At 37.3% G+C, this 144179-nt stretch overlaps 1 protein-coding gene across 11 annotated transcripts; it reads right to left on the bottom strand.

The window, feature by feature from the left end:
- Positions 1-40078: 40078 nt before the first annotated feature.
- On the bottom strand, positions 40079-129449 carry TRAF3 (TNF receptor associated factor 3). Of its 11 annotated transcripts, none has more exons than XM_058162763.1 (14): positions 129414-129449; positions 127685-127739; positions 126099-126275; positions 87619-87725; positions 74605-74857; positions 72187-72238; positions 70049-70153; positions 66602-66769; positions 62861-62941; positions 57527-57601; positions 54695-54787; positions 51346-51486; positions 47509-47683; positions 40079-45316 (listed from the first exon to the last, which is right to left on the bottom strand). In XM_058162763.1, exons 5-14 carry the CDS (start codon positions 74838-74840, stop codon positions 44745-44747), a joined length of 1698 nt encoding a protein of 565 aa, XP_058018746.1. In that variant the 5' UTR covers positions 74841-74857; positions 87619-87725; positions 126099-126275; positions 127685-127739; positions 129414-129449; the 3' UTR covers positions 40079-44744. The 11 variants fall into 11 exon arrangements, with proteins under 11 accessions (XP_058018746.1, XP_058018740.1, XP_058018744.1 ...); XM_058162757.1 differs by lacking the exon at positions 129414-129449 and adding an exon at positions 129132-129346; XM_058162761.1 differs by lacking the exon at positions 129414-129449 and adding an exon at positions 129195-129346.
- Positions 129450-144179: the final 14730 nt, after the last annotated feature.

Raw genomic sequence — 144179 nt, 5'->3', positions numbered from 1 at the left:
GAACTTTTCCAAAGCAAGTGGAGTTGTAGATTAGAGCTATCAGTTTCCTTCTCTGACATTGGTTTAGGAATTATCATTAAGCTTTCATTAATTGAATTTCATTCACTGTTTGTAAAATGTTAACATTTTATAGAGCTCCTATTCATTATGCTATTATGCTCATTCCCACTCTAAAAGATCCATTATCTAATAATTACTAATAATAGTGTCAAATTGGTAGCTTTTCCAATTAAACTTCCTGAAGACATCAGTGAATAAAAATAATTTTATTAAAATTTGGAAATTGGATGATGGTGATGATGCTCATCAGAGAAAGGAAGACAGCGCAGAAGAAAGAACTGAGAAGAAAGTAAAACATATTTACATAACAGCATTTCTTGCTAAAAGCAAAAAGAGCTGGAACTCACAAGAAAGATTCAGTAAAGGCCATTAATTAATGGAAGAGGGGAAAGAACGAAGAAAAATAGATGAATTGTGTACTCCTGAAACTAAAAGAGAAGAATTTAATAGCATCTAAAATTAATGAATGTAATCTCTTCTAGAATATAGATGATGAATATAGATGTCAGGTCTTGATGCAATTATAAATTAAAGGGCTGCAATGTATGTTAGAAAATATGAATGGGATTCATCGAGATTGTTAGGATTTGTATGAAAATACAAATTGGTAGTTTGGTAATACTTTTGTGTTAATACTCCAATATGCTTATAATGAAAGAACCAAGGGGGAGTTTTGGAAAAAGTTGCAAAATGTATACATATGATCCAAAGATCATGTTGTTCTGTTAAGTGACATGGATAAATGAGTGAAAATGAGATAAGAGAGCAAAGAAAAGTGGTTTGGCCATGGACAATCCCAAAAGAAAAGAAATGATACGCTTAGATAAAGATCTGTTTCAAATATTTGGGTTAAGAGAGACTAATAGAGGTGTATTCATGACAAAGGAATCATTCTGAAAATATGATTAATTGTTGATATGGAAAAACTGACATAGTATATATGTCATAGTAATTGGTGGTATAGGTCATATATATTTCAACATAATGAAAGATTCTGGCAGTTGGCTCCCCCCCCCCCCGCTCCCAATATGGCTTTAGAAAAAGTAGGTTGCTTTTGTGGGGACAGAGAAAGGTTTGTTGACTACAATAAGTGTGAGGGCCAGAATAGGGCCAGAGGCTGAATTAATAGATGGAATCCTGAGTGGTATCCCCAAAGCAAAGTGTCAATTAATTAAGTGAGAAACTGGAATAAGCCATTGTCCAGAAAGAATACAGTGGAATTAGAAAAGGTTCAGAAAGGATAACTAAGATGATCAAGGACTGGAACAGCTTCCCTAAGCGGAAACTATGATATCTGGTGCTTTTTAGTCTAGAGAGAAGGCAAATAAGAGGAGGCGTGATTGAGGTGCATGGTGTTGATAAAGTAAACAAGGGGAAACTATTTTCCCTCCCCCAGATACTAGAATCAGAGATCACCCAATGAAATGGAATCTAGGAAGAGTCAAGGCAGACTAAAGCATTTTTTTATACAATGCCTAATTGAACTTTGGAATTTACTGCCACAATACACAGTGGGGAAACCGAAATCTCAGCTATCAGTGTTCTCTATCAGCTTGGTTGGCTTCAAAATGGGTTGGACCGATTCATGAAAATCCTGGGGATCAATGGCAATTAGCCTTAATGGGCAAGTGACTGCCTCTGAAGACTATCTGCTGGGAGTCTAGTGAGCTTCCTTGTGTTGGCTAGTATGAAAACAGCTGGACTAGATGGACCAGGGATCTGATCCAGGAGACACTGCTTATGCTTTTATGTTTTTATGTTCTAGAGCAGGGGTCTCCAACCTTGGCAACTTTAAGACTTGTGGACTTCAACTCCCAGAGTTCCTCAGCCAGCAAAAATGGCTGAGGAATTCTGGGAGTTGAAGTCCACAAATCTGAAAGCTGTCAAGGTTGGAGACTCCTGTTCTAGAGCTAGTTTGGTAGCCTATTGCTGAATGAGAACCATCAGTGATTGCTGACTATGAAGAGCCTGCAGCTTGGATAATGGTGCTGGCAAGAAGCTTTGGCAAGCACCTATCAAAAGTAGAAATCATGATGTGTGCTATATGTGGAACTGGTGACAATTCTACAGCTTAATCTAAATAAAAGTCGCCGCTGATCTGGCACATTGGGAGGGATGAAGAGGGAGAGCTGTAGTGCTCTGATTTTGTGGAGTATGGACAGTGGTGGGATTCAGCCAGTTCACACCACTTCGGGAGAACCGGTTGTTAACTTTCTGAGCAGTTCGGCAAACTAGTTGTTGGAAGAAATTACTAGGGCAGAGAACGAGTTGTTAAATTACTTGAATCCCACCACTGAGTATGGATAGCAGGAACAAAATCAGACTAGTCAACAAGCCGAATTCTGACCTGAGCCCTGCAACTGTCCTGATGGAAGAAGTCAGCTGATATAACCATCAACGTTTCACACTCACAGTCAAATGGAGAGAAGATTATTTCTAGCCAATTGGATTACTTGTTGTGGAAGAACCTAGATTTTATGACGTCTACAAAATTTGTTTGCTGGATGGATCTCAAACTATTGTATGTGGATTATGACATTCAAAACAATTAATTTCTGGACAGGATGGCAGGAGAATGACTGTTTCCTCTCTAGGGAAGAAACAGTGTGGGTTTATCTCCTTGGAGTTTGCCATCTGTGGACCTAATAAAACTGGGCCATAGTGTGGAAAAGGCATGGAAATTGGCCTTTAAGTGTGCATGTAAATGGTTATTTTTAAAAAAAGTTCTCTTTGTTGGCAAATGAGCCTAGGGATCTGCTGAGTGTTAACTGAGGATTGGATGGTTAGGATTGGAGGAGGTGATATTGTATGAGAAGCCCTTGGGATCTGGCATTGTTCCTTGGAGTTCAAAAACACTGGACATATGGGAATTGGAGAATAGGTAGGACTGATAATGTCACCTAATTGGGTAATAAAATGTCTGCAAGCAAACAGCTAATCTCAGAGAGCACCAAGAAGTCCACAATTGAATTCTGAAGTACAGATGTTCTCTCCTATTGAAATGTTTTTTTAAAAAAAGTTTATTTGTCAACAAGAAAAAGGAAACAAGTAACAGTATAGACATGGACATGGACACATGAAAATACTGGCACAAAAAAAAGGATATAAATAGGCAAAACATAGCCATAAACACATAAAATGATTACATATAATTGGGAACAGTAGGACAGGGATGGTAGGCACGCTGGTGTGCTTATGCACACCCCCTTAGGGACCTCTTAAGAAACATGAAAGGTCCATGGTAGACAGTTTAAGGTAAAAGGTATGGGGATTAGAGAGACTAACAACAGGATTAGGTAGAGTGTTCCAGACATTTACTACTCTATTGCAGAAGTCGTATTTCCTACAATTAAGATTAGAGCGAATTACATTGAGTTTAAATCTATTGATAGATCTTGTGTTATTATGGTTGAAATTAAAGTACTCATTTACAGGTAGAACATTTTGGTAAATAATTTTATGAACTAAGGTCATAACGGAGATGATGTAGTTTGAGGCTATCTAGACCTAAAATTTCAAGTCTGGTAGTATAGGGAATTTTATTTCGAGCAGAAGATTTGAGTATTCTTCTAGTAAAATATCTCTGGACTCTCTCTAATAATGTAATGATGTCTGAAATACAGTGAGGGTTCCAGGCAGGTGAGCAGTATTCAAGTATAGGTCTAGCAATATCAGGGGTGAAATACTCCTGGTTCGGACCATCTCGCCCGATCCGGTAGCAATGGTGGCTGCTGGTTCAGAGAACCAGTGGCAAAAATCCCTGGCCCTGCCCCTCCCGGCTCTGCTGAGCCACACCATCAGCAGAGTTGTGGGGGTTTTTTTACTTTTAAAAGCAGTTTTTCTTCAGCCGAAAACATGCCTTTAAAAATTATAAAAAAGGCTTTGAGGCTCCCACAGCTCAGCTGAGATTGTCAGAGCCTTTAAACTCTTTTTTTAAACAAAAAAAAAGGTTTAAAAAGCTCCTATGGCAATCCCACCTGAGTTCCTCATCACCAGAACCTTAAAAAACATGTTTTCTACCGAAGACATTCTTCGGTAGACTTTCTACAAGCCGAAGAGCTTGTAGAAAACCTCCTTTTAGGGTTCTGGGCTGCCACGAGGCAAGCCTCATGGGATCATCAGAGGAACCTTTTAAAAACTTTTTTTCCTCTGGTGATATCAGAGGAGTTTCCTGATCCTCACAGGCTTTTAAAATCATTTGTAACAACATCTTACAACAGCCCATGCCCACCCAATTGCCCCTTCTCCACTTATCTTATTCCTGGTCCTTTCGGGCTGGCAAAGCATCAGCAAAACAGGCAGTTTCAGTTGCTAGCAGATTCAGGCAGATGAATATGCCTGTGTAAAATCCCTCTACCTGAATCTGCTAGCAACTGAAACTGCCTGTTTTGCTGGCTGGGAATTGAAGTCCACAAACCTTAAAGTTACTAAGGTTGGAGACCCCTGATCTAAAAAATAAAAATAAAATAAAATAATAAAATAAAATATTTGTGCAGCTTTCTGAGATTTGGTGTATTTCTGTAGTGTTTCACTCTTAACTACACAAACACACAAAATCTCACAAAGCTGTAGGTGGCATTTTGTGTGTGTGTGTGTGTGTGTGTCAGTTGTGTTGTGTGTAAAGTGTGAAAGTTGGTTTTTGAGCTTTTTGTGGCTGTGTGATGTGTGAAGTGCAGCTGCTTTTACATTGTGTGTGAGTCCGTTGTGTTGTGTTGTGTGTGTATAAAGTGTGAAAGTTGGTTTTTAGTACCTCTTATTGTTTTTTATACTTTGTTTATTATTTTTATTATTTATTGTTATTGACCATGCCCACCTAGTCATCTAACCACCAAGCCCGCCCACCAATTAAGCCACACCCACAGAACTAGTAGGGAAAATTTTTAGATTTCACCCCTGTTTTATATGCCCTAGGTTGAAGTATAGCGTTTATGTTAAAGCTGCTTGGAATATGCTGAGAAGTGTTGTGAAAATGTGATAAAATTAAGTAAAAAAAGCTATCGGTGAAAAAAAAAATGCACGTAGAAGAATAATTCATGGAAAAATGAGAATGATAGAAAGACCATACAGTGTGCATATAAAGAAAGAGCCATATACAAAGAAAGAAGTCTAAAAGGGCCCGGATTAAATAAAATATGTAGAGCAATTTTGATAGAAATAAAAAACTGTTTGGCATATAGGTAAAAGAGGCAAACGAGAAACTTGTACTCGATGGAGCTGAATAAAAAACAAAAGTGATGAAATAATTTTGGATTAATTTGAAGTGAGGAATATTTGTGGAAAGGTATATTTTAGAGATCCATATAGAAATGATGGTGATATCAAAAAGGTGGAATTGAAGTGAGTTTTGTAAGAGTCCTAGAAAAATGAACAAAAGAAAAGTAATAAATGGTGTGAGAATATTAAATATAATGAAGTTGCAAGTGTGGATGATAGAACTGAAGAAATTGGACAGATAGGAGTTGAAGGGCTGATAGGAACATAATGATGTGGCAGACAAAAATGATGCATTTTGTTTATGGAATGGCTGTTTGACTTATTTAATATGTGTGGGAAGACTGCATCGGTGCCTGATAATTAGAAGAATACTCTTGCTGTTTCCATGTAAATAATAAGAGGGAATATAAAAAAAATTGGGAAAGTTCAGTGTTGTGAATGCAGAGGTACATAGGCAGCAATTAGGAAGGAAGGAAGGAAGGAAGGAAGGAAGGAAGGAAGGAAGGAAGGAAGATGACACAATGAATAGAATTGAAGTATGCAACAGAGAAGTCACACTTTCTTGATCTCATAAGATGGCAACATTTAGCAGAAGGGCCGTAGAACATACAAACTCTGCTTGGAATGTACCAGGTAAACATAAACAGTTGGAAATAGGCAGACTCTCAATTATGAAGGCCCTATGCTACAAATGAACTTCATAGATAAAAGCCAGCACGTTGAATTACAACTGACAGCCAAAGCAGATTGTATAGCAGTGGTAACACATGGGCATACTGATAATGGATAGTATATGGTCTGTTATAAATAATGAATGTCAAAAGATGTGTAAATTGTTGTATATGAAAGTGAGCTGAATTGAATGCAGTGGGAATGGGGTACCGGTAGTCCTCAAGTTAGGACCACAACTGAGATTGGATTACCAGTCATTGAGCAAAACAAACTAGTTGTTAAGTAATCCCAGCACTCCAGTTGAGGTCATTAAGCAAGTGGGAAGCTCTGCTCAGGAACTAACAATCTTCCATGCCAATACCCAAGCAGGATTTTCAACTCCTGAACAAAGAGAAGCTTGTGTGTGGCCTGCACAGGGCCACCCTGAACCTCCCCCATCTACCTGAGGCATCCCACAACCCTTACCTCACTTTACCGACTCTTTTTTGGCTCCCTGTTACCTCCAGGGGTGGCTGAAAGAGCTGCCAGCTGAAGGAGTTCCTCTCTCAGTGAATGTGGCAAAGGGAATACCTTCAGGGGAACATTGTATACTACTGATCTTCTTTTCTTTTTGAGATTATATTTGTATACAATCAAATTTGTTTATTTATTTATTTATACATTTTGTTTGGTTGCCTATCTTAAGTGAATAAGTCTGGGCAATTCACAATAGAAAAATGAATTAACAGGCATCACCAGATAGTTAGTACATGGACTACGGATCGCACAGAACAACGTTCAGTAAAAGCCCATCGTTTTAAAGAAGAAACACTCTGAATTATACCTAGTAGCATATCAACCACTGATACCGCTCTTTAAGCACTGGTTGACATGCATACTTTGCTATAGTCAGATAGCAGCATTTTTTTAAAAATGTACTATCCATTGAAATATAGATATATCTTTAATAAATATATTTTGGTTAATGGCTGGCAGGTTATGTTTTCCAGGAAAAGTCACTCAATGGCTGCCATTAGAGGTAAGAGGTATTGTTTGTATAGCACTCCTATTTCCAAGTTCAGGGACTATATCAAAAGTTGTCTAAGACAACACCCAGAATAGAATCAAGTTCTTTATGGATGCCTTTTCTGACCTGAACGCTAAGTAGATAAACATATACCTGAAGCTAATTTACGAATAAAAGCAATGCAAAATCCCTTCAGCCATAGTTTTTTAGCTTCTTTCCTTAAGCCAAAAGAAAATGTACATAATTTTTAAAAAATAACATATAAATGGTGTTTTATTTCACCATAAAACATAAGGAGACAAACGCAGAAAGAAATTGTCTCAAACTCATGCACGTACATTGCAGCAAATTAGTTATAAATAATTTCATTATTATTTGAAAAGTGGGAATGTTGGCTAATTAATGGCAAGGAGATGAGTCAGAGGTTACACCCCAGTGGCTAATTTAGGACTAGGCAACTTTATTCATTATTCATTCATACATTAATATTTATAGCTTGTCCCAATTCACATAGACTTTGGGCAGTGAATAACTTAGTTCAAAACAATTTTAAAAAACATGGCAGTAAACAAAATACATACTGTAGGCGATGCCCAGAATCAGCTAGAGGCCAAGAGTATATCAAAATAATATCCCTTTAGCTTGCTTACAAAGTGCAAAGAGAATTAAGAACTGTTAAGTTCGGGCAATGACAAGGCAGGAGACGATACAAGTGACAACAGCTCTGTAGTTTATTGTGATCCCAGCAAAAGCCAACAGGCAAAAACCCCTCTTTAAATAGTATTTTGGCTGAGGCATCAGCCAATCAGCAACGTGCATTTTCCCGCCCAAATTTCCCTCCTAAAATTCAAATACATTACACTCCTCCCCTCCCAGAACACATTGTACCATATTTACATAGTTTTTTTCATGTTATTTCTCCACGTAGTCACGCAGGTAGACAGGGCGTCTCCTAACTCTTTCTGACCTGTGGAATTCATTCCCTGGGAGTGAGTCGAGCTGGTCGGAGGGACTGTTTGTTCCTCCCAGCTCCTCCTCTGGGCCATCCGGCCCTGGATTATTGGCAGAGTCGTCACTGCTGTCCTCCGGAGGAGCCGATTGGCATCGCTGGACTTCTTCAGACTCAGCTAAGTCCTCCGATCGCCTCGGGGTTGAGTTAGCTGTTGGTTCAAATATTGGGTAGTCAGGGTCTGGCTGTTTGGTTTCTGGATTGTTTTGTATTCTTTTTTGTAATTGATCTATGTGGCGTCTCCACACTCGGCCATCCCCCATGTCCACTATGTATGACTTTGGGCCCGTCATTCCTGCAATTGTTCCCTTTAGCCATGCTGGGCCCTCACTATAGTTATGTGCCCATACTGGGTCACCTGTTGTCATTGTTCTGGTTTTTTCCTTTTTGCCTTGGAACCCATCAGGGGAGTATGTGGGGTTTAACCGATCTAGGGGGCACCAGAGTCTTTTACCCATTAATAACTCCGATGGGCTGCGGCCGGTGGTCACACAGGGAGTCCTATGTTGGACTGCCAGGAAGGTATCAATTTTGGATTGCCAATCTCCTGGGCTAATTCTAGATAGTGCTTCCTTGGCACTGCGTACGAAACGTTCTGCAAGTCCGTTCGTTGCCGAGTGGAAGGGCGCCGAGAGGACATGTCGGATGCCCTCTTCTGCCAAGTACCCCTCAAACTGGGTGGCCGTAAATTGTGGGCCATTATCGGATACTAGAGTGTCGGGCAACCCGTGTGTCACAAATAGATGTCTCAATACTGTGATTACAGCTTCCACTGTCGTGGTTTTCATAAGTAAAATTTCCAACCACTTCGAGTAGGCATCTACTACAATTAAGAAGGTCTGCCCATGGAACGGCCCAGCAAAATCTATATGGATCCTGGACCAAGGACCCTGGGGTTTCTCCCAATCCCTTATGGGGGCTGTTGGGGGTAGTGGCCTTGATTCTTGACATGCTTGGCATTTCCCTACCCGGTCGCTAATGTCTTTATCCATTTGTGGCCACCACACGTAACTTCTCGCTAGGCTTTTCATCCTTACAATCCCCGGGTGGCCCACATGCAATAGTTCCAACACATGCCCTTGTAATTTCTCCGGAATAACCACTCTATCCCCCCATAACAGACAACCCCCTTGTACCGACAGTTCCGAACGCTTTTTTGTAAATTCTTTGAAATGATCCCCCGGTGCAGTGGGCCATCCCCTCTGCACCCAACCGATCACAGTTCTTATGACAATGTCTTTGTAAGATGCCCTAGTCACTTCCGTAGATGTGACTGGGCCAGAGTCCAAAGAGTCAATTAACAAGACGGGTGTCCCTGGGGTCGGGTCTTCAATAGTCTCTGGCAACGGGCATCTACTTAAAGCGTCCACATGTCCCAAATCCTTGCCCGGTCAGTGAGACAGTTTGTACGAATATGCTGCCAGAAAATAGTCCAACGGGTCAGCCTGAGTGATAATGCAACCGGTGTTGGACGGTCCCCCGCCAATAGTCCCAATAACGGTCTGTGATCTGTGACTATTTCAAATTGCCGCCCAAACAGGTATTCGTGGAATTTTTTAACCCCAGAAACTATAGCCAGGGCTTCCCGGTCTAGTTGGCTATAGTTCCTTTCTGCTGCGGACATCGTGCGGGAAAAATATGCGATAGGGGCTTCTGACCCGTTCGGTAACCTATGGCTGAAGACAGCCCCTACCCCATAGGGTGATGCATCACAAACAAGTACTAGTGGCAATGTCCCATTGTACTGAATAAGAAGGCTATTGCTGGACAAAAGATTCTTAACTTCTTCAAATGCCTTAGCTTCAACCCTGCCCCAAGTCCACACAGCTTTCTTTGCTAGCAGTTTATGTAGCGGTTCGGCTACCGTTGCCTTATTTTTTAAAAATACCGCATAGAAATTTACAAGCCCCAAAAATGCTTGCAATTCTGTTTTGTTTTTTGGGGTTGGGGCCTTTCTAATGGCTCGCACTTTGCTCTCCGTTGGGTGGATGCCTTCCTTATCTATCCGGTAACCCAAGAATTCTACAGATTCAACTCCTATCTGGCATTTGTTGAGTTTAACCTTAAGCCCCGCAGACCTAAAAATGCCCAAAACCTTCCGCAATTTGACCCCTAATTCTTCCAAGTTTTCTGCCGATATCAGTACATCGTCGAAATATGGGACTACTCCTGGTAGACCTTGTAGGAGTCGCTCCATTAGGTTTTGGAATAACCCGGGGGCTACACTAACTCCGAACTGAAGTCGAGTGCATTTAAACGCGCCCCAATGTGTGACAATCATCTGCGCTTCCGCCGTTTCATTGTCTACCGGTAATTGTTGGTAGGCTTGAGCCAGATCGAGTTTGGCGAAGACCTGTCCCTGCCCTAACAAGTGCAACAAATGTTGCACTATGGGAACGGGGTAAGCACTCTTTTGCAATGCTTTGTTAAGCGTTGCCTTATAGTCAGCACAAATATGGACTGATCCATCCAGTTTGACTGGGGTCACTATTGGTGTCTCCCATTTTGCATGGTCAACGGGGACTAGTATTCCCTGACTTACTAATTTGTCTAGTTCCCTGTCAATCTTGGGTTTGAGGGCGAACGGAACCCTCCTAGCCTTTAATCTAATGGGAGCCACCTGGGGGTCCAAATTGAATGAGATGGGGGTCCCCACGTACTTGCCCAGGCAGTCTTGGAAAACGTCCTCGAATTCTCTCAACAGTTCATCCTTCAGGTTGACTCCGCTTCTGTGAACCCCGGTTACTTCCATGCCCAAGGCTCTGAACCAGTCCAGACCTAGCAAACTGGGCAGGTTTCCATCTACGATGGTGATTGGCAGGGTTTTCTTGAATTGTCCATATTTCACTCTGACGGACGTGACTCCTCGCACAGGGATTCGGTTCCCCTGATAGTCTTGCACTCTCAGCTTTTGGGGTTGCAGCTGGAGTTTCGCGACGTCTGGCAGGTCCTTTGCGATTGTGTCCCAAGACATAATCGTGATTGATGAGCCGGTATCCACCTCCATTTTACACTGCACTCCTTCGATGTATGTCTTGGTGAATATTTTCTTTTCTAGCCGTGTCGCTGTGTGGCCCACTCTCACAGTGGTCTGATTCAACTTCGTGCCTTTTTTGAATTGGCCAATCCCTGGCCGCTTCGCTGAACCGGCGCCCTGTTGATTGGCCGGTTTGAATCTTTGGTGGGAAGGTTGGGAGGCTCGACAGGCCTGAGCTATGTGTCCTTTCTTTTCACACCACCGACAAATCGCGTCTTTGAACCTGCAATTCTGTCGTTGATGTTGGCCTCCGCAACTCACGCACTCATCCCGGTCGCCTCTCTCCGGCCTCCCGGTGTGGAAAACCTCTTCCTCTTCCTCACCATCCAATTCGGCCTGGATTTCTTTGCTGTGGACTAGCGTTGCTTTCGCCGCGGCATTCGGCATGTTCGGCTTTTGTAAGGTTTCTGCCACTTTGGTGGACATCTCGTGTGCCCTGGCCTTATCCAGGACTATCGCCAGGATTAGGTTGCTTTTCGACAACAGCCGCCTCTGTAGTCGGATGTCCCTGACCCCACAAATGAGTTGTTCTAATAGAGAGTCATCCAAGTCCCTATACTCACAGTGGTTTGCGGCTTTCCTTAATGCGGCCATGTAGACGCTTATCGATTCGCCCTCTCGCTGAACTCTTTGCCTCAACTTGAACCGTTGTACAAACTTTGATGGCACCGGTGCGTAGTGTGCTCATAGCGTTTGCCATGGCACCGACTGTACCGGCGTCGGTTCCAACAGCGATTCGGCAGTATCGAAGACTTCTGGCCCACAGTGGCTCAGGAAGTAAGCGCGCTTCCGATTATCCGATACTCCTTGCAGTTCGTTAGCTTCGAAGAAACACTTGAAATGAGCCATGTACAACCCCCATTTCTCCTTGGCTGGGTCGAATGGCGCTGGCGGCGTATAGCTAGACATCGCTATGTATCCGCTCTTACTATTGGCTGGGTTTTAAACTAAGTCGCTCCTTCAGCTCTTTTCCAAGTCTCGCTGCCTTCAAAATCCCATCTTCGTCGCCAATGTTAAGTTCGGGCAATGACAAGGCAGGAGACGATACAAGTGACAACAGCTCTGTAGTTTATTGTGATCCCAGCAAAAGCCAGCAGGCAAAAACCCCTCTTTAAATAGTATTTTGGCTGAGGCATCAGCCAATCAGCAACGTGAATTTTCCCGCCCAAATTTCCCTCCTAAAATTCAAATACATTACAAGAACCACTCTACTTCCAAGGAAACAATATTCCATAAAATGCAGGCAACCAGTGAGAAGATTTGTTTCCTGGTCTATTATCAGTGTACTCACAAGGAGGGGAGACCTTCAATAGGACCTCTCTAAATGGCAGATTTTATTTTGGTGAGGTTTTATCTGAAGTATCCCAGTGTTGCATCATATAAGGCTTTAAAGGTGATGAACAACAGCTTGAATTGACCCTAGAAATCTACTAATAGACAATATTAGAACTTCACATTTGGTATCACCTTATATTGATGGGATTAATACATCACCAATTTTGCTGCTGTACTTTGTACCAATTGCAGTTGCTGAGTGCCTGATGAGAACTAAGCAGATGGTGTTACAGGTTAATACAGTATAACCCAGTTATATATCTTTTCCTACACTTCTCAGTAGTTGGAAATGGTGGAAAACCCAGAAACTTTGGACTTTATTTCATAGGCTCCAGAAGGGATTGAACCACAATCTTCAGGCTTATAAAACTGTACAAAACTCTACCTAGGATTGATCAAGCTTTAGTTCATTAGCATATAATTGTAGATAATGCCACAAAAATATTTCTCGTGCACAAACTGGGAAACAGGATGTGAAAGATGACATTGATAGAAAATCTTTTTTAAAAAGGGAATAAATCAGTGATTGTACATAATAATCAAACTTCTTCTCCTAGCTCTTTATAAATTGGGGGTAACTTATAACTGAAAGCAAGGCTCATCCATAAAAACTTCAGGAAAGAAGAATGGCACACTATAATATGAAGCAATAATAACAGTATAGCACTGGTGTTTGAGCTTATAGCAAATTTTATCATTTGGTTAAACAGTTGTATGCAGTTGAGTATTAGTCAGAAACCTAAAAAATCTCAATAAATCTTAATATGTAAAAGCCAGTGACAAGACTTTGCATCCAGCAGAGGGTTTTGAGTGAAAAATCAAATGCAAGCCCAAAAGATGGCTTCAGCTGATGGATTGTATGCTATGAATAGCCATTTGAGAAATAAATAGCAGCATTTTTATTAAGGTAGCAATCTCAACAATAAAAGCATTAAGGCTGTCTAATGCAGCAGACTGATTTTCTTGGTTCTCATTTGAAGTCCTCAGGTGAGATGTGGGTATCTGTAATATATGGCTGAAAAAATTAAGATGGTGGCCATAGAAGGACAACTGAAGCTCAACCTGTTTTCTTATGTGTGTCACATAACAAATAGGCAGAGCTTTGATCCTAGTTGTAGTCACTATCTTGACTTTTTTTTTTTACTACATCCTAAGGATACCTCTGCTTGAGGAGAATGGCAAAGTAGGTTTGATTCAAAAAGCAGAAAATCCAAATCCTTTCCCCTCAGTAATAAAATTCTAGCAATGAATGAAATAATTGTGCACTTATTCTCACTTTGTGTGAAGTCCCAGTTGCATACCCAATTCTAATTTAATAACTTGAGAATTGTGAGAATTATATTCTTCCCATATCTGTCAGACTTTGCTCTAAGGCAGAAATATCGTGAAGAAATTTCCTCAGGCAAATGATTGAAAGAGTCACACATGTTTAGTTATTTTAATTAGTCATTCCCAAGCAGAGACTTTTGTGTTTTTTTGCCTTATGTTCAAAAACAATTTTATTTATTTTAATTTATTTAATTTATTCACCTGCGGGAGAGAGCACCCATTATGGTACCGTTTTAAAAAGCAAAATATCTTTTATCAGTCAAATTCTTGAGCACATAAAAGTTCTCATTTGCATCTATATAGTGACAAGTAGAAACATTGTACTAAATATAGTGAGAGTGAAAGAATAAAACAGGAATTCAGCAGATATATATACTACAATAGAGAAACCCCCTCTCTTGTGTGTCCCTATTTCTCACTGCAATTGAAAAGCCAAACAAGGGTAAGGGTAAGTTTAAAGATCATGTTTGCCAAATAGAAATGGGAGGCTCCACTGTAACCACAAGAACTACAATGGAAGTAAGCGACATTTTGAACTGAACAGTAAATCATTGTGGAAGAAAAAGCTGAGGACAGTTCACCTGAAGATCTTGCCTGGAATTTGACAATAGGCAACCCCAATACAGCAATTAAAAGAGAAAGAGGTTTCTCTCACAATCTGGTTGTGCGGACACAGAGAAAAAGATGAAAGTCAAATCAAATCCAGAAGGCAAAAACAATTACCGGACTAATTGCCCCTAAGCACAGCTGTATAGTTTACTTAACGTATGTTAATGTTACAAATATAAAATAAATATAATAATTTATGTATCTCTCCTACTAACAATACTTCTGCAACAAAAAATTATTACCAGGGGCAAAAATGCATAGTTTTCCAACAGATATCATATTCTGCAATGTCTATTCTTAATCACTAGAGCAAAGAGGCTGTTAGAGAAAATGGCAGCTGCTGCTGCCACCACCACTGTAGGCTCTGAGAGGACCAGGTCTTTTGCCTAAGTATATTATGAAATATACTAATATATTTCATAATTTTGACTGCCAAGGACTTTTGATAGAACAAAGATATGTATTTGTCTTTAAGCTTCCAGCTGCCCAAGACATGTTCTTTGCAACAGAGGAGGGCATAAAAGTCAAGATGGTATCCATAACCATGCAATTGAGGCCTTGCCCCCCTTTTTAAAAAATCTGCATCACAATCTACTTCTAAATCTCTGGCCCTCACCATAACTCAGAGGATCATTACTTCAGGGAAATGACCTTCACAGCAGCCAAATGTTAGTTCCAGATGTGCCACTCCCAATATTAGTATCCATTTTACACTTGGTGACAGATACAAGACCAAAATATAAGAGAACTATGGGGTTCAGTGTAGTTTCCCTTGGTCCTCAGGTATTTCCATTGCCCTGAGCATAGTTGCATTTACTAGATAGTGTATACAATTTTCCTACATTTGGAATTTAGAAGCCCAACATGCAATTCTCAGGCCCAAAATTGATCCAGGATAAATGTTCAGCATAGCCACATCATGCTTCAGGAACCAATGAAAGGGAATGAATGCTTGCTTGAAGAGCAATATGAGAATTTCCTTAAGAGCAATGAGTATTTTCATTCATTACAACCTATTAGAGAACACAGAAATGGCAACTCTTGACTACCTTGAAGTTGAGGTAAATATTTCACTTTATCATAATATTCTAGTTTCTAAATACAGAAATAAAACCAAATACATGAGATAAGACATAATCCATTTCCCCCTTTTTACAACCCTAACATTAAGACATAATTGGACATTCATTGTTTAAGCATACCATCATTTTCCAGATAGAGGGGTTGTGGGGGATGGAATGGAATCGAATGGAATGCAATAGAATAGAGTCTTACCCTAAGGATATTTGTGGGATATTTTTTCAAACCGTAGTTTATTCTCTTGAATATATCGGGATTGTTGGCAGATTGATCATATATTAAAATTTAATCCTGCACAAGGATTAAATTCCATCCTCCTTTTACATTTACATATTCCTTTAACAAATGGAATTAAGCCAGCAAGAGCTGGGAGGATCAATGAGTAATGGCAGAACGTATATCACAGTCATAACTTGGATGCTTTTGCTGAAGAAAGAGAGGCTGTGCCTTTGAAAATGCATGTAGTTTATCCATGAGAAACATTGCCAAATCATCTCATGTATTCAGATCACTGGAAGCAAAGAAAGATTGTAACTTAACAAATTCCTACACTCTCCACCCCAACTAGGCCATTTGCTGAGTTGATGTATGTCAAATATTATATTGCAAAGCTGCATTTTCACTAATGTCTAATAAATTGCATGGTTTGTCAGGGAATTTAGCTAGGCAGAAATGACTGATTAAGTTAGTGGAACAGCTTGATGTTATCATTTGGATAAGTATTTACTCCTAAATTAAGGAGCAAAGGCAGGACTATTCATGCAAAGTATACTTTAGCCAAATTACCTTTATTAGAAAGAAAGTACTAAATCCAATTTATCATAAGAATTAAACAGAAATGACAAAGCTCTTCATTTCTTTGTATTTTTCACATTTTTTCACCTTGTTGATCATCTTGCTGATCCTATTTGTAGAATAGCTGCATGGTTAAAATGTGAAATTAGGGAAAACCCATTGAAGGCCAATTTCAGTCATGAAAACTCATGGGGGGATTTTGGACGATTCACTTTCTCTCAGCAGTCTCCATGACAGAAGTCATATATTGTCATGGGGGATAAAATGAAACCACCTTTGAACTCTTGAAGGAAAGATGGGATATAAATACAAGCCAGCCAGCCAGCCAGCCAGAAATAGATAGATAGATGGATGGATGGATGGATAGATAGATAGATAGATAGATAGATAGATAGATAGATATAAGGTGATTTAGTGTATTTCCTCATGAGCAGTTGTTCTGATGAGATAAAGCATTATTTCCATTAGTGATATAGTTCCATTATTGATGACTGAATGATATTTTTGAGACTTGTGGAAGAAAAAGCTGAGGACAGTTCACCTGAAGATCTTGCCTGGAATTTGACAATAGGCAACCCCAATACAGCAATTAAAAGAGAAAGAGGTTTCTCTCACAATCTGGTTGTGCGGACACAGAGAAAAAGATGAAAGTCAAATCAAATCCAGAAGGCAAAAACAATTACGGACTAATTGCCCTAAGCACAGCTGTATAGTTTACTTAACGTATGTTAATGTTACAAATATAAAATAAATATAATAATTTATGTATCTCTCCTACTAACAATACTTCTGCAACAAAAAATTATTACCAGGGGCAAAAATGCATAGTTTTCCAACAGATATCATATTCTGCAATGTCTATTCTTAATCACTAGAGCAAAGAGGCTGTTAGAGGAAGTGGCAGGTGCTGCCACCACCACTGTAGGCTCTGAGAGGACCAGGTCTTTTGCCTAAGTATATTATGAAATATACTAATATATTTCATAATTTTGACTGCCAAGGACTTTTGATAGAACAAAGATATGTATTTGTCTTTAAGCTTCCAGCTGCCCAAGACATGTTCTTTGCAACAGAGGAGGGCATAAAAGTCAAGATGGTATCCATAACCATGCAATTGAGGCCTTGCCCCCCTTTTTAAAAAATCTGCATCACAATCTACTTCTAAATCTCTGGCCCTCACCATAACTCAGAGGATCATTACTTCAGGGAAATGACCTTCACAGCAGCCAAATGTTAGTTCCAGATGTGCCACTCCCAATATTAGTATCCATTTTTACACTTGGTGACAGATACAAGACCAAAATATAAGAGAACTATGGGGTTCAGTGTAGTTTCCCTTGGTCCTCAGGTATTTCCATTGCCCTGAGCATAGTTGCATTTACTAGATAGTGTATACAATTTTCCTACATTTGGAATTTAGAAGCCCAACATGCAATTCTCAGGCCCAAAATTGATCCAGGATAAATGTTCAGCATAGCCACATCATGCTTCAGGAACCAATGAAAGGGAATGAATGCTTGCTTGAAGAGCAATATGAGAATTTCCTTAAGAGCAATGAGTATTTTCATTCATTACAACCTATTAGAGAACACAGAAATGGCAACTCTTGACTACCTTGAAGTTGAGGTAAATATTTCACTTTATCATAATATTCTAGTTTCTAAATACAGAAATAAAACCAAATACATGAGATAAGACATAATCCATTTCCCCCTTTTTACAACCCTAACATTAAGACATAATTGGACATTCATTGTTTAAGCATACCATCATTTTCCAGATAGAGGGGTTGTGGGGGATGGAATGGAATCGAATGGAATGCAATAGAATAGAGTCTTACCCTAAGGATATTTGTGGGATATTTTTTCAAACCGTAGTTTATTCTCTTGAATATATCGGGATTGTTGGCAGATTGATCATATATTAAAATTTAATCCTGCACAAGGATTAAATTCCATCCTCCTTTTACATTTACATATTCCTTTAACAAATGGAATTAAGCCAGCAAGAGCTGGGAGGATCAATGAGTAATGGCAGAACGTATATCACAGTCATAACTTGGATGCTTTTGCTGAAGAAAGAGAGGCTGTGCCTTTGAAAATGCATGTAGTTTATCCATGAGAAACATTGCCAAATCATCTCATGTATTCAGATCACTGGAAGCAAAGAAAGATTGTAACTTAACAAATTCCTACACTCTCCACCCCAACTAGGCCATTTGCTGAGTTGATGTATGTCAAATATTATATTGCAAAGCTGCATTTTCACTAATGTCTAATAAATTGCATGGTTTGTCAGGGAATTTAGCTAGGCAGAAATGACTGATTAAGTTAGTGGAACAGCTTGATGTTATCATTTGGATAAGTATTTACTCCTAAATTAAGGAGCAAAGGCAGGACTATTCATGCAAAGTATACTTTAGCCAAATTACCTTTATTAGAAAGAAAGTACTAAATCCAATTTATCATAAGAATTAAACAGAAATGACAAAGCTCTTCATTTCTTTGTATTTTTCACATTTTTTCACCTTGTTGATCATCTTGCTGATCCTATTTGTAGAATAGCTGCATGGTTAAAATGTGAAATTAGGGAAAACCCATTGAAGGCCAATTTCAATCATGAAAACTCATGGGGGGACTTTGGACGATTCACTTTCTCTCAGCAGTCTCCATGACAGAAGTCATATATTGTCATGGGGGATAAAATGAAACCACCTTTGAACTCTTGAAGGAAAGATGGGATATAAATACAAGCCAGCCAGCCAGCCAGCCAGAAATAGATAGATAGATGGATGGATGGATGGATAGATAGATAGATAGATAGATAGATAGATAGATAGATAGATATAAGGTGATTTAGTGTATTTCCTCATGAGCAGTTGTTCTGATGAGATAAAGCATTATTTCCATTAGTGATATAGTTCCATTATTGATGACTGAATGATATTTTTTGAGACTTGTGGAGAAGAAATTTCTAAGAAATTTTAACAACAACAACAACAACAACAACAACATTATAAAAACAACAGAAAGGCAGAATATAAGAAAAAACAGTTGGATGACAGATTAAATGGATGGAAAACCAAAGCTCTGTATCAACAGCACTTGAAAAACATTGAAGGAAAATGTGATAACAACTTGACATGGGCATGGTTTAAGAGAGGGACCATCAAGAAAGAAACGGAGGATTTAATACTTGCCGCTCAAGAACAAGCACTACAAACTAATGCCATGAAAGCGAAGACACAAAAATCCACTGACAATCCAAACTGCTGACTTTGCAACAACAAATTTGAAACTGTTTCACATTTAATATGTGAATGCAGAAAAATTGCACAGACTGATTACAAAGCTAGACACGACCGAGTTGCTTAATTAATCCACTGGTCATTATGTAAAAAATATGACTTACCTGTATTCATGGGAACATAAAGTGGAAATAGTTATAGAAAATGAGAAGGTGAAGATCTTGTGGGACATTTGAATACAGACAGATCGTTATTTGGAACACAACATGTCAGATATCACAGTTGTCGAAAATCAAAACATACAATTTATTGACATCGCAGTACCAGGAGACACCAGAGTCGAAGAAAAAGAACTGGAAAAAAATCACAAAATATCATGACCTGGCCATCGAAACTACGCAATTATACATGAAACATATAACAGTGATACCCATTGTCATCGGGGCACTTGGTACAATGTCCAAGAATTTTATAAGATATATCAACCAATTGCAGCTTCCTGCAATAACACCAGCAGAACTGCAAAAAACTGCGCTACTTGTAACATCATACATCTTAAGAAGGTACTTGGTTGAGACCTAGGATGCTGGCAGCAATCCGTATCAACCATTAGCACCAGTCAATGGTATTTGTGCTATATTTTTGAATGTTCAGTTGACTGAGTTTCAATTTTTAATGAATAAAGTATATATTAATAAAAATCACTAGTCCTGAAATGCTTCTGGGAGAGATTCTATTCTTAAACCGGCTTCTAAACAGTCTAAAAAAATAAATCACCACTGATAAAAAATAAATGTGGTGGGTGGATGTCCCAAAGATGCTTTTTCCAAAAGTAAACTGGACTTTCTTTCTTTCTTTTTCTCTCTCTTCTTTCTTTCTTTCTTTCTTTCTTTCTTTCTTTCTTTCTTTCTTTCTTTCTTTCTTTCTTCCCCTTCCTTCCTTCCTTCCTTCCTTCCTTCCTTCCTTCCCTTCTTTTTGCTTTGAAAACAAAGGGACTGGAAAGATTTATATTTTTTGCAGTCATCTGGTTGTTAGCACTCTGAGAGTCATTGAGGCTACTTGGGGGTTTATTTGAATCCTCAGAGTCACCTGAATCAGAATGCAAATGGGTGTGGAACTTTCTTGGAACTGCTGAAAGGACTATGTTATAAGCAGGAAATAGATGGTGTCATATCCCAACCCTGTATGTTGAGAGAGGGCTGTTCAGTTTTAACATACAGTGTTTCCCTGAAAATAAAACCCTGTCTTATATTTTTTTTGAACCCTGAAATAAGCGCATGGCCTTATTGTCATGTGCTCAAAAGACCGATTGGGCTTATTATCAGGGCATGTCGTATTTTGGGGACAACAGGTAGATAGCCTCTTTCACTCCTTTTTCAAACCAGTGATCCTCTCTGCCCAGAATGTAAACTACAATCTGGATCAGGTCTCCAACCTTGGCAACTTTAAGACATGTCGACTTCAACTCCCAAGCTTTGCTAGCTGAGGAACTCTGGGAGTTGAAGTCCACAAGTCTTAAAGTTGCCAAGGTTGGAGACCCCTGATCTGGATGATTGAGAATATCCATAGACAAAGGTGGAGGTCAAACAAACTAAGTAATCAAAGGGCTCTTGTTGTTTATAACAAGATAGTCCTCACTTACTAGCTATTTGTTTAGTGATGATTAGAAATTATAATGGTGCTGAAAAATAACTGTGGCCCAAAAATAACTACAACCTTTGTAATATCCCTCAGTCCTATGTTTGTCATTACAGTCGGTATGCATTGTCCTGTGGCAAACTGCTGGCTTTTTGTTGTTTTTCCCCCCCTTGCAGAGCAGAGAGATTGGAGAGAAAGAGGTTGCAAGAAACTAAGCTGTTTGCTGTTCAACACACACAATGCGATTGTGGTTGCAGCCCAGGGTTGGGAGCCCCACCTATGCAACACAATGTGTACAAGATAGCAAACCCCTCACCTGAGAGAAGGCAATTTGCCAGAAACCTTGGTCATAAACAAAATCAAGTGTTAAAGATGAAAACAAACACTTTTAATCGGATCAGAACATAAACGGGAGATACTGTAGGTTTCTTTTTTTAATATGTAAAATGCTCCTGAGAATTAATTTCATCATTATGTTTTTATTATGAGCTGAACAACATCTTTTGAGCAGGTGGAAAACTGCCTTTATATGCCTATGTCAGTGTGGTTGATTAATTGAGAGTGGAACTACACAATATATAAAATAAGTATTTCACACCTATTTTTTTTATTTACTTAAGTTTGGGCATAAGGTGAGCTGTTCAGGAATGTAGGCAGAAACCTTTTCCCCAAGTTCTTTATTTACAAATGAGAAGGTGAGAGGATGGAGGGAGGTTGGGAGAGAGGGAGAGAGAGACACTCTTGTAGCTTTATCCATTAATTATGTGACTCTATTGGCTGGACTCTCTTGCTCTCTCCTTCCCTCCCTTTCTGTCTCTCTCTCTCTCCCCCTCTCCCTCTTCTTCTCCCTCTCTCCTTCTCCCTGTCCCTCTCTCCTTCTCCCTGTCCCTCTCTCCTTCTCCCTCTCCCTCTCTCAAAATGGAAGCCAGTAAATACCAAAGTGACAATTTCTTGGAAATCCTCTTAAGCATTGATTACATTATCACAGTATCACAGTTCCTTCCTAACTCCTGCTTTTACCAAAGCATCTGTTTGCACCCAGATTTAACATTTCATTAACCCTATTATCTGGGTCATATATTTTAAGCGTTTTCATTAAGTTAACTGAGTATCTTCTTTTCCTCTATTCTGTTCTTTGTATATATGCTTCATTTTAAATTATCTTCTTGATAGGTTTTTAGATGCAATGCATGATTTGAAAAAGTGCAAACATACACCCTCACATACGCAGATAACATGCAGTGTTAACAAATAAATGTTTGAAAATTCATGTACCACATCACAATTCCTGGGTTTGTACTTTAAAACTAAGGAGTTATTCTTCTTTTTCTAATCAAACAAGTCAATTTTGCCATCTCTGCTAATTCTGTAATTTTTACCAGTCATTCCTCCATGGTGGGTATCTCAGGGTCTTTCCATTTTTATCACATACAAAAATTATCATATACAGAAACAATAACAACAACAACAACAACAACAACAGAGTTGGAAGGGACCTTGGAGGCTTTCTAGTCCAACCCCCTGCCCAGGCAGGAAACCCTACACCATTTCAGACAAATGGTTATCCAACATTTTCTTAATTTTTTCCAGTGTTGGAGCATTCACAACTTCTGCAGGCAAGTTGTTCCACTGATTAATTGTTCTAACTGTCAGGAAATTTCTCCTTAGTTCTAAGTTGCTTCTCTCCTTGATTAGTTTCCACCCATTGCTTCTTGTTCTACCCTCAGGTGCTTTGGAGAATAGTTTGACTCCCTCTTCTTTGTGGCAACCCCTGAGATATTGGAACACTGCTATCATGTCTCCCCTAGTCCTTCTTTTCATTAAACTAGACATACCCAATTCCTGCAACCATTCTTCATATGTCTTAGCCTCCAGTCCCCTAATCATCTTTGTTGCTCTTCTCTGCACTCTTTCTAGAGTCTCAACATCTTTTTTACATCGTGGTGACCAAAACTGAATGGAATATTCCAAGTGTGGCCTTACCAAGGCATTATAAAATGGTATTAACACTTCACATGATCTTGATTCTATCCCTCTGTTTATGCAGCCCAGAAATGTGTTGGCTTTTTTGGCAGCTGCTGCACACTGCTGGCTCATATCTAAATGGTTGTCCACTAGGACTCCAAGATCCCTCTCATAGTTACTACTATTGAGCAACGTACCACATATACGGTACCTGTGCATTTTTTTTTTGCCTAAATGTAGAATTTACTTTTTTCACTTTTGAATTTCATTTTGTTAGATAGCACCCAATGTTCAAGTCTGTCAAGATCCCTCTGTATCTTGAGCCTATCTTCTGGAAATGTCCCATATCTCTTCTAATTGTTTCTCCCTTAGTCCCAGTGAAAGAAAGTCTGGTTTTAGTTGAATCCATTATGTTGATTTTTTTTTAATGTGTACTACCACGAACCCAACATTTCCTGGCTTTTTTACAACAAGCATGATAAAATGAACTTTCATGTTGTTTATATTTCCATTTTAAATTTGAAGAACCTTTATACATTTTAGATATTTTTTTTTATTCAGAAACCAACAGTGCATTCATGTTATAAAAATACTGTTTTAAGTAATGTAAATTTCAGTCCTTCCAACCACGTATTTTCCTATTATTTCATCAATATATTGCATGAAATGGAGTGGGTGGGTTATAATAGCGGCACCATCCTTGCCTCATCTACATTCAAACTTTTTATGAAAAGCAATTTCCCAACACTTTGGCCTTCTTGGCTTATTGACCAAGCTGCGTAGGTGGAAAACATCCGGCTTGAATACCAGATTGGGAAAAGCTATGCTATAGCTGTTTCATATTCAGTTGTTGGATTAGAGCAATTGTTAAATTGTCTGGAATTTTGCAAGTAGTTGAGAGCAGAGCTCAGCCCTAAAGCCTAGTGAACCAATCTCCTCTTTGATAGCTAGCAGCAACTGCGCCAGCACAGCTGTTGTTAAATATTTACGAAAGACACATTCCATTAGCTATCAGAGTGGTGACATCATCATAGGTCATATAGCCTCTGGAAAACTTGATTCTACATGTATGAAGGAATAAGGGTGAAAAGAGCAATCAATGTTTCAGTGTTGTTATGAAAATAGTTTAGAACAGGCATCTTATTTCGTATGGCTGGACTAGCCTGATTTTTATTTTTATTGGATGGGTTTTTAAAATTTTGTTATTTTACGGGGGAGTACGTTTTTTAACATTTTGGGCATTTAAATTAGTTTTTTAAGGGATGTTTTTAATTATTGTGTGTATTTATATTTTATCTGCCTGTTCACCGCCCTGAGTCCTTCGGGAGAAGGGCGGTATACAAATTAAAATATTATTATTATTATTATTATTAGGTCAAAAGTCACTTTTTTCAGTGTCATTACAATACAATAGAATTCTTTATTGGCCAAGTGTGATTGGACACACAAGGGATTTATCTTTGGTGCATATGTGAACAGTTGCTAAAGGAATGGTTGTAAGTCGAGGAGTAACACTACTGACTGTAGCACTTATCTTTCTTGTTCTAAAATTAAATATTAGGTATGATGTGGACTCAATCAGCCCTTATCATCCCTGTGAGTTCAATACTGACAGCAGGGATCAGGTGTGGGGGAACAATTTAAAGGAGGTTGCTTTTTTAAAAAACAACAACCTGATAAGTCCACCACAGGCAAAATGGGGAGTAAAAGGCTGAAGGAACTGTGGAAAATGATTCAATTTGTAAATCAGAATCAAAATCAGAATAGAGCTGGAAGGCACCTTGGAGGTCATCTAATCCAACCCCCTGCTCAAGCAGAAGATCCTATACCATTTTCTTAAAAACCTCCAGTGAGGACGCAGTGAGGACGCACCCACAAAATCTCGCTCTCTGTCAAAAATACACCCAATCAACAGCAATCAGTTTATTCATAAGGGGCTCTACACAAATTCATTTCTTGTTTAAGGTGTCACAATGCTTGAGGATGACCAGTGCAGCATTTACTATAGATGCAAAGCAAAATTGGGACCAGAATTTCCATTGTTATGCAAGGTGGTCATTAAACAAATCACACCCAATTTTTACAACCTTTCTTGCCATGATTAAGTGAATCAAATCTAGCCCTGGATCCTCACCGACCTGTGGGCAAATGCATCCTTTCTTGGGCTTGCGTGGTAGCTGCACAGGCTTAGGAACAGACTTGCTTCGGATCTCAGAAATCTTACGAGTGGTCGGTTTCAAATTTTTTTACTCCCGGTTCTGTGGGTGTGGCTTGGTGGGCGTGGCAGTAGAAGGTTACTGCAAAATCCCCATTTCCTCCCGATCAGCTGGGACTCGGGAGACAGAGAATAGATGGGGACGGAGCCAGTCAGAATTTTTACTACCGGTTCTCCGAACTACTCAAAATTTCTGCTACTGGTTCTCCAGAACTGGTGAAAACCTGCTGAAACCCACCTCTGGGTATAACCATATACAATTGATCTGTTTTCCCCTTCTTAATGCCTCCTTAACTTCTTGATTTCCCTATGCAGGAATTCAATCTTTACATCAATTTTGATCCATCCTTACTGCTGCTTATTCTGAGCAGTTTCCCTACATTTGACAATTACCATGCAAACGACTGAGGCAACTGTAATGGAGGTATTTTCTCTCCCTGCACTGGGTCTGCAAGTTTTGAGTGCAAGTCAATTTTATTGGCTCACAATTACAGATCCAAGTCTTGCAAGCAGTTAATTACAGAATTAATGCCTGCTTTCTGCTTTATTTCTAGTACATTTACTACAGTATTCTGGCTTCATGTAGGATGCTTTGAAATAGGGCAATCAGCATTTCTAGCACAATAGGCGTGTTTTTGCCCTTCAGGTAAATCTTTCCTAACTCCACATTTGATGTACGTGCCAGATCTTCCACCACCTCCAAGGCACTTATTACACAGCTCTCTGGAAAGATGCACTTTGAAAACGGAGGCTCTTTTATCAGAAAGGCCTGATAAGGTTTTCCAAATATCTTTGCTTTGATCTAAATCAGGGGTCTCCAACCTTGGTCTCTTTAAGACTTGTGGACTTCAACTCCCAGAGTTCCTCAGCCAGCTTTAACCCTTCTAATGTGTCTGCCAATTGGTGAAGAAAGATAGAAACCTGACTCCCCCACCACTATTCCAAGGGTCTCTATGCATTCTCTTAGAAGCTGCTTCCCTTGAATTTCAAGGGAACAATCCTCACTTCTGCAAATGGAATGCAATGCAAATAATGCTTTTATGTGGTGGTTAAAAAAGAAAAAGAAAGAAAAGAAACTGCTTTCCATGAATTGGCTATTCATATAACTGAAAAGGTGCACTTGAACTGTGTGCACACCCATCTAGTTTTGGCCCACAGAGACTCAGCAGGTATAATCTAAGGCTCATCATATATTTTTAACTCTTTGAGTTGGATATTTAATTATTAAGCAATCACCAAGAAATTACAATTTTATGGTAGAGCACTAAGCAGGCAAAATGAGATTTTAGCAGCCTCTGAAATCCACACACTCCAAAATTAAAAGTGCCTCTTTATAACTGGAACTAAGAGGCTCCAGGGCTACCATATTAATTTGGAAGAGTCTCATTAAATCAATAATGGATTCATCTGAAATCATTCACCCACATATTCCCATTTGGTTTTCTTCTTAATCAGAAGAGCATTGAAGCACAAGGACATCGATTTCTCTTCTTAAAAAAGCAGGATCAAATAATCTAGGTTTACATTCCATCCAGAAAATTCCCCCTCCACCTCCAGTCTTTTAGAATAGAATAGAATAGAATAGAATAGAATAGAATAGAATAGAATAGAATAGAATAGAATAGAATAGAATAGAATAGAATAGAATTTTTTATTGGCAAAGTGTAATTGCACACACAAGGGATTTGTCTTGGTGCTTATGCTCTCAGTGTACATAAAAGAAAAGATACGTTCATATTTGAAAGGTTCCTCAATTGCTCTTGGATTCAGTGTTCTCTTAATATGATTAGATATCTGGTTTTACTCACAAAATTCAAATGTACATCACATCAATTACAAAAAGATATCCATGGAACTTTAACAGTTTAATCTACTAGATATGCAGCTTTTATTGTTCACTAAAGAATATGCAGTACTTTGTACTGGACTGGTCTGTTTATCTCCAGGGCAAAGTTCTGGGGAAGGAGTTCTTTCCACCCCAAAGCAATTTTTCCCCTTTTTCTTGGGGGCGGGGGGGGCGGGGCGGGGAAAGCAGTGCAATCTGTTGTTTCTCATCCAAGAGTTATATGAATTATCTCCATAGCACTCCTGCTAGTTAGCTGATAAGGCAGAAGAATTGGAAATGATCCACAAGCCGCTTACAAAAGTGAGCATGAAAATCCATCAGCAAAGAAAGTGTTAAATTATTCTACCTTCTCTTCCTCTACTTTACAAACTGCAGAGTCTCCCAATGGACAAGCTATTGCTTGTCATGAATAGAATAGAATAGAATAGAATAGAATAGAATAGAATAGAATAGAATAGAATAGAATAGAATAGAATAGAATAGAATAGAATAGAATAGAATTTTTTTTATTGGCCAAGTGTGATTGGACACACAAGGAATTTGTCATAAAAGAAAAGATAGCATGAATAGTGTAATGATACTATGTAGGGGAAAAAACCCTTCCTAAGGGATAGTTTACAGATATTACATTGGGTATATAAAGAGTTTCAGTATTAGTATTTTGTGTTACTTCTCTTATGTGACTTCTAATTCTACCAGAAGATATTTTATGTTTTACTTTTTACTCCCACCACATACAATTATTTAGAAAAGTCCCAAAATCATTCTGAGAAAACAAAGAACATTTATTTTTGCTCTGTATGGAGAACTCAGGTGGTAAAGAACTGAGGCAAGATTTGTTGCAAGTAACAATTAACAACCTTTAATGCTAACAAGGCAAACAGTTAACAGGCTAACTTCAGTGAACACACCAGCAACAAGTGCCGTCTGGCAACCGCTTAAATACAGAGCTGTCAGACAGCTGAACCAATGACAGGGCTTCGGGTTTCCCACTTTTCAGCAGCTCTTGTCTTAGCCAATCAGGATACTGGGCAGCTGGCAAGTCTCTAGGCAGAGGCGTAGCCCCGATGACTTAACAGTTTTCTAATGTGTTATGGTTGCTCTGTAGTTTCCACAAGCTCCTGCAACTTTAGCATTGCTTCCTACTTCAAGCTATAACTTCCCAGTAAGATGAAGCATCGTATTGAACAGAGCCTAGGACCTTACATATCGGAGAGACAACAAGCAGATCATATCTTTCATCAGAGGAGTGCAAAACAAGGCCCTGAGGTTCACGAACACCAATGAATTAAATCAGTGTTTCTCAACCTCAGCAACTTTTAAGATATGTGGACTCTTTTCAGAATTCTGGGAATATAGAGTCCACATATCTTAAAATGGCCAAGGCTGAGAATCGCTGAGTCAGATAATGAATTGCCATAACTTACAAGAGAGAAGCTGATCTTCCTGTTCATAAAGTATCACAACAAATTTGACATTGGGAATACTTTCTCTGCTGTCATAACCATAAATGCAGGACAGTTCTTCAATCTTAATCTCCACTACACAATTGATGAGTATTCCTCAAATGATTTGTTTTACTTCAGGTTTCCTGAAGCAGATTTCCCACATCTCCACATTAATAGACACCCTGGTTTTTGAGGGGTTGCCACAAAGAGGGGACCAATCTATTTACCAAAGCACCAGAAGGCAAGACAAGAAGAAATGGTTGGAAACTAACCAAGGAGAGTGTCAGGGTAATGATGATTTAATAGCTGACCAGCTGCTGTAATATTGTAATGCTGTAATACTGAAATGATGATGCAATGAGAATGAATCAGTAGAGTTATTTAACTGTTATTACTTTAAGAGGCTGTATATATGAGAGGCCCTATGAGGGCGTCCCTTTCTCCGTGTATGCTTCCGTGCTATAGTTAATGATTGATTGCCTGACTTTGCCTAGTACAAGTATGTATATATTCCTTGTAGATAAACCACTATTTGAAAGACAAACCTCTGTTTACTGTATTTTGCTCCTGGGTTGTCTCAAAATTGTCACACTGTACACTCTGACAGAGAGAAGTAACCTAGAACTAAGAAATTTCCTGACAATGAGAACAATAGAATGGCTTGCCTTCAGAAATTGTGGGAGCTCCATCTCTGAAGGCTTTTAAAAGAGACTGGACAGCCATTTGTCTGATATGGTATAGGGCAGTGATGGCTAACCTTTTCTAGACCGAGTGCCCCAAGCGCACGCACCTGTCCTCCAAAATGCAATGCGTGCATGGTCCCTGTGCATGTGCCCCACTCCCCCACTCCCCGTGCATTAGTGCGTGACCCCCTCACGCATGCATGGTAGAGTCCTGAAGACCAGATGGCCAATGGGAGGTGCACGCACATGCGCAGCAGATCTGACAGCTGGGCCGATGGTTCATGTGCCCACGGAGAGGTCGCTGCATGCCACCTCTTGCATGCGTGCCATAGGTTCACCATCACAGGTATAGGATCTCCTGCTTGAGCAAGGGGTTGGACTAGAAGACTTACCACTGTTAATCTATTATTTTTTTCCCCATCTTTTCCATCCTCCCAATTAATTCAGAAAGGAATGTTGGAATATCGTGACTTTTTTTCTTTTTTCTTTGCTCAGCAAGGACTGGAGCTTGAGTTCAGCGAGTTGTGGAATAAACGTTTATTCCCTTTGGATCTGAGATGTACTCAGAACATCATTAGTCAAGGTGGTTGTGTTGTTGTTTTTTGGGGTTTTTTTGAGGAATTCTCTTTTCCCTGTCCCCTTTCCCTACCCTGTCCCTTCTCCTTCTTGTTTTTTCCTGCTGAATGTTAAGGTATTTCCCCCCTGCAACGTAACTTATGCTGAAGATCAATGACTTAAAATATCAAACCAGCAAATGCTCTGTCTTACACATTGGAAAAAAGAATCTAAATAAAAACTCGATGGACATTACTTTACAGATGACCCCCACCCTGTTAGACCTTGGAGTTTTCATATCCAATGATCTAAGTGCCAAAGCCCACTGCAACTACATCGCAAAAAAGGCTTTAAGAGTTGTAAACCTAATCTTACGTAGCTTCTTCTCCAGAAACACTACACTACTAACCAGAGCTTATAAAACATTTGCTAGAAACAATTCTTGAATACAGCTCGCCTGTCTGGAACCCATACCACATTTCAGACATCAATACAATTGAACGTGTCCAGAAATATTTTACAAGAAGAGTTCTCCATCCTCTGAATACAGCAAAATACCTTATGCCACCAGACTTGAAATCTTGGATTTAGAAAACTTAGAACTCCGCCGCCTTCGACAGGACCTGTGTTTAACTCATAGAATCATCTATTGCAATGTCCTTCCTGTTGAAGACTACTTCAGCTTCAATCACAACAATACAAGAGCAAACAATAGATTTAAACTCAGTGTTAACTGCTTCAATCTTGATTGCAGAAAATATGACTTCTGTAACAGAGTTATATACTTGGAACACACTACCTGACTCTGTGGTGTCTTCTCAAAATCCCCAAAGCTTTAACCAAAAATTATCTACTATTGACCTCACCCCATTCCTAAGAGGTCTGTAAGGGGCGTGCATAAGAGCACAAATGTGCCTACCGCTCCTGTCCTATTGTTTCCTTTCATTATATCCAATTAATATAGTTATTACATACTTATACTCATATATATGCTTATATATTATAGTTATTTTCATGTTTATGCTTATATATACTGTTGTGACAAAAATAAATAAATAAAATAAAATAAAAGGTTATTTTTATATAAATAAAAGGTTAAAATAAAATACCTTCTCTTTTTCCACTATGACTTAGCTCTTAGTTTGATTCTGCCTTCTCAAAATAGAGGAATTAATTATTTTTCTGTACAATTCACTGCAAGTGTAGACTTTATAATAAACCCAATTTCCATGCTTTATCGTTTTTAGCATGTCAGATATCCTTGGCTCTCAAAACAGGACAGGGACACACAAAGAAATGTTGTCATTTTCAAGAAACCCATTTTTCCCTTTTACCAAGCTAGCAAATAGTTTTGTAAGGTGTTTACAAAATCAAGAAGAAAATGATCCTGTTAATCAAAACATTACATTGTAAAGATGGATGAGGGAATAATAAAGGAAGACATTCAATGATAATCATGTTAGACAAAGCTATATTTTATACCTACATTGAAACTATTTTTTTTAAAAAAATTATTTATTTGTGTGGAATTGAATCTGGGATTGCTGTCTGCATTTGGGAAAAACAGTTGCAGCCAAGCAAACACCTCCCATCCGTCTTCTCAAAGACTCAGCGTAGCTTATACTTTTTTCAAAAGGGCTGTGAAGGTTTACAGCTCCGAAAACCTCATTCATTCATTCATTCATTCATTCATTCATAAATTTATTACAAGCATCCAGGCTAGAGTTTCAACTGCCTGGCTAATTGAGCCACCTCATGTTTTCAAGGATATGCTAATGTCCAGAGACAACCATATCTTATCAGGCCCTTAGCTTGCAAACATAAATACTAAGACAAGTGTGTGTGTGGGTGCGTAGGTGAAAAGGAGATAAGAAAATAATAAATGGTTGGGGAAGCAGGAGGCAATGTTTTGAGATTGACAACTATTGAAGGCAGGCAACAAGGGTTATCAGCCAGTTAACTTGGCAGATAACTTGGGGCTTCCAATTTTTGTATTTAAAAGTACAGGTATATTTGTAAAGGTCTATGCTTATACTAAGAAATTACAAAGTTAAAACACAATTCCTTTAATAACAAGTATACGGCAGGGCTTAATATGCTTTGAAATTTATTTAGGAGCACTGCAGACCTCACATAGCACATCTGCTTTTAATTAAAACTACATTAATCTTAATGATTGACTTCTTGAAGCAATGCTATTTTTTCAGGCTTGTGTGGAACTTTAAACATGAAGTCACTCTGACAATTAGCAGCATTGATGTATTTGGGCATGGTTTGAAGTTCATCCAAGTAATGTTGAAATTGTGCAATCTTATTGACAAATCTTCAGGTCACTTAGATTCCAATCTATCCTAAAACTCACCCATTTTCCTTAGAATCATACTTCAATTTGACATTTGATGTCATTTGGATATAGCAACTGAGTATGTCTAATCCTATAAAACTTACACAGGAGTATAGATATTCCCATATAGCTAAACCAAACTCTAAACGTCATTTAATTTTCTTTGTGATGTAGTTAATATCACTTGAAAAATAGCCCCAAAATATAGATTGCAGATCTGGTCCACAAAAATCCGTTAAGTGGCAGTAAGAATTTTCAGTATCTGCTAGCTCTCTCCTTGGAAACTTAGAAATTCCTGGTTCTCTTTTGCTTGACATACAGTATCTGATGACAAGAAAAGTTTTGACCATGCTATAAAGTCCAGGGAACCACTCTAAATTGAACTGATAAATTTATCTCAAAAGATTTATATTTTATATTAATTTCTTCTTAGAAAGCAACTCATTTTGACATGTATTTTTTTTAATAAATTGGATTTATTTTTTTAAATTTGCATTTATATCCCGCCCTTCTCCAAAGACTCAGGGCGGCTTACACTATGTTAAGCAATAGTCTTCATCTATTTGTATATTATATACAGCGTCAACTTATTGCCCCCAACAATCTGGGTCCTCATTTTACCTACCTTATAAAGGATGGAAGGCTGAGTCAACCTTGGGCCTAGTGGGACTTGAACTTGCAGTAATTGCAAGCAGCTGTGTTAATAAGACTGTCTTAGTCTGTTGAGCCACTAGAGCCCACCTCCCCTCCCAATTTAGGAAACAGCCTAACATGTATACCAGGTTACTCAGCTAATGATTCTTACAGATTAAAAGAAACTCCTGAAGAGGTCTACTCTTCCATATGGGTGTAATTGTAAGTTTAGAGTGTAATGTATTCATATTAAAACTGTTACATATTAGGTGAACTGTAGCATACTTTGCAGTGAAATACAAAGCACAAGAGGAATTGGCAGGAAGCAAGTGAACTGAAAATAGATAAAAGGATGTTTTAATTTTGTGCATCAACATAACATGAAAAAAATAAAACACAATTCTGTTTCTTAAAAAATATGACTTCCTACTTAGGTTTATTTTTTTCCTTTAATACAGTTCAGCATTTCAAAGTTTTGCATTCTACACACTGTTCTCAATTATTAGCATCAAAACACAAGACAGAGCAAGACCTTCAAATACAAATAAATACCAAATAACAATACAATAAACTGAAGGACAACATAGAATAATGCTATTGGGAAATTAGGATATGTTGCTAATAGTTATTAACAACATTGTATTGCTGAGCAATAAATTATACACTTCAAAGTTTCCTTTCCTTTAAAAAGAAAATACAAAAATCATTGATTACCAGATTCACTTACTTGCACTGTATCCTTTATAGCTATCTATAATTAAAACAGGCAGAATATACACAATCAAATGAGGTTGGCCTTCTTTGGTCTTTGTTTCTGGATCAGAAAACTGAACACAACCAATGTACCTTTTACCAAAGAATAGAATATGAAATAAACCACCACACAAATTTACACAGACTGATTTTGTACAGAGTTCATAGTACTGATGAATTTAACAGGTATTTCTTCTTGGAAAAGGATGATCATTTTTTCCATCACATTGAATTAATGGCATTTTATGGATGTTAAAAGGTTATCCTACTTGTCTTAAACAACAGATTCATAGTCCATCATTTTAAGATGGGGTATCCCGTTACATCCTCATTTATCCTGAACCTCTGGAGGTTTTGGATCCAGTGAAAAAAACTATTTTCTCATACAAACTGTACAAGATATACATTTTAGAGAGCTAGAGAGAAAATACAATACAAGGTGGTTCAGTGCCTTGGCAATTCAATGATTTCCCCCCATTTTCCAAGTGCACAAAGGCTAACTCTCTGCCAGGAGAAGAGGTCCTGGTTGGAAAATATTGTGTTCTCATGCAATAGCTCTGCTAAAGTTCAGAATCGTCTCAGCAAGGAAGGAGTTATTTAAAAATAGTGGTTTATTTCAAAAACCCCGTTTACCAAACTGTTCACGATCAGAACTCCCTTTAGTTAGAAACTAGTCTTTCTAGAAGTGGCAACAGCAAATTGTAAGGAAAGAAGCAATCTTTCCATCCATCATCTAATAAAAATGGCAAGGGTAAGAGAACGGGATCTAAGTCTAATTTCAAATGTTATGGGATTCTAGAGCTGGGATTCTAATTTAATGCTTATAAAATCTGGAGTGCTTGCATGCTTCCAATAAGGAACCCCTTATTGAAAAAGTATTATAGATAGGCACTGCCTAATCCTAAACTTTAATGCATCTGACACACTGATGCTTGAAATGAGGTATACTCACAGCACAACACACTTAGCATCATACTAGAACCACAAGCAAATGTTTAGGATTAGGCTTAAAACTTTCATGAAATGGAAGACGAAAAGCTACATGGTCTTGCCAATTTGCTAGAAGATAATTAAGATTTAAGCAATCCTTTTTGTGGCCTAATGCTACTTCAGTACCATACAGGATAACCATATTCTGCAGCCATAATAATGCTTCAACTTTCCTCTATTTTGCATTAGTCTCGACAAGATTAGAGATCAATTTCAGCATAATATTTTACATTCAAAGGATGGCTCTTAATGAATGATTATCCTCGCTGTGAATTTTGCTTATGTGAGATTATTTAGATTCACCTCTATGAGGGACTTCAAATGGGGAAATGATAGAGTTCCCTTCATTGAGGAGAGGCTACGCAATCTACATACACCAACAAGGTGATTTGTATTGTTTCTCAGCTTTAGCTGGCATTTGCACAATAATCACAAGGGAGGAAAAGTTAAGTAATGTGATTGATTTAATTTGTCATTAGATATGAGGAAGGTTCATCCTTTTATGAAGCAGTTTGATGGGGTGTTTCACTCAAGTCTGTTGAAAAAAAGGACTTACTTTGAAATTTGCACAGCCCTATTCTATATGGAGAAATTTATTACCATGAGCTATTTTTTTTCCTTTCAATTCACACAATAAGTAATGAATCTCATATTCACAGTCTTTAGGAGCCAAGCATGGATGCAAGACATTTATGCTGGAAATGATCCTTATATTAAAAAGCAGGAAGTAGTAGTTAAGCCCTCAATGTATTTTCTTTAAAATAATTATAATATTCACAGTGCAGAAGTTGACAGAAAAGAATTAAGTCATGCGCTTAAAGTATTTTAAGTTCACCTTGTCCAATAAAGCCCTTAAAACTGAAATCTTTAAAAAAAAAAGCTCTACCAGAAGTTTTTATGAAATCAAGACACAGGTTATCATTACTGTTGGGCACACACTGGAATATACATACTGAATTTCTCTGATAATAAGATTATCAATTGCAAAAGTAAAAGGACATCATAACGTGTACATTGGACAAATATGTTCCCAAAGCATGATGACTGATCAGTCAGTTACACAGGATAAAAGCAGGTTCCTTGCCCATTTTTATGGCACAGCAATAAATAACAATGTTTAGTGGCCTAAAAGTAGCACAAGGAGGTCAGAGCCTGGGTATTCTATATAGCACCTACACAGACTTGCCCTCCATAGAACATTCAATTTCAGTTTCTAAACAAATAAGCAATTTTGAGGCTTGTTTGATATCAGTAAAGCACTGCAGAGGGAAATTGTACCAAGCACCAAGTTACTATTTGGAGTTGATCGAAACTTTATTATTATTATTATTATTTATTGGATTTATAAACCGCCCTTCTCCCGAAGGACTCAGGGCGGTGTACAGCCAGGATAAAAAAGAACAATATACAGTTAAAATACAATTAAAAAAACTTATTATACAGTATGGCCGAAATAATTAAGAATTATGAATCTAAAAACCCCAATTAAAACTAGAGAGAAAATTTAAGATTTAAAATTCAACAATTTAAGAAAGCCCCGCACGAACAAACAAATATGTTTTCAGTTCGCGGCGAAAAGTCGAAGGTCAGAAATTTGACGAAACCAGGGGAGTTCGTTCCAAGAGTGGGGCCCCACAGAGAAGGATCTTCCTCTGGGGCCGCCAGCCGACATTGTCTGGCGGACGGCACCCTGAGAAGGCCCTCTGTGGGAGCGCACGGGTCGGTGGGAGGCATGAGGTAACAGAAGGCGGTCCCGTAAGTACCCAGGTCCCAAGCCATGGAGCGCTTTAAAGGTGGTTACCAAGACCTTGAAATGCACCCGAAGGCAACAGGAAGCCAGTGCAGTCTGCGAGGAGAGGTGTCACATGTGAGCTACGCGTGACTCCCTCTATCACCCGCAGCTGCATTCTGGACCAACTGAAGCCTCCGAGTGCATCTCAAGGGAGCCCCATGTAGAGAGCATTGCAATAATCCAGGCGGAGGTAACCAGAGCGTGAGTGACTGTGCATAGGGCATCCCGATCAAGGAAGGGCGAACTGGCGCACCAGGCGAACCTGGTGGAAGGCTCTCCTGGAGACGGCCGCCAAATGATCTTCAAACGACAGCCGTGCATCCAGGAGAACACCCAAGCTGCGCACTCCTCCTTTGGGGCCAATAACTCGCCCCAACAGTCAGCTGCGGCTGCAGCTGACTGTATCGGGTGCCGCATCCACAGCCACTCCGCCTTGGAGGGATTGAGCTTGAGCCTGTTCCTCCCCATCCAGACCCGTCGGCCTCCAAACACCGGGACAGCACTGACAGCTTCGTTGGGGTGGCCGGGGTGAAAAATACAGCTGAGTATCATCAGCGTACAGTTGATATCTCACCCCAAAGCCACTGATGATCTCACCCAGCGGCTTCATATAGATGTTGAACAGGAGGGTGAGAGAATCGACCCTGCGGCACCCCACAAGTGAGGTGTCTCGCGGTCGACCTCTGCCCCCCTGTCAACACCGTCTGCGACCGGTCGGAGAGATAGGAGGAGAACCACCGATAAACGGTGCCTCCCACTCCCAATCCCTCCAACCGGTGCAGCAGGATACCATGGTCGATGGTATCGAAAGCCGCTGAGAGGTCTAATAGGACCAGAGCAGAGGAATAACCCCTGTCTCTGGCCCTCCAGAGATCATCCACCAACGCGACCAAAGCTGTCTCCGTGCTGTATCCGGGTCGGAAACCGGACTGGAACGGGTCTAGATAGACGGCTTCATCCAGGTACTGGGGTAGCTGCCGTGCCACAGCACTCTCTACAACCTTCGCTTCACTGCGAAGGTTGGAGACCGGACGGTAATTACCTAAAATAGCTGGGTCCAGGGAAGGCTTCTTAAGGAGGGGTCTCACCACTGCCTCCTTCAAGGCGGCAGGGAAAACTCCCTCCAACAAAGAAGCGTTGGTAATCCCCTGGAGCCAGCCTCGTGTCACTTCCCGGGAGGCCAGCACCAGCCAGGAAGGGCACGGGTCCAGTAAACATGTCGTAGTATGCAGCCTCCCCAGCAACCTGTCCACGTCCTCGAGAGTCACAGGGTCAAACTCATCCCAAATAACCTCCACAAGACGCGACTCCGCCCTCCCACCTGGATCATCCCAATTTCGGTCCAAGCCGTCCCGGAGCTGAACGATTTTGTCGTATAGATAACCACTAAACTCCTCGGCACGGCCCTGCAACGGGTCATCCCGCACCTCCTGATGAAGGAGGGAGCGGGTCACCCGAAACAGGGCGGCCGGGCGGTTATCTGCCGACGCAATGAGGGTGGAAGCATAGGAACGCCTCGCCTCCCTCATTGCCACTAGGTAGGTCCTAGAATAGGATCTAACTAGTGTTCGGTCAGCTTCTGAGCGGCTGGACCTCCAGACGCTCTCTAGGCGTCTTCTCCGGCGTTTCATCTCTCTCAGCCCCTCGGAGAACCAAGGGGCCGGGCGAGGCCTACGCCGGGTCAGAGGCCGCAAGGGCACGACACGGTCCAAAGCTCCAGCCGCGGCCCGTTCCCAGGCCGCAACTAGCTCTTCAGCCGTGCCGTGGGCCAGGTCCTCAGGAAACGGCCCAAGCTCCGTCAGGAACCTCTCCGGGTCCATCAGGCGCCTGGGACGGAACCAACGCATTGGCTCCGTCTCCCTGCAGTGGTGGATAGCGGTCCGAAAGTCTAGGCGAAGGAGAAAATGATCTGACCATGACACCGGTTCTGTTTCTAAGTTGTCTAATACCAGATCATTTCGCCACTGACCAGAGATATAAATCAGGTCCAGTGTGCCACCCCCTGTGTGCGTGGGGCCATCAATTACCTGGATCAGGTCCAAGGCCGTCATGGAAGCCTGGAACTCCCGAGCCGCTGTCGATGACAAGCCCGTCGATGGCAGGTTAAAGTCCCCCATGACTATCAGTCTGGGGGTCTCCACCGCCACCCCGGCGAGTACCTCCAACAGCTCGGGTAGGGCTGTGGTCACGCAGCAAGGAGCCAGGTACGTGATCAACAAGCCCATCTGATCACGATGGCCCCACCTCACAAAGAGGGATTCACAACCGGCAATCTGAGGAACAGTGGCCTCCCTCGGCTCTAGACTTTCTCTAATGACAACCGCTACCCCCCCACCCCTACCTTGGGCTCTCGGCTGATGAAATGCTCGGAAACCTGGTGGGCATAGCTCCACAAGGGGAACCCCCCCCTCCGGGCCCAACCAGGTCTCCGTAATGCCCATATTCATTGGTTTTAACTATTATTTTTGATTGAGAAACAGGAAAAAAATATTAGAAACAATTAACTGTGAAAGCTGGCAGACATTTTCATGCTGTCAATTCATTTGTCTGTATAATAGTTCCAATTTCGATCTACCTATTTTTATCCTCACTTTTGGTCTGAAAAAAAGCACATTTACCACTTGTGGCAGTCCATCCAACACAAGTGTATTTTAAAGCAGCAATAAACTACTTCTTTATATTAAGCAAAGTTGAATTTTACATATCCTGAGCATTTGCTGTTAAATAATAACTTAGTAGCATCCCTAAGTCCTCACTTTCACAACAAGCAAGTGGGAAATGAAAAACTGTCCCGTCAGATAAAGACTAATTACATTACATTTGGCGCATAAGTTTTTCAAGAGGACATATTCTCTGTGACGTAAGCCCCCCCTCTCACTTTTTTAATAGGAAAATGGGAAGTCATTTTAATTATCGTATCTATCCCATACTGGCTATCTGGCTGACTTTATCGTTTCAAGGACTGGGCAGCAGCTACCTGTTATCTATTAATTTTAGACTAACAGTGCCAAGAGCTGAATGGGGGGTGGGGGAATCTTTTGAATGCAAAACATAGGTTCTGCTACTGTCCATCACCTGCTAAGCAATTTCAAAGGGCAATTTGTGAATAACTGCTGAGAAAACTTCAGACACGTCACATAAAAGTATTAGGCTCATAGCTGAAATTAAAACTTTTTTTTTAAATCTATCCATTTATTTATACATTTGCATAGTTGCATGTATGAAGGCATCAAAATGACAGGAGATATCGGAATTTTTGTTAAATCATCAAGGTGCAGAAAAATATCTCCAGTAGTAGTCACTGTCTAGCAGCCGTGTTATGTACCATATTTTAAGAAGCTAGGAAAGCAATATAAACAAGTGTTTTCTCTTTTAAAGTTTCTTGGGGCAAATTGTAACATTTTAAAATAATGCAATCTCAACCATTGACAGACCAGATTATTAAATTAAAATTCTAGAATTCAGACAGATTGGCCAGCTGTTAACATCACTGTTTCATATACTCAAATATTCCTTATGCTCTTTCTCACGATATAAGGAAGTTAGCTTTGAAAAGAGTGGAGTTTATCTCACCTTTATAGGTTAAGAGATCAATTACATTCCATTATCTGTAATACCACTACTTTTTTTCCTATTCTACATTCTCAAAAGCAGTGAAAGTTACAATATAAGGCTGAAAATGAATGCTGCATATAAGCCACCCAAATTCTTACTGTAAATAATTGAAACAAAATAAACAGTAAAACAATGCAAACACAGTCATGCATATTGATCTTTAGGCACTGAAATAACCTTGGTTGGATTCTGTGCGATTAAAAACAGATAGGTTAGCATGATACAATATGAGATGGCAGACTAAAGTGCTTTGTTAAAATATAAGGGAGCAAAACTGCTTGGAGATCTAAGGTGAATTGAAATAACAGCATTGATACTGTAGTTAGCGAGGAAGAAGAAAACACCGATAACCAAGAACTGACTTAATACTGAATTCTATGCATTTCCATTGAAATAAACCTCCCTTGGGGTCATCATTTCAGAGATACATCCTTACCTAAACAAACAAACAGAATGATCATGGGCTGGTAAAAAAGCTATGGGATCGGGGTGGCTTCCATCTTCCTGCTGGCTTCCCCATTGACTTTTCTTGTAGGAAGCTGCAAGAAGAGTTGGAAATGATGATCATGTGTCTGCGGCAGTGTGGCAGCACTGAAGAGGCCACAAGTTTGCCAAATTTAAATCCCATGGGAGCATGAGTCCCAGATTTTGGATGCATTCTTTATGTTAGCCCATTTGAGGTATGTTAATTCAAAACTGGTTGCCTTATCTTAATGAAGGTTAAAAATAATCAAACAGACATGAGAATTTTAGTAGTACACAGAAATGCAATATGTTTTGTAATATCAAGTGCAACTTTGGAGTAGGAGCATCGAAGGGCAGTACTAATGAATAGCCTTTGGGAAAGGAATCCAAAGATATATTTAAAAAATAACATATTCACATTTTTTTTCCAGAAAAAGAGCGATAGCTTTGGACTTTTTAACATACTTTTCTCTCAGTTCAGAGAAGATACCAAGATGGCTGGTTTTGTAGGCAGGCATTTTCTCTTCTGCCCTATCTGAACATAAATCAGGGCTAAGCAAAGATATAAGCTTGTATGATCAAATCAATCATGAAAGTTATTATTTGGGGCAGTGACTAGACTTTTCTCCTTCCTACTATAGAATCACTTTCCATAAAAAATTTACAAAATTAAAAATTGGTTTTTGAAATTTTTTTAATCTTTAAAATGGGTTAACTTTTGGCAATCAAAACAACCTGGTGATATTCTGCAGCAATATTGTTATGTTTTATTATAATTTATATATTCTCTATGTGGATTGGGTTAACGTGGACTTTTAGAATCTTGGAGGTAAAATACATAAAATAAAGTAAATCATATAAATGCAAATTCTAATCCTATTCATATGTCATATTCAATTTACTGTCTCTACATTTCAGGATACAATTTCTTCCACAAACTGGGGCTATTCATGATAGACTAAACAAACATCCTATTAAGAGTACTAGAGATAAATACTATATAAGCTATCATTCTTTCAGTCTTTTTGGATAAACATCTTTATCAAAGAATGTGTTATCATCAAGAACATGTAACTTTACAGCCATCCTACAAAACTTACTTCAGAACATGTTAAGGTTGCCTGAACTAAATAATTTTGTCAATAATTGGCTAGCTAGCTTGCTGTGCTATATTAAAAGCATTAGTGAGCCAATGTGAATGACAAAGAGTATGTTCACAGCGTTAAAATTGGATCACTTTGAAGAAGAAAGCATTTGTTTCTAAAAGACAGCACCAAAATATATGAGAAGATAACCTCAAGTTAATCTTTTGAACAGTATATTTTGTTTTGAATGGGAGTTTTCTCATCCTTTCTGCTCCTCCTTTCTGGGTGCTGGTTTAAAAAAGAACCATTAGCTTATTTTTTTGTGCTTTGGGGAAACAAGTTATTTTTAATCAGCTATCAGACTCTGCAGCAGAAATTCCAGCACTTGCATTGATCTACAGGAGTGTGGCAAGAAGAAAAACTTCACATAATGGTGGGAAAAATAGCTATAGTAATGAAGCCATAACAGCTGCCATAAATATGCTGATATCTGGTCTTATTTATTAACAAGGAAGTTTTAATAAAGTGCACAAGTCCTAATTTTATAGCCCAATAAGACAAGTCAAGTAATTTGTGTTTTAAATGTTTATATATATATTTTAAAAAGGCTTTCAAACTGTCACGCATCAGAGTAATTGGAATATATAAGCCAAAGTTGTTATTGGCAATTTGTAGATTTAAGTAAAAGAATTAGAATTGATTTTTTTTACTCAATTTGCATTTTTAGATGTTTTTGGAATAAGGGTTATTTTTGAAGGAACAGTCCAGATTTTTAGAACACAATTAACATATTTCAATTGGACATTAACTGTATGATGCAGAAGCTATGGGTACTGAGCCCTTTGGACATCTTCACTAGGGAATCCTGTTTTCAGTAAAATTCTGTAATGCATATACAAAAGCTCAGCTACCTGTACTCTCATGACTATTAGAATAGTATGAGAAGCCAGGTTAATTCTTTCCCCTAAGAAAAAGTGATGGGTTTACATCAGCCTGCATAAAACTGTGGCATGTAGATCTTGAGTAGGAAGTCTTCCTTTTGTATCAGAACTAGAATAATAACACTTGCCTTCATACATTGATTGTACCAGTTGACACCTAAGAACCATAAGAAAGACAGAATACAGTACCTGAATAATGGAAGGCAAGAATAGGAAGACATATTGCTACAAAATGCTCTGGCTGCCAAATAGCAGGCCCCATTCAAGCAGGTGGCTTGAAAACCCATGAAAACCACTCAGCATGCACTGTATATTTATTAACAGAAAAATACCTCTTGCAGGCACTGGGTAGGAAGGCACAGCCATAAAGACCAATGGCAAGGGCAAGAAACACAACAATGAAACATGACAATTCAACTGAGTCCTAGACATGAACTCTGTCTATAATGCCCAACGTAAGAGGAAAGCTCAATGGATGTAACATCACTGGCTAGACAACAGGCCACACAATTCCTTTTTCCAGGTCCACATCAGTTTGTTCTAGGGGAGCATTCAGGTTACACAGCACCCATGCAATTAAGCAGCACCCACATGGTTGGTGTACGCTCAAGCTAAGCCATTGGATTTACTAGTCTCACAAAGGACTATTAAAACAGAAGTCAGTAAATTCTGTGGGTTGCAATCAGCATGATTTAAAGGCTGTAGAATGCTTTCTAGTAAAGCTCAGGTAGTTGTTTAAGTAGGAGGCTCCTGTGGGTTTCCCTGCAGGGATAGGTGTCAGTTTGCCAGAAAACCATCGCTGTGAATTGGCTAGCAAATCTATTCTCAATTTCTGAATTGAGCCAAATTGAAATGATTAGCTCTGCTACTTCGAGGCATTTTATCTTGCAGCAGTTTCACTACTGCTTTGGAAACTGAAGGGAAGGGGCACTGTCAGAAGTCCTAGCTCCATAGGAGCACTGTGAACAAAAATATAGCACCTGAATAAGTAGTATTTCATTGATGGAAACACTGGCAAGCCAGACACACATCTGGGTTTCCATTTCTGTATGCTGCAAAATATTGGTGGGTTTTACAGATCAGTCAGCACATTATGCCTAAAGTCCAGTTAAAACAAGTATTCTAACAATCTGAAATTAAAGGCTGAATACAAAACTATGAGCTATAAAGCAGCACGTCACAGCTAAGGCACATGAATGCATGCACGCCACCGTATTTCCATTAAGACACTGCTTTCTCCTAACGGATATCCTCTGTAAGATCCGGTAGAAAAAATTTCTACCTAGAGGATTAATTAGCAGTTTCCCATATAGGTATTACTCAGCACTACGCCTCCTCTCAAACCCAAAAAATATGTTGCACATTTATGCTTTAGCAAAAAATATAATATAATATGTTTATATACACACATCTATTTTATAGAGCTTGGTCTGAGCGCATGAGGCAGAACTTTAAAAACATACAGGATTCCATTTAGAACTCCAAAGTTCAACAAATGCCCTATTTTAGGGTGAAAATTATAAATCTGATAATGATGCACAGCATCCATGAGTGATTTTTTTTCTTAATTTTGAAATAGTGTCATTAACTACGACATATATTGTAGGTTTACATTTCTAAAGAGAAATAACAGCAGTATTGAATAGTTTCTTTTCATATCACAAGTGATAACCTGCATTTGATCTTTTTTTTTCTTCCAAGAAATATCAGTCTATCAACAGTTTTAAAATAAAATGTTTTCTGTAGCAATTAATAGAACTCTAAACAAAAATATGACTCTGATTTAGACACTTTCAAGAAGATCTAGACATTTTTGTCAAGGTCTTCTGACAAAAGTAATTTTTAAAACAGAGACCAGATGAGGCCTTAAAAATAGACAATATACTGTATTTCAGACAACATTGCACTTAGATGTTCAAAGTAATAATATCTTTAACTGCAACAATACTTCATAATTTCTTTTTTTTTTTACTTAACATGCTGACAGTTTCTAGCTAACCCACATGTGAACTTTTATTTTCTAATTAAAATGAAAGTAAAGTCTGATGTCGTATTCAGCATAAGATACTTTTTTTTCCTCTCCCAAATTATTGTCAATAAATTACAAAAAGCTTTTCTGACAGTGATCTTTGTCTTCATGAGGATTAAGTAACTTGTCAGAACTTGAAGTGTTCCTATTAGTTTAGAAAATACACCACAGTTATGGTTTCTTAATGGGTTGCTATTTTTGCCATTGGACCCTATGCAAGTTATACCTCCAAACTCTTCCTCTGTTAACATAAAGTGGTCCTCTCTGAGCTTTAAGGACCTCTCATTGAAGACAGATATAAAAAAGAGCCCCAAATGGAGTTGTCTTCTGTTGAATCTGCCTTTCTGCTATATGTCAGGGGTCTGGTAGATCCGAAGTATCCACTATGACTTTAATAAAAATAGTATCATCTTTAATATATGTTCCATTTTCTAGAACAGTTTGTGCAACAAAGACTGGACAACCAGATGCAATATTCATTTCCCCAGTGGGTTTCTTGAAACTACTGCTGTTGGGGTCTGGTTTGAATGCATCTCCTAAGTGGCGCCGAGAAGGTCCTTGATCCATCAACATAAGGGTGACCTTTTGCTTGAATGGCCAAGGAAGCAATGCATCATATTCTCCCCGCATTATAACAAAGAACAAAGACAAGTGCGTCCCTTTGCCCATCCCATCTCCATTGAGGTAAACCCTGGCACACATCTTATAGCCAAAGTATCCTGTATAAAATGGTTGGCTATATAAGGACAAAGTCTTCCCCATAACAGCCTCTTGCTTTCGACGTTTATAATCTCGAATTTTCCAGATTAACACTCCATTGTAACTTGCTGTTTCCAGGACTTGAAATCGGAGGTCCATATCAGCCAGACGGATGTCATGAACACTTAGCATTTGATCATGCCTAGATAACTGTGATTCTAGAAGACCTAGAAAGAAAACAAGGGACTTTTTAAAATTTTAAAATATGACGAAGGGATTTCCCCATTGTGCCACACTTCTTTCTTCATTTACACCAACCAGGTCTTTAAGCAATATGATCGCTAAGTGAACAGGTGAGCCTTGCTGCAAAGATTACTGGTTGCTGCCATCTCATTCAAATAAAGTTCTTGTACAGCTACACCAGTGTTATTCTCACTCCAGCGGGCATTATCAGACACACGGAATTTGGTCATCAGTGCATGTATTGGTTGCAAAATTAATATTTTATTACCACTGTATTTGTGAATGGAAGCTGACCAAGGTAGTTACTTAACAATAAATAGCTATATAGTACTTGAGAATTCAGTGTGAAGAACACCCAAACTTGATGGATCTTGGCAAAAGGTGTTTCCATAGTATAAAACATGCAAAAAGCTTAGGGTGAAATTAGTTCAAAAACACCTTCAAATTAATACTTTGATCACATTAAAAAAGAGTCTTCAGAAATAATTTTGTGAATCAGTCACACATCTGCAAAATTACACAAATAAAAGGCTTCCTTCCTGCAGCGTGACTAAGTATTGAATGTTCATGTACTTATACTTTTTATTTCAATTTATTTGGCCACCCATCTCAAATGAATGATTCAGGGCAGCTAACAGCATTGAAAAACACCATAAAACAAGATAACAATTATATATATTGAATGCAAGCTGCCCGGAGTCATTGAAGTTGAATTAAATAAGTAATCAGCAACTAAAGTTAAAAAAAACCCAAACAAACCAGCAAACAAATCAATGCCATGTCACAGCCTCTACCACACAACTGGATGGAATGGGACAACTTGCTGCAGCCAACTTGCTCCTGTTTTACTCGCCACAGCCAACTCACTGTGGCCAACTCGTTACAGCCAACTTGCCACAGCAAACATATCAATGCCACATGACAACTCATGTGGGACAATTTAACAATTCAATTTAATTATTTAAAATAAATTAGAAAATATTCTAATTTTTGTCATTCACATTTTATTCTGTTCCTTGTTTTACATCCTTTCTTTAATGATTCTAGTCCACTATTTCTTTGATATTAGTCCTGCAGTGAATTATCCTTTGGTGAATTGGCAGTGGCAAGTTAGGTGTGGTGAGTTGGCCAGGGCAAATTGTCACAGACCCATCTAGATCTCCAAGCTCAGGTCTTGGAGGAAAGATGGTCTAAAGGTAAATGCAAGTTTGCATATGTGGGGGAGATATGTGTGCAGGTATATTTGCACACATATGCAGAAACTGAAATAATATTTTCTGTGGTTTAAATGTTCTATTGCTCTAGTTGAATGTTTTTTTTAATATTATAGGGGGCTTTAACCTCTCTCAGAATTATCCTCAGTAAATCAATTCTCCATGCTTACCAGAGTCACTTTCCTCTCTTTGGAATGGGAGCTTGTGAAATTTCAATCACCAGTAGAAGCAAGGAGAATCCTACCTGAACTTCAAGCTCTGAATGACTATAGTACTGCTCTGTAATAAATGAAGAGTAATTCAAGGTATCTTAACAGATGGCAATCCTTTTATATGCTAATTTGTCTTTCAATTGACTAAACAGTATTGTGTGAGCCTCTTAGAAAAGTACATGTCATATTGCTAATTGGTGGCTTTATTGCTTCATTCAAATGAGGCAATGACCTTTTTATTTTATCTGATCCCAATTGTGCTGCTCAGAAGAAAGATTCCTCTGAACTAAAAATGTATGATGTTAAGTCTTATAGTAGAAGTAACCTCAAGCTATAAATGGGGAATGTATCAAGCAAAATATAATGTAATTAAATACGTTTTTCTTCTTCCTTTAGAAGACAATTGCTATTGATTTTCTGAATACATACTTTATATACTGTATTTCAAGAAATGAAACTTCTCTGGAATTCTGAAAACCATTTTTTCCCTAAACAATCAAAACAAATAGTATTATCAACCATGTGGCTCTTAGCAAACTATATATACCACTTTGCTCTAATGGGGCTTGACAGGAGAATACCTCAGTTGGTTTAGCAGCATAAACACTCTAAAATAAACATTATGCAAATTAATAAAAGAATCAAGTTAAATAAATAGATATCTTGCAAGAGGTTACAGGGCAGCCACATTTCAGAATGTCTAATTTGTCAGAATCTGCTGTTACGTCACCATCTTATGTTTAAACTTACCTGTGTTTCTAGCTCCTTGCCCAGTATTTTTATCAATGCTTTCCAGTTCAGTCACCCTATTCTGGAGGGACTCAACACTACTCTTCATGCTGTCTGCTTCTTCCCAGTTCTGTCGGAAAGGTCGAATCTCCTTGTCTAGTTCTTTCAGCTTCTCAGCTTGACTATCTATTACCCGCTTTTAGAAAAAAGTAAATTGCATAAATATAAAAGAACCTCAAGGAAAATAATAGTAATTACATAGTAATTATATAAGAATTTCAAATAAATCAGACATGACTGCTTAGTACCATCCTCTGGTACTCACCCATCTAATAAACCTTATTAAATCCTAAACAATAAAGTGAAAATAAAATTTAAGGAAACTTACAAATCTGGGCAAGTCTTTTCAAACAATTTTGAACAAACAAATAACTTTGGCATCCATTTAGTTATGGAAGGAAGTTTACTGAAACATTTGTATAGCACAACACTACTATTACAGTTGCAATGTGAAAGAGAGATATATTGCTATATTCTTTTTGGCCAGGCAAAATCAACAGAGATGTGAGAAATAGCAAGTATGTGACTGAGAAAAATCTTGGGGTGAAAAAACACTACAAAGCTTGTTCTCTGTTCCTCTCCAACTGTACCATCACTGCAAAATATAAATGTATTATGAAACCAGAAAATAGGTCCGAGTCCTAGTGTTTAGTGGGCCAAGGCATATCAATAGGACTTTTGCACTTTACTTATATACCACTCTATAATGCTATACAGCAGTGTCAGCATATTGCCTGCAACAATCCAGGTCTTCATTTTACCAACCTTGGAAGGATGGAAGGCTGAGTCAACCTTGAGCCCCATAAGGATCGAACTCCAAGCTATGGGTAGAGTTAGCTTGCAATACTGCATTTTAACCACTGCACCACCACAGCTCTATTGTATTTTCTAATACAATACAATGCCCCATACAATTTGAAAAACCAAAAAATTTAAAAAATCACAGGATTTGAAGTGACAAGTATTACTAGTCAAACCCAACTTAGATAGAATATTTACTACAGCTATAATGTTCTCTACTGTATTTATATTATTACAGCAGGCAAAAGAAAATTGTAAGTGATTTCTGAATCATTCTTTATCAGTTCCCACTACTAATGACAACTCCTAATCAGTTTCAAATTATAGTATTTCCCAGCCATATTAATATTTGGTTAAGATTTTTAAGCAAACAATTCATTTATTTCATTTAATCAATTGTACCCATGAGTTGAAAAATAACTGGCCAAGATAGATAATAATAATAATAATGACAAAGTTGTAAGGGACCTTGGAGGCCTTCTAGTCCAACCCCCTGCCCAGGCAGGAAACCCTACACTATTTCAGACAAATGGTTATCCAACCTCTTCTTAAAATTTTCCAGTGTTGGAGCATTCACAACTTCTGGAGGCAAGTTGTTCCACTTATTAATTATTCTAACTGTCAGGAAATTTCTCCTTAGTTCTAAGTTGCTTCTCTTCTTGATTAGTTTCCATCCATTGCTTCTTGTTCTACCCTCAGGTGCTTTAGAGAATAGTTTGACTCCCTCTTCTTTGTGACAACCCCTGAGATATTGGAACACTGCTATCATGTCTCCCCTAGTCCTTCTTTTCATTAAACTAGACATACCCAGTTCCTGCAACCGTTCTTCATATGTTTTAGCCTCCAATCCCCTAATCATCTTTGTTGCTCTTCTCTGCACTCTTTCTAGAGTCTCAACATCTTTTTTACATCGTGGCAACCAAAACTGAATGCAATACTCCAAGTCTGGCCTTACCAAGGCATTATAAAGTGGTATTAACACTTCACGTGTTCTTGATTCTATCCCTCTGTTTATGCAGCCCAGAACTGTGTTGGCTTTTTTAGCAGCTGCTGCACACTGCTGGCTCATATCTAAATGGTTGTCCACTAGGACTACAAGATCCCTCTCACAGTTACTACTATTGAGCAAGGTACCACGTATACGGTACCTGTGCATTTTGGGTTTTTTTGCCTAAATGTAGAACCTTACTTTTTTCACTGTTGAATTTCATTTTGTTAGATAGTGCCCAATGTTCAGGTCTGTCAAGATCCTTCTGTATCTTGAGCCTATCTTCTGGAGTGTTGGCTATTCCTGCCAGCTTGGTGTCATCTGCAAATTTGATGAGTTGCCCCATCTATCCCCTTGTCCAAGTCATTAATGAAGATGTTGAAGAGTACTGGGCCTAAAACAGAGCCTTGGGGTACTCCACTGCATACTTCCCTCCATGTGGATGTAGTTCCATTGAGGACTACATGTTGAGTGCGGTTGGTCAGCCAGTTACAAATCCAACTGGTGGTGATGCTGTCTAACCCACATTTTTCTATATTATCTAGTAGTAGGTTATGGTCTACTTTATCAAATGCTTTACTGAAGTCCAAGTAAATTATATCGACAGTATTCCTCTGGTCCACTAATTTTGTCACTTTGTCAAAGAATGCAATATGATTTTTCAGATAATTTCATCTTGATCTAGAAGGAGAACAAGAGGAAACATTTTGTCTTCTATGTGGCTTGATTATGCCTTATTTTTAAGTTCAAACAAGCCAGTGAGGGGGAATTTTAGTATACACACACACACACACACATACACGTGCTGAAAGCTCAGGCAGATATCATGAAATTTAGGGTTAATGGTATAGACAAAGAAGTCTGCTTTTCTCAATTATTCACCCATTATTTAAAAAAAAAGGAAAGATGCTCTCAAATTCTTTCAGTTTCATTGTATCACAGAAGAACCATCCTGAAAAGTATCTACTATAACCCAGTGGCATTTCAGAATGACTTTCCTTCCATAATTATAACATTTGAAAAATCAGTGAAAATATTGTATTTTCTCATATTTTTTTAAGAAGATACACAATTGCTTTATGCTCTAGAACCATGATGGCGAACCTATGGCGCGCATGCCAGAGGTGGCACGAAGAGCTCTCTCTGCTGGCACGTGCGCCATCGCCCCAGGTCAGATCTCCGTGATGTTTCTTTTATGAGCTTCTGTTTCCCTGAAAACGATGAAAAGAAGCTCATGAAAGAAAAAGATCTTACTTCTTGCTGCACTGCCGGTGTTGGGATGCTCTGCCTCCCGCCGGCCAGCTGGTCTTTGGGTCTCTGCTACACATGCCTGCACATGTGTGTGCATGTCTATGCATTCATACATTCACACATGTCCATGCATTCGCTCACACACCTTTTAGTTTGGGCATGTGCGCGCGTGCAGTTTGGGCACTCAGTGTCTAAAAGGTTTGCCATCACTGCTCTAACATATGACCTAAATATATTGTTAAATCACACAGCCATATGATTTAAAAATCATTTTAAAAAAGTTGCCCAGAATTTATTTTCTTTAAAAAAAGAGAATCAATTAGTTCTGCAGTACTAAAATATGTAGAGAGCTGTACCCTTATTATTTTAACCCACTGTCTTGGGAAAAAGAAAGTCATAAATAATAATCATCAGCCTACCATACGTGTACAATTTACATTAATAAATGAATGTCGCTATTTGAGGTAAAAAAGCGACATTTAAACACATTTGGATTTACAAATAATGATATACATTCTCACCATAAAAGCTGTACCTGTGTGTTTTCATATAACTTCATGAAGATAACCAAGAAGGAGTTATTAGCATGTATCTACATTGCACAGTAATGTTTTCTTGAACATGTATCTATTCATAGATAGCTGATTCCTGGGGAAGCGTTTAAGTTTGCAGACTTGACTAGTCTTCAACATGAAACCAAAACCTAAGGAGATGGTTTCTGTTGTTGTTTTTTAATGGAAGGAAAGCCAAAATCTTACCTGCAGGTGATGTATTTTAGTTTCATTACTTCGCAGCATTTCCTTCTGTCTCTCAATTTCTATTTCAAAGCTACAAATTTGATTATGTAAAGTTTGTATGCTCTTGTTCTTTTCCAAACTTTCATTTTGGAGCATGGCCACCTGAAAAAAAACAAACCTAAAATTATTCCTCCAAATGTGGAAAAGCTTCAGCTATCTCTCATGGTCAATAAATTACAAAAGAAGTAAGATGGGGATAATTGTGTCATCCTGCTTTGTCTCTTAAACAAAATAAACCTACTGGCGATGTGTTCTGTGGCCAGGACTGAAGCTACTATATATGTAGCAATTAAGTGAAACTAAAAGTGATGAAAGCCAAAATCTGCCTATAATAATTTTATGAATGAAATCACACAAAGGAAAAAATGAAAGAGGGAAAAGCTTTGTTGATATTCCCTGAAAATAATCAATCCATGCTTTTGTTTCCTTAAAATTCTCAGCCAACTTTCTAGACTTTTGAATAGTTTCATAAAAGAGGGCTAACTAGTACATTTTATTCACAGCATGTGTCACCCTCGAGAACTTGCACTTGGTTGATCACTGTATTTCCTTCCCTAAAAATATCTTGCACCTGGAATTCAGTTTTCTTGTCTTGCCAAAGGCATATTCTATATATTTGAAACTGAGAGCAACTAGGAAAAATGTTCATGTAAAGCAAACCTTATTGAAAACTGCTAAGGATAAACATGTATGATCCATCCAACCTAGTCCTAACTATCAATAACAGTAAAAATACACCAAGATAGACAAACATCCATTTTTCTATCATTAGTAATTAAACTGTGTAAAATCAACTAACCCTTGTTGGGTTTTTTTTAAGAGGATGCTCTCCCAACAACTTGCTCTGGAACCCGAACAGTATTTGCAGAATGTTGAACTTTAAAAAACACAGACACACAATGAAGATGTATGCCCAGGCATAGCAAAACTCTAAAAACTTTATTTAGCTTACTTCCTACCATTTCAGAGCCAGCCTCAGGCAGATTAGGTAACTTTCCAAGATGATATCACACAAGTAGCATTCACCATCCCAGAACATAATATAAGTACTACTTTATATTTATACTAAGTTCCCCTGTTAATCTCAGCTCTATGAATAAGTGTTTATCCTAGAATTCTCTCAGGGAACACCCAGTATATCTGTTCATATATTCTAGTTTAAGATGACGAAGCTACAATACAATATCAAAGGCAATACAATTTGTAAGAGATAAGATGATTCCTGACTATTTTAGAAAGGATGCATATAAAGATATTCAGATTCTGCATTGGTACTTGTTGCATGTAATATGGTGCTGGAATCTGTAGCCCTTCAGATGTTTTTTACCGATTACTGGACTCTATTGCCTTGGGCAGCTGGCCCTTAGAATCTAAATTTGCATAACATAATAACCTGTGTCTTTTTTCATATTCTGACTATTTATTAAGACAACCAGGATAACAGAATGTTTCAAACTTCTCACATAATAACATTTTTCCCAAACTGGTGTTTTCCAGATATTTGACCAATTCTCATCAAAGGCTAGGTTATCTGGGAATCATTTTGGAGTTGAAATCCAACATAACTAAATCAAAAGAAAAGTAGTTTGAAAGAAATATTACATAAAGATTTATTAAAGATGAGAATCAGGTTCAAATTTCACTTTAGATTATCAATATTGACATTTGAAAGCCAGTCTAATTTTCTTTTAACAAGGCACTAGCATCACACTTCTGAAAAAATTAAGGTTTGAATTTATAACTTGTTTCTCCCCATACAAAACTGTTTTCCAACAAAAATGGCAAAGCCCACGTTTCTGAAGAAACTATTGTTTAATTGCAATTTAAGTACGTCAAGTCCTAGGGCTGTTCTTTTGAGATTCAAAGACAAAAATGTTTCAGAATACGTATCTGCAACTCCTTAAACTAAGCACATCCTTTCTCAGGATTGTGAAGGAACAACTACGCACTACTGGGAAAAGATAAATCTGCTTTAAGCTACTGCAGATGGATATGGCAGGGGTATCCTCATGCACTCTAAACCATGTACTTGCCTTTCATCTGAACAGCTGTGTTAGATATCACTTCTACCTTTGAGCCACCTTGAACAGAAAACAGTGTTTTTATATATTTCCTATTATGTTACTGAGATATTTTAGGCTTACAGAATACTAGAACAGAAACTGTACTTTGGTGAGGTAGCTGAGAACTTTGACTACTTCCAGAAGAATTGTTAATATTGCATAATATTGTTAATATTCCAGAAGAATTGTTAATATTGCATATGAAGAAGGTCTCTTATGCCATCTCTCCATTTTGCCTGTTTTTCTTGGAACACAGACAAACCATTTAATCAGAATAACAGAACAGAATAGAAGCACAACTCTAAAACATGAATGTTCTCTGGCATTTCCCTCTGTGGGAATAGAAATGGAATAGAAAAAAGAATTCCAATATCAGCAGTGATGCTCATTCCTTTTCTCTGAAATACTTAAGGTATTGTGAGAACACACACAAATATTTCAGACATCTGCATGGGCATTAATGATTTTGAGAAGTGCACAAATAAACATTAAATTGATTTAGCTAACATCTTGAATGCTACAATAGCAATACAGACGTCTGTTATTGGGATGCAAAAAAGCTAGCATCATGACTGGTGGGTTTATTTCATTGTTATATAACATAGGAATACTGATAATGTATATTTCAGGATGTCTAATGTTAAAAATGTATATGCTGGAGTGTACTATATTTATTATTATATTTGTTATATAAAGAAGAAAGAACAAGAAGGAAAAAGACTGGAGTTGGAACTAGAATAGATAAGTTTAAGTATACAATTTCATGATCTAACAAGTAGAATAAACCTTACTTTGCAATAAAATATAGCAGAAATTAATTCTGTGAATGATGCATTATGGTTCTATGAGCAATAAAAAAAATAGAAATGCAGTAACATTTGCTGGCACAGCCTCTTTCAGAGATTGTTAATCAGTTGTAAATGATGAAGATGTAAAAGTCTTCAGCTCTATTATTAAAAATCTCCAACTCCTTTCTTTATGATATGAACCCAATGGGAAATATTTTATGAGAACCATCCAGCTAAAAAGCACAATATGAATATGCCACTGATTCATGAAAAAACTACTTCAATGTTTATTTTTAACTATGAGGCAGTTTGGTTTGGATTTGCTTTTAAATTTAATTCATTTCATTGCCTTTAAAACTGAAGAGTACTTAAATAATCACTCTAAATTCCAGAATTTTACCTGTGCTCCATTAATAAAAATATATTAAATATAAAAGATAATGTGAACAGGAGAGGTACCTTATTTTCTAGACAATTACTCCACTCTTTCAATAAGTCTACATGCTGCACTGCTGAGGTGGCTTCGTGTGCTTTAACTTGCTGGTTTGTTCCCTGTGACAAAGAATATATTTTAGCCAGCTTTATTTCTTAGCAAACCTACACTAAAGTATAACATTTGCCCATCTACAATTGAACAGCATTATATATTAATCCATTGATACATTTTTCAAACATATTACTGGAGACCTATTTTAACAGAAAAACAGTACAAATAATAACACAGATTCAACTTTCCAACAATTAGTGATGCACCAAAGATTCTTCTTGAAAATTTAAAAACGTAACAACTATGATATCATTATTTGAAAACACATTTCAGAATCATTTATCTAACTGAAGGTTATGTAGTATATTTTTTAACAGTAAAATGTTCCACAAATGCTGCTCTATAGCAAATAATTACCTCAAAAAGGCAAAAACCCTGCCTTTTTCTTTAAAGGATTAATTATGACCATTCATTCATTCTAAATTAAACCATCTCTTCCTTTCACTGTTTTACCATGTAAATGTTAAGTTCCCTTATCTTTATAGAAAACTCCCCAGGGAAAGCATCCTATATTAGAGCCAAATAATGGGTGCTGGTGCTTCCATCTTTGTACATGGTTATATATAAATGAGTAGGGGAAATGTCATTTTTCTCTTTCTCACCCTAGTAAAACTGAAGCTATCCAATTAAGATAATTTACAAGAGATTCAGTCAAACAAACCAAAAATGTTTTACAGAGCCACAGTTATATGATATGACAGACATCAACGTAAAGGGAGTCTAGAGAAATTCATAGTTAATAAAATTATCAATGATAATTATATACCAGGTTCCATGGAAGAAAAGGAAAATATGATTTTTTTTCTAGAAAAATCTAGTTGGTTATGGAGTGATGAGATGACAAGACTATTGGCTCTGAGATGTTTGTATGATTTTAAACTTCTGTGGCAGCACCAATCTCAAAGTATTAATTAGTTAAGATTGGTAAAGGTCAGCAGGATTGCCACTGATCACCAGCAGATCTGAGACCTATATGCTTGGAAGGAGAAGGCAATGGCAAATTATATCACTACTGTTGTCAAAAAAAACTACATGGGTATGTCCATGAAGTTATAAAAATTGAGTTTCAACTCAATTACCTTCTATCCATGACAGAAGAAAGAAAGGACAGGCAGTTGGACATTATTAACAGCGTGGTTTTAAGGGCAACAGTTGTAGCAGTCATTTTCTTAGTTATATTAAAATTCCACAGGAACAAAACTTGGTGGACTGGATCAAAATTTCTAGGTTATCAAAATGCTTTTGTACAGAGACATGCCATTTCAGCTGAATAGACTGAAATGAAAACAGTCAGACCCAATTCATCTACCATCCAGAAATAGCAGCACTGCCTGCTTTAATAAAATAAAATTCCCTACTCTAAAGAAGGTACAGAACACTTCAGTGCTATAGACACAATATAGTTCTGCATCTTATATAATTCAAGAAGAAATTATAATATGGAGTACTTAAGAAAAAGGCTGTATTTGCCATTCCTTTCTGTCATACTTTTAGTACACATGTCATTTTGATAAAGTATTATTATGTAGAATAAGTTGCAAATGTAGTATCCTTATGTCAATATGTACATTGTGTTTAATATATTCAAACTATATGTAAACACATATATATTCAAACAAACAACATAAAAATAAAGAAAGAACAGAAAGCAATGCTAACATCAGAGTCTATTTCTTCTTAGAGCAAATGTGTTATATGCAAACCACTTAATGTTTTGATTTTATCACTCAGTGCCATTTGGTGTCTACAGCCTTTTAGAAGAAAATAGTTTATTTGCCTTGTTATTTCTGAAATTTAGCCCCATTTTAAACAGATAGTTTAAAGAATGATAGTTTTGTATGGAACTTGGATTACTCTACCCTTCCTTTCCAAAATATTGAAAAATGTTAAACTATGGGGGACAAAGGGTTTTGTAGATTCAACATTAGATTTTAAAAGGGGCAGTTAATATTCAAATAAATAAAATTAAGCCACAAGTCACACATCTACAAGATAGATTAGAGAGAAAAAAAGACATGCAGATATTTTATTTCAGTGAGCTACTTTTACCCTTATCCTTTTTAATATACCGTAACTCTTTTATTGGAATTTAACACTGATATCAAATAAGCAATTTACAGAAAAACATGTACTGCACAACTTAAAATAACATAGCCTTGCTAAAAAAAAAAAGAGCCCATCTTCTACTATACTAATTTGTTTTTGCTGATTTAATTCTTATTGTCAAGAGTTAGACAAGTCTGTTAGCACTTAAAATATTTGTAACAGATTTGTACTGTACTAATATGTTTAGTTTTCTTGAACACATTCCACTAAATTCTGAATCTATGTGGAATTCATATCCAAGCAAAATTCACAACAGCAGAAGTTATACAAATTTTTAGCCTGCTATGGATTTGATTCCACTCAAACAGGAAGAATTAAAATGTTTCTTTTCTAAAGAAAAAAAAATCGCTGAAACAGCTGAAATAATTACAGTCTGCTTTCTTGAATTTAAAAATGTGTCTTGCATATTCTAAATTTGATATTCAAAACGCTTGAAACCATTTAAATTTCTAAACTATGAAAAAAGAAAAGAAAAAGGACATTACTGTAAATCCAATACGAAGCTTTTAATCACTCAAGCAACTGGATGCATTTTCTCTTCATGGATAACAAGAGACATCAAATCCAGTCCAAAGAGTTATTAATAATATTTTATTATTGCAGACTTTCATCAAGTATATAAATCATTATATACTGACCTGAAAAGTGCAGCCATAACGCTTAAAACTACAGGTACTTGGGGCATTAATACATTCTGACAAATGTGCATTCAACTGTAATAGGAAAAAAATGTGAGTTTTTTTGGGGGGATTGAAAATGTATGCATAATAAGATTAAAAATATATAGGGGATACAATACAAGTTTGTATTGTGGTTGATTGGTTTTATTTTTATTTTAAAACCATGTGTTCATATCACCTCCAGTTGTACTTGAGAGTATACACATACACATGTAATCACAGGAACATTCCAGTAGAATATACAAATTGACACATTTACAGTGAAACCTAATCAAATAATCATTTCAGCTAATTTCAAAAGGATTTCAGTGTGTTTTTATCAAAAAGCCATTTTTTCAAAAGGCACATTAAGTAACCTTGTGGGCTAATCATTCTAGATAGAGGTTTCACTGTATTAATGCACATCCTTCCCCCTCAGTCTGCTTCCCAAATTTTTAATTAAAAACAGATTTTCATGCAAAATTCCAGGGATAAGAAAATAGAACATTTTGACAGAGACTTTAAACAAATATTGCATGAAACAAAACAGGTACATTTGTAAATTAAATTTTGTATTTACTAAAACAGCACACAGAAATAAAAGTTGTTTAAGTAACTACATGTTGTTTCACACTGCATATATATATAACTATCTTAATAGCTAAGAGCAATGGAGACTAAAGTAGATATGTGACAGGAAAAAGTCAAATAGTAAATAAAGGAATGGTCTTCATTACTCTACAAAAAGTTTTTAGATCCTCTGAAGCAAGGGTGTCAAACTCCATTTCATTGAGGGCCACATCAAGTTATGTTTGACCTGGGGGACGTGGCCAGGTTGGGTGTGACAGGCTCAATGTCACTCAAGGCTCCATTTTCAGCCATGACGGCCTCCTAGAGTCCTCTGCCAGTGAAAACGGAGCCTGGGGAGGCCACTCCATTTTTGCTGGCGGAGGGCTCCAGGAGGCCCTTGCAGCCAAACTGGGTGGGCCATGCTCAACCTCCCCGAGCTCCATTTTCACTGGCAGAGGGTTGCAGGAGATTATTGAGGCCAAAAACGGAGCCCAGCAGGAGCCCAAGCTCCATTTTTGCTGGCAGAGGCATTGTAGGCCAGTCTTTTGCCGGCCTACAGTCTTTCGCTGTTTCCAGGGCAGGCCCACGGGCCAGATCTAAGCACACCTTGAGTTTGACACCCCTGCTTTAAAGCATCACTGAATACTGACTTCACTGAAACCGTGGTTGTCTGATACAATATCAGTAGTTTCTAACGTGTCTTGTTCTTCAGCCCTCTGCTTGCAACTAATGGAGATTTGACTTAGGATCATGGAGTCTGTAAAATCTCCACAGCTCAACTTCTTGTTTATGGCATATAATAGATGCACATCAAAAACAGTTTTAGGGTGGGGAAAAGTAATTAAAGAAATGGAGAATTGGAGAATTGAAGAATTGGAAGAAGTTACAATTATCATTGTTGGGAGGAGTGGTAGCTATAAAAATGAATGTTTTGCCTATATTTTTATTTTTGTTTCAAATGATTCCAATATTGAAGAAAGATGCAAATTTACAGGAATGGCAAAAAGGGATTAGTAATTTTGTACGGAAGGGTAAAAAACCGAGAATAAAGTAAAAAATAATGCAGACGTTAGGGAAAGAGGGGGTTTAAAAATGTCTAATTTGAAAATGTACTATGATGCAGTTGCTTTATCTTTAATTTCTGATTGGATTAATTTAATAGAGGAAAGGGTTTTGAATATAGAAGGTTATGGTTTGGTATATGGTTGGCATGCATATGTATTACATGACAAGAAAATTGATATGATATTTAAGAATAATATGGTCAGAAGTGCTTTGTTGAGGGTTTGGAAAAAATATCAATATAAGTTAGATGGTGAAATACCAATATGAGCTATCCCCAGACATATGATAGAGAATATAAATATATTACAAAAAATGGAGGTTATTACTTACAAAGAGCTTTTGATTATGGAAAAGGGGGAATTACAATTAAAATCTAGGGAGAAATTGAGGGATGAAGGGAGAAACTATACGTGGTTCCAGTATGGACAATTGCTATCTAGATGGAATATAGATCAGAAAATTGGTATTAGGCAAAGTGATGATAATTTAGTAAAACAAATAAAAGATCAAGGTCAACAGCATATAAAAAGATTATATAACGTATTGGTAGAAATTGATTCAGAAATGGAGTTGGTTAAAGATCGTATGGTAAGATGGGCACAAAATTTTCAACAATCTATAATGTTAGAAACATGGGAAAAAATTTGGGTGAGGAATGTTCAATTTATGCAAGCACAAAATTTAAGAGAAAATTTTTATAAAATGTTTTATAGATGGCATTTAGATCCGAAAAAACTGTCATGTATGTATCCAAATGTGAAAGCAAAATGTTGGAGATGTGATTGTGAGGATGCTACTTATTATCATATTTGATGGACTTGCAAAAAAGTTAAAGCTTTTTGGATTAAAATATGGTGGATTATGCAGAACATTTTGAAAAAGAAGATCAAGTTTGTTCCACAGTTTTTTTATTAGGAATAATTCCAGATTGTACTGTTATAGAGACAAAACTGATTTTGAATTTAATAACTGCTGCAAGATTATTGATTGCACAATATTGGAAGAAAGAAGACTTACATACAATTGGAGAATGGATTAGTAAATTATCAAATTTAGCAGAAATGGCAAAAATTTCTGCCTACTTGAAAGACTATACACAAGAAAAATATATTTTGGAATGGAGAAAGTGGATCGATTATATTCAAAATAAGTATCAGATTAAAAAATACCAATTAGTTTTTGAGTGCAGTTAGGATTTGCTATGTATTAGAGTTTAAGAAAGAAGGGATGGTGTGAAATGGATTATGTTTTATGTTATATTTTAGATTATGTTTGTTAGTTACTATACCCTGCATTCTGTTCTGGGAAGTCTAGGGAGGGGGGAGGAGGAAGGGGAAATGGGGGGGGAGGGGGAAGATTATAAATTGATTGATTGTCATTGTACAGGAATAATGGTAGAATTAAATAAGTTGGAATGGTGTAAAGTCGGGGCTGCTCGGTAACCACTCCGGAAGGGAAAGGGTAAGGAAAGAGGAGTAAAGAAGGAAGAAAGTAGGTAGGCAGGTAGGTAGGAGAGAAGAGAGGGGGAAGAAAGGATAGGAGGAGGAGGAGGAGGAGGAGGAGGAGGGAAAGATAGAGGGTTAGAAAGGAGGGAAGTGAGAAGTGGGAAGGAGGAGGGGAAGGAGGAAAGTGAGGAGGAAGATGGTGGGGAAAGTAGAAGAAGGATGAGAAGGGAAGAAAGGATTAAGGAAGGGAGTGGCAACAAGCAGGCCCGATTGAGCATAATTTGAGTATAGGATCGATTGTTGGATAAGTGATTGTACTGTACACTGGTCAAATTGTGGAAATTATTATGGAAAATAAAAAACTTTTTTTAAAAAAAAAACAGTTTTAGCTTCACTTTACAGTATCAGAATAACTGTTGGTAACATAGGATATGCTTCCATTTTTGTAAAGATTAAGAATTTTTTAAAAGATGCTATAAAAGTTGGGGAGAGGGTAAGTCCAAGAAACTCAACTTCCTACAGTAATTTTTAAATAAAGAACAACAGCCAAACCATACTTCTCAAGAAGTAATTCTTTAAAATTGAATAATATAATCCTAGAGAAAAATCTATTCAATGTAAAGAAAATATTAATTCACTGTTGCCAAATCAGATGACTTAAGCAATAAGATAGAACCATATAAAATAGCTATTTCTGCCATTTCAGAAAATTTTGGATAAACTTTGTTTATAATTTAAACTCAATAAAATTCTCCCACAGAAGTATAACCCCAACTATGATATTGATATATAACCTTTATTCAACTGTAATGATTTTTCTGAATTTATTAAATATTCTAGATATTACTTGCTTATTACAAAACCTGATCAATCGTTTGTAGGGGTCTGGCTGAGAAATTTTGGGAGTTGAAATCCTCAAGTATATTTCACAAACCCACAAGTCTATTTCTGACCCAAATCTATTTCCCAGTCAGTATTGAAACCACCAAACCTTATTAACTTCAGTGTAAATGCTAAGCATTTTTGGGATGTTTATTCTACACTTAATTCAAATATATCTTCTGAATAGTTAGCTCCCACCCTGATTCAAACCTGTTTCTATTGGGTCAGTAGACCTCTAATAAATGTTCTATCAAAAGAAGACATCCATATTAATCTCAGACCAATAAATACACTCATCATACCATAATTTTTTTCTAATTAGGGTCAATGAATATGATTATAGTTATATACACTGAAGGTGAAGCATCACATTACTTCAATCAGTTGCATAGTAATGCAAGACATTATCATTCATTTGAACTGCAAAGAAAAATTGCTTGGCAGGATATGGAATGCTAAATCATCTACCCAAATTTCTCCTCCAGGGCTTTTTTTAAACCCAGGACAGTTTTGGAGTTCACTTGGAAAAGAACTTTGGGAATAAAATGACTAAAAAGGACTGGAGAAGTATTGCCAAGGAATGATTAATGTATCTTGTGCACTGATTTTTGCTCAGACAGACCAAAACAAACGAACATACAAACAAACAAACAAAAAAATCCTCCTCTATTTAAAGGTAGTTTTTAAATTTCATTTCAGGCAGAATTTTCAACCTGTATGACTGAGTCATCTTTAATGTAGGTTGTAGGTATTTGGGCTAGATATTACATTACATGTATATTACTTTAGCTCCCAGTACAAATAGCTTCTCAAACCAAGAGAGTGTTGGAGGAAATAAATAAAAGCTTGTATGCTGCTTTCTTAGAAATATTGTGCCCTCATGATTGATTAATGTAAATTATAAGACAAAAACTACAGATTATGAACTCAGTTGTTCATGTCAGCCTAATAGTCTCTAACCTTACCAAGCAATTACACAATTCTTAAAATCTCCTATACTACACATTCGTTACAAACCACAAACAAGTTTTTCTGATACCTGCAACAATTAAGAGCTTTAATGTAGCGTATAATAAGGGTAAAGGGAAAAAATTGTTGCAATCACTGCAGATGCTTGTTTACTTATTTATTTAAGAAAATTGCAGCATTGTATTCTGGGAGTTTAGGAATACCTTTAAAGTTAACTTCAGCAACAGAAAAACTGGTTCGCTTGTTTTTAAAATGTATTGGAGCTGCTTCTGGAAAATTATTTGCATACTATTTCCAAAAAAAAAAAAAACATTCTGTAGCAACTAATATAATACAGCATGTTATTTGATTTTATAAACAGCTCTGCAATATAATTTTTTACCTCTTTTCTGAGGAGTGCTGAAACACTGCACTGATGGGGACATGTAACCATAACACAAGGACAGTCTGCATCTTCGTGTTTCTAAGAAAACAATAGGAAAAGTCATGTTATGTACTTATACGTTCATAATCACTTATATTGGACAAAAAATAAAATGGTGAAGAAGTTGTTTCTGAAAACAAATAACATGAATTTATAACCTGTCAATATAATTTATTTTTAGGACTGAAATATCTGCCTTTTAGAGATGCACAAAATGTTTCTTCCTCCAACCTCCCATTTCAAGTGTTCCAAGTTTGAACAAAATGTACATTATCTTCAGTTCTATTATCTGGAAGTAAATGTGCACAAATCATCTTATGCTGACATAATTTTCTAAGAATGCATTTTGCTTCTTTGTTGTGCAGCAAGGTGTGTGTGTCTGTATGCATATGTGATGACGTATGATATATATATACATATCACTTTTTAAAGTGTATGTGCATGTCTGTATATTGTAAGCACAACACTTGATTGCAGCACAGTAATGTTTTATAGAGCAAAAATAAAGTGGGTACTCAATAATAATCCATTAAGTACCCTACTCCTAACAACTATTTTACCATCTCCATTTCTCTCTCATCTATTCTTTCTCTCTCCTATCTATTCTCTCTCTCCACCACTGCCCCCTCCCTCTTCCTAGAAATGGTTTGATTCATCCTATGTCAGATAATTTTAAAACACCATTTCCTACTATTTCATTCAGAGCTTGAAACATTCCATATTTGACTCCAACAAATACATGGACCCTTTAGTTGTTTCAAGTTCTTTTTCAATAGGATGTAGGCAGCACAGAATGTTTCAAACTGGGTTTTGTTTCAAGCTTGAAGCAAAACACAACTGGGCTTATTTTTTGTATCTGAGAATTTAAGTACAAAATAGACTTTAGAAGGCTACAGGCATGCATTTTGTCCCAGTAAATCCCGAAATCTGCAAAGAAATCTCTAAAGAAACAAGGTTTTAATACTGCTACTATGGTAATAAAAGTCACAACTAACAGATATAATCAGGTATCAGGTTGATAAAAGTTGCCCTTCCCAATGTACAATTATGTGATGTTTTTAAATTAATTTTTAAAAAAATCAGTAATCAATGCTGAAGACACTAGTCTCTAGAAGAGTTATTATTCATTGAATTGAAAATCCTCAACGTAACTGGGATTTCTTATATTTCAGAACATGTAGGTTACAAATTTCTGAATTATCAAAAGCAGAAAAATATCAAAGCTTATTTGTATAACTTTCATTCCATCCCCTAGTCCTGTACAACTTCCTTCCTTCTTCCCGCTTCAAACAATGTTGACTGGCGACCCCCAGGGGGAGGGCCTTCTCTGTGGGGGCACCTGCCCTCTGGAATGAGCTTCCTCCAGGATTATGACAACTTCCTGACCTCTAGACCTTTCGTCGCGAGTTGAAGACATATTTATTCTACCGCGCAGGGCTGGCTTGAAATTATTAGTAATTTTAATAGGGGTTTATCATAGTTTTATTTTTGTTTTTAAGTTTTAAATTCGGCCAAATTGAATTAGTTTTTTAATATATTTTTAAATTTTATATTATATGTTTAACTGTGTTTTATCTGGCTGGAAAGCGCCCTGAGTCCTTTGGGAGAAGAGCAGTATAGAAAGAAAGAAAGAAAGAAAGAAAGAAAGAAAGAAAGAAAGAAAGAAAGAAAGAAAGAAAGAAAGAAAGAAAGAAAGAAAGAAAGAAAGAAAGAAAGAAAGAAAGAAAGAAAGAAAGAAAGAAAGAAAGAAAGAAAGAAATTTGAAACCCTGGAATTTGTGACCATAAGGAAAAAGTCAATTGGTTTGCTTTATTGTTTGAGAACTCCCTCTCACCCACATAAAATGATTTGGAAACAAATGATATCGGTTTCTGTTATTTTCCCCAAACAAATATAGTCATTGAGCACCCCTTATTAGATTCAACAGAATGAAAGATTTAAGAAATCTGAATTCCCAAATGTTCTAAATGCAGCTCATATGCTGTAGCATCATTTCTTAAAGCATATGCTTCCCAGTTTGTAAACCGTTTAGAACAGGAGTCTCCAATCTTGGCAACTTTAAGACTTATGGACTTCAATGCCCAGAGAAACCCTGAAAGTTGAAATCCGCAAGTCTTAAAGTTGCCAAGATTGGAGACCTCTGGTTTAGAAGACTTTCAAATTACAGCCTCTGGAGAGACAATTACTTTGGAGAGATTACAATTATACTTGGAGAGATTGCTATCCAAATCTGTGGTGGTGCAGTGGTTAGAATGCAGTATTGCAGGCTACTTGTGCTGACTGCCAGCTGACTGCAATTTGGCAGACTGAATCTCACCAGGCTCAAGGTTGACTCAGCCTTCCATCCTGAGTCAACCTTGGATCCGAGGTTGGTAAAATGAGGATCCAGATTGTTGGGGGCAATATGCTGACTCTGTAAACCGCTTAGAGAGGGCTGTAAAGCACTGTGAAGTGGTATATAAGTCTAAGTGCTATTGCTAAATCATGGTTATGTATTTAGAATAGAACAGAACAGAACAGAACAGAACAGAACAGAACAGAATAGAATAGAATTTTTTTTTTATTGGCTAAGTGTGATTGGGCACACAAGGAGTTTGTCTTGGTGCATATGCTCTCAGTGTACATAAAAGAAAAGATACGTTCATCAAGGTACAACAACAACAACAACAACAACATAATAATAATAATAATAATAATAATAATAATAATAATAATAATAATAATAATAATAATAATAATAATATTTTAATTTGTATACCGCCCTTCTCCCGAAGGACTCAGGGCGGTGAACAGGCAGATAAAATATACATACACACAATAATTAAAAAACATCCCTTAAAAAACTAATTTAAATGCCCAAAATATTAAAAAACGTACTTCCCCGTAAAATCACAGAATTATAAAACCCATCCAATAAAAATAAGAATCAGGCTAGTCCAGCCATACGGAATAAATAAGTTTTAAGTTCGCGAAAGGTCCTAAGGTCAGGTAATTGTCAAGTCCGAGGGAAGTTCGTTCCATAGGGTCGGAGCCCCACAGAGAAGGCCCTCCCCCTGGGGGCCGCCAGTCGACACTGTTTGGCTGACGGCACCCTGAGGAGTCCCTCTCTGTGGGAACGTACCGGACGATGGGAGATAGAAGCCGGCAGTAGACGGTCCCATAGATAGCCCGGTCCTAAGCCATGGAGCGCTTTAAAGGTGGTAACCAATACCTTGAAGCGCACCCGGAAAACAACAGGTAGCCAGTGCAGTCTGCGCAGGATAGGTGTTATATGGGAGCTCCGAGACGCTCCCTCAATAACCCGCGCAGCCGCGTTCTGAACTAGCTGAAGTCTCCGGGTGCTCTTCAAGGGGAGCCCCATATAGAGAGCATTGCAGTAGTCCAGACACTATAACATGAAATAATAATCATATCAAAAATATTCCTCCAGTTTTCAATCAAGGCAATAAAACTTTAGGAGACTTCAGCCTTTTGGACTTTTTCCATTCAATCCCATTTACAAGGGGTAATGAATCAGAAACAATGGAGAAAAGGTGCATTGCTATTATATTAAGAGAGTGCATATGACATTGAATGAGCTGTCTGTCTTAAAGGCTCTGGGAATTGAAGTCCACAAGTCTTAAAGTTGCCAAGTTTGGACACCCCTGCCATAGATAGTTTCCTGAAAAGTTGTTTTGCTTTCTAAGAAGGCATACTTACTTGTATCATAATGATTGGTACTTGGCTTTTACAGTATTTACATGTTGTTTCCCGATAGTTACAGTTTTTTTCTATATGATCTGGTAAATCTTTTCTAAGTATTTTTTCTTTACAATCAGTACGAGGACATGGAAGTTCTTCAAAGAGACAATCATTTCTTAGATGTGTCTGAAACCAACAAACACCAGGTCACCAATACACGAAAGGTAATACATTTAGTTTATTTATCAATTTAAAGATAAAGTATCTTGTTAACTTTATTTAGTGATTGCAAGAAATTCAAAATATTCTTCCCCCTTGTTTTTCCTTGGGCATAAAACCTAAGTTAATATTATATTAAGAACTGAGAAGAAAAATCAAAAGTTTGGTTGCCAATAAATTTGAGATTTCCGCCCAGAAGTTTGAAACATCTGAATCTTGGTGCAGCAGCAGCACTAAAATATGATAAAGATAGTCCCTGACAACAGTTCATTTAGTGATCCAAGTTACAACAGCACTGAAAAAAGTGACTTATGACCGTTTTTCACACTTACAACCATTGCAGCATCCCCACAGTCATATGATAAGAATTCAGATGCTTGACAACTGATTCATATTTATGACGGTTGCAATGTCCCATGGTCATGTATTCATCGTTTGCAACCGTCTGACAAGCAAAGTTAATGGGGGAGTCAGATTCACTTAACAACCATATTACCACGTTTCCCTGAAACTAAGACATGTCCCAATAATAAGCCCAATTGGGCTTTCAAGTGCATGCGCTAAAATACCCCCCCAAAAAAATACCCCTCCCCAAATACTTAGATGCACGTGCAGGGGAGGGAAAGGGAGGGGAAATATCAGAGCCGCTGCCACCCAAGATCAGCAAGCCAGATTCGGTGAACTGGATGCATTCCCAGGAAGACATCATTGAGGCTGCTCTCCTCGTGCTCCTGGTCCTGCCAAAACTTGTTTTCCAGCTCCCCCAGCGACTTCTCCAAGTTGGTGGGTATGAAATAGTGATGCAACATCCCATTGCAGGGGTCTGCAACATTGGCAACTTTAAGACTTATGGACTTCAACTCCAAGAGTTCCTCAGTTCAATTCTGGGAGTTGAAGTCCACAAGTCTTAAAGTTGCCAAGGTTGGAGACCCCTTTCTCATTGGACATCTCCGGATAAAGCGAGCCATTGAAATAGCCATGGCACAAGCTGTTCGAACAGCTCAGCAGCCACATCAAGAGGAGCCCCAGCAGCATCCCGGGGGTGGGGGGAGGGAAACTGCCCTGACACCCTAAACGTCCTGAAGTGGAGGAAGGCAAAAACAACTCCGGTCGTGCCTAGTTTCAAGTCCTCCGGTTTTGGCAGCCTTTCTTGCAGGGCTTCATTGGGACCCGCTGGGAAACCATCGCTTGCCCTTCTTGCTCCCTGCGGAGAGTTCTCCTTTGCATCTGATTTGGCCGCAAGAACTTTGGGGGTTTTTTTGTGACCCAATCCTCGCCGGCAATGCTGCAGGCAAGAACCGGGCACACCTATCCCTCTTCAGGGATAAGACCCCTGATAATAAGGCCAAGGCCATATTTCGGGGTTCAAAAGAAAATAAGACCCTGTCTTATTTTCGGGGAAACACAGTACTAACTTAACAACTGCAGTAACTCACTTAAATGTGGCAAGAAATGTTGTAAAAATGGGGTAAAATTCTCTTAACAACTGTCTCACTTAGCAACAGAAATGTTGGGCCCAACTGTAGTCATAAACTGAGGACTACTATCAAAACACTAACAGAAGTATACTACCAAAGTTTATTGGGGTGGAGTACTTAAGGATTTAGTATCCAACAATAGTAATCTTCACTATGTTTTTATATTTTTAGTTGCCAGTCTATTATTTTATTATGTAATCATGTAGTGAAATCAGCTAACATTTTATAAATACTATCTGTTATTCATTGTATTCCAGATGCAATGGTAGATTTAAATAGAGAGCTCAGAATTTGCACATACTCACTCATAATTCTATCTATTGTTGTATTATCTGCACACAAAAAAACTCAACTAAAGCTTGTGCATTACATTCATGTACTTCAAAATACACTTTATTTGAAAACATGAATCTCTAAATGTTTTTTATAGGAAGATCATTTGAAGAAATGCAAAATCTGATTGTGTATTTCTCATTTTCATAGTACACTTAAAGTGCAGATTAAGTATCTGGGTTCAGTTGGAAGTCAATGTGTACTGTATGCAGTTGCATATGAGAAGGCTTTCTCCAGTATTGTTATATGAACAGATATCCTGTACACGGATGATATTTGAGCAATTTTCTCAGGGTTTATCTGGAATGTTAGAATGGTGTCTATTCTTTATTACTGCTTTCTTGAATTTACTATAGTCTGTAGTAGTAGACCTGCTACCAGAATTGTTAAAAAAAGTAGCATTGATCCTGAGGAAATATACAAGTCACTCTCTTTCCCTTCTATCCAAATCATTTTGGTAACAATCTAACCAGCATTTTAGCTATAGGGGAAGAACAAAGTTTTCTTCTCAAGTCTTCAATCAGAACATCGACAATTGACTAATCAAAGTATTAAAAAAAATTATCGTTGTGGAGCTGGGGTGGGCATAACCTCTGTGTGACGAAACCGGCCCACGATCTGCCAGTTTGAAACCTCTGATTTAATGTATAAATGATCTACCATTTTGCACATAAATAAAGTAACAACAACAATAAGCCTTTAAAAGATACTGAACAAATCCCTAGCTCAGTGTTGGCGAACCTATGGCACGCATGCCGGAAGCAGCACGTGAAACTGTCCTGCGGCAAATGCGCACCCTCGCTGGCTTGTTGCGCTCCTGTGCTCAAATACGTGCCGGTCAGCTGGCCGTCGTGCGCATGCAATGCCGGTGGACCACGCATGCAGGAGGTGGCATGTGTGCCAGAAGTTCACCAACACACATGCGTGAGGCGGCATACATGCCAGAGGTTTGCCAACATGCATGTGTGATAGACCGCCGCACTTCCAGGGTCGCCAGCACCGCGTGCATGATGGCCAGCTGGAGCACAGGAACGCGATGGGAGCCGGCGAGGCCACGCATTTGCCTCGGGACAGTTTTGCGTGCCACTTCCAGCACGTTAAGCGGCACGCGAGAACACAAAAGGTTAGCCAACACTGCCCTAGCTATATAAACTTTAGAAACCTTGGTCTAGAACAGGGGTGACAAACTTGCGGCCTGCCATGCCCATCTCCAGTTTAGCGAAGAGGGAAAAAGTTGTGATACGTCATGTGATGACGTGTCATTGCTAGTTTGACACCCCTGTCACTTACTTCATACATTATAACTTTGATGTGGGTTTTTGTTAAAACAATGTGTAACTTAGGTTCAGTTAACACCACAAATCATATAATCAGTGTTCAATGATGAAAGGAGAGGGAGAGACAAAAACATATTGGAAGATTTTCAGCTACTTACCAGCAACTGTCCCAAGGTCAATTGATCTCGACAACCTTTATTTTCATTTCTGCAGAATATCTGAAGGGCTAGAAGCTCCCTTCGGCAGCAATTATCTTTAAAAATCTAGAATTAACAGACATTTAATAGAGTTATAATTTTAGTTTATCACTTTGGCACTAACCCGCTTGATGCAAATAACTACATTCTAATAAATAAACTTTTCTTAGAAAATTAAAATATATAAACATAAATTCACATGAAATCTGACAAACTATTTTAGAACATTTTTAAGAGCAAGAAATTGTGAAGGCAATTGCTATACTGCTACAAACTGACAATACAAGAAGTTTTTCACTTTTCTTTGCACAGCAAGAAGCATTGTGTAAAGTCTGAATTAGTTTGCAAATAGATCATTATGCACTATAGAGTACACGGTATTTGCCCTGATCTTTTTTTTATTGGCAGTATCTAGAAAATTATACAAAAGAATACGTCTTCATTTTGAAATAAAAGGAGGAAGATGGGCAGCTCCTAAATATGATAAAAAAATAAGTTAAATAAAAAATGTTGAGCTATAATTTTTGACTCAGTCCAAAAGGTGAAAAAATGAACAAATACCCCATTTTAGCCATAGAAAATTGTAATTACATTTTTTTCCACATTAAAGATTGGTTGGTACAGATTTGTCTTTAAACAAGAAAAAATTGCAGTCCAAGGAAATTTTCAGTAACCTTTAAAACTTTCTGTGTACTTCCAACTTTTATTAATATCAACTATAGTAGAGAACCATAATTCCCAATAGGCCACTGCCCAGTAGTGGGTCACAGCCCAGGGGATGGGGACCCCTGCCATGCATTATTTATATAGTTGTCGACTGATTTTGAATTGTTCCAACAGTTCTCTAGGTTCATAGCCGTCACACATACAGCTGAAGCAAAGTATATTTCCCAGGACTGCCTACCCTCTTCTTATTGGAACACATATGGGCACAAAATTTATAAGGTCAGTTTAGACTATCTACAGAAAAGCAGACCTTATGTCAATGTTTACTGGTTTTAAAGTAGATTTTATGAGGCAATAAAAACATCTATAAATAATAAAGCTCTGTCACAAGTGACTAAGGATCAGAGAAATGAATAAGATAACAAGACTGTGCACCAAGCAATGTTCTATATGATAAATGCTACACAATCAGCTCAATTTGAAGTCCAGATAAAAGAAGTATATAAAGGAAGAGCTCTAGCAAGTAAAATCAGAATTAATATCATAGAAGAATGGTTCAGGCACTAAAGTAGTATTACAACCTCTAAAGCACCCTATTATTTTGTTATACAGTAGTAGAATATTTGGTCTTGTTTTTTCAATAAAGAAACATGAGCTAAATGGTATTAACTTTCAATTGCCAGAATCTGATTTTAACTTCTTTAAAATGAAAAATACATATTTTTACAAGTGCAAAATGCAATTGGGCATGACTGCTCAATGGAATTCCCAATCACTTTCTGAATATCAGCTGAAGGGAAATATATAATACCTTTCTTTGTGTCTGTCAGTGAGTTTTCTGATAGTATTTGGTTGGCCAATATTGCAAAGAGCAAACTGAACTGCAGCCACCCCAATCTATTCTCTAAATATGTTAAGGGTACAAATGCCAGGATTCCCAAGATTCAGTTTCTGTGGAGTATATATACAGTACAACTAAAGGCACCAAATGGGCAAGGATACTGGACTGTTGTTATATCCATCATGACTGAACAATCAAAATTATGGGCTCAATTGTGGTAATAATTCAAAGACCACCTGTATTTGTTCAAAAAGAAGCCTGTAGCCAACTTTGTTATTATTTATTTGTGTAAACCATTATAAAAATAAAAGGGCAAGTACTATTTCCAGCCCACTGAATGGGTGAAGCTTTATGGAAAGCCATAGGGGGAAAACCCAGAAAAAATCAAAAAGATCTGTTCATTCAAGAACTGCATTCATAAAAACTCTGCAGTTAAGAAATGCAGAGTTTCGTTTACATAGCACAAAACCCTTTCTAATTCGAGCTATATAGTTAAATGGATTTTCAAAATATAACCAAACCAAAGTATTGTTACACTAATAATGGTAACAGCAGCAACACAAAATTGCAAAATTATGGGGGAAAATTATACCTTATCCTTCACTATTGTTTCTTGACATGCTGTACATTTTGGACTTGTGGAACTAGAAGAGAAAAAAAAAACCCTTGATTTTAGATTATAAATTTTTATAGAGATATAATTACTGAGGGAGGGAGAGAGAGAGAGAGAGAAATCAGAAAATGGGAGAAATGATGTAGAGATGAATGCATTAATATTAATGACATTCAGATGTATGTGACAGAGAGACCAAGGAAACAGACACAAAGCAAAGAGAGACTAGATGGGAGCAATATTACTGTTAATGTAAATTTTGATTTATGCAATTCAGGATACATTTTTATAAACACAACTGCTTCATTGCCAACACATAAATCAGCAGTTCTGTTTGTGACGTTTAGTATACCTTTGTTGGCATCTGCCAGGGTACCTGTTCCACCAATTTTCTACATTCTTTATTTAAAAGTAAATAAATAGGAAGCAAAACATCAATCTCAAATACAATCTGTATTCGCAGCAATATCTTTGAGTCCCAGAGAGGTCTATTTTATTCTTGGAAAATAAAAATGTAGAGCAGTGTTTTAGCTGAAAAACATGCCATTAGTCTGGAAAGAAAGAGAATTAAACTGAGGTGACAGATATCAGCAGAAGAGATTAGAAGAAGTGAGAAAGAAACAACTTTACTAGTTTACCTTCTGCTACATTTTTTATGATTGCCATGTCCATTTTTAAAATTCTTGCATAGTGTGTGGGCAACCAAGGTTTTGCCATGGCATTTGTTTAAAATAAGAGCAATAATCGTTACAATACTACACTGAATTGTTTGTCCAGCGACAGCTACCATCTTTACAGTTCTTGACCATTTTTAGTCCATTTGAAACCTTATATTTTAAAAGCAACAGTTCTGCACTGGCTGTATTTTTTCTCCCTTTATTGTCTGTTCCTCTGGTAGAAGCACAATGCTACAAACTACATTCTGCAGCAGACCAAATAGCAGAAAGGTCTCATCGTTTTCTAGTCCGTGCTGAATCTACTCAAGCGGCTTGTTTGTTCTCTTGAACTGCTATGTCGTAGAGATTACTGAGCAGTAATCGTCACTGAGAAATCATCGGTAGTTCTTGTATTTGTATCCTCAAATGACCCAAAGAAGTACTAAAGCTTCACAGCTTCATCACTGAATGCTAACATGTACGCCAGACATGGGAGAAAAAACTATTCTGAAAATCATTATGTCACATCTTTCATTTATTTTAATAGTTGCAAAAGGAAAACAAAATGCAATCATCAAAAAAAATATTTTGAAAACCATTGATCAGGAAGGCCACTACATGTAAAGCAACAATGCAGGCAAATGCTAGGTACTAAAATGCCTTTTGTTCTTTTCAGATTTATATATTTAAATTTACATTCATTTATTGTTTCCTGACAGAAAATTTTGGTAAACATTTTATATCAAAAAACGATCAGCTAGAAAGTTATTAATACACAATCACTTTTATCAGGAAAGACAGGAAGATACATTTCTGATATCTGCATATTTAAGGATGTATCAAGGAGGACAAAGTATCTAAAATCTGTGCAGTAAACCTAATGGAAGAAATTTGTAATTAGGAACTACGAGGAACAGTAATTCAACCAGAGCTACTGTAAAAGCCTTGGTTTTTTTTTCTACACATCTGCAAAAGTCACATTGCTGTTTTCTGTCCATTCAGCAATTATAGATATTTCAGTTTTGCAGTTTTACTGCATTATTTCAAATTCCTGCAAGTTTTGTATCAACCATCACCATCACACACATGCAATTTAAAATTAAATTATTTCCTGGATACTTCATCACTATCCTACTTTTGGGGTGGGTGGGAAGAGCTCAAATGTTCTTTTGCAGATAACACTCTTTCAATATTGTATCATACATACAAATAATCAGAATGGTCAATGTAATCCTAATCATTTTCTAATTCATGGAAGAGCAGCGGCTTCTAATTATAATAACACATATGCTTTTTCTAAGGCACTTTGGAAGCAACAGGAATTGGAAATGTTTTGAAGTGTAGCATAACATTAGAGCAATGCTTCTCATCCTTGGCAAATATAAAATATATGGACTACTTCTTCTAGAATTCCCAGCTAGTTATGGAAAATTCTGAGAATTAAGTTGCCATGGTTGAGAATCTCTGCATTAGAGGGAAAGATCTACTCATCATTTTCTGGGTTAAAAACTGTGACCTTATTAATTAATTATATTAAATTCATATGAGTAATGGATCACTCAGTACAAACCTAACCTATGTTTACTCTGAATTGTGTCTCAGACTTCATGCAAGTACCTAATGCATACAGTATTATTATTTAATGTGTCAGTTGGAAAAAAGAATTGAGATACAGGTTTAAAATCCTAAATTATTATTATTATTATTTTAGTCCAGTTCATATATATAAAGAATGACTAACCTGAACAGAGAACTCATGCAGGTCTCACAATAGCGATGCCCACATTCTGTCTGTCTCGGATTGCACAAAATGAGATGACATTTTTCACATTTGTATTTGTCTTCCACTGCATTCACAAATTTTTCCTTGTAACCACCTTGTTCTGGTACATAAATGGATGGGATAGGGTGGCGATCAGGATTTCCCTTCTGCTGTATTGTTTCCACTGGAGGTTCTGCTTTCTTGCTTGCATCCATGTTGGAATTAATAAATACTATAAAAAAACATATGTATGCTCAATAATTAAACATATTAAGAGCAAAATAAAGCATAATCTTTTATACATAACAATTCATATGAAAATGAATGCAGAGGTCATGCTTGCATTTGCTTGAAATCATACTACTCCCTCCCATGGGCCAATCCATGTATAAGGCTTAATCCTCAATGATTCATCATCAAGTAACCACTTATCACTTCAAACTTAATATTTTTCAATTTAATTCATTCATACCAACCTGTTGAAATATAATTTCTAGTAGGTATAAGGTAAAGGTAAAGGTTCCCCTCGCACATGCGTGCTAGTCGTTGCCAACTCTAGGGGGTGGTGCTCATCTCCGTTTCAAAGCCAAAGACGTCCAAAGCCGTCTCCGTGGTCATGTGGCCAGCATGACTCAACGCCAAAGGCACATGGAACGCGGTTACCTTCCCACCAAAGGTGGTCCCTATTTTTTCTACTTGCATTTTTACGTGCTTTCGAAACTTATTTTTTCAGCTTGTTCATCCTTACAGCTCCTAAGTATTAGGGTCATTAACAGTCACAGAGAGGAGCAATGTTCTCACTAATCTTGCATATCTGCACTGAGAATAAATCAATGAAGTTAAGGAACTGGAACATTTTAGCTCTCAGTAAACTATGTGTGACCTGGTTACCTCTTGCTTATATTTGTGCAAAAGCTTAATCCTTTCCTTTTGTCCTATTTTTGCACTTCATAACTCAAAATACCTTACGCTTGGATCAAGACTAGTCAGTTCCTCAAAGGCAACATAATGGTATTTCTTATAACTGGAAGCTAAACAGTATGTATTACATCTGCTGCCATCTCATCCTTCTCAACAGCATTAGGTAAACTTTCCCAATTGTATTTTAAATCACATTTCAGGATGAGAAGATAGACACAACAAATATATCCCTTATATCCCTATGAGTTCAAGTTTCTTGATTTTAATTGTCTTTCTTGAAATTCACATATTATTCCTGCCACTAAGTTTAGAAAGATTCATCTACTCTCTCTCTCTTTAACTAGTTCCAACATTTTGAATAAAGCTGCAGTTGCAAACATATTCCACAAAATCAGAGTTTACATCAGTGGTATTTAATCCTTCTAGTAGATTTCCGTCATCTTAGTAAAAGCAAAAGGGGAAACTAATGTATCCACAGCTTTCCTCCAGACATGTCATATCTTAATTTTGTACTACAACCATAAATACATTCAAAGCAACATTTGCTACATCGAACACATACACAATAGTTCTCAGTTCTGTAAAACCAGCTGTACTGATGATTTTTGTTAAATCGTTTTCTGATTCTTGGCAAATCTATGGACCAACTCCCTCCACATATTTAAATCTTGTATGGTTCGTTTCAATTGTTTTATGCTCTGGTATCAGCTCTGATGGTGTCTACCCTTGTTTTTGGCAGCTTCTTTTCTTTTACCACTGACCATTCTAAGCATAATTGCCTTTTCCAGTGAATTGTGTCATGGCAAAAATAAGTAAGATGGAATTTTGTGATTTTGTCTTCCAGTGAGATGTCTGATTTTATACACTCCTGTACTTGCTTGTTTGTCACCTTTCTGTCCAAGGAATGTACAGAAACTTCTCAAACATTATAGCTTGATTGAGTCAAACTTCCTCCTGTCTAGTTTTTCCATGGTCCAACTTTTGTAAAAATAAGTAGTTATGGAGCACACAATAGTGCATATTAATCTGCATTTATTTGCCAGCCTGATGTCCTTGCTTTTCCATATTCAATTTATATTCATCAATGTTGGGTGACACAACACGATTATATACTTTATTTCTGGACTTCATTCCCTACTTGATCAATCAGTGATCCTAGGAAAGTGAATTCTTGCATACATTCAATCTTTTCACTGTCAATTGTTATTTACACATTTCTAGTTTTTATAATGGTCCTGAGTTTAGTCTTTTTTATGTTCAGGAAGAGCATAAACAAATGTCTCTTTCTTCTTTAATCTTTTTGATCAAATATTCCAGGCCTTCTTTGGTTTCTGAGGATATTATTATATTTAACATATTAAAAATTGTTGATGTTCCTTCTTCCAATCTTTACTCTGATTTTTGATTCTTCAAGTTCCAGCTTTATCATGATCACTTTGACATACAGGTTGAATAAAAAAGGTGAAAAAATGCAACCTTGAAGCACTCCTCCCTCTTTCTTGAATCAGTCAGTGTGTTCACACAAAGACTTCCTGATTTGGGTTCAGCAACTGCACCAACTTGATCAGATGTGATGGTACCCCAGGTCTTCTAGGGCTCTCCACAGCTTGTCATGATCAACACAATCAAAGGCTTTATTTTAGTCAATAAAGCAGATGTAGATGTTCTTTTGTTATTCTTGAGATTTTTTCCATGCTCCAGCATAGATTTGTAATATTGATACTAAAACCAGTTTGAGCTTCAGGTAATTCCCTTTTGATGCTCAGATACTCTATAGTGCTAGATATTGTTGTATGATCTTAAGGTGAATCTGGTTAGTGTATCTGATAAGGGCAATTGTGTGGTAAATTAGAGTAATCTTTAGAGTCACTGGTTTTGGGCAATGGAAGAATATTGATCATTTCCAATCCTGTGGCCATGTGTTCATTTCCCAAATTTTCTGGCACAAAACTATGATGGATGTGGATAGTGCAGGCCGCAGCAATTCTGAAAGGATGGTTCAATACCTTGGGCCTTCTTGTTTGGCAACTAGCTAATTGCCCACATGACTTCTTCCTAAAGGATGGCTGGTCCTATTTCTGCTTCCGTTTCTTCATCATCCTTGGAAGGTTGGGTCTCTTTATTGCTGGCATAAAGCTCTTCTGTATATTCTCGTCATCAATTCTTAACACCTTGTTGGTAAGACAATCCTTTCTCTTCCTTGTTTTTGACTGCAGTACACCATTTACTGCTTTTATGAGCAGTAAATGGTGTACCATTTACTAAAACCAGTTGTACAATGGCACATACTGGCACAATTTCATATTCTAACAGGAAATACCATATTTTTTGGACTATAAGACGCACCAGAGTATAAGATGCACCTTAGTTTTTGGGGAGGAAAATAAGAAAAAAGCTGATTGGCAAGTGGATCAGCCTCCCGGAATACCCCCAATCAGCTGTTCCCAGAAGTGAATTTTAGCAACAGGTTCGTTGGTTGTGAGCTCTGTGCCTTGCTTTTTTTCCCCCAGCTTCTGAAACCTCTGTTTCAGAGGCTTTTTTTTCTTCCTCTGAAACCTCCGTTTTAGAGGCTTTTTTTCTGAAGCTCCATTTCAGAGGCTTTTTTCAGCCTCTGGGCAGGGCTACATTCAGAGTATAAGACGCACCCAGATTTTCACCCTCCTTTTTGGGGGAAAAAGGTGTGTCTTATTCTCCGAAAAATAAGGTATTTATAATGTATTTGAAATGAACCAGATTAAAAGTTATCATTGTTATTAAAAGTCTTGGATTTAACTTTTAATACATAATAGGAGTAGCAAAAGGTTAAAACATGGTTACAACATGGAAACAGTTAAGAGGAACAATGGTATGGTAATCACATCCTTAAAATTGCTCATTATGACATTAATTTGTTTACTAATGATCACTAAATCAGAACTAAAATATATTCTTAAGCTTTAATGTTCTATCCTACAGTTCTTCCAGTTTATTTTTTCCTGCATGTGAAACAAACATTCTAAGATTCACTGACTTTCTAATCATTCACTATGATCTGCAACATGACATTAAAAAAAGTCTGTATGTTTAGTCATAGATTTAGTATTTGTTGACTATTCCAATCCATGCAGACCTGGGCCATGTTACAAAAAGCAGAAATGAAAAGAAAAAAAGAAAAAAAAGGAAAGCAAAAGTAAAATACAACATTAAAAAAATGTAAGTATAATGAACTAGAATCAATCAGAATCAAAGGCACAGTGAAATAAAATACTTAAGAATTTGAGGAAGGAAGGGGCCCAGCATGTCTCCAGGATATGGGAGTGGGAGTGACCATGGAGAATGGGTGTAGGAAAATGCCCGTTGTTTCACCCCCAATTCCAGAACCTCATGAGTTGGGAGCATTCTTAAATACAGCTCCCTAGATTTTCAGACTAGATAAGAAACCAATTCTGGAAAAGTAGGGCCTGATGAGTCCCAGTGCTCCAAAGGTTATGAATATGAATATACGAAGTCTAGAAGAGAAATAAGATGAGTCATTGAGTTTTTCCATGTGAATAGTTGTGTGTAATTTTATGATTGATAGCTTCCTGCTATGTTGTTATAAATTAGGACCTGCAGGACTAATGAACTAATATTTCTGATTGACAGTCACAGAAAACTTAAAGTGAAAAGATGTCTTTTGAGTAACTCTATGATCAGGAACAGTCAATGTCAGCATTTTTCTCCTTTGCATAATTTGTATTTTAGAAAACACTGAACAGCGGAAAGAGCAGCTTAATCAATCCCTTTCATTTTTTTCCAAGCCTAACAGCTTTCTTTCAAACTTGCTTTACATTTTAAATAATGAGGTGGAAAAGATATAGAATTTTGTATCCAATCTTTGCTGTGTCCTAAGAGGTGTTGGGAAATCAACAGTTGGTTTAATCATCACAGAATGTTCCTAGATGAGATCAGCAGGAAAAGTAAGTATGAGCTTACTTTTTAGAGTTAAAAAGTTACTAACTCTATATACACCAAATTCAAAAGACTAGTGGGGAATAATTTACCATTTAAGGTGCATTAGCACAGGAAACCACAGGAACTCACAGAGAATAAACATTCATTAGCAGTTGTGAAGTATTCCAGATTCTTTTGGGGCAGGGCATAATAAACATAAAAGCAGAATTGCAGTATAGTCTCAAAAGGATCATTTTATTAGCACATTTGGAAATTGGAATTGAAATACTAGATATTATGGAGGAAATGACAGAATATTGATATTTTTACTTCATTGTTTGGGGTTTTTTAAGTGTTTATTTACAAAAGGCAAAGAATCACATTCAGTCAAAACAATCTGGAAGAGTTGCCAACATTTCATGCCAAACTCCAAATACTTTCCCTATATTGGAGAAATTGAACTCCAATCACTGCAAAAGGCATAGGCACAACCATGGTTGCACCACCTCTTTGATCTTGCATTATAACTGAGCAAGACCTGAAACCTAGGAGAGCAAATGTTCCCCTAGCAGCCCATCAAGATCTCAGTTACATCACATCTTTCCATCATATATGGGTATGGTCTTATTTCATAAAGATCTGGTGTTTACTAGCAGCAGCCAGAACCCTGGGTACCTAAGAATTCCGGTCCCTATGCCGAGGGATGAACAGCTGGCTTTGAAGTAATATGTTCTTTTTCCTACAACCATCTCTCTGTGAGAGGACACCAGGATAGCTTTACTTTGGTCCAATGGTTTAAAAGGACTGCACCATTACCATTCTGATCATCATTTAAACAATGATGTAGTTGGAGCAGGCACAGGAAAGCTTGGCTCTGCAGTGCAGCACCACAAAGGAGAGAGAGAGATAAAGAAGCTCAAGTGTTAAAGAGAACTAAAAAAAAAAAAGGAAGTGGTGCCAGGGAAAGTCTGAGAGGGCAAGTCCCTTGGAAAGGGGTTTTTCCAGTCACAAGGAACTGGAAAGCACTGGAGTACTAGGCTGAACTCTGGGAGGGGTTGAGGCCAGAAAAAGTTAGCTTTTCAGCCCCCAGCATTTTCACTTATTCCAAGCCAGGCAGAAGCTGTAGATGAGGTTGGAAGCAGCACAGAGCAACAATAACAACAACATCAGGTGACAGAGAGAGTCAAATTGGAGCATATTAGATACACAAATTGCCAGAAAAAGTCAAAGAAGAGAAGGCATGCTGGAGAGGATTGAATCAGAGTAACAGGATAAACCAGTGATCAGAGAGGTTTATACCAGAGCAGGCTAGAAGTATCAAATGTTGGAGAGTATCAATCAAAAAGAGCTAGTGCCAGACCATTAGTACCAGAAAGCCAGGGACAAGGTCATGAGAGCCAGCACTAGAGCCAAGTGGTCCTAGCATAATAGCAGCTTATGTCAGAGAAGGTCAGTGCAGATAGAAAATGAAGTTAAGGCTACAGCAGTACTAGAGGCAATCAAGATCTACAATGATGCCAGCCATGAATGTTCAAGAGAGATGGCAAACAGCCAGGAGAAAGGTCAGTACAGGTCTGGAATTGACAGACCTTTAGAAAGAATGAAAATTTAATAAAAGAGATTATAATAAAAAATACAGTAATGAGTAGCTTGCAGTGTGAGTAGGGGCTGACTAAAATATCTTGGCAAAAGAGCTGTAAATAAAGAAAGACCAGCAAGTAGACCAGTCCTCTGAATCTCTCTGGGGAAGAAGACTGCCAGTGAGTGCTACGAATGGCAGCTCCTCCAGTGGTTTCATGCAGGTTCAAGCCCCAGAAATGGAGGAAGATAATATATTTGCTCTCAGTAGCAGCAGAGCCTTTAGTAAGGACACAAAGTCAGCTGAATTCACTTTCTAATCACATTTTAAAATATTCAATTCCACCACTTTAGAAATATTAGAGACCTTCAAAACAGTGAGTTTAATTTGACGCCTGGTGAGTTTTACATTCTTCAGAAATGTGAAAGAATTGGCAAAAAGCTTTTTATAAAAGAAGTTTAATTTTAAAAAAATTAAATGGATTGAGATATGGGGCATTATCAGTGGTGGGATTCAGCCAGTTCGCACCACTTTGGGCGAACTGGTTGTTAACTTTCTGAGCAGTTTGGTGAACTGGTTATTGGAAGAAATCATTAGGGCAGAGAATCAGTTGTTAAATTATTTAACATAACATAACATAACATAACAACAGAGTTGGAAGGGACCTTGGAGGCCTTCTAGTCCAACCCCCTGCCCAGGCAGGAAACCCTACACCATCTCAGTCAGATGGTTATACAACATTTTCTTAAAATTTCCAGTGTTGGAGAAATTGAATTCCAATCACTGCAAAAGGCATAGGCACAACCATGGTTGCACCACCTCTTTGATCTTGCATTATAACTGAGCAAGACCTGAAACCTAGGAGAGCAAATGTTCCCCTAGCAGCCCATCAAGATCTCAGTTACACCACATCTTTCCATCATATATGGGTATGGTCTTATTTCATAAAGATCTGGTGTTTACTAGCAGCAGCCAGAACCCTGGGTACCTAAGAATTCCGGTCCCTATGCCGAGGGATGAACAGCTGGCTTTGAAGTAATATGTTCTTTTTCCTACAACCATCTCTCTGTGAGAGGACACCAGGATAGCTTTACTTTGGTCCAATGGTTTAAAAGGACTGCACCATTACCATTCTGATCATCATTTAAACAATGATGTAGTTGGAGCAGGCACAGGAAAGCTTGGCTCTGCAGTGCAGCACCACAAAGGAGAGAGAGAGATAAAGAAGCTCAAGTGTTAAAGAGAACTAAAAAAAAAAAAAGGAAGTGGTGCCAGGGAAAGTCTGAGAGGGCAAGTCCCTTGGAAAGGGGTTTTTCCAGTCACAAGGAACTGGAAAGCACTGGAGTACTAGGCTGAACTCTGGGAGGGGTTGAGGCCAGAAAAAGTTAGCTTTTCAGCCCCCAGCATTTTCACTTATTCCAAGCCAGGCAGAAGCTGTAGATGAGGTTGGAAGCAGCACAGAGCAACAATAACAACAACACCAGGTGACAGAGAGAGTCAAATTGGAGCATATTAGACACACAAATTTCCAGAAAAAGTCAAAGAAGAGAAGGCATGCTAGAGAGGATTGAATCAGAGTAACAGGATAAACCAGTGATCAGAGAGGTTTATACCAGAGCAGGCTAGAAGTATCAAATGTCGGAGAGTATCAATCAAAAAGAGCTAGTGCCAGACCATTAGTACCAGAAAGCCAGGGACAAGGTCATGAGAGCCAGCACTAGAGCCAAGTGGTCCTAGCATAATAGCAGCTTATGTCAGAGAAGGTCAGTGCAGATAGAAAATGAAGTTAAGGCTACAGCAGTACTAGAGGCAATCAAGATCTACAATGATGCCAGCCATGAATGTTCAAGAGAGATGGCAAACAGCCAGGAGAAAGGTCAGTACAGGTCTGGAATTGACAGACCTTTAGAAAGAATGAAAATTTAATAAAAGAGATTATAATAAAAAATACAGTAATGAGTAGCTTGCAGTGTGAGTAGGGGCTGACTAAAATATCTTGGCAAAAGAGCTGTAAATAAAGAAAGACCAGCAAGTAGACCAGTCCTCTGAATCTCTCTGGGGAAGAAGACTGCCAGTGAGTGCTACGAATGGCAGCTCCTCCAGTGGTTTCATGCAGGTTCAAGCCCCAGAAATGGAGGAAGATAATATATTTGCTCTCAGTAGCAGCAGAGCCTTTAGTAAGGACACAAAGTCAGCTGAATTCACTTTCTAATCACATTTTAAAATATTCAATTCCACCACTTTAGAAATATTAGAGACCTTCAAAACAGTGAGTTTAATTTGACGCCTGGTGAGTTTTACATTCTTCAGAAATGTGAAAGAATTGGCAAAAAGCTTTTTATAAAAGAAGTTTAATTTTAAAAAAATTAAATGGATTGAGATATGGGGCATTATCAGTGGTGGGATTCAGCCAGTTCGCACCACTTTGGGCGAACTGGTTGTTAACTTTCTGAGCAGTTTGGTGAACTGGTTATTGGAAGAAATCATTAGGGCAGAGAATCAGTTGTTAAATTATTTAACATAACATAACATAACATAACAACAGAGTTGGAAGGGACCTTGGAGGCCTTCTAGTCCAACCCCCTGCCCAGGCAGGAAACCCTACACCATCTCAGTCAGATGGTTATCCAACATTTTCTTAAAAATTTCCAGTGTTGGAGCATTCACAACTTCTGAAGGCAAGTCGTTCCACTTATTAATTGTTCTAACTGTCAGGAAATTTCTCCTTAGTTCTAAGTTGCTTCTTTGATCAGTTTCCACCCATTGCTTCTTGTTCTACCCTCAGGTGCTTTGGAGAACAGCCCGACTCCCTCTTCTTTGTGGCAGCCCCTGAGATATTGGAACACAGCTATCATGTCTCCCCTAGTCCTTCTTTTTGTTAAACTAGACATACCCAGTTCCTGCAACCGTTCTTCATATGTTTTAGCCTCCAGTCCCCTAATCATCTTTGTTGCTCTTCTCTGCACTCTTTCTAGAGTTTCAACATCTTTTTTACATCGTGGCGACCAAAACTGGATGCAATATTCCAAGTGTGGCCTTACCAAGGCATTATAAAGTGGTATTAACACTTCACATGATCTTGATTCTGTCCCTCTGTTTATGCAGCCCAGAACTGTGTTGGCTTTTTAACAGCTGCTGCACTGCTGGCTCATATCTAAATGGTTATCCACTAGGACTCCAAGATCCCTCTCACAGGTACTACTATTGAGCAAGGTACCACATATACGGTACTGGTGCATTTTGTTTTTGGCCTAAATGTAGAACCTTACTTTTTCACTGTTGAATTTCATTTTGTTAGATAGCGCCCAATGTTCAAGTCTGTCAAGATCTTTCTGTAACTTGAGCCTATCTTCTGGAGTGTTGGCTATTCCTGCCAGCTTGGTGTCATCTGCAAATTTGATGAGTTCCCCATCTATCCCTCGTCCAAGTCATTGATGAAGATGTTGAAGAGTACTGGGCCTAAAACAGAGCCTTGGGGTACTCCACTGCATACTTCCCTCCATGTGGATGTAGTTCCGTTGAGGACTACACGTTGAGTGCGGTTGGTCAGCCAGTTACGAATCCATCTGGTGGTGGTGCTGTCTAACCCACATTTTCTACTTTATCTAGTAGTAGGTTATGGTCTACTTTATCAAATGCTTTACTGAAGTCCAAGTAAATTATATCGACAGCATTCCTCTGGTCTACTAATTTTGTCATTTTGTCAAAGAATGCGATAAGATTAGTCTGGCATGATCTGTTTTTGACAAACCCATGTTGGCTTTTGGTTATTACTTTGTTTGCTTCTAGGTGTTCGGTGATTCGTTGCTTGATTATCTTTTCCAGAATCTTCCCCGGTATTGAGGTCAGACTGATAGGTCTGTAGTTTCCTGGATCTGTTTTTTTTCCTTTTTTGAAGATAGGAACTACATCAGCTCTTTTCCAGTCCTCTGGCAGCTCCCCTGTGCTCCAGGATCTTTGAAAGATATAGTTCAGTGGTTCTGAGATCACGTCTGCCAGTTCCTTCAGAACCTTGGGGTGTAATCCATCCGGTCCTGGTGATTTGAACTTGTCTAGGGTAGACAGGTGTTCACTTACCATTTTCTTCCCTATTTTAACTTGTGTTTCTAATCTGTTTTTTGTAGTGCTGTTTTTGATAGGTTGGATTGTTTTTTCCTATGATTTGGGATTTGAATCCCATCATGGGCATTATTATTAAATTATAAATATGTTTATTTGAAAAACATATATTTATAATTAAATAATTATTTAAATAATTAATTATTTCCTTTCAGTCCTTTTCCATGAGTTTATATTTTAATTAAATAATATACCCTCGTGGGAAATGACTGAAAGGAACCATGCTAGGAACCAAGATTTGATGAAGATTGCAAATGGACACTAGAGGGAACTAAAGGACAAGGCAGAAAAAAGAATTAACATGCCTAAGCTAATTATCATTTTTTTATCTAAAAAAAAGTATTTTGAAACATGGATTGAAATATTAGTATATCAGAAAGAATACAGATTTCAATGGATAGACTTTTAAAAGAAGATGAAAAAACTTTTACCTGACATAGACATTTTAAGAATTTTGAAGGCATGGAAGACAACAGAATTGAGATTACCATAATGGAAATACAAAAGACAAATCAAGAAAAATATATGGACATAGAAAAGCTGCAACAAGAAATTCTAGGTCATGCCTCTTTATGAGATTTACAAAGGTTGGTGAAAGTTTTGAAGACTCCTTTTAAATGCCAAAGTGATAGGCGCAAAAAATCAAGACCATCTGTTAGACTGCAGCATAGGAGATTGTTTTCAAACCTATATCCAAGAATCTAGTCAACTGAAGTTCAACACTAAACTGGCACCAGATAAATGTCAACGGAATTCAGGAGTTGTTGGACTTAGATCATTTTTGGCCATATAAGAATTCTAAACTGATGACATACATCGCTCTTCCTATTCTTCTACACAGTGATAAATAATCAACTCTTGTCATGCCATAGGAATGATTTAAAGATCAAGATTGTGCCGGGCAAAAAGAAGGAATATAAAGTTAGACTATTTGACCAAGGAGAAATTATTTATTTGATATTGGCAATTCCTAATGGACTTTTTGCTGAGTTTATTTAAAAAATATAATTTCCAGACTGCGTAGAAATAATGATTAAGCTATGGGGAGAATATTATTTTTTTAAATTTGTAACTTGGGTGTAAATTAGTACAGTAAATTAAGTTATGCACAATGTGAAGGTTCATTTCAATTATTTAATAATAATTAAATGATTACAAAAAATACAACAGGAAGTATATAAAACAAGGTGTAGAATTTTAGAGGAAAATAATAATAAAAGTTGGATAAGTGAAAATAAAATGATTGAGAAATATAGATTACAATATAATTAGATAGAAAAATATACTTTTAGAAATGAAATGGAAACTTTAAAAATCTTAAAAATAAGAAGCCCAAAAGTAACAGATAAGTCTGAAGAATAAGTTTTAAAAGGCCCACAATTCTATTTCTAAAGCATACCTTTATTTTTAACAGAATAACAGAGCAGAATAACAGAATATTAATTTCTCTACTGCACTAGGAGGGAAAAAAAACCACCTTTTTTCTATGGACTGCCTTATCACTCCAAAAACCTTATAACAATCCCTAGCACCTCCTGCTACATCTACATCTGTCCAATTGAACCCCAATCAAATCATTCCTAAATATCAAAATATACACGTCCCTTTCTTATCTTACCTGTACTGGCCATCTACTTATCTCATCAACATCATTACAGGATATTTCTATGGGTTTAGATTGGAATGTAAAACATCAACTCTAACTCATTTCACCTTCTGCCTCACTTGTAATTAGTCCCATTAGCCTTTACCCTTCAGTAAGTCCTAGGAACTCCCCGTTATCTGTACACCTTCAGTATCTACCAGACAGCTGTGCCTCCCTGCCACAATTTTCTCACTGTGGAGTAGGAGACTTCCTTAGTACTTTCCAATTTGTGCACTGGACATGCGATATTGCCTTACTTCCTATGTGAAACCCCACACCAGCTACAAAATACCTGATAAGACTGGTATTTATCCTCTTTCCCTTTCACTGGTTTCTGCAAGTTAATCTCCTTATCAGAGTCCCAAGTCTCTGACTCTGCTGCTTTCTGTCTCACTGGCCTCTCCAGTTTTGGAGCTGGGATCCAATCTCCCAATTTGGTCTTCTAAATCAACAGGTTAATGAAGGCAAGCTGCACTACTCTCCTGACCTTTTAAGCTGGACATACTGCCAGCAGAGTTCACCTCTGCCATACTTCCACTGCTACCTGAGGAAGCTGGCTTTTCCATTGCAACTCTTTGTAGAAGCTGAACCAAATTCATCATCAGTTAATCTTGTTTTTTTAATCTGATCTATCATTCCTTGGCCCTCTCTTTCTGACTGACTGCCCAAGGTGACAAAGCTTATCTCCACGGAGGACTAGAACACAGATCTCCCTCCTTAGAGTCCAAGTCTTAACCATACAATATGCTGGCCCTCATAACATCACTTCTGTTCTTAAATGTTAATAATATTTCTTTCCCAGAATAAAATAGCTTACCTGTATGAAAGATGAAAAGGATAAGAACATCTAAATTTGATTAGAGGAAAACGTCAAAGAAAAATGAATACTCAGGCTACTCCAGGTTGATGTCATCAAATGTGGACCTAAAGATACAGACAAACATCTTTAAGCTCACATCCAAAATATAGATGTATACAGAATCGTACAGAATTAAAAAATATCCGGTGAATACATAATCAGACTGTCCTCGTGTCATTCTTGCCACAAATTTTAAGTGTCTCTTTTATTCCTCTAAAATTTCTTCTCCATATTGCTTATCCAGTAGAGATCTTTTAAAACTTATTTTCCAATCTTATCCTGTTTTCATTTTTATTTGGCTTTCAGTATTTGTGATGTTACATTTCAATTTCTACTCTTCCAAACTAGTGGTATTTTTTCCCCACATAAGCACAGAAAAAAAACAAAACCAGAAATATTTATAAGATGAATGTACTACCATGCAAATTTTTAATTATAATTATAATTATCTGAATTGATTTGAATGCAAGCATAGAAAAAACAGAGAAAGAGGTAGGATCAAATATATGCTTTTAAACAATGGCATTTGATTATATGTAATTAATTACTATTGCTTTCAACCGCAGATATATTTTACCATAAGACTGTTTAATGAGTTTTTAATCTCAAACTTAAATCTACCTACAGTCACAAATATATCTAGTCAAACATAAACATTTCCACCACCCCTTTTAATTTGAAAAAATAAGTGCAAAATAAGAAGGCCTGCAAAATAAACAGCTACACCCTAATCTTAGTAACTTTATTGGTTATTTACAATAATAAATTATTTTTTGTAGTTCAAAGGTACATTTTTCTAGAAGACAGTTACCCTTGGTAAAATGGGTAGCCAATAAATTTTATAAATAACTAAATACTTTCAGTTTTTCCACAATGAATACAATTGTCATTAGTTATATAATTATTCTCTAATTTCAGGCAACCATAAAAAGTGAGCAAATCTTAAATTTAAAGCAAAGTTACATTTCAAAAAAAGGAAAGAATAACTTTGATTTAAAAAGAAAATACTATGTTTGGAGTCAGCATATCTTAGTATTAGAGAAATGATTTATCATATTCAGGAACTGGATAAGAAATCTATTGATTACAGAAATAATTTCCATGAAAGAGCTCATCCAACTGATGTTATAAAATCTGCAACTGAAGCATCTGAAAAGAAAGACTTTAGCTATGAACAGTGAAAAATATGGAAGTGCTCTTAGAAAATAAAGCTATAGAACAGCAATCTCTCATACAGCTTTTGCTACATCATAATTTCATAAAACATCTGTTTTGTTGTTTCTTATTGCTTAAGAAACTTATCTTAAAATCTGCACTTCATATTTCTCCACTAGGAGTTGCTGTGTTGGTAGCAGCTCACCTCTATGCTCAACTATTTATTTTAATTCTCTATTTCCATACCTATATTATTCAATAAAGAGCTTTTGTAACTTTCCTTGAAGACAAAGTCTGTTTCAGTGCCTAGGGTTGCATTGTAAGCACAAGGACACAAGGAGTTCTGGTAGATGGTGATTCACCACCATGAGAAAATGAAATAAATATGTGCAGAACAGAATCGGTCATCTCAATGTAATTTGCCATATGCAAGGATCAGGACTGCAATGGAATTTCCAAGATTTATAGTATCTATTAGTTAATATCCCCTCTTGCTCAAGCTCATAGGGACAATTACTTTTTGCAAAATCATCTATTTAAAAATCTAGGAAGGAAGTTCAAGAATCTGAAAACTGAGGCTCATGAGATTTTCTACCTACTTATTATTATTTGTTTTTAAATCCAAGATACATTTTTTATTATACTTTACTTTTAGAATCAAGAAAGTCAGTAGTACATGATCACTTTTCCCTAAAATGTCTGGTACTTTTCTACCAAATCTTCCTTATTTTTTATTCATTTATCACATTGTGTAACTGCCTATTTCACAAATGTAACTTTGGGAAGCTCACAATTAAAATGACATAAGCAATAACAATAAAAATTATCATTGATAAGTGATGCAGTCGTAAAGTGTGACATCACATGATTGTGTCATTTAGCAAAGGCAATTCTGGCACTCCTGGTTGCCAAGGGAACCACCAGCAATCACATGACATTGGGGATGATCAGATGGCCAGAACTCTGAGGACCAGTGTAAAGTACTACTTGTTCCATGTCATTGCAAAGTCAGTGTGGATTACTTGTATTTTTATTTGTTCCTATATTTATTTTAATCCAGACACTCTACAGTGTTTCCAGGTTCACTTTCTTAGACTTGTGAGCAGATATAAATAATGTATATATCTATAAGGATATGAAAATATAAACACACTAAGACTGCCTTGTACGACTTATAATTTTTTATGTATTAAATGGAGGATTAATATTTTCTTTCTTAAAAAAACAAATTCACCTTGTTTATTCCCCATATTCTAAGCATTCGTTTATAGACAACCAAGGCCATGAACTTTATGAGCCCTGTTCTGATTATTAATCAGAAAGCTAGAAACCTTAATTATAAATAACAATCATAAATAGCCTCCTATGGCAAGAGAAGCTAATCAGAAAGAAAACTCAAGAAAGGATAAGAACTTGTTTTTAAAAAAAAGAGGTATCAGACTTCTCAGGGGTAGTTAGATAAGAAACTGAAGAAACAAGACTTCCCAGAATGAAAGTTGAATGAATAGCAAAGTTAATTAAATTATTACAAAAGAATTCCACTGACTGCCATGTACAGTACATCTGGTATTTGCTGGTGATCTTATGAGAATGTGTTCTCATACACTTCCTTTTCAAAACACCCCTTCCCACATTCCTGCAGAAGCCTGGTGCTTCCATCCCCCCACCCACCCCTCAGATAGCCAATTCAAAGGGTCTCTGTTTCTACAGTGAATCTCTTTACCTTTCTATGCATAAGTGTTGATTTTGTACATGGTGAGTTTCGGTATTCTTTATCTGTCAGATGTTCCTCCCTCCAAACCCCTGGAATAGAGGCCATGTTCCTTCACCATAGAGCCAAGCTTAGGGCACCTAGGCCAGATGATGGCCAAATGCCCTCACAATGCCTATGTGCAGGATTTCACAGCAGGAAAAGTTACCAATACTACAAAATGTCCCAAAGTCCCACAATACATAACAAAGGTCATGCATGTGTTGGCACTGCTTTTCTACCACCAAGATTCTGCTGGCGCTTTGCTGCATGTATTAGACCTCTACTGATGTCTCATAAGCAGATGGAGGGAAATGGAGGGGAAAATCAAAGACTATCTTTCCCATCCAGTTCTTGAAGCACTGAAGGAATGTTTCTAAAGATTTTGCAGTGTCCCATCCAATTCAATCATCCCATAGTTTATTAGATAGGCTCCTTTAAACTGGTCGATCTACGCCATCTCATTCCATCTCGCATCCTGGACTAGAAGTTGTGTGTCACTTAACTATTTATTTATTTGTTTGTTGTATGTATGTATGTATATATTTCCTCAATCCATTTGAACTCCACAATTATACTTTGGGCTTACCTTGTCACTGTTGTTCAATCTTATGTTAAGTTATTCCTTGTCTAGCCTGTTCCTCAAAAGCAGCTCTCAGTCAGGCCATAAATTTTAGTATAATTATTTATAAAAAATGGTTGATCTCCAAAAATGGGACTGCCCATTTTGAGGTTTCCCTGGTCAAAAAGCCAATTATAAATCTGGCCCAGTGGGTAAAAAGTAAAGAAGTATTTATCAGTCTTTAGATGGTACAAGATTCATATTTATTTTTATATTTATTATGAGTCATTATGTCAGTGTGATCTCTTAAAAAGAACATAGATTTTCTCTATGATTACTTGGTAAATTAGAGGAAAGGGCTAAAAATAACAGAATGAAATTGATCAAAAATAAATACAAAGTTCTTCACTTAAAAAATAGAAAGTAAAATCAAAGAAAGTGCTGAGATGTAAGAGGAATATCTAGCTTGGCAACAGTATTTGTGAAACTAATTGTGTGAGAACCTTGGTGCTCACTCAGCTTAGTTGTTTTTTTGCAGACGTTTCATTACCAAACTAGGTATCTCAGGGCTGGAAGAGAGTGAGGTTTGCTATATATTTATATATTAATGACTTGCCCTATCAGTGTTGATAGTAGTTTCTTGTTTAGGCTGCTGTCTACTGTTAGCTTGCAAGTTAGTACTTCCTTAATTGGGGCATTGTTCATTTCTTGATTGTTGGTCTTGTATTAATCTTGTGGTTAATCTCTGCTTCTCTGATTAATGATAGCTAGTAAGGTGTTTTGGTCTTTTTGTTTCCTTTCTTTTGAATAGTATGTAGTTGTTTATTTCCTGTGCCTGTTGATTGCTGATTTGTCTGAGTGCCACGCTTCCAGGAATTCTCTAGCGTTTTTGAATTTGGTTTTGTCTAGGATGTTCCTAGTTCCTAGTTGAAACTATAATTAAGTCTGTCCATGTGTTGTGAAAGAAGTTTTCATCATGTCTTCTAACTGCTAATTGGTATTTATGGATGCATTCTGCTAGTCTTCCGCCTGTTTGTCCTATATAGTGGATATTACAATTCTTACACTGTATGTTGTAGATGATTCCAGTTTTTTCTTCTGGGGCTGCTACATCCTTGGTTTACTTATTTATTTATTTATTTTTTATTTATTTATTTTGTCACATCATACAAAAAGATTATATAGTATATACACATATAAACATATATAGGAAGAAGAAAAGAAAAACAATAGGACAGGAACGGTAGGCACGTTTGTGCGCTTATGCACGCCCCTTATGGTCCTCTTAGGAATGGGGTGAGGTCAATAGTAGAAAGTTTTTGGTTAAAGCTATTAGGATTATGGGAAGAGACCACAGAGTCAGGTAAAGTATTCCAAGCACTGATGATTCTGTTGCAGAAGTCATATTTTCATACTTAGGATGGTTTGGAGAGCTTTAGTTGGTTTGTGTGCTACAGTGATACCATGTTGTTGTAACTGTTGGTGGTTTCTGAGATGGTTTGAATGTATGGCAGTGTTATCCTTTTCTCAGCTTGTGTCGGTTGTACTATAGTAGGTTGAGTGATCAACCACTTTTTGATAAAGTTGTATGGGTATCCATTTTGTTGAAAGATGTTGTATAAATCATCTGATTCCTTTTTGTGATATCCAGGGATTACTGCAATCTGTTTGTGCGCGTCTGTGTTCTTACACAGATTCTCTTGTGAGTAGGGCAGCATGTTGTTTTCTTCTTCCCTTATGAATTGTATTCCTTTGAAGATGTTGTTGATAATTTAATTCTGTACCATCAAATCAGTGTGATCTCTTAGCAGAGATGGACCTTCTCCAGGAACTTCTGTCCCCAGTCTCATATTTCAAGTCTCCCAACAGTACACACATCACCACTATATTGAGTCCGTCCATCCATCCTGTTGCTAGCTGTCCTTTTTTCTTCCTACTTATTACCCTCCCTAGTTTTATAGATTTCTCAAAAGAACTGGATTTTCATGAGTCCAAAATATGATCATTTGAGTCTGATGATTTGTAGTTCAAGTGAGAACTCTAGATTGATTTGTTCTGTATTTCAATTGTTTTTGTTTTTTACTTGACTATTTATATTCTCAAAAAGCCTTCTCCAACAGCAACACTGAAAACTGTCAACACTCTTTCTATCCAATTCTTTAAAGCCCAACTATTGTCAAAGGGAAAATCACTGCCAGCACAATTTTGATGCATATGGATATACACATTCCAGTCATATTTTCTAAGGCCTTCAATATTAGTCTACCAAGTCTTAATCTGAGGCATATTTATTGATTCTTGGATCCTTTACTGTTAAGTCAACCCTAAAAAAAGCATAAGCTATCTACCTCTTCAGTATCTTCATTGACAGTCCTAAAACCTGGTTGTTAAAATTGTCATTATTTTGGTCTTAATCGTAGACCCACAGTTCTCCTTGATTTTTCTTACTAGAGCTTGTAGATCACTTGCATTAGAGAAATGTCATCAGAATATCTCAGGTTATTGATACATCTTCCTCCAATTTAAAAACCATGTGCATCCTCCAATCCAGACTTTCTTCAATATGTATTTAGAATGTAGGTTGAATACATAAGGACAGACTTCATAGTTTTGTCTCACTTCTTTGCCATTCTGGACTAGCCTGTTTCATCATGTTCCATCAAAAGTACTTGTGAAAATCCAATTACAAACTTGGTATTAGTCATCAGTGTAACATGATTGAAAAAAAAAAGGCAATTGCAATTTTGGACTCTATCAACAGAAATATAATTTTCAAGTCATGGGAAATATTATTTACAATTTACTTTGCATTCTACTGAATCCTTCTCAAATAGTGTCCCGTTCTGAGGTGATTCAGAAGCAATAATTTGATGTTCTAATAAATAAGATATTCTAAAGCATGTTTAGCTTAAATAAATAAAAGAAAATAACCCATAATTGAACTAGGATCCCAAAACAGGTTTCATAAATTCAGGAAGGCTTGCCTTTTTTCCAATATGTCTCCCTTGATACATAATCAATTATTTTTTAAAAACGGCTATTCAGTGCTAATACTGAACAAATGAAATGACAGGTAAAAGAAATAAAATTAAATCCATTAAACTAATAAGAGCCCTTTGCATCAACATAAGCAAGTGAGGGATGTCTGTCCTTTATAAAGATTTCCCAAGAAATATCTAAATGTATCATGAAGCCACCTTATTTTATTTATAAAATTCCTATACCATCCTCAAAGCCAAAAAGCATAATAATACTAGTTGCCAATTGATTTTTGAAGCCAGAAAAAGAGGAGAATGAAATATATTAAAATAAATTTTAGGTACATAAGTTTTAGAATTAATTTAAAGCAAATACAACTCCCCCTAAGATGCATAAGCTATCTACCTCTTCAGTATCTTCATTGACAGTCCTAAAACCTGGTTGTTAAAATTGTCATTATTTTGGTCTTAATCGTAGACCCACAGTTCTCCTTGATTTTTCTTACTAGAGCTTGTAGATCACTTGCATTAGAGAAATGTCATCAGAATATCTCAGGTTATTGATACATCTTCCTCCAATTTAAAAACCATGTGCATCCTCCAATCCAGACTTTCTTCAATATGTATTTAGAATGTAGGTTGAATACATAAGGACAGACTTCATAGTTTTGTCTCACTTCTTTGCCATTCTGGACTAGCCTGTTTCATCATGTTCCATCAAAAGTACTTGTGAAAATCCAATTACAAACTTGGTATTAGTCATCAGTGTAACATGATTGAAAAAAAAAAGGCAATTGCAATTTTGGACTCTATCAACAGAAATATAATTTTCAAGTCATGGGAAATATTATTTACAATTTACTTTGCATTCTACTGAATCCTTCTCAAATAGTGTCCCGTTCTGAGGTGATTCAGAAGCAATAATTTGATGTTCTAATAAATAAGATATTCTAAAGCATGTTTAGCTTAAATAAATAAAAGAAAATAACCCATAATTGAACTAGGATCCCAAAACAGGTTTCATAAATTCAGGAAGGCTTGCCTTTTTTCCAATATGTCTCCCTTGATACATAATCAATTATTTTTTAAAAACGGCTATTCAGTGCTAATACTGAACAAATGGAAATGACAGGTAAAAGAAATAAAATTAAATCCATTAAACTAATAAGAGCCCTTTGCATCAACATAAGCAAGTGAGGGATGTCTGTCCTTTATAAAGATTTCCCAAGAAATATCTAAATGTATCATGAAGCCACCTTATTTTATTTATAAAATTCCTATACCATCCTCAAAGCCAAAAAGCATAATAATACTAGTTGCCAATTGATTTTTGAAGCCAGAAAAAGAGGAGAATGAAATATATTAAAATAAATTTTAGGTACATAAGTTTTAGAATTAATTTAAAGCAAATACAACTCCCCCTAAGATGCATGAACAATATAAAAATCACTTAAAACTTTTTTTTTATGACAGAGCTACAAATCACATATTACACTGAGGCAAATGTATTAAATATGTTCAGGATAGTCCTAAGTAGCAGTTTTTAATTGTGAAACCATTAGAGCAAAAGGTATCTACCACTTTGTATTTTGCAAATAATTCCAGCAGAGAAGAGGTCACAGAAATAGATTATACACACACTGTCTCACAACATCTAATTTAGTAAGTGGTCACCAGGATTCTCAGGTTCTTCAAATAATATAAATGTTTAAAATTGTATCAACAAAATAGATATCAGAATGAAGAACTGGGGTTCTATTTTCAGGTACCAATGTGGCCTTGCACTTCTCTAAAAGGTCATTAGGAGTCAAACTTCTCACCTTTGAGTTCTATGGTTTTATGTATCAAGACAAAGTAAAATCACCAGATCCTTGGCAGTTCTTAAAAGTAGGTAAATACAACCTCAAATGAACAACAGCACATGACATATGACACCATGTCATCATTTATTACAAAAAGAAAGACAAAATGGAGAAGCCATATGTGAAAAACTAATATCTATGCTTCCATAGGTATGAAGAGGCTAAGTAGCAGCCAGGTGCTACTAATCAAGTGCCCTTGATCAATGATCATCAGCAAGTGTAACTACCTCTACAAAAGCCAAAGCTTTAGGACTTTACTGGTCTCCAGCATTCAGGTATATGTTCACACAATGCCAAAGAGTAAATAGGTCTTAGAGAAGCAATTGTTGCTGCCCATCAATCTGGGAAGAGTTATAAGGCCATTTCCAAACAATTTGAACTCCATTCTATAGTGAAGAAGATTATTCTCAAGTGGAAAACATTCAAAACAGTTGTCAATTTTCCCAGGAGTAAATGTCCCAGCAAATTCACTGTGCAATGCTCAGAGAAATTGCAAAGAAAAAATAATCCAAGAGTTATCTCTCAGACTCTTTAGGCCTCAGATAGCATGTTAAATGTTAAAGTTCATGACAGTACAATTAGAGAAAGACTGATCAAGTATGGTTTGTTAAGGAAGGGTTGCCAGTAGAAAACCTCTTCTCTCTAAAAAGAACATGGCAGCACAATTTAGGATTGCAAAACTGCATCTGAATAAGACTTCTGGAACACTGTCCTTTGGACAGACAAGACCAAGTGAAGATGTTTGGCCATAATGCACAGTTTGGCGAAAACCAAACACAACAGATCAGCACAAACATCTCATACCAATTGTTAAGCAACTGTTAACCTTCATCAAGTAAATCCATTTTGTATTCCCAAACTTTCTCTAAAAAATAAAGCAAAAGAAATATCTCATTTGTAAACAGATCTTTAAAGCCTCATCATTCAATCCTGGTCAAAAATAAATCCCATTAATAACTACTAGAAACAGAACATATATATTTTAACCCTAACTGAATAACTCACTCTGTAGAGCTGCTTATTTTAAAAAGCTTGAAGCTTGATCTTTAATTCCATCAAATAATGTCCCATAAGTTAATTTCTTGCCATTCTTTTGTCTCCTTTCAGAAACACCTTCAGTAGTTTCTTTTTCCTCTCCTTAGAGAAAGTTTCCTTGATTTCATACATTCCTTTTTTAGCTTTCCAAGTCACACTTCTGATTTATTATTTGTATGACCCCTTTAATTGTTAAGATTCCAGATTTGGCATCTTTCATCCATGTTGGCATCGTTTCCACATCATTCTTTCTTTGGCATTTTAAGTCCATTTTCAGTTCCACAGCATCTTTTTCCATAGCACTTTTAGAATCTAGCATTTTCCAAATCTGCATTTAAATCGGTCTCACTCAGTTTTATCCAATGAAATCTGTTGTTTTTTGCTCCAAAACAATCTTACATTGTTCTTAAACAGCCTTGATTTTTTTCTAAAGTTAAATAGTATTGCGCCATTACATGAATTGGTCTCTCCTCCCTTAATTGTAATCTTTGTTTTTTCTGGTTCCCTTTAGTAAGCTTTCAAGTCCCCTCTTGTCATCAGTTTATTTTCCAATCAAGAAAGCTTTCGCACATGAGGATTTTTACAATTAATTCCAAAATCTTCATAAATTATTTTACAAATGTTTAAACATTCCACAGGGAATATTCTTTTGAGTCCACATAGTCATTTAAGTTTCCAAAATCTACATTCTAGTCCCTAATTTACTGTTTCCAAAAAATAAAGTTTTTCTTTTTTAATCTTTAAACTTACATAAAAGTTCTCTTATCAACAGTAGAAGTAGATTCTCCTGGTCCTTCAGAAGATTCTTAACTTCTAGGAAGTTAATAATAAGCATGGCTAGTCTAGTGAAGGGAAGGACCAGGGATAATTTATTTTATGTATTTATTTTGTCACAACAGTATATATAAGCATAAGCATGACAATAACTATATAATATATAAGCATATATATGAGTATAAGTATGTAACAACTATATTAATTGGATATAATGAAAGGAAACAATAAGACAGGAACGGTAGGCACGTTTGTGCTCTTATGCACGCCCCTTATAAACCTCTTAGGAATGGGGTGAGGTCAATAGTAGACAGTTTTTGGTTAAAGATTTGGGGATTTTGAGAAGAGACCACAGAGTCAGGTAGTGTGTTCCATGCACTAATAACTCTGTTGCAGAAGTCATATTTTCTGCAGTCAAGATTGAAACTGTTAACATTGAGTTTAAATCTATTGTTTGCTCTTGTATTGTTATGATTGAAGCTGAAGTAGTCTTCAACAGGAAGGACATTTCAATAGATGATTCTATGAGTTAAACACAGGTCTTGTTGAAGGCGGTGGAGTTCTAAGTTTTCTAATTTCAAGATTTCAAGTCTGGTGGCATAGGGTATTTTGTTGTATTCAGAGGAGTGGAGAACTCTTCTTGTAAAATATTTCTGGACACGTTCAATTGTATTGATGTCTGAAATGTGGTATGGGTTCCAGACAGGCAAGCTGTATTCAAGAATTGTTTCTAGCAAATGTTTTATAAGCTCTGGTTAGCAGTGTAGTGTTTCTGGAGAAGAAGCTACGTAAGATTAGGTTTACAACTCTTAAAGCCTTTTTTGCGATGTAGTTGCAGTGGGCTTTGGCACTTAGATCATTGGATATGAAAACTCCAAGGTCTTTAACACGGTGGGGGTCATCTGTAAGGTAATGTCCATTAAGTTTGTATTTAGTGTTTAGATTCTTTTTTCCAATGTGCAAGACAGAGCATTTGCTGGTTGAGATTTGGAGTTGCCAAGTTTTTGACCATTCTGACACAAAGTCAAGGTCTTTTTGAAGGGTAGCTGTATTGTTGGTAGTGTTAAATATTTTGACATCGTCAGCGAAGAGAACACAATTACTTTTAATATGGTCACAGAGATCATTAATGTATAATATAAAGAGTGTTGGTCCAAGAACACTGCCTTGAGGAACAGGATTTGATAGGGCACTGACTATTTTGACTACTTGTTGCCTGTTTGACAGGAACGCTGTTATCCAATTGTGGAGGGGTCCAGAGATGCCGTAGGATTTTAGTTTTAGGAGAAGTTTGTCATGTACCACTGAGTCAAAAGCTTTACAGAAGTCTATGTAAATTGCATCTATTTTTTTGCCTTGATCAAGATTTGTAGTCCATATGTTTTTGCAGTGAAGAAGTTGTAAATTACATGATAGTTTTTTCCTGAAACCAAATTGTTTATTAGAGAGTAGATTGTTTGTTTCTAGGTGGAGGGTAATGGATTGGTTGATAGATTCCATAACTTTACAGGTGACACAGCATAGAGAGATAGGTTATATATCATTTATAAATAATATATATATATATTATAACTGGGCCAGAATAGCTCAGGCTGTTAGAGCCTGTTATTAGAACACAGTAGCCTGCAATTACTGCAGGTTCAAGCCCGGCCCAAGGTTGACTCAGCCTTCCATCCTTTATAAGGTAGGTAAAATGAGGACCCAGATTGTTGGGGGGGCAATAAGTTGACTTTGTAAAAAATATACAAATAGAATGAGACTATTGCCTTATACACTGTAAGCCGCCCTGAGTCTTCGGAGAAGGGCGGGATATAAATGTAAACAAAAAAATAATAATATATATATATTTGTTTTCTGAGGTTTTCGCGGGTGTTCGTATGTAGGTCTTTGGTTATTCGGGTTTTCTCCCGCGTAAAATTGGAAGTGTCTTGGCGACATTCCGACGAAGTCTCATTCGTCATCTTCAGGCTTCAGCTTCGTGCTTCTGGGAGCAATGTGGGAGCACGAAGCTGAAGCCTGAAGATGACGAATGAGACTTCTCAGAAAACAAATATATATATATATATATATACATTGCTCCAGAAGCACGGGTTGAAGCCTGAAGATGACGAATGAGACTTCTCAAAGCCGCCAAGACACTTCCAATTTTACGGGAGAAAACCGAATAATATATATATATATATATATATATATATATATATATATATATATATATATATATATATATATATATATATATTATAAATATTATAAATTATAAATGGTAATTATATATAAATGATATATTAATGATAGCAGTGTTCCACTATTTGAGGGGCTGTCACAGAAAGGAAGGGGACAACCTATTTTCCAAATCACCCGAAGGCCAGACAAGGAACAATGGACGGAAACTGATCAAGGAGAGATTCAACCTAGAAATAAGGGAAAAAATTCTGACAGTGAGAAAATTCAATCAATGGAACAGCTTGCCTTCAGAAGTTGCTTCATCACTGGAGGATTTCAAGAAGAGACTGGACAGCCACTTGTCAGAAATTATATAGGGTCTCCTGCTTGACCCGGGGATTGGACTAGATGACCTACAAGGTCCCTTCCAACTCTATTATTCTGTTATAAGCAGTATCCTAAAGTAGTTAGATGAAGAAATAGTGTCTCTTTGAAAAGTGCCAAAGCAGGATGGATTTTTCTCCTACTCTCAGGGACTTCAAATCTGCTGGAAATCACTATTCACAGGAAGATTCTGTATGGAGCAAACGTGGCGATCCTTGTCCATTCTAAGGAGCCAATACATTCATCGGCTCCTATTATCACCACGATTACCGGTTCTTCAAAAAGCAGAGTTCTGTTCAATCTGCCATTCATGAAAGCCCCTTCCTTGTCTACATTGACTGGGAATTATGACAATTGGAGACTTCCATGGCTAAAGAATGTCAGGTTGATCATTACCAAACAATAGCAGCATCACAATACATTCATTAGTATCAGTACTCACTACAGCTAGCCCAATGGTGCTTTTCAAAAGGCAACTGGCCTTTCTTGGTTTTTCTTTGAAAATGTTTCACTTCTCACCCATGAAGCTTCTTCAGTTCATTCTTGGATGAGAAGCAAAACATTTTCAAGGGGAAAAAAACAAGGAAGTCCAGTTGCCTTTTGAAAAGCACCTTGACATGGATGATTGAGACTCTCCATAGTCACTACAACAAATTTATATATAGATTTGCTCTTTGTCCCCCAAATGATGAAATACTGAGTCTTGTTAAGATATATCTTATGGCATGAGAAACATTTTATAAATATTTCAGGTATGTCAGAATTTAAGGTGAATGGACATAGCTGTTTACAGTATGACAAAACTATGAGCATATATAACTTGTTAAGCATGTACAATCAATATAGAGAACTACTCCACCATCAGCTGCAGTAATGGGGAAAAAGATCAGTTTGCTCCCCCCCCCCAGTTCAGTTAACAGCCAACTCTAAATATACAATCTAGCAGCTCAGCATTTTTAATATTTGTAAGAATTTTCTTCGGAACTCTGCTGCCAACTAATTAAACACAACTGCAATTTTGCTCTTTCCCTGTTGCTTACTTTTACATATTATTTCTAATATTTTTCAAATAACATTTAAATTAAAGAAATAACAAGAACATTGAATTTTCACACTGAACATGCTATTTAGTTCTGGATGAGTGCACATAAGGAGTTTTGAAGTCACACAGCTAAAAATGCTTAGAGAAACTTAATTGGAACTTAACTGGTTCATATGCATTGTGAGAAGAGTGAAAAAACAATTTAAGGAAATGTTGTAATTCATGGATTTTCCTTTTTCTATCATGCTGTTGAACAATAAGCATCACTGTGAATTTGCTTTTCTAAAAAAAAGAATGTGGAGAGGCTCCCTGACACCATAAAATATTACTGGGATGAAAAACTAGCACTTGACAGATATTCAATCTTGATTAGCTAAATTAAACAGGGAAAAAAAATCTATTCACAAAAGACATTATCCTGCACACTCCAGGAGTTCAGATGGGCAGCCTTAAAAAGGTGGATTAAACATAGCCAGATTAAAGAACCGCTCCAAAAATACATATTACTACATTTATCTTATCTGTTCTTCAAAAAGAACATCATATCCAACAAAAGAGAATATCCTATGAATGGGTGGCTGAAAGCAGGGAGAAAGAGAGATCACTTATGAAGAGAAACATTTTTCTGAGCTTTCGTATTATGAAGATGCCGAATTTATTTAGCAAGAACTAAACAAGCATTTTCAAACACAATACAGGCAATTCTGAACTTATGACCAGCCGCTTTGGAGTTACAACTGCCATGGAATGGATGCTTTATAACCCAAAAGCTTTCTCCAGCCATTGTAAATGATTATGCTGCTTCTTCCATGTTCATGTGACTGCAATGCAGGATCTTGACAACAGGTTGTCTTTACAACCGATTGTGTGGTTCTGTGGTCATATAACCACAACTCGTAACTTTTTTTGCCAGTTTTTGGCAAACACCATTTAATACTAAAATTGGGCTCTGCAAACTATCTGTATTTTTATCCCACAGAAAATACTGTGAACTCTGGAATATCAAGTTGAGTATTTATATACTAAACCTGACTGATCATGATCATACACATAATATGTGTGAAAGTACTATTTATCATGAAGTTCTTCAATTAGACATTTATGAATTCACACATATGGATTATCCACCTGTGGAGAGGCCTGTCTGAAACATTTTAGAGATGAGAGAATTTTTTGGTGGAAATCCTTCTCTTTGAGCACAGTCTGCAATAAGGCAAGGTTTTTGCTGAATCACTTCAGTTTCTGAAGCTGACAGAGTAGATATCAGGAGGAACAGTGAAATCACCTGATACAAAGTAGATGGTGTAAATTCTAATTAGACATCTTCCCTGTAGTCTTTGTGATTCACACATACTGGTGAGTAACTTGGCAGAAGGTCTAATTGACATAAAATAACAAAAGAAAGGACTTCTGTTCCAAAGACAGTATCTCCAAAAATGGAAATTCAGTCTGTAGCACTAGGTCAGGGGTGTCGAACTTGCAGCCCGCGGGCCGGATGTGTCACGTGCTGCCCCTGCCCCTACCCGGTTTAATGAAGGGGAGGAAAGTCCCAATATGCCACGTGATGTCGCCATGATGACACGAGTTTGACACCCCTGCACTAGGTGAAGGTGGAGGATTGTGTCCATATTGTGGACCTCCATAGCATCAGTAAAGCGGATTCTTTGGTAAAGGGGGAACAGTGTCTGGTAATAATGCCTGGTAGTTGTTGTTATCCATTTAGACAATATTTGTCTAAAGTAAAGTTTTAGACAAACTTTACATCTTGGAACGATATCTCTCTGACTCAAGTGAAACACAGAGAAGGAATTTGAAAGAAGACAACTGAGTGAAAAAATTATCTTATCTTTATGAAAAATAAAGAGATTATTTTTGCAAGATACTGTACACAGTGTACACTCCTACTCAGTGAGTTAAAAGTTCTCTTCCATGATAGGTGAATGGGGAAGTCACCATGGACAAATGGTGCTTGATCATTAACGTGGAGAGGAAAAACGGACAGACTCTGAACTAGAGGTTGTAGAGATACTAATGAATAGAGTTTTCTCCACAATCTCTTCATCAAATATTTTATCAGTTGGTTCCCCTCTCCCAGAAAAGGGAAAAGCAAAAGCTAAGATGGAATATAAATTTTAGGCAACAGACTGTGAAATCATATTGTTTAAAATGTAATTGGAAGGCCAAAACATATTCAACCTGACAGAGTGAGAGTCAAGCTTTACTCCAAGTATAGCAATAAATCTTGCCTCTTTAAATAATTTAAGAAATTTGATTATAGCAGAAATTTACAGACATGATAGTGCCAGATTAATTACTTTACTGAGCAGCCAAAGAATACAAAAAGCCATATACGCAAAGATCAGACTTCTGCAATATCTAAAAGTGAAGTAACTCTAGTAGGATTTTCCAATATATATGGGATAAAGGTAAGAATTAAAAGAAAATGGCAAAACAAGATATAAAACCCCACTCTGCATTTTGAACAGATTAGAGCTGGTTGAAGAGTTGGTCTCATTATTGTGGTTGGAAGCCTCAATAGACAGGTACATCCTCTGGGAGAAAGACCAGGTGAAGCTTATTTTAAGTTCCTACTATTAATAAGCATAAGCAATTAAATAAGCACAAGCAATTAAATCAAGCTCCCAAAAAGAGATATAATGATGAAATTTCGGAAACACTTGAAAATGACTACTCCTTGGATATATATCAGGGTCACAATCTAAAGTTGTTTAGCTTTTTAAACCTTGCTTGCAAAAGTGTTAAATTATTCTACTATTGGGATACCAGATTTCTTGCTTATATATTTCATGATTTTGATGCTTCCCTTTTGTTCTTATGCTACTTCTGGGTCAACTCTGAGGGATTGTAAATGCTAATCATATATGTAAATGAGCTGTTTAATTTTGAACAGAAATACTAATTTGTAATTAAGGTATGAATTTCTCATTAAGCACTGGTATATATTCAAGAAGGTGAAAATGTCAATGTGTGAAGTTTTTCAGATCATGTTTTCAAATTCAAGTTTCTCCTCATCTATACACCGAGTGAACTATCAGGGGATTCTTCAGAATGAATGAAGATTTCAGTTCCAGAAGTTATGCTGAAATAGCTCCCAACTTATAATTTTCTTTTTTAAAAAATCACTTTTTTTTAATGCTTTGAATGTTTGTGTATCTTTGCTATTTGCTATTAAATATTATCATAGCTTCGTATAGGTCTACATTATACTAAATGGAATCTGAGTAAATAAACAGCAGCACCAAAATTTGGTGCTCAATTTCATAACCAAGTCATTTAATATGCAATCTACTCATGAGAAACGTAACCTACAGATATAGTATATAGCACTGCTATATAGGAAGTTTGAATTAATTTATCCTTGACAATCTGTTTCAACTCAGCAAATTTTGAGGGTATTCTACCATGAACTTTTTATTTCAAGACTTGGCACACAATATCAAGTCTGGCTTGGATCCAGAGATTGGCCATTCCAAAGCACTAAATTTGTTCTTTGACCAGCCACTATTTGGAATCACTGTCCTCCTGCATGAGCTACAAGCACGTCAGCTGCAAGTCTTGATATTCTCCTACATTTTTCTGATACAACAGATTTCCGTTAAACAAGAATTCATGCTTCCTTCAAATATGGTAAATGCTCCAGGTCCTGAAGCAGTGAAGCTTTTCCAAGGCATGACACTAATTAATAGCTGGTATGAAGTTCTTATTGTGAAGTGCAATGTTTAGTTTCCACCAGACAAAATAATTTCGAAGTACCTCAAAAATTTCCACTTTTGACTCATTTGTCCATAGAATATTTATTTAGAAGTCTAGAGGGTTATAGAAAGAATAGAATAGAATAGAATAGAATAGAATAGAATAGAATAGAATAGAATAGAATAGAATAGAATAGAATTTTTATTGGCCAAGTGTGACTGGACACACAAGGAATTTGTCTTGGTGCATATGCTCTCAGTGTACATAAAAGAAAAGATACGTTCATCAAGGTACAACATTTACAACACAATTGATGGACAATATATCAATATAAATCATAAGGATTGCCAGCAATAAAATTACAGTCATACAGTCATAAGTGGAAAGAGATTGGTGATGGGAACTATGAGAAGATTAATAGTAGTGCAGAGTTAGTAAATAGTTTGACAGTGTTGAGGGAATTATTTGTTTAGCAGAGTGATGGCCTTCGGGAAAAAACTGTTCTTGTGTCTAGTTGTTCTGGTGTGCAGTGCACTATAGCGTCATTTTGAGGGTAGGAGTTGAAACAGTTTATGTCCTGGATGTGAGGGATCTGTAAATATTTTCACGTCCCTCTTCTTGATTCGTGCAGTATACAGATCCTCAATGGAAGGCAGGTTGGTAGCAATTATTTTTTCTGCAGTTCTAATTATCTGCAGTTCTAATTATCCAGGTATTTCAGGTAAGCATCAATGTTCTTAATAAGGAATGGTTCTATCTAGCTACTTTCCTATGAACCTGTTTTTAATCTAGTATTTTTCTGATAGTAGAGTCATAAACACTAACTTCAGGCAAGAGAGAGAGATCTACAGGTCCACACTGTTGTTCTGACGCCGTTTCTGATTTCTAAGACAATTTTGTATACTAGCTCACTGCCAAAATTCTGACATCCAAATTTAACAAGGAAATTAAATACAGTAATACAAAACAACATAGTTGGAATGGACCTTGGAGATCTTCTAATTCAACCCTTTGTCCAAGCAGGAGACCCTATGCCATTCCAGACAAATGGCTGTCCAATCTCTTCTTAGAAATCTCTAGTGGTGAAGCACTCACAACTTCTGAAGGCAAACCATTCCTTCAGAACACAAATTGTTGTTTTTTCATCTAACTATTTGCATATATATACATGTATGCATGCATAGATACATAACTGTGTGTGTGTGTAGGTGCATATATATATGTTTTCTGAGGTTTTCGCGGGTGTTTGTATGTAGGTCTTTGGTTATTTGAGTTTTCTCCTGTAAAATTGGAAGTGTCTTGGCGACGTTTCGACAAAATCCCATTCATCATCATCAGGCTAGGTGTTTACAGCTTCATGCTTCTAGAAGAAATGTGTGATCGCAGCTGTTTCTTCCTTTTAACTGCTAGTGGGGGTTTGAACTGATTGGGAGCTTGGCTGTGTTCTGATTGGGTGGAGGTGTGTTCTGATTGGGTGGGGGTTTGGTTGTGCTCTGATTGGATGGTGGGGTTGGCTGTCCTCTGATTGGATGGGGGTGTGTTCTGTTTGGGGGGGCTTGGTTGTGCTCAAGTTGGTCTGAGATGCAGGGGGATTTGAGTTGGTGAGCTGCATTGCTATTGTTTGGCTTCGCGTTCGTGGTCGTGCTACATCTTCATGGTGGGTGTCAGTCTGCTGCATGTATGGACTGGAGGGGTTTGAAATGGCTAATGATGCAGCTGCGGTCTGGTTTCTGGTCCGTGGTTGTGTGGGTTTGAGTTTGCTTTCCGTGTGGATGTGTGGTGGTGACATGCTGTGTGGCACTCATGAGTGTGGGTCTTGCGTCATTCTTCATTTTAGGGGCTCGTTTGTCGATAAGGGCGGATTTCCAAATGGCTGGTAGGCGGGAGGTATCATCTCATTTATTCATGCTGTGTGGGCGTTTTTCTATCTCGATGGCTTCTCTGATTATTCTGTTGTTAAAGTGTTCAGTTTTGGCGATAGTTTTGGTATTTTTAAAAATCAATTTTATGTCCTGTGGCTTTAAGGTGTTGGACCAGGGAAGAAGTTGGTTCCTCTTTTTTGACTGAGTTCTTATGTTCTTCAATGCATGTACTTATTCTTCTGCTGGTTTTTCCGATGTATGTGGTGCTGCAGGCGGTTCATGGGATTTCATATACTCCTTGATTTTCTAACTCAATTTTGTCTTTGGGGTTTCTTACGATGGTGGATATTTTTCAGTTTGTGCAGAATGCTGTCTTGATGTTGTGTTTGTGGAGGATCTTGCTGATTCTGTCTGTGGTACAGAATGGGAGGAGGGCTTTGCCGTTTTCTTGTTCTCTGTCTTGGATTTTAGTGGGGGTTTCTTTATGGATTAGTTTGGTAATTTTATTTCTTTGGAATCCATTGGATGTTAGTACGTTAGTGAGAGTATGTAGTTTGGTTTTTAGGTGTTGTTTGTCAACTAAGCGTTTTGTTCTAGAGATGAGTGTCTTGGCTACGGAGTTGATCTGTGCTGGGTGGTGATGTGAGAGTGCGTGCAGATAGCAGCTTGTGTGTGTTTTCTTCTGGTAGATTGTGTGTCCTAGGGACCCATTGGATTTCCTGTAGACTAAAACATCCAGGAAGGGAAGTTGGTTGTTAGCTTCTGTTTCCATGGTGAATTGTATTTTGGGGTGTAGGCTGTTGAGGTGTATGAGGAAGTTGTCCAGTTTTTCTTTCCCGTGTGGCCAGATTATGAAGGTGTCGTCTACGTATCTGAGCCAGAGTTTGGGTTTGTGATCAGATTTTTCTAGAGCTTGGGTTTCAAAGTGTTCCACGTAGAGGTTGGCAATGACAGGTGAGAGGGGTGATCCCATGGGTGCTCCTTCTGTTTGTTTGTATTTTTGTCCGTTATAGATGAAGTATGTGTTGGATAGGCAGTGATTGGTCAGATCTAGGATGTGCTTGGGGGGGTTATATTTGTTTTGGTTGGCTGTTAAGGCTTCTTTGATTGGCACTTGGGTGAAGAGGGATATGACATCGAAGCTCACGAGTAGCTCGCTGGGCTGTAAGTTTTGTTTCTTTATGATCTCTATGAACTGGAATGAGTTTTTTACGTGTGAGGTGATGGATTCTGCTTAGGGCTGTAATTGTTTGGCGAGGAACTTGGCTAGGTTTTGTAGAGGTGAGCCTATGGAGCTGACTTTCGGGTCTAAGTGGGATTCCTTCTTTGTGTATCTTGGGGAGACCATAGAGCTTAGGGCATCTGGATGATTTCTCTCTGAGAATGATTCTTTGCTGGATTTCTTCGCTGATGGGGGAGGCTTTTATTTTGGATCTGCAGGCGGTGCATGGGATTTCATATACTCCTTGATTTTCTAACTCAATTTTGTCTTTGGGGTTTCTTAGGATGGTGGATATTTTTCTTTTTTCTTTTTTCTTTCTTTTTCTTTTAAAAGGAAGAAACAGCTGCAATCATACATTGCTCCTAGAAACACAAAGCTGTAAACACCAGCCTGAAGATGACGAATAAGACTTCGTCGAAACGTCGCCAAGACACTTCCAATTTTACGCGGGAGAAAACCCGAATAACCAAAGACCTACATACATACATACATACATACATACATATATATTTTGTTGTTGTTAGTTGCAAAGTCGTGTCCGACCCATCACAACCTCATGAACAATGTTCCTCCAGGCCTTCCTGTCCTCTACCATCCTCTGGAGTCCATTTAAACTCACGCCTACTGCTTCAGTGACTCTATCCAGCCACCTCATTCTCTGTCGTCCCCTTCTTCTTTTGCCCTCAATCTTTCCCAGCATTAGGCTCTTCTCCAATGAGTCCTTCTTTCTCATTAGGTGGCCAAAGTATTTCAGTTTTATCTTCAGGATCTGGCCTTCTAAAGAGCAGTCAAGGTTGATCTCCTCTAGAACTGACTTGTTTGTTCGCCTTGCAGTCCAAGGGACTCGCAGGAGTCTTCTCCAGCACCAGAGTTCAAAGGCCTCAATTCTTTGGCGCTCAGCCTTTCTTATGGTCCAATCTTCACAGCCATACATTGCAACTGGGAAAACGACAGCCTTGACTATACACACTTTTGTTGGCAGGGTGATGTTTCTGCTTTTTAGTACGCTGTCTAGATTTGCCACAGCTTTCCTCCCCAGGAGCAAGCATCTTTTAATTTCTTGGCTGTAGTCCCCATCTGCGGTGATCTTGGAGCCCAGGAAAATAAAATCTGTCACTACCTCCAGTTCTTCACCATCTATCTGCCAGGAATTGAGAGGGACGGATGCCATGATTTTAGTTTTCTTAATGTTGAGTTTCAAGCCAACTTTTGCACTCTCCTCCTTCACCCACTTTTTAGTTCCTCTTCGCTTTCTGCTGTTAGAGTGGTATCATCTGCATATCTGAGGTTGTTGATACTTCTTCCGGCAATCTTAATTCCAATTTTTGATTCATCTAGCCCCGCCTTTCTCATGATGTGTTCTGCATATAAGTTAAATAGGCAGGGTGATAGTATACAGCCTTGCCGGACTGCTTTCCCAATTTTGAACTAATCAGTGGTTCCGTGTCCAGTTCTCACTGTTGCTTCTTGATCCGCATACAGATTTCTCAAGAGACAAATAAGATGGTCTGGTACTCCCATCTCTTTAAGAACTTGCCACAATTTGTTGTGATCCACACAATCAAAGGCTTTAGCATAGTCAATGAAGCAGAAGTAGATGTTTTTCTGGAACTCCCTAGCTTTCTCCATGATCCAGCGTATGTTGGCAATTTGATCTCTAGTTCCTCTGCCTCTACGAAATCCTGCCTGTACTTCTGGTAGTTCTCGATCCATATACTGCTGGAGCCTAGCTTGTAGGATTTTAAGCATAACCTTACTAGCATGTGAAATGAGTGCAATGATGCAATAGTCTGAACATTCTTTGGCATTGCCTTTCTTTGGAATTGGAATATATATATATATATATATATATATATATTCGGAGGTTTTCACGGGTATAGGTATCTAGGTCTTGGCATTTTCGGGTCTTTTCCGTGTAAGGTTGAGAGTATCTTGGCGATGTTGGAGACCTCATCAAAACGTCGCCAAGATACTCTCAACCTTACACGGGAAAAGACCCGAAAATGCCAAGACCGACCGACCGACCTACATACATACATACATACATACATACATACATACCTACATACATACATATACACACACACACACACACACACACACACACACACACACACATATATATATATATAGTCTGTGTAACTATTTGTGTAATCAGCTAAATATTCAAGATCACATATACATGATCTTAATTAAATGAAGCTTGATTACTTTTAATTCAAAAAAGTATCATTAAATATTGTGATATAGATAAAGCCTGTCAAACTGGTGGCCCGCAGGCCATATCCATGCCTACCCCAGTTCCCTAAATGCAAAAAAGTCACGATACATCACAATCCAGCCCGCAACATGATCAAGTTTGACACCCTGATATAGAGTATCCAACAATATTCAAGTAAAAAAAAAACCAATATGTGTTTTATAACATTAAAAAGGATGGGCTTCAAAATAGGCAACCTTTCTAGGTTTCATAGATTTAATGTTATCGCCTACATCTTAAAGATATGCAGTAAATAAATAGCTATCTAGTCTAGCAAAATAAGGACCAAGGAGAAACCAGGTTTCTTGGATTCTTATAACTTGGATAAATCCAGGTACAAATAGTCAGTTCAGCTGCCTGTGCCTCTCAGCTGCTAGTAAGACTACAGAGTAGCTTACTCTGCCTCTGAAGATTACTAGCGAAACATCAGGATATCAGAAAACTACACTACAACCATTCAACCTGAAAGCTCATCCCTCCTTAATGCTAACAACAAAAGCCTACACCAATACCAATCAATTATGTGCTATTAAATTGATGTCAATTTTCTCCAAAATGATCTATCCACAATCTGGTCTTTTGGGTTTTCCCGAAGTATAGTGTACATGACAATATGTCTTTTTTCTTGCTTCTAGTGTTTTTGCTTTATGTGGATGAGTGAATATTCTTTATCAAGTGCATACAGATGATTATGCTCCTGAGTGAAGAACTGGAGAGAAAACAGAAGGGTTCCAACAAGGGGGATGAGCTGAGGATGGGAAAGAAAGAGGAGGAAAATTGCTGACTAATTGCTAGTAGCTGGCTATTTTCTGAAGGTTGCTGATTGTGCACTGTGTATGTTTGGAGGACTGCTTACTGTTAACCTAGATGACACAGTTTCAGGGTCCATATATGGAATCCACTTCCTGAGAGAGCAAACTCACCGAGCAAGCAAACAGGGGAGCAAGTAAGGAAGTTTCATGTGGGAATCCAGCAGAAGTGTGACAGAGAACTCTAAACTGCATATAGAGTCAAGGAGGTTTCAAGGTGCTATGAAACTGTGTGCTATGCATTTCCTCCAATTTAACCAAACTATACCTTCTGGAAGTGAAAACTTGTGATTGTTCAAGTAGCCCTTGACTTACCATGGCAATTCAATTGGAGAAATTAATCTATTAGTCCAGTTTTAAAATTTGCAAACAATTAGGACAGTTAAAACTGGTCTAAAGTCAACAGGTAGTCTTTAACTTACAATCTTTCACTTAGTGACCATTAGAAGTTACAGCAGCACTGGAAAAAAAGTGACTTATGATTGTTCTTCAAACTTACGACCATTGCATCATCCTCATGGTCACACGATTAAAATTCAGGTGCCAGGCTCATATTTGGCTCATATTTATGACGGTTGCAGTGTTCCAAGCTCACGTGACCTCCTTTTGCGATCTTCTGACAAACAAAATCAATGGGGAAGCCAGATTTATTTCATAATCTTAACAACTGCAGTGATTCCCTGTATATATTTTGAGTCAGCATTGACCCCTGGCGGCCATCTGGACTAGTTCCTGCAATTTTCTTGGCAAGATTTTCAAAGTGATTTGTCATTGCCATTGCCACTGTTCGGCATAGAGTCATGGTGGCGCAATGGTTAGAATGCAGTATCGCAGGCTAATTCTGCCGACTGCCAGCAATTCGATCCCGATTGGCTCAGCTTTCCATCCTTCTGAGATCAGTAAAATGGGGACCCAGATTATTGGGGGCAATATGCCAATTCTGTAAACTGCCTAGAGAGGGCAGTAAAGCACTATAGAGCAGTATATAAATCTAAATATCTATTTAGATTTTTGCCTCTTTCCTAGGGCTGAGAGTGGGTGACTGGCCCAAGGTCACCCAGCTGGTTTCATTCCTAAAGTAGGACCAGGGATGGGTTCTACTTACCTTTACTACCAGTTCCCAACAGAATCACGTGCGCTCGCTTCGCGATCTGCACTCTTGCTTCGCAGATCACACGCGCAGATTGTCTATGACAATGTCCGGGTGAGTGGGCAGAGCGTCCCGCCAGTTTTACTACAGGTTCGCAAGAACCAGACCAAACCCACCACTGAGTAGGATTAGAACTCATAAGCTCTCTGTTTGCAGCCTGGTATCATCACTAAATTGACACTCTTATGAAAACCTAGTTTGAAACAATAATGCAAAAATATCTAGAATAAATTTGCTCCAATTTTACTTTAAAATATGTATTTTCAATTCAAATAATTTTTATAAATATATTCTCCTGTATCAATGCAAGCTTTGATTAATGACATTAAGCAGCACACACTCTCTAAAATTCCAAATAAAATTCCATTTGAACAACTTGCTAAAGAGACACCCTTTCCTTATTTATTTTCCAATTCTTTTCAGTGATGTCTGATACCAAAACCTCAGTACCACACATATTTTTTTCTGTCAGTGCTTTCAGTTTGCCAACCTTTAAAACCGGGTTGGACAAAGGATTACTTTATTTCATAAGAATCCTCTAGGCCATACCATTGATCACAGAAACTCTGCTCTTATTTAAGATGAATTAGAGTTGCAAAGAACATCATTTTCAGTGGTGGCACCACTTATAGAAGTAGTATCTAACTCCCACTTAAGTTGGATTTGATTTTATTAGAATCTACTCCATTCTTTTTCATCCACTGGGATTCCAGTCTAACTGAATGAATATTAGTTGAATCGATTGAACTGAATGATATTAGTTGAAAATATTTTTTGATAAAGTGCAAACGTTTGTTTTAAAAGGTGAGACAAATATTATACTGAAAGAACAGAAGAAATAAATTGTTTCCAGGCACTGCCTCTAAAACCTGTCTTCTCAGAATACCGTTTAGCTTTCAATGAAACAATTAGCATCTTCAAATACAAAATTCAGGTCAAATGAAGGTAGAGCACCTTGCTATGCTTGCAAAAGGGCTTAGAATTAATCTCTGGCATTTCCAATTAAAAAAAAGGCTAATGAGAAAGAATTTCTTTGACAGAAATCTCAAACAGCTGTTGTTCATCAGATTAAACAGTACTGTGCTAGTTGAACCATAAGTTCAGCTTGGAGTAAAAAGTTTGTCATGTTCTACCTATCATGTAGTCAAGTTTGTCATGAACATATCCTATACCATGGAGTCTACAGCTTCAAACTAGGAAGATCAAGGTCTAAGAATGGGCCCTATCCTAATGAGTTGCCATGATTGTGTGAATTCAGATTAATAATACAATATAAATACACAACGTTTCATGGAACATTCAGTGTCCCATGAAAGCTTCTATTATCTGAAACTAGCAGATTATTTTTCAAACAGGAACCTTAGCTCTACAAACTATGTATTCATTTCACGTTTGTTCCAGATTATCTCATTCTCATAGAAATACACCTCATGAGCTCTTAAAGATTTTTAATAGTTTTGATTCTTCTCCCTTGTTAATGTGCTTCCCTACTTTAATTTTTAATATCATTAACTTTCAAGTGATTTAATATTTTTTCTTTAAATTTATATTCCAAATTTTTACCAAAAAGTCAAGGTAGCTGAAAAATAACAACCAAAACACTGTATCTTGTAACTTAATTTCTATTTTATATTATCGACTATATTATTTACTATACTATTCTACAATAAGGCCATACCTAGGATACTGTATCCAGTTTTGGTCACCATACAATAAAAAAGATGTTGAGACCCTAGAAAGAGTACAGACAACAACCAAAATGATTAGGGGCCTTCAGGCTAAAACATGAAGAATGGTTAGAATAACTGGCCATGGCTAGTCTAGTGAAGAGAAGGACCAGGGGTGACATGATAGCAGTGTTCCAATATTTGAGGGGCTGTCATGGAGAGGAGGGGGCAATATATTTTCCAAAGCACCGGAAGGTCAGACAAGGAACAATGGATGGAAACTGATCAATGAGAGATTTAAATAGAAATAAAGAGAACTTTTCTGACAGTTAGAATAACCAATGGAACAGTTTGCCTGCAGAAGTTGTAGGTGCTTCATCACTCAAGGCTTTCAAGAAGAGACTTGACAGCTACTTGTTAGAAATGGTATAGGATCTCCTGCTTGAGCAAGGGACTAGACTAGATGACCTGCAAGGACCCTTCCAACTCCAATTAAACATCACAAAAAGCTCATAAAATCAGGTTCGGTCATACGGTTGACCTTCTTAATGACCGGTACAATTTATGACTTTAATTACAGTCATAGGTTGAGGGCTACTGTACAAGCTTTATAATTGTAAAGTATACAATAAAAGAGCAGATCTATTTGTGAAGAAATAAATTGGGGGCCTACTATTAGATTTCAAGTCAGCCCTCTTTTCTCCTCTTTTCTACATAGATGATCTGCAGAAGATTGACTCTGATTATGAATTTCTAGTAATACAAGATCTATAAACAAATGGATTTATTTTTCTCACTTGGCCTGATGGGATCGGATGGGACGTGGAGAGTCAGAAGATTCTGTTACTGTAAATAAATTTTTAGTTTGAGTATTAGTTTAGTAAAAAGTAAAATAAAAACATCACGAATCACCACATGCTAGACTTACAATTTTTTAAAAAACTGAACAGCCTTCTATATTTATACTACTGTATTGATTAAAACCCATTTTTGGAAAGGCCGAGACCAGATTGCCATTCTGTTATTTTTAACTAATGTCTTGGTTTCCATTTCTGCCACTTGTTTGCTGTGGTTTTGAAACCACCTTCAGGCTGTACATGTACAAAACACACACCACACCAGAGGAAAACTTTCTATTTCAGCCATTTATGAGGGCTGAGATCACTAAAATGGACAAAGTTGATGTGTTGACATAATTCTGGGCAAGTCTTTACAACTGCAACTTTTTCTGCATATTCTAATATACACAGACACACACAAACTAATAGCAGGTGAGAGGAGATGCATGGTTATCAAAAGATTAAGACTTAAACCAGTGAAAACACTAATTACTTTCCTATTGCAAAACAAAGTTGCTGTTTTTAAGGATACTTGCTACAAAACACCAAGCAGCCTCATCTCCAGTAAATGACAGTAATACTTATTAAAGAAAGTCTTTGTTTGATAAATGGCATGCAATACTATCCTCCAGTTCTTGGCCCCAGAATCCAAATATTATCTCTCCATCTTATTTAGCCAGTAGGATAAATTCATTTAGGCAGTTGGCTACTCCTAAAAATAATTTTTTGCTTAGTTCTCTTCTTTTCTCATTCAGTTTTTTCTCTTTCTGATTTAACATATTTCCATCTTGGTACTCAGTTTGGGCTCAATTTTTTAGGATGGCTTTCAAGTATGAACACCTAACATACTGAGAAAAGTCGTGGATATCAATATTTCATTCCTTAAAGCACTATGTCAAACTTGCTACATCATCTTGCCATCATGTGACATAACGCAATATTTTTTTCCCTTTGGAGAGCTGGGGTGGGTGTGGCCTGCACATGATGCATCCGGCCTGCAGGCTGCCAGTAGGACACCCCTGCCTTAAAACAAGACATTTTTTAAAAAAAATATTAAATATGAATATTTTAAAATATTTTAAAACCTTTGAAATTCAGAGATACTCCTAAATTTGCAAATTTACTAATTGTTATGATGTGTACGCTATTGCTCCACAAATAATATATTGCCACATATCAGAAGCTTCTTCTTTAGTCTTCATTATCTGTCAAGAACTTTATTCCATCTAGTTTCCTCTTTGTGAATATTTATCTGCATTAGTTCCTTTCTCCCTGATCCATCCAGTCACCCCAAATTAAGGGTTGTAAAAAGGGAGAGTTTCTTTCTCCCTGATAAGAGTTCAGTTTCTATAATTATAGTTTCAGCATCCTTGTGGCCCAGTAGTAGGTTTCAATTTTGTTCGCTACAGGTTTGCTTGTGGGGGCATGCATGCGCAGAGACATCTGGGCGGGAGGGTGGAGCCTGCCGTCACCGGTACCAAGTTCGCCCAATCCAAGGCAAACCGATAGCAACCCATCACTGTTGTGGCCCCAGCAGATACCTCACTTTCTTCCCCATTCACAATCAATTACCCTGGGAGACTTAAAATATATATATAGTGTGTGTGTGTGTGTGCGTATGTGTGTGTATCTGTATTACAATTAAAAATGTTCAAAACATTTTAAAACAATAATAAAAAAACCTTCCAGATTAATTAAACAGACATACTACAGGAAGATGTTATTTGGACAGTTGGCAATACATCCAGGAATCAAGGTACTTAAACACATTTAGTACCCCAGGCACAGAGTGCATATAGTCAGTGTTAAGGCATTACAAAAGGCTAACAAAGTTGGGGCCATTTTAATCTCCAGAGAGAGGATGTTCTACATATTTTGTCCCAAAATAGCTTTTAAATCATCTTCTTGAAAGTCACAATGAGTTAGGTCACAACTAATTTGAAGGACATATTCATAACTTCCCCATCAAATGTACTTGGTAATATATTTCATTCCAGGAACTGCAAGGTTCAGGAATACAAAAGGATGTCTGAATACCCCAGGATTAAGGAGAGTTGAGATTAATTAGCAACAGATGCTGAAAAGACCTTTATAACTTTCAGCAACAAAAGCATTTTATGGACAAGAAATTATGAATAAAAACAAATGGCTAACCTACCATGATATACAAGAATTTTTTCAAGGGTACTGTAAAATAAAAATAAGAGATTTGATAACAGAAGGGTATTCCTGTCAATATTTTTCTTATGAAAAATTAACAGACAAGTTTAAAGTGGATAAAAGTTATGATTTTGAACAAGGTTAGAATGAATTTGAAATAGAATGATGCACTAATGATGAGTATGTTGTTGCTAAAAGGTATAAACTTTTGTTGAAATAGGAGACAGAGAATAAGTGAAAGACTATGATAAAATGGGCTAAACTTTTGGTTATAACATACAAATGGACTAATGGGAAAATATGTGGTTGAAAAGGCTGAAATTTACATTATGTTGTAGCCTTAAAGAGAAATTTTATAATAATAATATATCAGAGAAATTGTCTAGAATGTATAAAGGTATTTGAAATCATTGCTGGATTTGAGCAACATGAAGTGATATTCTATCATGTTTGGTGGACTGGTAAACAAATTAAAATAATTTTGTATATAAATACATGAATAAATTCAAAATATTTTAAGGATTAAAGTACAACTAAAACCAGAGATTTGGGGACTAATGGACAAATAACTAGGAAAAAACTGGGGGAACTTAGTTTTTAAACAGTATGACAAAATGCTCAAAAGTGGAAAGGTTCACCATTACCTGCAACAGAGAATTGTTTGGTGAAGATGACTGAATTTGCAGAAATGACCAAATTAACTGATTTGGTCAGAGAAAAACCTGTATCTACATTTATAGTTGACTGGATACCCCTTATAGGCAAATGCACTTAGGATTTGTAGTTTTGATTATCAGGAAAAAAAATTGAATAGAAAAAAAACTAAGTGTTTTTTATAATCAGTGTAAGAGATAATTCTGTAATATCATTTTATTTGCTGTAAAGAAAATCAGAAGCTTCTTCACCAAATTTTTCTTTGATTTTTCTTCCTGCACTTTTGCTTTTGTTCTTTCTTTCTCTACTGATTCTGTTCTTTATTAGTCTATATTAGTTTTTATATGTTTTCTAAAAGTTTAATAAAATGTATTTTAAAAAATCAATGGATAGATGTTAATAAATTGGTCCAGAAAGTAAGTTACAAGAAAATCAACATCAGATTGCTCATATTCAACGTGTCTTGAAAATCACTAATTTGAATGTGGTTTATATCTGCAAGACAAATCTTTTACTTACAGAAATCATAGTAGTAGAAAGATGTACCAATATAATTTCAACAAGTAGCAAGATGCAATTGACCTTGGAGATGTTACAATATATTTGCACTTTTTTGAAAGCAAGAATTATTGGATAGTTCAAATAAGAGTATCCAACCCAATGGCCATATTACAAGTTTAACATGATAGAAATTATTTAAAACCATTTACATATTGCCACATATACTGCATTTCCAAGTTGTTTACAATTACTTTTAAGAACAATAATAAAACCATTAAGTTAAAACACTCCATATAAGATATATATTAAAAATGAATGGGAGAAAAAAAATTAAAATCCAGTTCTATCAGTCACAATAACGAATTAGTACATTTCTAAATGTACTAATAGTTGCCCTTTGCTTATCAAGTGAGAAAAGTTTCCAAAGGGCAGATTTTATGAACAAGACCATTCTCAGTGACTGCGGAATGATGATCCACAATTTATGCCAACAAAAATTATTTAACAATCCTAGCAATTTTGCAAATCTGCAATGAAAAGCAATCTGCCTGATCTCATGCTACTTCAGCTCCAGTAGCTAACTGGAAGCCTATTCACTTGCTTGAACACAAGGACATGGCCAACCACTATACTTAGGAACCAGACAAATGCATCCTGCGCTGGTCAGATGACAATAGGGACAAATTCAGTTTTTAATTGCTTACTCTTTTCCATTTGGAAGCCATCAATGGAAGACTTAAAGATTTATATTAACCAGATGATTTAAAATTTGTTGATGTTGTCAGCTTAAATGGTCATAATAATTTACTTATAATTAATATTTCTTTATGAACATCTTGTAGGAAAGGCTTTTTTCAGGTAAGATGGCACAGCAATTCATGTGCAAGAGGAGTGTTAGAAAATACATTTTCAGCTTTCATAATTGGTATAATTTGGAATTTATCATATTTAATGCATTAATATGGAAGAACTGCTTCGAACAAAGCCATGCTCCCTTAGGCATTTGGGTCAAGATGTTGCTTGTTGATTTGTTTACGGCTGTGGGGGGTTTTATTGATTGTAAAATAGAATTTTTTTAATGTCTGTCATGTTATACAATATATTGTTTGTGACTGACTTTCTTTTGAATTATTTGCATTGTTCTTTGTTTGTTTTAATTTGTTTGCTGCCCATAGTGTTACCCATAGTAATATGGGAAACCATATAAATTGTTTAAATAAATAAATACATTCTAGAAGATCCAAATTTATTGACACATTTCTTTCAAATTTCGATTTCAAATTTGATTATTTTTTTTACTAAAAAATTCTGAGGCAAGTGAAACAAGTGGTACATCTATGCAGCTTACATGACAGAGGCCACTGAAGACTGCCATACCCAAGAGCTGCTCTTCCGCATTAACTAGAAATGGCGGACAAACCTGTGTTTGTACACTACAATGATAGTTAATTGAACCATGGTTTATTAGCTCAACTGCTTGAACTTGCAAAATTAATCACAATTTAGACAACCACATTTTAGCCTAGCAACTTTGGTGACACCAACCAAAGTTTAATATGTAATTAAAGTTTGAAGTTAATGGTGATTAATTATGTATATTAGAGGGAGAAGGGAAAACTGCACAAATGGTACAATGAACTGAGCTTTAAGTTGGAAACAAATTGAAAGCCTACTCATATATGTAGCAAATTGGGATTTCTGCAAATCCGTGTTTGCAAAAGTAAAATGCTACCCTAAATTTTAGGAGAAAGAGCAATAAAAAAATTGAAAAAATAGTATTTTTGGTAATTCAAAATAGTATGTTATTCCCATTTGTCTGGGTTCTACAAGTAAAGATAGCAGTAAATCACTAAATTACTAAGGCAGTTTGGTATAGTTAAGGTAGGAGACTAGAAACTGGGAGATCATGAGTCCTAGGCCTCTCATAAGTATAAAGACAACTGGGTGACCTTAAACCATCGGTGATCTTAAGCCAATCATTTTCCCTCAGGACTTAAAAGGAGACAATGGCAAATTACAAGATTGATTGACTTCAGGGACTAGTCCAGTTGCCAGGAGTCAACACTGATTCAAAGGCACACCTCCAAAAATAACACTGATACTCAATGCTTGGAATTTTCTCTTAGTTGCCACTGAATCTCAATTTTAAATCAATTTCCCAGCAAGTTACACTGAGCAGAGCCAATGAGTGATGGAACAAGGAGCTGACAAATAGACTGGCTCCTCTGAATTTCTCTCTGCTCAAGGGAAGAATCTGGGATTGCCTAAAAGTGCTCCATCTAGAAGATAGTAAAACAATGGTCATTGGCTCATTTTAGAGCTCTGGAGGAACCACCATCTTTATCCAAGTCATGACTTAATACCTTCAAAAGGACACTGGGTTTCTTTGCTTCCTTTATGAAGTATGAACATTTTGAAATTTTATGTAACTATCCTCCCATGGAAAATACTGTTCATTAAAAAAAAAAGGATAAGAAGGGACTTTAAAGGTTGGACATTAAGAGAAACCAAAAGATTATAATTAAAAGAGAAGCAACCCAATCGTATAGAATGGATCAATGTATTCTAACTTTAGAAAAATCCAATGTTATTTAGGAGCAATGAATCCATGTTACTTTAAAGATTGACGCTATCATAAAAACGGATTTAAGAGGTGATAGAAGAGGATGTTTTGAATGTGGATTTAAAAATGAGTTACAAGAATGATATGGAAAAAGATGTTACACTGAATTTACAAATGAAACCAATTGATGTTTTGCTAATTAGAAGGAATATATATATAAGAAACCAGAAAAGTGACTTGGATAACTTTATTTCAAATTAACAAAAGAGACATGTTAAACTTATGAAGATGTTTCTGAGAAGCAACAAAGAGAAAATGAAAAGAAATTATCTTTTGAACACTATTTAAAGGAATTAAAGATTCCTAAAAGCAAAGGAAAGGAATATAAAATTGGTTTATTTAAAGTTAAAATGTGTATGTTGTTATTTCTGGTTTCTTAATGGATTTTTGCTGATTGGGACTGAATGGTGAGATTTTTGTTTATAGATAAGAAATGAGATATGGGAAGTAGATATGATTTATAGTAGTTATCAGAGAAGGTGATGTTATTGAAGTAGTTTGTACTTTCTTAATGAAGAAACCATTTCTTTATATATCTTTTCTTTACTAATTTTTTTATATTTTTTCTCATTTTTTACTGTTTGTATTTTCTTAGTTTGTATTGGTTTTTATCTTTGTATCTGGTAACCTCATTAAAAATTCTTACATTAAAAATGTAAGCTGTACAACAGCTCATTTATGTTGTAATTCCCATTTACTGAGTGCGTTTACAGATTGCTCTTGTGTTCCAAACATAATGGAGCCTGCCCATCATGGTTGTAACTCATAAAATGGATTGGTCATATGATCTACTCGATTTATGACTTTATTGTGGCCATCCATAAGTGAATCACCACTGTCACTAAGTGAATGCCACATTCATTAAGCAAATCAATAGTTGGCTATGGGTTTAGTTTTGCCAAAATTCAGAAGTAAATGCCAATTTTTGGCAAAACTGTCATAAAACATGATCACGTGATTGCAGGACATTACAATCATGGGCCAGTTACCGAGTGCCCCAAGTACAATCACACATAATCATTGGGGTCCTGACTGTTGGAATTTCAAAGCTGGTCATAAGTAGATCCTCTGGAACATCAAATGGTTGCTAAGTGACCTGTCTTAAGTCTAGGACTATCTCTGTTAAGACTTCTAAAACAGATTTGCTTCTATTAATTCTAAACAATAATCTATGAAGAGCAATAGCCATCTTTGGGAGATATTCCTTTGAAAGCATGGATTCTGCAGATTTTCACCTTCTCCTTCCTTTGCGGTTTGAAATGTATGAAAAGGCACTGAATGAGTCAGAAATGCAAACAGAGGAAGAGTAGCATAACTATAAAATTATCAATAAAAGAAGAGTCTATTTAGTTGTGGTTCTGAGGTTCGTCCTTTTATAAGAAATAGTCATCTAGTTTAATTGCTTATGGATTTAGGAAACAACTTAAAATTTAATGTTTTACAAATACTTTTGGAAAAGTTATAGGTATGCGTAGATTTGCTTGGAAGGAAGATGTAAATATTGCTTACATAAATAAAAGAGCCACTGGTATGCATAAAGCACCCAAATGCATTTCCCATTCTGTTGCAGGGATGGCTCACCTTAGTCTATGCAACTCTTAAAAGGCTGATTATTATGTATTCTATGCGGCCTCTGTACATATTTCCTGTCAGATTCTCTGAGTAGGAGTACTACAGTGCACTTGGATACAGATTCCATTTTCACACTGAGGAATACCTAGTACATTTTTGAATCAGTTCTAGATTGAGAAGATGCTGCTTCATATTTAGCTTTTGTAAAAAAAGATCTATTTAGCAACATTGCTATTGCTCATATTGCAATTGCTCAACCCATACCAATTCTGCATTACTATCTCCACCTGTAGGTTGCAGGGTAGGATATTTGCACCAGCAACAATACATTTCATTTCATTATTTCAATTTATTGATTGATTGATTCAATTAGAAATTTATACGGCCAGCCAACTTACACAAAGATGACTCTGGGCAGATTATATTAAAAACCCACAATATAAAAATCCAACAACACCCCTCTCCCCCATGGCAGCAGCAACAGTTGATTGGCTCCATCTCCATTTTTGGCCCCCAGACCCACTGAGAAAATCCTGTTGTCAGGGCCTTTTGGAAAGGCAACAAGATAGGGGCCAATCATACTTCAAGAGAAATGTTCCAAAGAGGCAACCACTGAGAAGACCCTTTTTGTGGTCTCACCAGATTCCTTAATAGATGGTATCCACAATATACCCTGACTATTGGGCAAAAAGGATGAAACAGGGGAGCTTTAAAGGTGACAACTTTGCACCTTGAATTGTACCTGGAAACAAGACTGGCAGCCAGTAAAAGCTCCAGCAAAAGAGGTACACAAATCTAGGCTTGTACAAAATTGTTCAGGCTGCTGCATTTTGAAACAACTTAGGCTTCTGGATGTCTTCAAGGGCAACCCCATGTAGAACACATTACAGTAGTCCAGACGTATCTAGAATTGTGGAATGTTTCTCTATAAAGACCCTACAACATTTAAGTACCATAAAGCATTTTATTTGATCTGGTTTGGTAGCTAGAGGATAGGAAGATGAGGGAAAGGTAATTTAGTGTGATTATTTTTGCTTCATTAAATATTTACTAAGTTATTATAAATGTTGCTTCTTTATATCTCAATACAGTTTTTGGACCACAGATAATCAAATTTAGTTCAAATGATAAAATCCATCCAATTCATTCAAATGTGTTAACTGGATCTACAGTGATAAACATTTCTGCTGGTATGTAATATTACCCATTAAGAGAGATTAAGGGGTTATTACTTTTCTGATTGAACCGTGTGTGTGTGCGTGTGTGTATATTTTATATATATTATATTGTATTGTATTTATTGTATATTATATTGTGTGTGTGTGTGTGTGTGTGTGTGTATACACAAACATACATACATACACATATATATATATCAGGAAAAAATCCTTCACTTGTCAATTTTGTTATGCTGCAACCGATTCTACAGTTATTGAAATTCTTTTTTTTCTTATTAATCTACACTCAGTACCCCATAATGACAAAGTGAAAACAGAAGTTTAGAAATATATGTAAATTTATTAAAAAGAAAAAACTGAAATATCAACTAGGCATAAGTATTCATACCCTTCATTCACTACTTTGTTGAAGCACCTTTGGTAGCACTTACAGCCTTGAGTCTTTTTGGGTATGACTGGATTGGGAAATTTTCTGCCATTCTTCCTTGCAAATCCTCTCAGGTTGGATTTGAGGGTCAGGTTGGATGGCGACCATCGATAGACAGCCATTTTCAGATCCCTCCAGAGATGTTCAATGGGGTTCAAATCAGGGATCTGGCTGGGCCACTCTAGGACATTCACAGAGTTGTCCCTAAGTCACTCCTATGTTGTCTTGGTTTAGGATCGTTGTCATGTTGGAAAGTGAACCTTCGGTCCAGTCCGAGGTCCTGGGCACTGTAGAACAGGTTTTCATTAAGAATATCTCTGTACTTTACTCCATTCAGTTTCCCCTCAAGCCTGATCAATCTCCCAGTTCCTGCTGCTGAAAAACAACCCCACAGCATGATACTGCCACCATGCTTCACTGTTGGGATGATATTGGACAGATTGTGGTGTCTGGTTTCCTCCAGACATAACATTTAGAATTGAGGCCAAACAATTCAATCTTGGTTTTATCAGACCAGAGAATCTTGTTCCTCACAGTCTGAGAGTTCTTCAAGTGCTTTTGCGCAAACTACAAGTGGGCTTTTATGATTTTTACACTGAGGAGAGTTTTCCATCTAGCCATTCTGCCATAAAGCCCAGAACAATGGTGAACTGCTGTAATGGTTGTCCTTCTGGAATTCTGTCCCATCTACACAAGATCTCTGGAGCTCAGTCAGAGCGACCATTGGGTTTTTGGTCACCTCTCTTACTAAGGCCCTTCTCCCCCAATTGCTCAGTTTGACTGGGCAACCAGTTCTTGGAAGAGTCCTGGTTATGCCAAACTTCTTCCATTTGAGAATTATGGAGGCCACTGTGCTCTTAGGAAACTTCAGTGCAGCAGAAATTTTATTATACCCTTCCCCAGATCTGTGCCTTGTAATAATCCTGTCTTTGAGTTCTTCAGGCAGTTCCTTCAACCTCATGGCTTTTGCTCTGCTACAGTGTGCATTATCAGGTGTGAGACCTTCTATAGAGAGGTATGGGCCTTTCCAAATCATGTCCCATCAATTTAATTTACCAAATGTAGACTCCAGTCAAGGTATAGAAACATGTCAGCAATGATCAAGAGAAATGGGAGGCATCAAGTGTTGTTACAAAGGGTCTGAATACTTATTATGTTAATGTGATATTTCAGAGGTCTTTTTTTCCCTTTTTAAATTTACAGATATTTGTAAACTTGTTTTTCACTTTGTCATTATGGAGTACAGAGTGTAGTTTAATGAGAAAAAAATCTCATTAATCTAAAATGGGGGGTTCAGTCATATTTTTGTGTCCACTAAATATTGGCAATGTGATGTTTTATGAAATTCCTCATGACTGCACAAAACAGAACTGCATGCATTGTTCTTTATCCACGGCTATGCAAACAGTGTACCCAGATCTCAATGGCCACTGAAGAACAAGCATCATCTTGCTTCTATCCTATTTATATCTTTCTGATCAATTCATTTGAAATGAATATTTAGAATATAAACTAATTTTTCATTTTCTGAAAAACTGAGCAAATTTGTCAAGAGTAGTAGATGGCTATCCTGCTATATTGTCCCAGAGTCATTTTAAGAAAAGACTGTATCAAAAGTTTCAGAAGAGAGTTATAAAATGAACTGGTTATTTCTTATGTAGACTTCCATTGAGTTTATAGATGGAATCCAAGTTCAGAATAAAATAGGAAGAACAAAAAGCAACCGTACAGCACATTACGCTAACCAGTATCATATACATACTTCAATTATTTCATTTCATCATCTCCAATTTATATGTAGTTTATTTCCAACTTGAAATATACTTGTGTAAATGTTATTTAAAAGCAGAGATCTTTGTACAGAATGGATATGAAACCAAGAATTAAGAATTCTTATCAGCATGGAAACCTCATTCTCTGAACCCTCTGAAACATTGGAAATTCACTGAAGCTATTGCTTATTAATGACCATAGGCAGAACATAGGCATCAATGGGCAGCAATTGTGATAACTACGTATTATCTCTAATATGAAAAGCAGCATGAACCTGAATACCAGTTGCTGGAGAGCAGCAATATCGGGTTATGATTCTTACATCCTACTTGCAGGCTTCACAGGGACAGCTGCTTGGCTACTACAGGAAACAGGATGCCACATTAGGGAGGACTTTGGTCTGATCCAGCAGGTCAGTCATGTTCTTAAGTATACACTTTACATTTCGAGAAATGTCATAATTCCTGATTTTAGCTTCATGGTATGCTGCATATGTTCACTGCAGACAAAAATAATGTACATATGCAATAAGTTAGTCTAATGTTTTCTTTAGAATGTCAAAATTGTCTGCTCCTCATCTCTATATCTAAGTGACAAACTGTCATAAATGTTCTTTCTTACTTAAAGATTCTAGAAAAAGCATGGTTTTCAATTTTCTTAACACCTTCATTGACTTGGGATTAGATCCTTGTAATTGTACATAAGGAATATATCTAACAGCACAACTTACTTTTAAGGACACATGCAAATATTATTTCATTTGTTTAACCTGACACTCTTTCCATTCCTCACTGTTTCCCAAAATGACCCTACAATCTCACTACCATATAATAAAAACAATTCTTTCGTACATGGAACATCTTTGCTATAAACACTAAAATCCAGCTTTTGCTTCCCAAATATTTTAAACCCAACTATGGTTTCATAAATCTATCTTCTATTATTTTAGATAGCCAAATACATGCAGTTTCAAAACCAACCATTAGCCTTCAGCAAATTAGAATGGAAAGATTAAAAAAGAAAAACAAGATAGTATATGGACTAAAAATGTCAGAATGTCATAATTTATTTACTACATGCAGCCCGTAACAATTGTAATAATGCATTTTTCTAAATAGCCTTTATAGAAATCAATTAAAAAGTCAAAGTCATTCACATTATAGCATTCAATTGCATAGGCTAGAGCAGACTGCTTCTCTCTACAGACATGCCTGAAGCATACAGTACTACTGGTGCAGTCCTGATCTCAGAGACATGTTTAGTCATCGAGTTCAATAACTGGGAGAATTGAGCTCTAAAAAAATTACATTTATCCATAACATCTGTAACATGCATCCTTTTTTACACTATTTGATCAAAATGCAGAACATTCATCCTTACTAGCTTGAGGGTTACTCCTCCCATTATCAGCACATATAAAAACCCACAAGGTCCTACAATCCATATCTGTTTAATTTTCTAGCATAACATAATATAAAGAACAAAGCTTTCCAGAATAACGTTTAGATGACTGAAAGGACAGAAACACATGCTACTGACAATAACATCTGAATATTTCAACAACATCTATGTAGACATGACTAGACTGACAAATGCAACTATGATTTTCTTAAATTAAACCCTATCTTTTTATAATATACATTTTATAAACTGATCTGTTGCCAGCTTCCCTTCCCCATTTAAAACAGACAAACCAATAAAAAGCATTACAATCAGCTTTAAGAATCAGTAAGATTTATCTGCAGAGGCATGACTCAGTATAAACTTTTAAGCAAATTCTTCAGGGCACTATAAAATGACGTAATCGTGTATAATTCAAGCTTTTCTACTTCTTAAAATAGAGGCACGTTTAAAGTACTACTGTGGTGACAACAGCAAAACAATTTGTAACCCAACGCCCCGTAATACCTTCATGTTGTCTCCTTTCACTGCTCCTTCTTCTGCACTTGCTATAAAGCTATCCCTATAAAACAAAAACAAAAAAAAGCACACAATAAAGAAATCTCCACTGCATTTCATTCATCCCACATCTTTTACAAGTGTCCTCCCTCCTCTTCAGTTGCACCTGCAACAGTCCTTAATCCCGCATGACTGCTACTACCAATACAAATTCAAAATGCAGCTGCCTGAGCATCCTTCAGTGACTGACTGCAAAGTGATCAAGCAAAACAAGTGTTCGGGGAAGATACAAAGTTGGTATGTACAACGAGAGTTTGCCACAAGTGAATTAAAAGCAGCATTCCCCCCACCCACCCCGTTTTTTACCAAGGCAGACGCTTTCCCCTTTGAAAAACCCTTCGGCCCGCCCACATCGACTGCATATGGAGGGAGCCAGGAATTAAGAGAGCGTTCTGCATTCACACACATCAAATGCATGCAGGCAGACACCTTTATAGTGCAGCAGCAGCAGCAGCGGCCGAAGGAAAAAAAACCGGCATGCTTTTCTTCCCCGCCGGCAGCTATCAGACCCCGCGTCCTGCTGATCCGATCCTGAAACGCTACAAGAGGTTTCGGCCTCGCAACAAGCTTCAAGAAAGAAAGAAAAAAGGGGGGGAAGGCACACCGCGTCTCTTAAAGCAGCCAGACACACCACCTCTCTCTTATTCCAAAACGAAATAGTGGGAGGAGGAGGAGCAGGAGGGAGGAGGAGGAGGGAGAGGAGCAACAATAGCAGCAACAGCTTGAAGGGTGATGAACGTGCGAGCAAAGCAGCCAGTAGTGATTCTTGGCGGCGGTGGCAGCAGCAGCAAGAGCAGCAGAACGAATCTACCTCGCAGAGGCAGTTTTGAGGCGCATGGAGGCTGAATCTGAATGCCTCCGGGCAGCAGCAGCAGCAGCAGCAGCAGCACCAACAGACTCCCCGCATAGTCCCCAAGCAGCAGCCTTCTTTCCGGGCGGCTGCCTTAATTGGGAAAAAAAAAAGAAGAGGCAAGAGAGAGAGAAGCAACAGCTCGGGGGAGCGGGAAGATGCAGCCCCCCCCCTACCCAATTCTAGGCGAGCTCCCACCACTCAAGACACGCACTTAATTGAGCAGCGGCGGACCCCTCCCGCCTCTCCCTCCGACTAGCCGCGGCGCCAGCACCTTTCCCGCAGCAGGTCCACGGTTTCCCCCCTTGGGCTCTTCCAAAGGGGGGATCTCCGGCCGTTGCGTCCTCCCCTTCCCCTTCACGGCACACGACGGCTTTCCTTTCCAGCCAGCTACACCGCCCCTGACTTAGCAAAGCAGCAGGAACGGGGGAAACCGACCCGTTCTGCCTCGGCTCCCTCCTCCTCCCCACCAGCTCCGGATTCCGCCTCTGCCTGGAGGCGAGCAACGGCCGGCCAACCTTCTCCGGTTCTTCCCCTACTACTTACTCTGCGCCTGAGGAAAGGAAGGAAGAGGGGGGCAAAAGAACCGCGGCCGCCAGCACTACCGACCCGCTGCTGTTCTTTGCAGCAGTTTAGCCAAACGTAGCCTTTGCCTTGCCCCGGCTGGAAAGTCCCTGGTGCGCTGCCCCGGCTGGTTCTTTTTTTTTTTTTTCTTCCCCGCCCGCCCGGCACTTCCTCTCCCGCCCTCGAGCCCAGTCTGGAAATCCCCGCCGCGTTCCTTTCTTCGCTCGCGCTCGCTCCCTCGCGCGCTGCCGGCCTCTTTCTTACAACCACCACCACCAAGCGCGCCTCCAGACTGGCTTCTCGGCTCTGGCGAGGCGGGTTGAACGAGGGACGGGCCTCCACGGAGCTCAGTCCCCGCCCCGCTCATTCGCCAGCCGCAGGCTGGTTGGCTCTCCTGCCTGGCCGAACGGAAAAGAGGAAAAAGCGGCGGGGGCGAGCGCTATTTCCGCACACATTTCATTCAGGAGGAAAAAAAAGGAACGGTCGACCCCTAGCCGTAGTCCCGAGGAAGAAGTGATAGAGATGGCGCTCTTTCATTCGGGCGTAATTGGAGTTGTTGCACTTATATCGGGAGTCCCGCTGGAATTCTAGCACTTGTTTGTGTGGTGAAATGATTAAATGAAGTGGCTTTCTGAGCATGGGCTGAGCGCTGTCCTATCCTTGCACTTCTGTCTGTGCGAGCTGTATCTGTGGGAGCGCTGACTTCCCTCATAAAAGTTCATAGGAGATTAAAACTTGGATTTTCCACAGTTGGTGTGGAGGGAAAGAGCATTTTGCTTAAATCGTTTTTTCATACGTCGCCCTTTTCCTTTGCATAAGGAGTCCTTTATGATTTTCACAGTAGTAATTATGAGTAGCATTCATAATTTCGTAGGTTTTAAAACATTTATGGAGAAGATCAGTAACCCCCTCCATTTCACTGGTGCTGAAATGTATCTGACACGGTTTTAAAACAGAATAATTCATTAAAAGCATTTTAATGCAAGTTACAAATTAAGAGTTTCCACAAATATTTAATGTTTTTTTTAAAAAAGTCATTAAGACGTTCTCCAACACCAAAGTTCAAAAGCATCAATACTCTTCCTATTCTGCTTCTTCAAAGTCCAACTTTAAGTTCCATGTCACAGGGAACATCATGGCTTGCACAACTCAGATCTTTTTATGTATAGGACAGTTCACAATATTTTAAAATAACATACACCATTGGAATAAAAGCGTGAAACAAGATGGTCACCTCACCCCATTCGGTGTTTGTAATTATGAGGTACAGTATTTCTAAAGCAAAATACACAGGGAAACAGGTAAAAAAATTAAAAGCCTGGCTCATTATAAATCTTCTTCACATGGTGCCTTCCAGATCCATTGGGATGGCACTGGTGTGGGCATCAAATTGGGGAAGGCTGCTTTGGGCACAGCCAAGCAAGTATCTCTGCTACCAAAAAACACACTTTTTTTGTAAAGAGGTTTTCAGTCAGCCTTGTGTGAAATCACTAGAGAAGCAGAGAATGAAGAAGGAAAAGAATCGACAAGTGAAAATGAAGGGAAATCAAGAGTCATCACAAGGCCAAATAACCAATTCAAGAAAGTAAGCTCATTTCACTCCAAAGTCAAGGGTCAAAACAATGTGAAGAATAAGAATAAACAACATGTAAAACACAACTTCAGGTGGCAAGAAAACGTTCAGAGCCCAAGATTTATGGGAGCTATCAAAACCCAGCCAATAGAGGCAACATACATGTATTCTTATTTACTTTTAGCAAATATTAAATATTTGCCATCATAACCTAATTCATAGAAAAAACTATTTTTACCTTAAGGTTATTCTAGGAGTGCATATTTAGAAAATGTTTGCATGTTTTGGGTGATGTTAGAGATCAGAGAAATAGCATTAAACTGGTAAGTTTGAAAGTTATTAGACCCACATTAAAGCTGCTTTATGGTTGTAGCTCTTTATTCTGAAATGTCTATAAAGAAAGAATAAACACTTAAATCCTTTTGAAGAAATGCTCATATTTAGGCTATGACAAACCTCTTCAGCTGAAAAAGCAAGCAAATAACTGGATCCTAGTTTATCCCTTTGAGAAGTTGTCTCTTCTTATCAGATCTTTGCCACATCTGGATAATCTGGTGCAACTGAGATGCTTATCCAACACAATCCATGTTGATCATACAATTGAGCATGTTGTTAGAGACTGGCAGCCATGGCAAAGCCTGTCAGGAAGAAGGAATCCTCATGCAAATTAGACCCACTTCCACAGCATCACTGTTTCCACCCCTTTAATCCCTCATAAAGCAGTGTGATTCCAAGTCCAACCAATAAATGTTATTACTTCTACCAGCCTCAGAGCCCTGAAAAACCTCACTGTCTTGGCAATTGTTCAAGTGGATACTTTTCCTTACACCTGTGACCATGGTTACCTTTGCTGGACTGGGGAAAAGCAGAAATTTTAAAAGATACATACAGGAAAAGTCAAGCTCAAGAGAACAGGATGCTGAACTTAAAAGTGTTTATGTGTGTTTGGCGGGGGATCATAGAATCATAGGGCTAGAAGAGAACTTGGAGGTCTAGTTTAACATAACTCAGTTTAACTTAAGTTCTAGGAAGCAGGGTGAGATAAGGATTCCAGCCAATGAGAAAATTAACCACTCACGAGATTTACAGTGTTAAGCAATTCTAAGTAAATATTAGTTTTGTAATGATTCCAAAAAATTTGGATTAGACTCAGAACAGAACAATTTTGCATCTGAAAATAAATGATAGCATGAAATCAATCTGGTTTGGAGATAATCCCAAAATGATTGCAAACTCTTATTTGAAAATGCTTTAGGATTCAAACGTGGAATGAGTGTGGAGAGGTTTGCTTTGGAGTATGTATGATAGTTAAGTTATTTATTTATGGTGCCTTCTGGTCAATCTTAAATCCTAGTCACTGCCTGTACAACACCCAGGAGTTTTCTGGCAACATTTTAGGAAGTGACTGGTCCAAATTCAGCCAGCTGATTTCATGTCTAAGGCAGTACTAGAACTCACAGTCTCCCAATTTTTAGCCTGGCAACTTTAACAAGTACACCAAATTGGTTGTCAGTATTCCAGATTATGAATTCCCATTACTTGAAGAGCTGCCAAAGCCTACATTTTATTTTAAATGCCCAAATTCTGCTTCTTGCAGTTTGCTTAGCGTGACAAGCTATCTGTATGAAGCAGCTTTAATATGGTTTAAGTGATGCTACTGGGTGCTGCTTTTCTGATATGTGAAGTCCAGTCAGTCAGGACTTGCGTCTCTCCAGTTGTTTCCTACAGTGAGTGAAAATTAAGCTTGGTACTTTTGTGCCATTTACATCTTCTTATCTCTTATTGTCAGTGGCATTTAATGGCCAAGAAACAATCTGATTCTATTCCTTGTCCTTCTCATTACTAAAAAAGAACCAGTAACAACTATTTTCCCTAAAGTTGCTATTGTCATTGTAAATTTCACAATTCACAAAAGTTTCTAGAACCTTTATATAGCAATAGCCAAGACTAAAGAATTCACCAGGAAAAGGATAGTAAGTAATATGCATATTATACATTATTATAAATTTGATTCTGTAAATTATTAATTTATCATTTAATATACAATATGGATCATGCTGAAGACCATATTTGTTCAAGTAGTATAAAACACACAGTTATGGCAAGATTACAAAATATAGAAGTAGTTCATCCCTTTAATGAAAATTGAAGGAAAGAAGTGGTGTGGAGATGGGAAGGGCAAAGATACATTACAAGTTTTTATCGGGCCAAAATAATTTTCGTAGAGGAAAAAATGGACTGCTGGGTTATTTTAAAATTATTTGTGAGAAATATAACAGAGCTGAGCATAAATCCAAACTTGGCTCAGCTAAAGGGCAGAATAGGTCAGCAAGAAGCTAGAAAATACAATACTAGTCTAATTTAGCCAAGTGAAATGCTAATACTAATAATACTGTAATACTAAATTATATTAATGATATTATAATTACTGTACTATGCTAATATTTATTGTAAAAATGCTACTCCAAACCTTGTTTACTATATCTATTGATTTTCCCAATGGAAAATGCCATTAAATATAAACAAGTTCTAGATAAGTAAACCATGGATATTGACATGGATATTGTCAATTGAAATTGATAAACTATGGAAGAGAAAAACCATATAGTGTTGTGCTCATGGCTTATGAGTCAATGAGTCAACTCCATTCAGTCACTGTTTTGCAATTTAGCCTTTATTGGTGGTGGGAGGACAATTGAAGAACTGGAAGTCATACTAGTTAGAAATTAGGAAAAATATGATCCTACAACTAGGACTCTATCATTCAAGGACTTGAGGCAAGAAAAAGATAACAGCATGATCAGAATGGGACTTCCTTATTCATGGGATTAAGAAAGAAGTATGAATTGAATGCAGGGAGGTTTATGAAATGAATAATAGCTAATAGAAGAGACTGTTGAGTTTATAGTTAGATCACTTTTTCCTACAATGTTCCTAAGGTGTAAGCTTTCTATAATCAAGAAAATGAGCAATGTGGCACATTTAGCTGGCATAAAGTTAATAAAACTCTCAGATTAAACAAGTTATTAAACAAAATATCTCCAAAATTCTAATTCCCATAATTTAAATTTACAATGGGAATCCTGAAGTCTTATGTGGCTTTATTGCAATACCTTGCAGGATTGTAAATAATTTTACATTCTTCTTTGTATTATTTTTTGTGTGCAATGTCACGCAATACTGTCCACTAATTAGAAAAAAATACTGCAATAATCCCAATCAAATTATCATAATCTGCCCTGATAGTGTATGATATAAACTAAAAGTATGCATATCTCAAAGTTGCTTTTTCAAGAGGTAACTGGACTTTCAGAGTTGAAGATGCTTCTTGGATGAGAAGCAAAACAACTTAAAAAAAAAAACACCCCAGAAAGTCCAGTTGCCTCTTGAAAAAGCCCCTTTGGGACAACCGTGACCTGGATGACTGAGAATCTCCAAAGACATTTAGCTAAAAGTATGCATGTTTGAAAGACATCGGATCATGGAGGCTAGTTCAGAATTTTGAAAATTGTAATTATTCTGGGAATTTAATCTCCACTTTATGTTCTAGAAATATTAAAGACTGGCCTGAAATACCACTATGTGCGAATTGTTTTAAATTGGCTTAGATTAGAATAATCAAAGATATTATCTAAATGAAAGCTTCATTCCATCTGAGATAATCTGATTTCAGCCCAAAATAACTTGTATATCAAAAAATTATATGTACCGTCTATATCAAAATTCTTCCTTCTTCAATTTCAGGTGGTGGTGCACAATGGGTTCAAAGCTAAACTCATATCCAAACCTACATTGTATTCTGCTACCCAGAATAATAAAATATTATATTGATGATCCCAGTTGTTAAACTGATTTTAAATAAAAAGAAAAGAAAAATTCAGAGAATGCCCAGTGAAATATAAATTAGTGTGTTGGTTAAATAATTTTTCTAGCTAAGAGGAAAAACAAGAAACTATTCAGTGTAAACTTGTCTCAAATCACACACTGAAGCAGAGAAAAGTCAAAGAACAAAGAAAGCAACAATTAAATACACAATGTAATCAGTAAAGTAAATCCTGGCTCTCCTTGACCTCTCAGTGACTTTCACAGCCATCAATCATGGTATTCTTCTGAATTGACTCCAGGAATTGGAGGGGATAACACAGTATGCTTCCTTCCTAAGAGATCAAAACTTATCAGTGTTGATCAGGAATGAGAATCTACCCTCAGATGCTTTAGGGAGGGTTGCTGCAAGCTTCAGTGCTCTCTGTACTCCTGTTTAACCTCTACATGAAACTGCTTGGGGAGATCATCTGTTGCTATGGAGTGAGGTATTACCAGAATAGTAATGATACTCAATTATATAATCTTTGACCCTGGCAAATTAAGTGGTGCTGTGGAGGTCATGTCATGATGCCTGGAAGCTGTAGGGATCCTGATCAGGGGTGAGTTCTACTTACCTTTACTACCGGTTCGCATCGTGCCCACGTGCTCGCTCAGCTCACATGCATGTGCTCTTCTGCACATGCACAGAAGCGTGTGCAGTGTTCCCCACTGGTCCTGATGGGGAACAATAGGCTTCAACTGTACCTTAGCAAGATTCAGCAGCTTTGAATTTTAGGGTCTTCCAGATATAGGATTTTACTTTCTTTGGTACTAGATGAAATGGCACTGTCCCAAATAGACCTGATCCATAATCTGGGCGTTCTTCTGGACTCACAACTTCTGTTTGAAAAGCAGGTGGAAATTGTGGCCAGTAGAGTCTTTGTACAACATGTTGTGCACCGGTTACCCCTGTTCCTGAATTGTGAACTCTGCTCAGTTATTCATGCTCTGGTCACTTAATGTGTGTCCCTAGAAGGACACAAATTACAGCCCTGCTCCATAAGTTGTTGACTTCTGAGTGCAAGTCAAGGTGCTGGTTTTGACTTTTATAGCATTAGAGTGGCATGTGGCCAGATTATCTAAGGAGCTGTCACTTTCTGATTAATAAATCCATCCCATCAGGTCCAGAGGTATGTTGTGGGTCCTGTCTGTTAAGGAGTTCCATCTGATAGGACTTGGGGTGTAACATTTTCTGTTGTGACATCCACACTGGAACATCATCCCTCCTGAGGTGAGGCTAGCCCCAATTCTTCTAACTTTTTGGAAGGCCCACAAAAAGTGAGTTTGGTTTTTTTTAACAAGCCTAGAGATCCCCTTGGAATAGAGAGCCTGCACATAGGCTGCATTACAAATAATACTTTCCTTCTCATGGTCTTGTTGTATCCATGTTTATCGTTTTTAATTGGTTTTGGAAAATGCTTTAATTGTTGGATTTATTGTACACCACCCAGAGTCACTTCATGTGAAATGGATGACTAAATACATTTGACAAATAAAAGCATAAACAAATAGAATGTAACCCTTGTAATAAAGGACCGAAAGAAGGGATGGACGGGGCAGTTCAGGCTATCCAGAAATAAAGAGATCTAACAGTAATCTTGGGCAACTATCTTGGACAATGTCCTTAATACAAGGGAATGTGCAGACCAAGGGAAGAAAGCGGAAGTCTTTTGGAAGATAAGTTCTGTTTAAATGGGCCCAGTGCACAGTTTATCTAAAAATTACAGGATTTTATTATGCAACACACAAAAGAGTCATTAATTCTATTATTCTGTTAAGAGGCATTCCCTTCAGGAAATTTTGCCTGGTTATTTTTTTATTTTTATTTTTAGATTGCCAAATAAGCAAGCGTGGGTTATTTAGAAATTCTGCCTGATCACTTAATTTATGGCCAAGAAGAAATGTATCCCACAAGTGAAATTGCGGGGAGGTGACTTTCAGCAACCCAGAAATTGGCTTTTGTTCTTGATTCACCTGAAACTAATTATTCAGTGAAATGTGTCTTCCTGTTTGCTTGCACTATAGCACTAATCAATGAAATTTGCACAGAAGAAAAACTTTGTTGTTGTAGAAATTAAAGATGTACAATGGTAAAGGGAAAGAAAGGAAAAGCGGCAACTGTTTAGAATAGTGTGCTATCCCATTCATACACACATGTAATGATGGTTTAGTGAGTTTATTAATATTCTCTAGCAATTCCCTTAGTTTAACTGACAGGTATGCATAGCGCGCGTGCACACACACACACACGCACACACACAAATAATAAATTGTCTTGTCTGGAATAGGCCATTCAGAAAATAATCCATTTAATTGTTTACTTTAATATATTTCCAAATCACTTATCATTAGAATAATCCCTAAGAACAAAATAAAAGAATAAAATGTAAACAGAAAGCAATTTAGATAAATCCACAACTCACACCCCGAACACATGTATTTATATACTGTATGTATATGTACATATACTATTAAAAACAGTTATATATTTCAAATCAGCACAAAGTAAAGTTACATTCATCAGTCATAAAAAGTTGTTCAGATTTCCCCCCTTTTCCTGCACAGATACCGTTTTAACTCAACTCAATGGCTGATTGAAGCAATTATTGTAACACATATTTGCAAATCTGTGACATCATCAGGCATTAACAAATTATATCAAATAATATTAATATGAGAAGCCAGAGTATTAATACTATTTCATGATCCGTGGTGGTGCAATGGTTAGAATGCAGTACTGCAGGCTACTTCTTCTAACTGCTGGCTGCCAGCGATTTGGCAGTTCGATTCAGCTCAATGTTGACTCAGCCTTCCACCTTCTGAGGTCAGTAAAATGAGGACCCAGATTGTTGGAGGCAATATGCTCACTCTGTAAACCGCTTACAGAGGGCTGTAAAGCACTGTGAAGCAGTATATAAGTCTAAGTGTTATTGCTATTTCTCTCTAGTGTTCACTACTAAAAAAACCTCAGTTGTCATTTCCCTATACTTCATCCCTGCTTTTCTCTGCGTTACTTTCTAACGGAAGTCAATGTCAATCATTTGCAGCAGCCTAATTTTAAGGACCCTGCTGGGTTCTGGAGCCCACTTATCTGCTCTCCTATGGGTAGTTGCTTAGGTTCTGTCTGCCAAATACCTGCAGATATTTGGGAGAATTACTTTCAAAAGATTTTCAACACAGAATGATCAAATAATCAAGTGGTCATCTACTCAGTGATGACTCGTCCTACATGCCCTCTTTTATTTTATCTTTAAAAAAATAAAAATCTGGTGGGCCTCAGTGCTGGCTGCTCCCTTTACCTATATTAACAGCACAACATATTTTTCATTTGAGGGAAGGAGGCCTTCGTTATCCCTCTCTGTAAGAATCCAAGAAACAGACTTCACCTTGCTAATTATAGACCTATTAGCTTGCTTAGTACAATAAGCTATAAGTAAAATATCTTTACTTAAAACTATAGAATTGAGTCCAAAATGAAAATAGTCTTGTTTAAAAATAATCAGGATTTAAAGGGGACAGTTCAACTCTAGACCATTGTCCTATCCTGTACCATTTAGCTGAAAAATATAACTTACTGTCTAAAGGCACATTTTTGCAACATTTATGGATTTCAAATCATCTTTTGGTCTGATTCCAAGAAAGAACTATGGGAGAAACTGCAGGAATCCTCAATAGACAAAATTGCTCCTTTGTACATATCCAGATTGTTTATTCTAACACAAAGAGCCGTGATGGTGCAATGGTTAGAGTGCAGTACTGCAGGCTACTTCTGCTGATCACTGGCTGCCAGCAGTTTGGCAGTTCAAATCTCACCAGGCTCAAGGTTGACTCAGCCTTCCAGCCTTCTGAAGTGGGTAAAATGAGGACCCAGATTGTTGGGGGCAATAGGCTGACTCTGTAAACCACTTAGGGAGGGCTGTAAAGCACTGTGAAGCAGTATATAAGTCTAAGTGCTATTGCTATTCATTGAGAGTCAGGTGCTTCTTGGGGGCATCTTCTTTGAGTAGGGTGAGGCAAGGGTGGATTCTAGCCCCTTTTCATACGTCCATTAATTCAATAATTCAGTCTCATTCATCTTCTAATTACACTCTCCAATGTTACAGCATTATGCAATCCCAGCTTTGCTGTATGTGGTTGATGTAATACATTTTGTCAGAGAAGGGAATTGAGGGCATTGGCTTCCTATTGCCTAAAATAACAACAATTAGAAAAAACCAAAGTGCTGGTCTTTGCATAACATAATAGCATAATGCATAAATGACAAATTAATGGGACCCTAAGAGGCCACTTATATACTTATATATACTGTATATTGGGGTGGAGTTCCAGTCTTCCTCATCTTGGAGCACACATTCCTCTTATCAATCAAGTGTTGCCCAAAGTAGTTGCACAGGCGTCTTAAGTTTCTTCCATTCAGGACTTCCAGGTGAGGACCTATGGGTTAGAATTATCTGTAAGTATCTCCATGTGCAGATACAACACCACAGCAAAAATCAGCAGTCAGGCATCAAATTCTCCCCAGAGAAGGAAAAATTGGGATATTGCTCACTTGTGCTCTGGATAACTGCATCTTGTAATAAGACCACAGGAATTGAGTTTCTTGCAGTCAATCATGAATTGGGTGTCTTAGATGCTGAGGGATTATCCATCCATCAAAACTGCTGTGCAGCATTTATGGATACATGGCTTATAAAAGACACACTGTGTTTAAAAACATTTTTAGATACAATTAATTTACAACTTAAGAATGATTTTCCAATCAGCAGGAAAGAATAAAGATACTTGAGTTGCCTTCTTTTTAAAAAAGAAGAGAAAACATACTATCATAATGGATTTTGACTTAAAAGCAAAAAGCTTCACAATATTATGATTTAAGAAAGTTTTAAATGTGTAAAGGGACAATTTTAGAAAATGGAAAAAATAATTTTATAAAGGTTCCCTTGAAAGTAGTAAAATTAACTAGACAAAACAGACCAGACCTTTGTGGAAATCCCGATTATTTATTATTAAGTAAAATAGATAATTGGTGGATTTTACAAAATAAGTAAACAGACTGAATGCAGCTATGGACAGCTGACTGGGATTAAAGTATCAGACAAAGAAAAGCAAAACAGTTTTTAAAAAAAGAGAAGCTTGACTTTTACTTTCATCCCAGTAATAGAAATGTATAATTTATTACAATGGCAACCACACAAAAAAGCAGCAAATCAGGAAAAGAGGCAATACTAGAAAAACATACATAAGGACATCACTAGACTTATTGCAGAAAATGTTTGAGGAATTTGGTAAGAGAGTGACTGAAATAGTTGCCAATACTTTGGAAGCTTTTAAAAAGAAATGGAAGAAGGCTTTCCAGGGATTATATATGTAGGTCTTGGCATTTTATAAATAATAATAATAATAATAATAATAATAATAATAATAATAATAATAATAATAATAATAATAATAATAATAATATCAGAGTTGGAAGGGACCTTGGAGGTCTTTTAGTCCAACCCCCTGCCCAGGCAGGAAACCCTACACCATTTCAGAAAAATGGTTATCCAACCCCTTCTTAAAATTTTCCAGTGTTGGAGCATTCACAACTTCTGCAGGCAAGTTGTTCCACTGATTAATTGTTCTAACTGTCAGGAAATTTCTCCTTAGTTCTAAGTTGCTTCTCTCCTTGATTAGTTTCCACCCATTGCTTCTTGTTCTACCCTCAGGTGCTTTGGAGAATAGTTTGACTCCCTCCTCTTTGTGGCAACCCCTGAGATATTGGAAGACTGCTATCATGTCTCCCCTAGTCCTTCTTTTCATTAAACTAGGCATACCAAGTTCCTGCAACCGTTCTTCATATGTTTTAGCCTCCAGTCCCCTAATCATCTTTGTTGCTCTTCTCTGCACTCTTTCTAGAGTCCCAGCATCCTTTTTACATCATGGCGACCAAAACTGAATGCAATATTCCAAGTGTGGCCTTACCAAGGCATTATAAAGTGGTATTAATACCTCACGTGATCTTGATTCTATCCCTCTGTTTATGCAGCTCAGAACTGTGTTGGCTTTTTTGGCAGCTGCTGCACACTGCTGGCTCATATCAAGATCCTTCTCACAGTTACTACTATTGAGCAAGGTACCACATATCCGGTACCTGTGCATTTTGTTTTTTTGGCCTAAATGTAGAACCTTACTTTTTTCACTGTTGAATTTCATTTTGTTAGATAGTGCCCAATGTTCAAGTCTGTCAAGATCTTTCTGTATCTTGAGCCTATCTTCTGGAGTGTTGGCTATTCCTGCCAGCTTGATGTCATCTGCAAATTTGATGAGTTCCGCTTCTATCCCCACGTGCAAGTCATTGATGAAGATGTTGAAGAGTACTGGACCTAAAACAGAGCCTTGGGGTACTCCACTGCATACTTCCTTCCATGTGGATGTAGTTCCATTGAGGACTATTCGTTGAGTGCAGTTGATCAGCCAGTTATGAATCCATCTGGTGGTGGTGCTGTCTAACGCACATTTTTCTACTTTATCTAGATGTGTGTGTGTGTGTGTGTGTGTGTGTGTGTGTGTGTGTGTGTGTGTGTATACAAGACCTATATATATAGGTCTTGGCATTTTGGGGTCTTTTCCCGTGTAAGGTTGAGAGTATCTTTTTTTTTTTATTGAAAGAGTTTAAAAAAACAAAAACATTTTCCCCCTTTTTTCCCCCCTCCCTCCCAAAAAAACCCCTTCCCCCCTCCCTCCCCCCCCCCAGCTTCCCGGGTCAATCACAAGGTATTGTTATACATAAACCAAACATAGAATAAAATTTTCCCTTCCAATCCAAATAACCACATCCAAAGCTTTTCATCTCCCAACCCCCTCCCCATTACATAAAATAACTTTCTAATTATTCAAAGGCAATCTGATATTTCTTAATCTGATATCTGTTTTGTAGATAATCAATCCATTTTTCCATTCAATTAAATATCTTTCCTGCGTATTGTCTTTTAAAAAAGCTGAGATTTTAGCCATCTCAGCCAAATTAATAACTTTCAGTATCCATTCTTCTATTGTAGGTATCTCTTCTTTCTTCCAGTATTGTCCAATCAACAGTCTTGCTGCTGTTATTAAATTCAGAATCAATTTAGTCTCAATCCCTGTACAATCCGTTATAATTCCCAAAAGGAAAAATTGTGGCAGGAACTTTATCTTCTTCTTCAGTACATTTTGAATAATCCACCAAATTCTTATCCAAAAGACCTTAATTTTCTTGCAAGTCCACCAAATATGAAAATATGTAGCGTCATCACAATCACACCTCCAAGATTGAGAGTATCTTGACAATGTTTCGACAAGGTCTCACTCATCATCTTCAGGCTGGTGTCTTCGGCTTCGTGCTTCTCGAGCAAAGAGTGATCGGAGCTGCCGTCTCTCTATAAATACTGGTAGGGAGGTGGGGAGTATTGTTGTGAGCGGGTTGGTTGACTGTGTGGTTGCATCTTGATTGGTAGATGGAGTAGGTGTTTGCAGATTGGTCAAGGTGGGGAGTGTTGCTGTGAGCGGGTTGGTTAGCTCTGTGGTTGCATCCTGATTGGTAGATGGAGTGGGTGTTTGCAGATTGGTCAGCTGTTTCGTAGCATCCTGTGTGGTCCTGGTCTTTTGTTCCTGAGCTTTGGTGTTGTGGCCTCTGAAGTTCTGTGATGTGATGTCTTGAGCAGATGTGCAAAATTAAGAAATATTCCAAAGGATGTCCTTCTGCATTCCATCTGCAAGAAGACTAGATATCAGGTTTTGCAGCAACATTTTAATGCTAAATTGAGGATTGATAATATAGATAATATAAATTGTACTTAAGGAAATAATATTAATTATTAATTAATATTAATATTAATTGTACTTATAAATTGTACTCTGTCAAGGACCTTGGAATACTCATATCAAATGATTTAAGTGCCAAAGCCCACTGTAACAACATCACCAAAATGGCATTAAGAGTTGTTAACCTAATCCTGCGTAGCTTCTTCTCCGGTAAGACTACACTACTAACCAGAGCATATAAAACATTTGCTAGACCAATTGTCGAATACAGCTCATCTGTCTGGAACCCACACTGCATATCGGACATTAATACAATTGAGCGCATCCAGAAATATTTCACAAAAAGAGTCCTCCACTCCTCTGTTCGCAAGAAAATACCTTATGCCACCAGACTTGAAATTCTGGGTTTAGAAAATTTAGAACTATGCCACCTTCGGTGTGACCTGAGCATAGCTCATAAAATCATCTGCTACAATATCTTTCCTGTCAATGAGTACTTCAGCTTCAACCACAACAATACACGAACACACAATAGATTCAAATTTAAAGTGAACCGCTCCAATCTCGATTGCAGAAAATATGACTTCAGTAACAGAATTGTTAATGCCTGGAATGCACTACCAGACTCCATGGTCTCATCCCAAAATCCCCAAAACTTTAACCTAAGACTGTCTACTGTTGACCTCACCCCATTCCTAAGAGGTCTGTAAGGGATGTGCATAAGAGCACCAGCGTGCCTACAGTCCCTGTCCTAATGTTCCCTTTAATTGTATTCATTTTATGTATTCATGCTTATACTTATATATATTATTTAATATGTGTGTGACAAAATAAATAAATAAATAAATAAATTCCAAATGGAATAGTGCACAAGAAAAAATAGGGTGGGTTTTTTTTCACAAACTTAAAACAGAACTAATTCTATTCAGATGGGATTCTATCTATTTGGAAAGGTAATTTTTACTTTTCAACAGTAGAGATTCAAACTGAAGAAGGCAAATTTTGGGAAATTTTTAAGAAGAATTGGAGGAAATGCAAAGGAAAATCACAATAAAGATGTAACTAAACAAATGCCACAATAGATACAGCTGCCACTGTGGGTGCTACAGATATTGAATTTTCTCTAATTTTGGCATTACTATGGATTATAAAAGATTAACATGAAGTCTAAATGGTGTAAATGCTCCTCAAAATGGGGGGGGGGAGTTTTGATATTTGAAAAAGTTAAAATGTGATAGGATGGGATGGGATGGGATGGGAAGGGATGGGATGGGATAGAAAGATTGGAATGGAATGGAATGGAATGGAATGGAATGGAATGGAATGGAATGGAATGGAATGGAATAGAATAGAATAGAATAGAATAGAATAGAATAGAATAGATTTTTTTTATTGGCCAAGTGTGATTGGACACACAAGGAATTTATCTTGGTGCATGTGCTCTCAGTGTACATAAAAGAAAAGATACCTTCATCAAGAATTAACACAATGTAAGCCACCCTGAGTCTTCGGAGAAGAGCGGGATATAAATTCAAATTCAAATTCAAATGAAAAAAAAAGAATCATAAGGTACACTTAATGATAGTCATAGGATACAAATAAGCAATCAGGAAACAATATCAATATAAATCGTAAGAATACAAGCAACAAAGTTGCAGTCATACAGTCATAAGTGGAAGGAGATGAGATGGGAACGATGAGAAGATTAATAGCAGTGCAGACTTAATAAATAGTTTGACAGTGTTGAGGGAATTATTTAGCAGAGTGATGGCGTTCAGGAAGACACTATTCTTGTGTCTAGTTGTTCTGGT

This window comes from Ahaetulla prasina, chromosome 1 (genome assembly GCF_028640845.1).
Source record: "Ahaetulla prasina isolate Xishuangbanna chromosome 1, ASM2864084v1, whole genome shotgun sequence".
Taxonomy (NCBI): domain Eukaryota; kingdom Metazoa; phylum Chordata; class Lepidosauria; order Squamata; family Colubridae; genus Ahaetulla; species Ahaetulla prasina.
The sequence above is the reverse complement of the archived record's forward strand: the minus strand, read 5'-3'. Positions and strand labels throughout refer to the sequence as shown.

Excerpts from the sequence above, each read along its gene's own strand:
- TRAF3 (XM_058162763.1), bottom strand. The coding sequence starts at position 74,840 with ATGGATGCAAGCAAGAAAGCAGAACCTCCAGTGGAAACAATACAGCAG. Across the intron at positions 57,602-62,860 it reads CAGCACTCCTCAGAAAAGAG|TTGAATGCACATTTGTCAGA; the intron begins GTAAAAAATTAT and ends TTCCTATTACAG. Across the intron at positions 54,788-57,526 it reads GTTATGGCTGCACTTTTCAG|GGAACAAACCAGCAAGTTAA; the intron begins GTCAGTATATAA and ends TCTTTGTCACAG.